Here is a 144,179-nt window from a genome sequence, read left to right on the forward strand (position 1 = left end):
CTGAAGGAGCTGCAAAGCTCCACAGCGGAGATTGGAGTATCTGTCCATAGGACCACTTTAGGAATACATATGGAAGAAGGTACTCTGGTCAGATGAGACTAAAATTTAGCTTTTTTGCCATCAAGGAAAATGCTATGTCTGGCTCAAACCCAACACCATCCCACAGTGAAGCATGGTGGTGGCAACATCATGCTGTGGGGATGTTTTTCATCGGCAGGAACTGGGAAACTGGTCAGAATTGAAGGAATGATGGATGGCGCTAAATACAGGGAAATTCTTGAGGGAAACCTGTTTCAGTCTTCCAGAGATTTGAGACTGGGACGGAGGTTCACCTTCCAGCAGGACATTGACCCTAAGCATACTGCTAAAGCAACACTTGAGTGGTTTAACGGGAAACATTTAAATGTCTTGGATTGGCCTAGTCAAAGCCCAGACCTCAATCCAATTGAGAATATGTGTTATGACTTAAAGATTGCTGTACATCAGCGGAACCCATCCAACTTGAAGGAGCTGGAGAAGTTTTGCCTTGAAGAATGGGCAGAAATCCCAGTGGCTAGATGTGCCAAACTTATAGAGACATACCCCAAGAAACCTGCAGCTGTAATTGCTGCAAAGGGTGGCTCTACAAAGTATTGACTTTGGGAGGGGGGGGGTGAATAGTTATGCACGCTCAAGTTTTCTGTTTTCTTGTCTTATTTCTTGTTTGTTTCACAATAAAAAATATGTTGCATCTTCAAAGTGGTAGGCATGTTGTGTAAATCAAATGATACAAACCCCCCAAAAATCTATTTTAATTCCAGGTTGTAAGGCAAGAAAATAGGAAAAATGCCAATGGGGTTGAATACTTTCGCAAGCCATATACAGTATATATATACAGTATATTTATATACAGTGTGTATACTGTATATATATAGAAACCAGTGGCCACTGCTAAATGTATGTAGGGGAAACACTGACCTTTCAGGCTCTGGTTTGAGATAGACAGAGCAAAAAACACCCCAACATCACCTATCCATTTAGGCCTGGTGATGTTCCTCTTGAGCATATAGAGAAGTTGAGTAATATTTTGTATTTTTAGTTAATATCCTTACTCTTAGCTAACGTAGCTAGCTACTTAGCTAGCCCGCTACATCATGGCTGTGCTAGCTAACATTAGCTAGCTAGCTAGCCCCACCTAGCATTTAATTAGCAAACTAATGTATCTAGCTAACATCCAAACAACATACTAGCTAATTGAACAAAGAGCAACATATCTGTACATTAAAATTAACATAATGTTAAAAGACAGATTCTTTGTAAATAGTGATTAGCTATGACTTACCTTGGCTACATCTTGTTTTCTCCTGATGTAGCCGCCTGCTAAACTGAAGTGGTTCCCGCCACCTGACTGATTACCTTTCACGTGTGTGATTTGTTTAGACTGGTGTAGCTAGAGTGGACATGAGAACGAGAAAGACCGGAGAGCGAGATGTTCACGTTTCTTCCAACGAGTCACATTTTACAGCAGCTAGCTATCCCAAGACAAGTTACATACCTAGCTACAATCTCCAATCCTGACTCCTAAAATGGCCGGAAATTCAAGTAAGTAAATATGTTGGGTAATTAGTCTGTCCTATTGAATAACTAAGTTAGCTAGCCACTGTAAGTTAGCAAATAACATTGGCTAATGTTAGTCACAATTAGCTTACAGCTAATATTAAGGTTAGCTGTTGTGGCTAATGTTAGCTAGCTAGCTATCTAACATAAACAACATAACTTTACAGTAGCTAGCTGAAGTCACATAACAGTAGCTTAGTTGGAGGCCATGGTTATCTAACGTTAGCTAACATTAGACTAAAGCTAAAGGGGTTCACAAAGCTAGCTATAATGTTAACATTGCTGCCTAGTCTAAGGCATATCCCTATTGACAATGACCCCATCGTAATGATTTCTCTGTGTTTAACCTACAGATAAGTGGGTGCTAATAGAGTAGCAGGAGGAGCCACCCAAATGTGATATTGTACCTTGCAAAAGAATACTCACAGAGGAGTTCCAACTGGGGGAAATAGTGTATGTTGTGTGTGAGGACGAGAGTTCCCCTGCCAAAGTGATTGAGAAAAGTGGTAGGTTTCTTTCTGTCTGTAACTTATGTGACATCAGTTCTCTCTCACATGTCTGTCTGGCTGGTTGTCCTTATATGTTTGTCTCTGATGTTTGCATGGATGTGTTAAACTGTTGTCTCTAATATTATTGCCTTGCTTAGGTAATGTTTGCCTAATTGTTGCTGTCCATCAACTCACACTTTTATAGAGCACAAAGACAAATTGATGAGGAAATTGCTCAAACTTCAAAGGAAGGACGAGGAACCCAGAAGCAAAAGACAGATGCAGACCAAGCACCCATACACTCCCCCCAGCACTTCCCAGTCTGCCAGAACCGAAACCTAATCCGGCAAAGAAGACGAGAAAGGTAGGCCCAAGAGTTATATTGTGCAGAAACTTAAACTTAATAAAAAAATCAATTTTTATTTGCCACATGCGCCGAATACAACAGGTGTAGACCTTACAGTGAAATGCTTACTAACAAACCCTTAACCAACAATGCAGTTTTAAGAAAAATAAGTGTAAAGTAAAAAATAGATACAAATTGAAATAACAAACAATTAAAGAGCAGCAGTAAAATAATATAACAGTAGCGAGGCTTTATAAAAGGGGGTACCGGTACAGAGTCAATGTGCGGGGGGCACAGGTTAGTCGAGGTAATTGAGGTAATGTGGGTAGAGTTAAAGTGACTATGCATAGATAATAAACAGAGAGTAGCAGCAAGGTAAAAGAGGGGGTGGGGTGGGGTGGGGGAACAATTCAAAGCTCGTAAGAAGCCCTTTGGACCTAGACTTGGTGCTCCGGTACCGCTTGCCGTGTGGTAGCAGAGAGAACAGTCTATGACTAGGGTGGCTGGAGTATTTGACAATTATTTGGGCCTTCCTCTGACACCGCCTGGTATAGAGGTCCTGGATGGCAGGAAGATTGGCCCCAGTGATGTACTGGGCCATACGCACTACCCTCTGTAGTGCCTTGTGGTCGGAGGCCGAGTAGTTGCCATACCAGGCAGTGATGCAACCAGTCAGGATGCTCTCGATGGTGCAGCTGTATAACTTTTTGAGGATCTGAGGACCCATGCCAAATCTTTTCAGTCTCCTGAGGGGGAATAGGCTTTGTCATGCCATCTTCACGACTGTCTTGGTGTGTTTGGACCATGATAGTTTGTTGGTGATGTGGACACCAAGGAACTTGAAGCTCTCAACCTGTTCCACTATAGCCCCGTCGACGAGAATGGGGGTGTGCTCAGTCCTCTTTTTTTCCTGCAGTCCACAATCATCTCCTTTGTCTTGATCACGTTGAGGGAGAAGTTGTTATCCTGGCACCACACAGCCAGGTCTCTGACCTCCTCCCTATAGGCTGTCTCATCGTTGTCGGTGATCAGGCCTACCACTGTTGTGTCGACGGTAAACTTAATGATGGTGTTGGAGTCATGCCTTTTCTTGCAGTCATGGGTGAACAGGGAGTACAGGAGGGGACTGAGCACGCACCATTGAGGGGCCCCCATGTTGAGGATCAGCGTGGCAGATGTGTTGTTACCTACCCTTACCACCTGGGTGCGGCCCGTCAGAAAGTCCACGATCCAGTTGCAGAGGGAGATGTTTAGTCCCTGCGTCTTTAGCTTAGTGATGAGCTTTGAGGGCACTATGGTGTTGAACGCTGAGCTGTAGTCAATGAATAGCATTCTCACGTAGGTGTTTCTCTTGTCCAGGTGGGAAAGGGCAGTGTGGAGTGCAATAGAGATTGCATCATCTGTGGATCTGTTGGGGCGGTATGGAAATTGGAGTGCGTCTACGGTTTCTGGGATAATGGTGTTGATGTGAGCCATGACTAGCCTTTCAAAGCACTTTATGGTTACAGACGTGAGTGCTACGGGTCGGTAGTCATTTAGGCAGGTTATCTTAGTGTTCTTGGGCATAGGGACTATGGTGGTCTGCTTGAAACATGTTGGTATTACAGACTCAGTCAGGGACATGTTGAAAATGTCAGTGAAGACACTTGCCAGTTTGTCAGCGCATGCTCGGAGTACGCGTCCTGGTAATCCGTCTGGCCCTGCGGCCTTGTGAATGTTGACCTACTTAAAAGTCTTATTGAGATAGAAATCATGCAATTGCTCTCTCAATTTCTAGGAGCTCCTATTTTCTCACATTAAACTTTTGACTGATTAGGTTGCTGACGGGATAAAGGATCTTCTCCTAATGGAGAAGATCACAGAAAGGGAAAATAAGGATAAGGAAGAGGAAGAAGAGGAGATTAAGGCTCTTAAAAAAGAGGTGAAGTGACAACCAGGAACATGTCTCTGCAAAGATATGTACTGCTATAGGTATGTTTGTATTGTTATTAAGGAATCACCTGAATGTCTCTCTCTTCTGTCTGTGTCTCACTCTTTTCAAATGATATAGCCTTGCTTCTAAAACTTGGAGCTGTTTCCCAGCCTCCAGCAGAGTAGGTGAACGGATGATATACGCATGTGTGGTTTCCACCATGAAGCATTGAGGAGGAGGTGTAATAATGTGGGGGTGCTTTTCTGGTGACACTGTCCGTGATTTATTTATAATTCAAGGCACACTTAACCAGCATGCTACCACAGCATTCTGCAGCGATATCCCATCCCATCTGGATTGCGCTCAGTTGGCCTATCATTTGTTTTTCAACAGGACAATGACCCAACACACCTCCAGGCTGTGTAAGGGCTATTTGACTAAGAAGGAGAGTGATGGATTGCTGCATCAGATGACCTGGCCTCTACAATCCCCTGACCTCAAACCAATTGAGATGGTTTGGGAAGAGTCGGACGGCAGAGTGAAGGAAAAGCAGCCAACAAGAGCTAAACATATGTGGGAACTCCTTCAAGACTGTTCGAAAAGCATTTCAGGTGAAGCTGGTTGAGAGAATCCCAAGAGTGTGCAAAGCTGTCATCAAGGCAAAGGGTGGCAATTTGAAGAATCTCAAATATAAAATGCATTTTAAATTTTAACACCTTTGTGGTTACTACATGATTCCATATGTGTTATTTCATAGTTTTGATGTCTTCACTATTATTCTACAATGTAAAAAATATAAGAAATAAAGAAAAACCCTTGAATGAGTAGTTGTGTTGAAACTTTTGACTGGTAGTGTATATAATTCAGTTTTTTATATTTAATACATTATGGGGTATTGTGTGTAGATTGATGAGGAAAAAAAACACATTTTAAATCAATTTTAGAATAAGGCTGTAACATAACAAAATGTGGAATATGCATTGTATATACAAAAGTATGTATACGCCCCTTCAAGTTAGTGGATTCAGCTATTTCAACCATACCCGTTGCTGAACGGCATATCAAATTGAGCACACAGCCATGCAATTGCCATAGACAAACATTGGCAGTAGAATGGCCCGTACTGAAGGACTCCATGACTTTCAATGTGGCACCGTCATAGAATGCCACCTTTCCAACAAGTCAGTTTATCAAATGTCTGCCCTCCTAGAGCTGCTCCGGTCAACTGTAAGTGCTGTTATTGTGAAGTGGGAACATTTTTTAATTTTATTTTTTAATATATAAGAATATATAAGAACAAGAATGGCTCAAGTTCACAGAGTGCTGAGGCGCGTAAAAATCGTCTGTCCTCGGTTGCAACACTCACTACCGAGTTCCAAACTGCCTCTGGAAGCAACGTCAGCACAGCAAGTGTTCGTCGGGAGCTTCATGAACTGGGTTTCCATGGCCGAGCAGCCGCACAAAAGCCTAAGATCACCATGCGCAATGCCAAGCGTCGGCTGGTGTGATGTAAAGCTAGCCGCCATTGGCCTCTGGAGCAGTGGAAAAGCGTTCTCTGGAGTGCAGTGGAAAAGCGTTCTCTGGAGTGATGAATCACACTTCACCATCTGGCAGTCCGACGGACGAATCTGGGTTTGGTGGATGCCAAGAGAACACTACCTGCCCCAATGCATAGTGCCAACTGTAACGCTGGTGGAGGAGGAATAATGGACTGGGGCTGTTTTTCATCATTCGGGCTAGGCCCCTTAGTTCCAGTGAAGGGAAATCATAACACTACAGCATATAACAACATTCTAGATTCTGTGCTTCCAACTGTTTGGCAACAGTTTGAGGATGTCCCTTTCCTGTTTCAGCATGACAAAGCCCTGTGCACAAAGTGAGGTCCATACAGAAATGGTTTGTCGAGAACAGTGTGGAAGAACTTGACTGGCCTGCAAAGAATCCTGATCTCAACCCCATCGAACACCCTTGGAATGAACTGTAACGCAGACTGCGAGCTAGGCCTAATTGCCCAACGTCAGTGGCCGACCTCACTAATGCTCTTGTGGCTGATTGGAAGCAAGTCCCCACAGCAATGTTCCAACATCTAGCGGAAAGCCTTCCCAGAAGAGTAGAGGCTGTTAAAGCAGTAAAGGGGGGACCAACAACATATTAATGCCCATGACTTTGGAATGAGATGTTCATGTAGTGTATATATCATATGGATGTTTTACTGGTGAGGTTAAACACTTCTACAATCCTTGTGTCATCTGATATTCTGTGCATCGCAACATAAGAAAAGACTTGTCACCAACCAATCACATTCAGTCAGATTTAGTCAAGACGGAGCCCTGTACAGTGTCCCGCATTTGAGTATTTTCACCTTATGTCACCCAATGTGAGAACAGTGTGGGGACATTACAAGAGGTTTCCAAAACACAAAATCTGTCCAGTTGTGCTGATAATTATATAATATTTATAGTAGGGTGCCCAAAACATTCCTCTGATGTTGCAAGAATGTTTACAGAACAGCTTTTACCTGTTCTTTAAAGGTTCCCAAAACATTTAATTATGTTATGGTAACAGTTTGGGGACATTACAAAATATTTGTATTTGTATTTATTATGGAACCCCATTAGCTGCTGCCAAGTCTTGCTCTTCATTGTAATCAGAGGGCTGATATGAATACTATGCATGCCAGTCTTTCGGCTAAGAGTTGAGGAGAGACTGACTGCATCACTTCTTCTTTTTATAAGACACATTAATGTGTTGAAAATCCCAAATTGTTTGCATAGTCAACTTACACAGAGCTCTGACACACACACTTACCCCACCAGACATGCCACCAGGGGTCTTTTCACAGTCCCCAAATCCAGAACAAATTCAAGAAAGCATACAGTATTATATAGAGCCATTTTTGCATGGAACTCCGTTCCATCTCATATTGCTCAAATGAACAGCAAACATGTTTTCAAAAAACAGATAAAGCAACACCTCACGACACAACGCCGCTCCCCTATTTGACCTAGATAGTTTGTGTGTATGTATTGATATGTAGGCTACGTGTGACCTTTAAAAAATATATATGTAGTTCTGTCCTTGAGCTGTTCTTGTCTATTAATGTTCTGTATTATGTCATGATTCATGTTTTGTGTAGACCCCAGGAAGACTAGCTGCTGCTTTTGATCCTAAGACAATATATTAAAAAGGCAGCAGCTACTCTTCCTGGGGTCCAGCAAAAATGAAGGTAGTAATATACATTATAATGCAATTTTAAACATTAAAACACATTTTACAACCGATTTCAGAATGCATTAAGTGTGTGCCCTCCGGCCACTACTCTACTACAACACACTATCCAGGTGTACGTGTGTGTATAGTGTGTATGTTTTGTGTGTTTGTACCTGTGTGTGTGACTCTTCACAATCTTTGCTGTTTCGTAAGATGTATTTTTATCTGTTTTTTCAATCTGATTTTACTGCTTGTGTGAGTTACTTGATGTGGAATAGAGTTCTATGTAGCCATGACTCTATGTAGTACTGTACTCCTCAAGTTGTCTGTTCTGGACTTGGGGACTGTGAAGAGCTCTCTGGTGGCTTGTCTTGAGGGGTATGCATGGGTGTCCGAACAGTGTGCTAGTAGTTTAAACAGACCGCTCGGTGCATTCAACATAACATTTTAGTCATTTAGCAGACGCTCTTATCCAGAGCAACTTACAGTTAGTGAGTGCATACATTATATATACATTTTTTCATACTGGCCCCCCATGGGAATCGAACCCACAACCCTGGCGTTGCAAGCACCATGCTCTACCAACTGAGCTACCTGAAGCCTCAATGTCCAGCTATACTCCTGATATCACACCTTTAATCAGTTCCCTGCTCCGAAAATCAAAGCTCTCCACTTCAGATGTCGGCAACTTGTGGAGCCACAAAGCTTTCTCCTTCTGCTCTTCCAAAACGCATGAAATCAGAACAAAACCACTCCTGGTAACTGACTGATTCTACCTTTCCAAATGCATCCTTTATCATCTTTGTGACCTAAAATGGATCTCCCCAAGTATACGTAATTATTATGTCTATACTTCTTAAAAAAACAAGTAGTGAAGAAGTCAATCTCTCCTATACTTTGAGCCATTAAAGATTGACATGCAGCTGTTCGGACACCCATATTATTAATGTTGGCTATATGTGTACATTTAAGGACCAGCTGTGCTGCCCTGTTCTGGGCCAGTTGCAATTTCCACAAGTTCCTCTTTGTGGCTCCTGACCACACGACTGGGCAGTAGTCCAGGTGCGACAAAACCAGGGCCTGTTGGACCTGCCTTGTTGATATTGTAGTTAAAATCAAATCAAAATCAAATCAAATTTGTGAAATGCTTGTGCTTCTAGCTCTGACAGTGCAGTAATATCTAACAAGTAATATCTAACAATTTAACAACATACAGTTGAAGTCGTAAGTTTACATACACTTAGGTTGGAGTCATTAAAACTCGTTTTTCAACCACTCCACAAATGTCTTGTTAACAAACTATAGTTTTGGCAAGTCGGTTAGGACATCTACTTTGTGCATGACACAAGTAATTTTTCCAAGAATTGTTTACAGACATATTATTTCACTTATAATTAACTGTATCACAATTCCAGTGGGTCAGAAGTGTACATACACTAAGTTGACTATGCCTTTAAAAAGCTTGGGAAATTCCAGAAAATGATGTCATGGCTTTATAAGCTTCTGATAGGCTAATTGAAAACATTTGAGTAAATTGGAGGTGTACCTGTTTATGTATTTCAAGGCCTACCTTCAAACTCAGTGCCTCTTTGCTTGACATCATGGGAAAATCAAAAGAAATCAGCCAAGACCTCAGAGAAAAAGTCTGGTTCATCCTTGGGAGCAATTTCCAAACGCCTGTAGGTACCACGTTCATCTGTACAAACAATAGTACGCAAGTATAAACACCATGGGACCACGCAGCCGTCACACTGCTCAGGAAGGAGACGCGTTCTGTCACCTAGAGATTAACATAATTTGGTGCGAAAGTGCAAATCAATCCCAGAACAACAGCAAAGGACCTTGTGAAGATGCTGGAGGAAACATGTACAAAGTATCTATATCCACAGTAAAACGAGTCCTATATCGACATAACCTGAAAGGCCGCTCGGCAAGGAAGAAGCCACTGCTCCAAAACCACCTTTAAAAAAGACAGATTACGGTTTGCAACTGCACATGGGGACAAAGATCATACTTTTTGGAGAAATGTCCTCTGGTCTGATGAAACAAAAATAGAATTGTTTGGCCATAATGACCATCGTTATGTTTGGAGGAAAAAGGGGGTCGCTTGCAAGCCGAAGAACACCATCCCAACCGTGAAGGACGGGGGTGGCAGCATCATGCTATGGGGGTGCTTTGCTGCAGGAGGGACTGGTGCACTTCACAAAATAGATGGCATCATGAGGAAGGAAAATGATGTGGATATATTGAAGCAACATCTCAAGACATCAGTCAGGAAGTTCAAGCTTGGTCGCAAATGGGTCTTCCAAATGGACAATGACCCCAAGCATACTCCCAAAGTTGTGGCAAAATGGCTTAAGGACAACAAATTCAAGGTAGTGGAGTGGCCATCACAAAGCCCTGACGTCAATCCTATTGAAAATGTGTTGGCAGATCTGAAAAAGCATGTGCGAGCAAGGAGGCCTATAAACCTGACTCAGTTACACCAGCTCTATGAGGAGCAATGGGCAAGAATTCACCCAACTTATTGTGGGAAGCTTGTGGAAGGCTACCCAAAACGTTTGACCCAAATTAAACATTTTACATTTTACGTCATTTAGCAGACGCTCTTATCCAGAGCGACTTACAGTTAGTGCATACATTATTATTTTTTTATTTTTCATACTGGCCCCCCGTGGGAATTGAACCCACTACCCTGGCGTTGCAAACGCCATGCTCTACCAACTGAGCTACCTCCCTGCCGGCCATTCCCTCCCCTACCCTGGACGACGCTGGGCCAATTGTGCGCCGCCCCATTGGTCTCCCGGTTGCGGCTAGCTACAGCAGAGCCTGGATTTAAACAATTTAAAGGAAATGCTACCAAATACTAATTGAGTGTATGTAAACTTCTGACCCACTGGGATTGTGATGGCAGGTAGCTTAGTAGTTAAGAGCGTTGTGCCAGTAACCGAAAGGTCACTGGTTCTAATCCCTGAGCTGACTAGGTGAAACATTTACTTAACCCTAATTGCTCCTGTAAGTCAGGGTGTCTGCTAAAATGTAAAACATTTAAATAAATCATTCTCTCTACTATTATTCTGACATTTCACATTCTTAAAATAAAATGGTGATCCTAACTGACCTAAAAAAGGGAATTTTTACTAGGATTAATAATGTAATGTTTTTGGGCTTAAAAGTGGTTTTAATGGTTTTAATGTGTTTAATATTTTTGTGGTAAAATATGCAAATTGTATTAAGGATATGAGCAGTAGTAATAATTTGTTATGGGTTAGGTTAAATCTTTTTGGTTTTTGTGATAGGAGGCAGGGTGTAGAGGGGGCCTGGCTATGAGACGAGTGGACTGCAACAAGCTGTAAGAAGGTGCGCTTCATAATCTCAAGGCTTCTCCTGACGGATGAGAGGACATAAGTACCATACTGTGTCTCACCTAACTTAACAATGTTCTTAAGACTTTCTTCCCATGGGTGAAGGTAACTGCCTAACTGAGTAGGATAATCTGAGCATTTTCTGCGCCCTGGAGACTATGTGACGGTAAAAGATTACAGAAGGAAGAGCTGGAAAGACCCTACGTGGAATGGCCCATACCAGGGGTTGTTGGCTACCTCAATGATGGTAAAAGTGGCAGAGACACTAAACTGTTATGATTTGTCCTTTCTCGAGGTTACTGCGGATGGTGTCTTAATGCATAGCAGAGATAATTTGGTCCAGAATGGTGTGAACCTCAATAAAAACCCTCTACCTGGGTGAAGAGGAGCAACAAAGGCGTTGAAGACATTCCTGTTCAGCACCACCTCTACCAGGAGACCTGAATCAGAACCAGCATCCAATCGAAGCAATCAACTGTCTTTTCTCTTATGCCTTTTCTTTCAAGAATGGGACAGGAGTCCATGTGGAGTGAGCAGGAAGAGAGATCTATTCAAATACAAAATGTCTCATAGTTTGGGTATACTGGTTAGCAAAATGGACAAAACAGAATGAAGGTAGAGGTGGGGCGGCTCAGGTGTGACATTGGAATTGGGACATTGCCATGGGCAATCCAAGATGAACTATGAAGCTATCTGAAGAACAAAATGAAAACGCCGGAAGATTAAGTGCCGGGGTCCCAGACCATTTGCATTGCCTTAACATATCTGTTTTTCCAGCAGCATACTATGATCGTTAATGTCAAAAGCCACACTAAAGTATAGCAAAACAGCTCCCAAAATATTTGTATCATCAATTTCTCTCAGCCAATCATCAGTCATTTGTGTAAGTGCGATACATGTTGAATGCCCTTCCCTATAAACATGCTGAAAGTATGTTGTTAATTTATTTACTGTAAAATAGCATTGTATCTGGTCAAACATAATTTGTCCAAAAGTTTACTAAGGGATGGTAACAGGCTGATTGGTTGGCTTTTTGAGCCAGTAAAGGGTGCTTTACTATTCTTGGGAAGCTAAATGACTTTTGCCTCCCTCCAGGACTGAGGGCAAACACTTTTTTGTAAGATTAAAGAGATGGCAAATAGGAGTGGCAATATCGTCCGCTATCATCCTTAGTAATTTTCCATCCAAGTTGTCAGAACATCATTGATAGACAACAATAATTGTTTCACCTCTTCCACACTCACTTTACAGAATTTAAATTACAACGCTTGTCTTTCATAATTTGGTCAGTTATATTTGGATGTGTAGGTTCGGCGTTTGTTGCTAGCATTTCATGCCTAAGTTTGCTAATCTTGCCAATGAAAAAAATATTAAAGTAGTTGGCAATATCAGTGGGTTTTGTGATGAATGAGCCATCTGAATCAATGAATGATTTTTGCTGAGTTTGCCTTTTTGCCCAAACTTTCATTTATGGTGCTCCAAAGCTTTTTACTATCATTCTTTATATCATTTATCATTTTTTTATACTCTTTGTTCTGTTTATTCGCATGATTTCTCAATTTACAGTAGATTTGCCAATTGGTTATGCAGCCAGACTTATTTGACATTCCTTTTGCCTCATCCCTCTCAACCATAAAATTTTTCAATTCCTCATCAATCCACAGGGATTTAACAGTTTTTACAGTAATTTTCTTAATGGGTGCATGCTTATTAGTAACTGAAGCAATTTCATAAATGTGTGAAGTGCAGCGTCACAGACACACGACAGACCAGCAAATATTCTTTACATCATCAACATAGGAATCACTACACAACCTCTTGTAGGACCTCATTCACAATATTAGGTCCAGCCTTTGGAACTTAGTTTTTCCTAGATATTGCTATCATATTGTGATCACTACATCTGATGGATTTGGATACTGCTTTAAAGCAGATTTCTGCAGCATTAGTAAAGATGTGATCAAAACATGTGGATCATTTCATTCCTGTGCTGTTTTTAAATACCCTGGTAGGTTGACTGCAGGCAATGGTTACATTTTGAAGTTTTTTTTGATGAAAGACAGTCAATATTTAGGTCACCCAGAAAATATACCTCTCTGGGATATCACATACATTATCAAGCATTTCACACATATTGTCCAGATACTGACTGTTAGCACTTGGTGGTCTATAGCAGCTTCCGACAAGAATGGGCTTTAGGTGAGGCACGTGAACCTGTAGCCATATTACTTCAACAGTATTTGACATGAGATGATCTCTAAGCTTTACTGGAATGTGGCTCTAAATATAGACCGCAACACCTCCCCCGTTGGCATTCCTGTCTTTTCTGTAGATGTTATAACCATGTATTGCTACCACTATATCATCAAAAGGTATTATCTAAGTGCGTTTCAGAGATAGTCAGCATATGAATGTCATCTGTTACTAGCAAGTTATCGATTTCATGAACCTTGTTTCTTAGGCTACATATGTTAATGTAGGCTATTTTTAGCACTTTTCTGGGATGCTTGATTGTTTTGATTGCTTAACTGAGCAGTTTATCAGAAGTAGGCATGACAGTGATATTTATGTTTGAGCTGATAGTGCAGGGTGAGCTGCACACAGCGAATTTCCTGCTAGGGCACACCACCTCAGTGCTAACAGTATAACTACGGCTCATAGACACATGATTACTGCATACAATAGCTATAGGATCAACAGAGGCATTCAGGGCTCAGAGGGACATAAATTAGGTTACTTACATTATGACTTCCAACGTTTCTAGGACAAATCACATCTGCTGCAAAACTATGACAACTCGGCGACACAATGGTAGGGATTATCTGAGCAGGGCTTGGGTCATTGATAAGTCATTGTCTCAACGCAACCTTGAAATGCGTGTACAAAGTCCAGGAGCCAAGATGATTTGGAAGGACTCCGTAACAGAGTTACAGTATTCCTTTAGCCAGGTGTGTAATGCCAGTAGCCTGCTGAATCTTTCACAGCCACGGCCCAATGATGGTACCAGGCCTGAAATAATTGGCAGCTTTTGGGATACTTTCAGATCTAGAATAAATTCTTAAAATCCATTTTCAGTTCTTTAAAATCCATATAGGTTCCCAAAACACAAAATATGTCCAGTTGTGATGACATTCATACAATGTTAGCATCACGGTACAAAAACATTTTCCTGATTTTGCAAGATCGTTCACATAAATATTTATTTGTATTCTTTAGCAGTTCCCTAAATATTATATTTAGTTTATACCTAACATTCCCTCAATGTTCTTTGAATGTTAGTACTGTGCATTGGGATAACATTCCATGAATGTTTCTTTCATGTGTTCGTGCAATCTTATTGTTGAGGAATTTTGTTCTAAAGTAAGGTCAGATGACATGGCAATTATTTGTAACCACATTACATTATATTAGACATTAATTGTGCAAACATAGCTTTACCTTATTGTGTTGATAGACATGAGTGGGGATCAAACCTGCGATCTTCGGTGTCACGCCCTGACTCAGGGGACTCGTATATGTTGAGTCAGGGTGTGTATATTCTTTGTTATATCTAGTATGTGTAGATATATGTTGGCCGGTGTGGTTCCTAATCAGAGGCAGCTGTCGCTCGTTGTCTCTTATTGGGGATCATACTTAGGCAGCCTATTGGCACTGTTTAGTTGTGGGATCTTGTTCCGGTTAAGGTTTGTTGTATGTTTAACCTTTGGACTTCACGTTTCGTTTCGTTTGTTGTTTTGTCGTGTGTTTATAAGTTAAATAAACATGTACGCATATCACGGCACTTTTAACGCCAAGGTAGTGGGTTCGATCCCCGGGACCACCCATACACAAAAATCTATGCACGCATGACTGTAAGTCGCTTTGGATAAAAGCGTCTGCTAAATGGCATATATATATATATATATATCACGCTTCGCCTTGGTCTGACCCGTCCTTCAACGAACGTGACATTCTGAGTTTTAACCCTGGAAGTAATCCACTGCATCACAGGGCTGGAGCAAACATATTGAAAACTTAACTGTATTCAAAACTTCCAGGTTGCAGACTTTGTCTTACAGAGAGGATAACTAATCTAGAAAAATATGTATCCTCTCTTACAGTTTACTCTTACCATTGTTCTTCATATACTGTTCAATTTGGATGTTTCGACTTCCCTACAAAGGTAATTTTAAAAATCATATTAACATGAAATGATTGCCTGCCAGATTGTGGTGACGTGTCAACAGATGCACATATCCACAAAGACGTATAGTTCTTAGGCTACGTGACTCAATAGATTTATCTGCGTCATCCTGGTGGCGCTTTGGCGCAGTGTGCTAAGTACAGGGCTGGGAAGTGACATGTTCAAATCTCAATCATGACCTTGGTCAAATAAAGCTATAAATATGTTGTGTCAGACCTTACTTTTTCAAAATGTTGTTAAGTTACAGCCTTATTCTAAAATGGATTAAATAGTTTTTTCCCTCATCAATCTACACACAGTTTCCCATAATTTCAAAGCAAAAACATGTTTTTAGAAATGTTTGCATATTTATTACAAATAAAAAACGGAAATATCACATTTACATAAGCATTCTGACCCTTTACTCAGTACTTTGTTGAAGCACCTTTGGCAGTGATTACAGCCTTGAGTCTTCTTGGGTATGACGCTACAAGCTTGGCACACATGTATTTGGGGAGTTTCTCCCATTCTTCTCTGCAGATGCTCTCAAGCTTTGTCAGGTTGGATGGGGAGCGTCACTGCACAGCTATTTTCAGGTCTCTCCAGAGATCTCTGGCTGGGCCACTCAAGGACATTCAGAGACTTGTCCCGAAGCCACTCGTGCGTTGTCTTGGCTGTGTGCTTAGGGTCGTTGTACTGTTGGAAGGTGAACATTCGCCACAGTCTGAGGCCATGAGCGCTCTGGAACAGGTTTTCATCAAGGATCTCTCTTTACTTCGCTCGGATCATCTTTCCCTCGATCCTGACTAGTCTCCCAGTCCCTTCCGCTGAAAAACATCTCCACAGCATGATGCTACCACCACCATGCTTAACCGTAGGGATGGTGCCAGGTTTCCTCCAGACGTTACGCTTGGCATTCAGGCCAAAGAGTTCAATCTTGGTTTCATCAGACCAGACAATTTAGTTTCTCATGGTCTGAGTCATTTAGGTGACTTTTGGCAAACTCCAAATGGGCTGTCATGTGCCTTTTACTGAGGCATGGCTTCCATCTGGCCACTCTATCATAAAGGCCAGATTGGTGCAGTGCTGCAGAGATGGTTGTCCTTCTGGAAGGTTCTCCCATCTCCATCGAGTTCTTGGTCACCTCCCTGACCAAGGCCCTTCTCCCCGAACCACCAAGCTCTAGGAAGAGTCTTGGTAGTTCCAAACTTCTTCCATTTAAGAATGATGGAGGCCACCTTCAATCCTGCAGAAATGTTCTCTTACCCTTCCCTGGATACTTGCCTCAACACAATCCTGTCTCGGAGCTCTATTGACAATTCCTTCGACCTCATGGCTTGGTTTTTGCTCTGACATGCACTGTCAACTGTGGGACCTTATATAGACAGGTGTGTGCCTTTCCAAATAATGTCCAATCAATTTAATTTACCACAGGTGGACTCCAAACAAGTTATAGAAACATGTCAAGGATGATCAATGGAAACAGGATGAACCTGAGCTCAATGTTGAGTCTCATAGCAAATGGTTTGAATACTTTTGTAAATATTTTTATTTTTTAGCAAAAATTTCTAAAAACCTGTTTTCGCTTTGTCATTATGGTGTATTGTGTGTAGATTGATGAGCAAAATAATTAATTTAATACATTTTAGAATAAGACTGTAACGTAACAAAATGTGATGAAAGTCAAGGGGTCTGAATACTTTCCGAATGCACTGTATGTTTGTAAGTAAGGTAACTTCATGAGGTTGCCTAGGCAGAGAGCTCCTGTACATTTTGTAAGAATGAATTGTTGTCATAGCTCAGGTGCATCGTTTTGATTAGATTATGCCAACTGTCTGGAGGTTGAGGATGGAGAGAAGCCTGAATACAGAGGTGTACAGAGATGACAGATGACCATGACTGTATGGAGGACTAAGTTATTTAGCTAGCTTGTAGCCTAGTGTTTGATATGCAATGCAATCTCCTGACAAGAAGGCAAACTATTCTAGCTAAGCCAGGCAAAATCGGCATTATCAGCTCATTGTTATGGATTTATACAAATGAATGTCATAGAAAAAAGCTACTTTCTGTTATTCGGCTGCATTTACAGTGGGGAGAACAAGTATTTGATGCACTGCCTATTTTGCAGGTTTTCCTACTTACAAAGCATGTATAGGTCTGTAATTTTTAACATAGGTACACTTCAACTGTGAGAGACGGAATCTAAAACAAAAATCCAGAAAATCACATTGTATGATTGTTAAATAATTAATTTGCATTATATTGCATGTCATAAGTATTTGATACATCAGAAAAGCAGAACTTAATATTTGGTACAGAAACCTTTGTTTGCAATTACAGAGATCATACGTTTGCTGTAGGTCTTGACCAGGTTTGCACACACTGCAGCAGGGATTTTGGCCCACTCCTCCATACAGACCTTCTCCAGATCCTTCAGGTTTCGGGGCTGTCGCTGGGCAATACGGACTTTCAGCTCCCTCCAAAGATTTTCTATTGGGTTCAGTTCTGGAGAATGGCTAGGCCACTCCAGGACCTTGAGATGCTTCTTACGGAGCCACTCATTAGTTGCCCTGGCTGTGTGTTTCGGGTCGTTGTCATGCTGGAAGACCCAGCCACGACCCATCTTCAATGCTCTTACTGAGGGAAGGAGGTTGTTGGCCAAGATCTCGCGATACATGGCCCCATCCATCCTCCCCTCAATACGGTGCAGTCGTCTTGCATGGAGCCCCAGACCGAGGGTGATTGACCGTCATCTTGAACTTCTTCCATTTTCTAATAATTGCGCCAACAGTTGTTGCCTTCTCACCAAGCTGCTTGCCTTATTGTCCTGTAGCCCATCCCAGCCTTGTGCAGGTCTACAATTTCATCCCTGATGTCCTTACACAGCTCTCTGGTCTTGGCTATTGTGGAGAGGTTGGAGTCTGTTTGATTGAGTGTGTGGACAGGTGTCTTTTATACTGGTAACGAGTTCAAACAGGAGCAGTTAATACAGGTAATGAGTGGAGAACAGGAGGGCTTCTTAAAGAAAAACTAACAGGTCTGTGAGAGCCGGAATTCTTACTGGTTGGTAGGTGATCAAATACTTATGTCATGCAATAAAATGCAAATGAATAACTCAAAAATCATACAATTTGATTTTCTGGATTTTTGTTTTAGATTCTGTCTCTCACAGTTGAAGTGTATCTATGATAAAAATTACAGATCTCTACATGCTTTGTAAGTAGGAAAACCTGCAAAATCGGCAGTGTATCAAATACTTGTTCTCCCCACTGTAGCTGGCTAGCTAACAAGCAAGGGATAAGAACGTTGCCAGCGAGCATGGCAACAGAACATAAAGAACGAATGACTGGGTCACATCTATAAATATCGAACTAATCTAACGAACGACTGGCAACCAAAAGATGAGAAAGTATGAATTTGCTTACAAAAAAATCAACGGAAAAAGTTATTTATTCCGGTAAATGTTTGCTTTCATATTGTTTTCTTTGGCAAATGTGATATAAGCGGGATAAATGCCTCTGTTCTGTACATTACCTTGGAAAAAATTAACTCTGCTGCGTCGTCCATTATTTCCAAGGTAATGTACAGAACGTCGGCGATTATCCCTTACATATTGTTACACTATTTATCAATATTAGCAGAACATTGCAGTAATGTTTTCAGAACCACTTCCATTATCATTCCTGCATGTTCTTAGAACTTTATTGATGCATAACATTATAACATAACATTAAATAATAACTTCTTGAGTGTGTCTTGGCAGAGCATTTTTTGGTCATAAGAACAGCAGATATGTTACAATATGTTGGGCCAACATCTCCATAAACATAGTGGAATGTTCCAAAATTGTTTTTTTCATAACCACTTCTATTGTATTCAGGCAATGTTGCAGAAGTATGTTGAGGGAACATTATTGGAACAATCATGTCATAACATCACACTAACTTTACGAGAGTATTATGGGAATGTTCTGTGCTTGTTGTTATAGTTGTCTTGGATGTAGGGTTGCAAAATTCCGGGAACTTTCAATAAATGTCCTGGTTTTCCCGAAATCCCGGTTAGAGGTATCCCGGTATAAGGAGGGAATAGACAGGAAATCCCAAATCCTCCAACCAGGATTTATTGAAAGTTCCCGGAATTTTGCAACCCTACTTGGATGACATCTCCATCAACATAAGCAGAATGTTCCAGTAATGTTTTCCCAGAACCACATAATTGCTGAAGTACTTTATTGGAACATCACTCTAACTTTATGAGAGTCTTGTGGGAATGTTTCCTGCTTAGTTGTTATAGGTTTTTTGGATGCTGTCGTCATCAACATTAGCAGAACGTCCCTGTAATGTTTTCTCATAACCAATTTCATTTAATCCAGGCATGATTGCTCATGTATGTTAAGGCAGTGGCGTGTATTCATGGATGCCAAGGGAAGCCAGGCTTCCCCAAAAAAATCACCAACAAAAAAAACATACAATTATTTTTGTTGAGTCTCTCTGTGTTTCATACATTTCCTTAAATTCGCAAGAGGCTGAATGTATCTCACAGGAGAATGCATCCGAGCGAGCGAAACAGCGCCCCTCTGTCTCTCTACGTGTAGACCATCTATCTGATTCTGTCTGGTCCAAATGAGTATGACATTGTTGGCGCCCATAGCATTGAAGGCAAGGGAAGCCAGCAAGCATCTGGTCTCCCTTGACTAAAAGATATATGTAAAAATGTGCCAATCAGCATTGAGCTAAACAGTGTGAATGGTCCTGACACATCAAAAGAAAGTGTCAAGAGAAGCCAGCTTGGATTTGGAGTCACTCCTATCAAATCCCATTGAGAGCATACAACACTGACAGAAAATCTTGAATTCTTGCATCTCGTTGTGTTGTTGTCCTCTAGCTAAAATTGGCCCCATCCTAAATTAGCCATGGATGGAGATAGGGATTTGGACTTGTGGTTATACTTAATTCTCCATGCTTGCCAATGGTTATAACGGCGATTCTGATCCAACCATTAATTCATACATTGTTGTGCCCCTGGCCTGAGACGATGGAAGTTCAATATGCAGCTAGATGTAGAAGGCTAAAGTTAACTAGCTAACCTTGCCCATGAATGGAAGTTAGGCTAGGTAGCTTAGGACAACAAAAAATAAAAGCGGGTACTGTATGACAGAGTGATAGACTGTTTCGTCCACATGAAAGAGAAGAGGATGGAATTGGCGTTTCTCTACAAGTAGGGTGAGTCAGCATGTTTTTCTACTTACATGAACGCACGCACACAGAAATCAGAACCATTGACAGCTACATCATATTTAGCTTATGTTGATTGTACTAAATTGTTTTTGGTATCTTTTAATTATTAGACTTGAAATGGTGCTGGAATAGTGGAGGCAGCTACTGTTTTATTTTTGCGCCTTACAGTAAATCTCAGTGGTTCTAAATCAATAGTTGTTTAGTGGTCCGAAAATGTCGGAAACATTAAAATCTGCCCCTGTGATTCTACCCATGCACCGCTACTGTGTTCAGGGAACGTATTTGGAACATCATGTCCTAACGTCACGCTATACCATTAGCAGAACATTCCTGTAATGTTTTCATAGAACCACTTTTATTGGTCCCACATTTTATTGTAGCAATATGTTCTAAGAATATTACTGGAACATTGTGTTATTACATTCCCTGGCAACCTAATAAGAACCTCAGGGGAATGTTCTGTGGTAGTTTTTACAGATGTTATGCACAACATTTTTGTGAATGTTAGAACATTCCAAGGTTATTTAATGTCAAACATTTTCTTAGAAAAACATTTAATCAAAAACATTATTGGAACGTTTGTGGGATGTTATCATCCTAATGTTAAATCCTAACTAGAACATAATGGGAACGTTAGCTATTGTCCTGGGAATGTTCCCGGTTTGCTATTGTGGACGCTTATAGACAGTGTCATAACACATTATAAAGCCTGTTTTAAAGCGTTACATGTTTGGTCATCATAGAAAGTGTTACCGAAAATACAAAACAGAAAACATATTACAGAGTTTATAGACAGAATAGGTAAATACGAGGAGAAGTAAGTGGAATATAGAGGAAAACAGTTAGTTGTAGTAATAGTTGTTAGACCATGCAATATTTCCCAACGTACCATCCTTTGTATGATTGCAATGCAATGCAAATATGGGTCCCGCTTTAAATTACGTTTAGCTTATAAAGGCCTCAGAAAGCCTTCATAATGCCTTCATAAGCACTACATAAATGTGTTACAAAGCATCTATAACCGTAAGTCATGCTTTATAAAGGGTTCATAAATGTGGCATAACTGTGTGACATAATAACCAATGTCAAATGTGACATAACCCACTATGTGACATAAAACACTTTATTAAGGGTGACATGTTGTGCTGAAGGATGGCATATGCTTTAAAGTGATGTCGTGTTAGTCACATTATACCTAATCTCATTCCCAGACACTTCCGCCCAAATGTGCGGAAGGATCTGGTGGACCAACGCATCAAACTGGGCCTTCATTAGTTAGAGTTAGGTTTAAAATCAAATTTGAAGAAGATACATTGTGGAAATGGGCAGGGCTTAGCCATAATTACGACTTTTTGACTGTGTTAAGTAGTGACGATGACAAATACTTTACTCAGTAAGGTTACTCCTATAAAATTCTATGGTCACTCCCACTAAGGCCAAATTTGAATGGTTAATATCCCAGGCTTATATGTGCTGTGTGTGCAATAGCCTGGGGACAATGTTACACCAAGAAACACTTACCTTGATGAAAGCCTCCAACCTAAAGAAATGTTAAGTGTCTTTCTTCTGGAACCAAGTTACATGTTCCTCAGTACACAAACATGCACACAACAGAAACGAACCATACCTCGCTGACACATTCACCCACTCCCCCGCTGAAAGATCAGCCACAAAATGTTGTCACCAATGTAACAGGTTGTAATCAAGCCCTTGTCTCCAGCATGGGAACATAAGAGGAATACCTGGTGTGGTGGTCTTAGGTTGGACTACTCCAAATCATCTTGGTTCTGACACACACACACACTCAAACACAAGCTTTGCAGGTCCATCAACCCATTTAAATACCTCTCACACCCTACAGTAACCTGTGGATCATGAGAGAACCTTCATAAATCAGCAGAACGTTAATAACCTATTTATTGACACTTCGTGTAGTGTCCTGTAATATTTAGTTTGAAGTGAGAAACCTTCGGTCATTCATAATACATCCATAGACTCTATATCGCATGACGCTGTACTTAATTTAAAGTCACACCCCTTTGGTCATTTTTAACTCATACATAAATGCCTTGTCTGACTATATAATGTATGACGCTGTACTTATTATATAGTCAGACCCCTTTGGTCATTTATAACACATACATAAAGGCTTAATGATGTAAACACAAATGTATTAACACTAACAGCTAAAACAAATAAACATTAAAGACATGTTTAAACAACATAATTCATTTTATTTGTAAAAAAAAGTCTAAAAAAGTTCAGAAATGCAATTAAATTGAACATTACAAAACAAGGCTGTGAATAGTGAAGCTTGTCCCTGAGCTGGCGGATGAATGGTTCTTGGCTCTCTGCCTGCTAGAGGTACTGCATGTTGGTTCCACCCTTAAAAGTAACAACAAAGAAAGTTAGCAGGTCTGTTAGGAAATACCTTTGTCACACCATCTGGATAAGGGTATTTCTGTATTGCGCCAGAAACTGTAAATGGGGAGATGGGAAACTCCATTCAATTAGTATTATTATATTCCTCTTTCATTTACAAATCTCATGACGTGACTATGAGAAATGACTGTATCTAGGGGGATTTGTATTTAGCTGAGCCTGCTAGCTAGCTAAATTATTTGAAATAACGATTGAGGTAGCTACAGTATGTAATCTAACTCAACACTTAACTTCTACAAACTAATTTAAATTACAATAAATAAAGGTTAACTTACTTGTTTTTCACTGTCCAGTGGCAGCACAAGTGGGGTATTTGATTTGCGAACTCATCGCATGATCAGCATCTCGTCAGCAGCACTACAAAAGTACTTCTGGGTAAAGGAATCTCTGAAATTCCCCCACGTAATAGTAGAAAAGTCTCCATTTATGATATATGACAAATAATTGTCGAAACATTAACAATTATTAATATTTGTTCATGTTTAAGTGACATGTGCATAGAATGTGGGTTTTAAAACATGTTCCAAGGTCAAATACATGCCCCCAATGCGAATCACTGTATATGTAATACAAATTAGTTTAGAGCAAGAATTATTCTAGGTGCCGCAGAAAAAGTATTGTAGGGAATACTCAGTATGGTCTGTAGAATGTGTATTGTATATGCTGTCGTTTCATGGGGCTCTGAAGTGTTGCTGGCCATTTATTACACCAATTTCATTGCCGGCCGAATCACATCACTACAAAAAAAAAACGCTAACCAAACAACAGTGCATGGCATGCTCACAGAATTAAAGGGCCACTACACTAAAAAATCTAAGTTTCTTAGATTTTTCCCATACCTCAAAAGTTATCCCCTGATGTTATTTAAGCATTGTTGTAAACACAGAAATTCCCAATTTTGTTGTTTTTCTATTAAAAAAGTGTGAAAAAATAGGGTAAAGTAGAAAAAATTTGTGGAAATCCAAAAAACAAAACCAAGACAATGGAATTTGGGAAAAGTAGGCATAAAATAAAAACTGATTTTAAAAGGCCATAACAACTTTTTTTGCTGTGCTTGACTGCACTTTAGAGTGTGTGTCATCCTGCAGCACAGCATTTTGGGGGAAGTTGAGGTCAGGTCCAATACTGACTATGCACCCAAGAGGTTGGGCCATTCTATAAATGTTTTAGTGAAATATAATATAATATATACCATTTGGCAGACACTTTTATCCAATGCGACTTACAGTCATGAGTGAATACATTTTTACTTATGGGTGGTCCAGGGAATCGAACCCAATATCCTGGTGCTGCAATGCTCTACCAAGATGCATGACAGGGTTATAAATGCTTTGTGATGCCTCAATTTAATATCATTTATAAGGCATTTATGAAGCAGTGCTTATGCCACCTTTTATAAAGCACAGGTTTATGTCATATTTGACATAGTGGGTTATGTCACATTTTACATTGGTGGTTATGTCACACAGTTGTGCCACATGTATGAACCCTTTATTAAGCATGACATACGGTTATAGATGCTTTGTAACACATTTATGTAGTGCTTATGAAGGCATTATGACGGCTTTATGAGGCCTTTATAAGCTGAACGTCATTTAAAGCAGGACCCATATTTGCATTGCATGTGTCTATCAGTCATACAAGGGAGGGTACGATGGGAAATATTGCATGGTCTAACAACTATTACTACAACTACCTGTTTTCCTCTATATTCCACTTACTTCTCCTCGTATTTACCTCTTCTGTCTATAAACTCTGTAATATTTTTTCTGTTTTGTATTTTCGGTAACACTTTCTATGATGACCAAACGTGTAACGCTTTAAAACACGTCATATAAAGCGGGATCCAAATGTTTCATAAAAGAGTTCTTTATTTCTAATAAACATGTATACATTTTGAACAAAATTGATTGTGTGATGAGCCATGTTTAATAATACAAACTGCTGTACAGAGCTCAGGCGGGGCTGCTAGGTCAGTAACTACATAAAAGATGCGGAGGTGCCTAAGTTATTGTTTTAGCCATGTAACAAACTATAAATACATCTGCGTTAACATCAACAACAATAAAATGGAACAATACAAAGGGGACACAAAATGTAACATCACAAAACTTGTACAACTCTGAAAAGTATACTTTTTTTTAGACACAAAGGACACATACATTGTATGTGTTTAAAAAAAATGTGTAAAGACATTAAAAAAACGAACTACGTCATTCACAGATTCAGCAGTCTGTTTAAATACCTCATTTCAACAAAGGGAATTTACATTTCTTAAAGTACAAAGTGCAAATACTATGGTTTCCATTGCCGATTGGTGAGGGCAGAAGCTCCAAAAGGGGAGGGGAAATCTCGGTTGTCGGCTTAGCCTTGCTTCTTTGAGGGATTCTGAGAAGATGAAGAACCAAGCACTATAGCAAATTATATCTGTGATACATATCTCACACATCTTTCTCCAAAGTTATTATATCCTGCTTTTCAAAGGCAATGTTAGCACTGCTAGGATCTTATAGAAAAGAGAACATACTGCACTGTAACAGAAAACTGTAATTTATTGTATGTTACGGTAAAATTCACAAGAACCCCAAACCGGAGGCTCAAATGCTAAAATATAAATAATTTATTTGGGCATCATACTGCCCAAAAAGTGCAAGGTGCAGAAAAGTGCATAAATAAAAGGTGAAAAATGACAAACATTTAATGTGAATGTTTTATTTTGTAAGTTTTTTTTTTACCTAAACACTTGTAACAGACTATTTGATATTAAGGACCTTAAAAGAGAGCAGACGGCCTCCCATTATTTCACTGCTTGGATGTCAACTCTGTCACTTCGATATTTGCTGACCTTATCAGTGCAGCATAAAACACTCACACAAGTAATTACCAGGGTTTACTTACCAGTTTACTGGAGGATGTACCTTCACCTGGTTTGGTCCCTGGAGAAAAACAGTGACATAATCTAATCAGCCTTACATGACGAGAGAAGTGTAAAACTTTACCAGCAGTTTTCATTTATAAAAGCACTTCATAGTAATTTCCGATGAATCTTTTAGCAGCTTATTACAACCTTAGTATTCGTGAGGTCTACCATTCCCAATTGCGTCAGGCAGTATTCCTGGTTGGGAATTCTCTGGGAATGAGAATTGGGAATCTCACCTTCTTCCTTGGTGACTCCCAGGCATCCCATCAGCTCCTGCAGGGACAGAGCCTTGTCGTTGCTGATGTCACAGTACTCCACAAACTTCTTCACGCACTTCTTGGGCTTGGACTTCTTGCGCAGGAAACGTTTAAAAGGCTTGATCTCCTTCTTGCCGATGTCGCCACTGGAGTTTTTATCTAGCTGACTGAAGTACCAGTGGACCACTCTTTCCTCTAGTGTGTGGCTTGGGTCTGGCTCCAACATCCTGTGGATCCACGATTGTTTGATTAATCAATCAATCAGGGAATTAATCCGTTAATGGCCCACTCTGTGATATTTACATCAATTTGTGATCATTTAAATTCATCATATTGTATGATATTAAAGAATATCACTCAGCTTTAAAGTGGCTTGGCTGCAATGTTGTTTATTTTTCTAATTAAGGAGTGGGCTTTTAACAAACCATTTAAATCAATAAAAAATCAATGAATAAATCAATCAGTGACATTCTAACCTGCCGGCAGACGCTGGATCTGTGACAGCATGAACCATGTCTGTTGACAGCGCGTCGAGAACACTCGTCAGAAATTCTGTTTTCTTTGCCCCGGGACACCCTGAAAAGGAAAACAAAGGTAGCTGAATAAGTGCATATTCACCTATTATGTGTTTGATTTGTAAAAGAACTTCAACATCGGCGAGTAATGAGACAGAACAATGACTTTCCATTCAATGTCATGCCAGCAATTTTTCAAAGTTGGTGGCCGCCATAAAACCCCAATAAACCTCTGGGAAGGGAAGTAAAATAACAGAGACTGTAGTTTGAACATGAGTAGCACATAAATATGGCAGAGGGGAAAATAAAACCCAACGAGACTCTGTCACACAGAAGAAGATAACTGCCAATCATCCTGGAGGCTCCCAGAGCAAACCTTTCACAGTTTTCACAGCTGTGGGCTACAGACCAGGGGCCCCGGCCCGTGGCCCCCGCGTGACTAACCAACGCCTGGTGCCCTTTCACAGGCAAACTGTAGATATTATTGATTATGATCATCTTAATATTCCCATCCTTTTGGTCTCTATCTACAACATTACCTGATATTATAATCAATATGTGTGTGATGGTCTGAGGATTTATATTTGAACTTGTAAAAAATGAATCAGTTGAGAAATGTACATAGCCGGTATGTGCCGTATATGTGTCACTGGGTAAATTGGAGTCTCGTCTGCCATTGAAACGAGTTAAACAATTCCATCCAATAGACACCTCCACCTAGCCTTAGCCATTCATCACATGCAGAACAGTATGGAAAAAACCTCTCCAATATGTACATACATGAGGAGGCAACTGAAGCAAATTACCCTAATGATAGTAAATGTGTGTTAGGCCATAATGTTTTAAGAATAAGGTGCCAAGGTTGTTCTGGAAGAGCTGAAGGCCCGAGAGATTCCTGGACTCTTCCTCCAGGAGTTTTTGGTTTTCTCACAGTCACCCCCTCCATCCCCCATTCCCCCACCCCAACGCGCCGCCTGTGGGAGGAGAAGGAGAAGATTATCCAGGGTTTCTTCTCTTCTTATGACCCAGGCCTACACAGGAGATAATAGCATGCTTGGCCCTTCTCTAACAGGTGGCGACCAGCGCAGGGGTAAACACCCAGCCTCATCTCCTCCTTTCCCAGGTAAAGAGAGAAAAGCAAAGGTGTATGAGCAGCGTAATCGAGGATTGACGAGAGAGAAAAGCAAAGGTTTATCAGCAGCTGAACCGAGGGTTGACGACTCGACTGACTCTCACATGTCTTAACTGTTAGACAGGCCTGGCTGTTTCTGCTCTGAAACTTGCATTTAAATTTGAGTAGGCCCTCAATGGCCCAGACCCAATAAAATATCTAGACTCTCAGGACACCTCTTCCCAATAGCTACAGTGCCTTCAGAAAGTATTTACACCCCTTCACTTTTTTCACATTTTGTTGTGCTACAGCCTGAATTTGCCAATTTCTTTTGCAGTATTACTGTAGTGCCTTGTTGCAAACAGGATGCATATTTTTGAATATGTTATTCTGTACAGGCTTCCTTCTTTTCACTCTGTCAATTAGGTTAGTATTGTGGAGTAACTACAATGTTGTTGATCCAGCCCCAGTTTTCTCCTATCACAGCCATTAAACTCTGAAACTGTTTTAAAGTCACCATTGGCCTCATGGTGAAATCGTTGAGCGGTTTCCTTCCTCTCCGGCAACTGAGTTAGGAAGGACGCCTGTATCTTTGTAGTGACTGGGTGTATTGATACACCATCCAAAGTGTAATTAATAACTTCACCATGGCACGAATAGGTGCCATTCTTTGCGAGGCATTGGAAAACCTCCCTGATCTTTGTGGTTGAATCTGTGTTTCAAATTCACTGCTTGGCTGAGGGACCTTACAGATAATTGTATGTGTGGGGTACAGAGATGAGGTAGTCATTCAAAAATTGTTAAACACTATTATTGCACACAGAGTGAGTCCATGCAACTTATTATGTGACTTGTTAAGCAAATTTGTACTCCTGAAATTATTTAGGCTTGCCATAACAAAGGGGTTGAATACTTATTGACTCAAGACATTTCAGCTTTTCATATTGTATTAATTTGTAAAAATTTCAAAAAACATATTTCCACTTTGACACTGTGTGGAGACCAGTGACAAAACAATCTCTATTTAATCCATTTTAAATTCAGGCTGTAACACAACAAAATGTGGAAACTTTCTGAAGGCACTGTACGTAAACTATGTGGTATGTAAAGTAACAGATTTTGCAGAGGATCTAGCTCTAGTGGTCACACACTTAGTAAACACCTCCTATCAACTGGGGTCTGTACCTACAGTGTGGAAGACCGCGAACATCTTCCCTGTTCCTAGGATCCCCTTTCCTGCAGAGAAAAGTGATTGGAGACCAATTTCTCTGAGATCCTGTCTGGGCAAAGTCCAGGAAAGGCTCATTGTCAAGAAGCTCATGTCAGTTGCTTTTGAGGAATGCAAAAACCAGTATGCATACTTTCCTAAACACAGCACCACAAATGCGGTGGTCAGAGCATCTGGCTTACAGAGCCAGACTCAAAGCAAACCACAATGGTCCGGGTCCTGCTTGCAGACATGTCAAAGGCTTACCACAGAGAAGGGGAGACAGTACTGACAGATACCTCCGCAACCAGAACCAACAGTCCAGTATTAACGCAAGGACAAATAGGATGAAAAATGCTACCGAAATGTGACTTTTTAAACGAATTTCTTGTAAGCTAGGATCTTTTTTCTTTAATGTAGTATCTTGTGTTTTTAAAGTATTGTCTAAATGTAACTGTGCATTCTGCATAATTCAGTCTTGTCAACTGCGAGCATGAATGAAATAAATCAAATCACATTAGCAGAACGTTATAAGGTTGCTGCTATGGAGAAGAGGCGTCCTGGGGGGCAGGATGGGGTGGTTCGGTTTTGTCGTGCATCCTCAGCCTAAAATATCTTACCCACCTGTTAATGGCATAGCTGGTGCCTGGTGGCCTTATTGTGCATATTTAGTCTAGATACTCACACAATTGCACCTTCACAAGAAAAAGGGCGAAACAATGTTGTTGTTTTTCAAACTAGTGACTTGGGATTTTGTGGGATAGTTGGAGTTGTTCGTTGGTTTGTGTATATTGAATTTCTGTAATCCTCCAGGAATTCAAATGTCCCTCCAGTTCATACAAATGTTAAGCCTTCAGGTAAAGATCCAGATCCAGCGAGACACTACCAATTGGCAGTAGACGGTGTGTGTGGGTGTGGTCAACTCTTGTCTAGTCGTCCATTTAGCTAAGGGGCAGGACGCAAATGTTCTTGCCATCATTCAAATGAAATTGAGTCTGGACGTTTTCCGTTCAGGCCCAGACCGAAGCAGTAAATGGTTAATGATTATAATTACGTAATGCCTGACTGACAGATATGGTGCAAAATAAAATTGGGCGAAGTTACACACAGTTGTCCTGCGCAGAACACGAAGACATCTTTGTTTGTTGAAGACCTGCTGGGTTGTCCCTGCTACTATTCATTATGTTTTGATAAACTGTATATCATTTGCTTGTGCGAGCATGCACTGAAGTGAGTGTGTGTGTGTGTTTGTGTGTTTATATGTGTGTGAATGTGCCTGCTTGCGTACATCCATATGTGTGTGTGTGTATACGGGCCTGTGTGACGTGTGTGTGTGAGCCAGTGTTAATTCCAACAAGAATTAGACGTTTATCCACGTTTCTCCTAACGCCAAATTTAGAAGGTCAAGTTTTAAGGTTTTGGATAGGGTTCAAACAAAAATAAAAAATGAGTGTCCACCACTGGGATCAAACACGCAACCTTCTGATCCAGAGTCATGGGATTACGCAACCTTCGAACCATCGAAACACGCAACCTTCTGATCCAGAGTCATGGGATTATACCCATCCACCAGCCCTGTCCACAACGCCCTAGTAAAACCCAAGCCTACTTGATGATAATAGGGCTCACTGTTGCCCCTAGTGGCCGGTTTCAAAGGAATTTCCCTGCGTCCTCAGGGCATGGATACACGTCCAATTTTGAAGTCACTCTTGAGCGATCTGCCTGGTTAATTCATAAACCCACATGGGGCAAAGCCTTGTCAGTACTCAGTGCAGCAGCTCCCAGGATCAGCCCCCATGGCATTCCTCTGTCCCTCACACTGGCCAAACACCCCCATCCCCTCACACCTTTCAGCGCATGTTGCCCCCTTCTTCCTTCTCGCCCCATAAACCTTTCAACACCAGTGCTTCAAGTGCAAATATGCTGCTGTGATGTGAAGGCAACATTTATAATTATCCTTCCCAGTTTTATACACTAACCGAGTTTACGGCCACTGAAGCAATAGCTCATAAAAAAAAAAAAAAACTAGATGCAGCTTTTTCTTGACTCTCTGTCCCGACACAATTTATAACGAGAGACGGGAGTTATATAGGACAGGGTGCCATGATAGATGTTGTATGCATGTTTGTGAGAGTGTGAGAGTGTGACTGCACTCTCACACTCTGAGTCTTTACGAACAAGCCTCGCTAAGCAGTACTCTACTACTGTGTGTTTCTGATGAATCTAATGTTCTGCGGTTGAGGTCTCTCTCATGGGATGGTTGTAGTTGTTCCCCATCCCATTTCCACCTCCTCAACCACAGATAACTTGGTTAACAACACATCTCTTCATTAGTTTCTCTCCAGCTTGTAATAAGCAATATTTCACAAATGCTCAACAGGCTCTAGCAGGGCCACAAAATGGAGCATTTTAACCAGATCAGTTATTGAGAACACATTAACAACCTGACCAAGAGGGTGTAATTATATAGTACATAAATTATAGAAAGAGTATGGCAATAGCAAAAACCGTAGGCTACATCAATAGCAGATAGTGTTTTCAGTGTGTGATGATAATAAGCCTGCACCTGTCCTCTGTCATGCCTCATAAGAAATGTGACCCAACGCCTCGATTTGGTCTTATGTAGCAAAATTTGAAATCGTGTTTTTTTTACATTGGATAAAAGTAGAGACTCTTGTATATAATTGTATATCATACACTGCAGTTGAGGAACAATGGGAAAGTAATTATTCTTTGAAAGTTGATAAACTTGTAACCCCACTTTTGAGAAAATGGCCCTTGAATGTTTTGGTACCGTGGGCTGCTCCACCCTGGACCTGTTCTGTTATTGTTCTGTTCAGTAAACTCCACCTGCAAACACAGCTCTGGCCGGGTACAGTGTTACATAAACAGCAGTGGACCGGTCTGGAAACAGTGGAAGCTCTGTTCATGGCTCCTGCATGGCCTGGATTATTAACATGTTGACCTGTATTTGTTGGCGTTCATTATTACGGGTTCAGCAGCGAAGCTGGGATATGAGTGTAGCTAATCTGTATGGTTCAGTTTGGTTCAGTATGGCTCAATTCGCTCTTGGACAGGAAAAATCATTAATGCAAGCTCATTTGCTTATTGTGGCCATATTGTTTTAACAAGAGTCTTGAAGATGTGCATCCCTAGATGTTATTTACCAAATTTGGTGCCGATCGGTCTAGTGGTTCTGGAGAAGAAGTCATTTTAAAACAGTTAACATCATACAAACCTTTCCAAACTATGCATATTGCATGATCTGTTTGTGAGTTGTGATATTGGACAAGTGTGGTAAGGAGTGCAGAAGTAGCTCCTCCTAGGGCAATGTGTCCAATTTGTCCCGATGGTGGCACAGTGGGCCCATAGCTTGAACCTGGCATTGCTGCTTGCAGCTATATTTAGGGGTTCAAGCAGCAAAGCTGGTGAAACCATATTTTATTTGTTGGCGTTCATTATTATTATTAAGGGTTCAAGCAGCGAAGCTGGTGGAACCCTATTCTATTTGTTGCCGTTCATTAGTGGTTCAGCAGCTAAGCTGATGAAACCCTATTGTATTTGTTGGCATTCATTATTATTATTATTATTATTATTATTATTATTATTATTATTATTATTATTATTATTATTATTATTATTATTATTATTATTATTATTATAATGGGTTCAGCAGCAAAGCTGGTGAAACCCTATTGTTCTTCTTCTGGTTCATTAGGGGTTCAAGCAGTGAAGCTGGTGAAACCCTATTGTATTTGTTCCAGTTCATTATTGTTATTATTATTATGTGCCTTTTTCTGCCGTTTTGGTGAAAAATGTCAAATTCCCAAGAGATGAAAAGGCTCAGGAATGTGCAATTTAGTAAAATGGTAAAGGCCCAAGGGCACACTCTCTCATGCAATACCATGCCAATTGGCCATATGGTGGCACTAAAACAAGCGATTGAAAATGCAAACTTTGAAAGGTCAGCCCCTGCACCCTGTGTGACCATGAAATGTAGTCCATACGTCCCACTCCTCACACGGAAAACAAATTTGCCTCAAAATCCATCAAGTCTGCCATGATGGATTTTCCGCCATTTTGAATTTTGTGAAAAACACTTAAAATGCTACTCCTCTGGCACCGAATGACCAATCATTGCAAAACTTGATATATGGCATCTATGGACCAAGGTCTGTACACACACTATAATCCAGGATAGTACGTCAAAAAACATGGTTGCAACTTACCAATAAACACTCAAGTGGGAGTGGTCTGTCACAAACGCATATATATCAGTCACGGAGATTTGCATTGTAACGAAACTTGGTACACATGTTCCAAACAATGTGAGGACTCAACATATGCAAGCATATTCATATCGACCTCATGGTGGCACTATAACGGGCACATGTTTATAGCTCTTGATCTGTTTGACTCAGAGTGATGAAATTTGGCACACATGCTTAAGGATATGAGTCTAGCTAACCTGTAAAATATGGTTGAGTTTGGCCACATTGTGACGCTGTTGGACAGGAAAAAACATTCATGCAAGCTCATTGTCTCATAGCAGACATATTGTTTCAGCTAGAGTTTTGGAAAATAGTGCATTTGAAGATGTGCATTCGAACAATAGATGCTAAATGATATACCAAATTTGGTTCCGATCAGAAGACGTTTAAAGTAGTCATTAAAAGTATCCCAAAATACAGATGTAGGCACATAGACACACACAGTCACACAGAAACACATACACACACACACACACATTGGAATTGCATTGAAAATAGGGCAGGGCTTATTCATTAAATCAACAAGTGTTATAAAGATTTGCTGTGTTATATTTATGTAGATTGCAAGATGGAAAAGGTATTAGATATACAGGGTCATCTGAATGCAAGACAGAGGGGTGAATGTAGGGAGGTTTAAAATGCTCAGTTGTTGATCCTTGGGTTTAGATTTAGTGGATTATTTTATAATCGTCAAAATATGGCAATATGCCTGTACATTAACTAATAACCTACATTCAATTGCTGGTTGTGTATTAATTGTGTTAACTTGTCCTGATTGGATATTTCTGTTACAGAGTGACAGAAACGGATGCAGTTAAACTGAGTTATACAGGGTCATTAACACGAGGCAGCTGGTTTCTAAAGCACAAAAGAGAGAAAGTATGTTATTGGATCCAAGGGAATTATTTGAGCCACTTGTGCATGTTATGATGCTTAAAATATTGCAATCATGTTTGGCATTTGTCTATATCCACTCAAATGTACTTGTGCATTGTTATCACATTTATAAAAAGTTCAATCTATTTATATTTGTAAATGTCTGTTATAGATCATTTAGTGAACATCTTCAACGGCCACATTCAACGGCCACATTCAAAAATGTCACTTTTAAAAGTAAATTGCCGAGTGAAAGTTTATCAGACAACCGAAAATCTGACATTTGCCTGGTCGTCCATGAGCAAAGTGGGTATCAAGGTAAGCATGTGAACATTTTTATTGACCGAGTCATTGGTGCTTCCTGCTTTAGTTTTAGCTTCTAAGCAGGAATCAGGAGGATAGAATTATGGTCAGATTTGCCAAACGGAGGGCGAGGGAGAGTCTCTGTGTGTGGTGTAAAGGTGGTCTAGAGTTTTTTTTCCTCTGGTTGCACATTTAACATGCTAGTAGAAATGAGGTCAAACGGATTTAAGTTTCCCTGCATTAAAGTCCCCGGCCACTAGGATCGCCTCCTCCGGATGAGCGTTTTCCTGTTTGATTATGGTCGTATACAGTTCATTGAGTGTGGTCTTAGTGCCAGCATCGGTTTGTGGTGGTAAATAGACAGCTACGAAGAATATAGATGAAAACTCTCTTATTTTGTTGCATTACAACCTGTAATTTAAATTGATTTTTATTTGGATTTCATGTAATGGACATACACAAAATAGTCAAAATTGGTGAAGTGAAATGAAAAAAATAACTTGTTTAAAATTAAAAAAATACGGAAAACTGGTGCGTGCATATGTATTCACCCCCTTTGCTATGAAGCACCTAAACAAGATCTGTTGCAACCAGTTACATTCAGAAGTCACATAATTAGTTATATGAAGTCCACATGTGTGCAATCTAAGTGTCACATGATCTCAGTATATATACACCTGTTCTGAAAGGCCCCAGATTCTGCAACACCACTAAGCAAGGGGCACCACCATGCAAGTGGTACCATGAAGACCAAGGAGCTCTCCAAACAGGTCAGGGACAAAGTTGTGGAGAAGTACAGATCAGGGTTGGTTTATAAAAAAATATCAGAAACTTTGAACATCCCACGGAGCACCATTAAATCCATTATAAAAAAATGGATAGAATATGGCACCACAACAAACCTGCCAAGAGAGGGCCGCCCACCAAAGCCCACGGACCAGGCAAGGAGGGCATTAATCAGAGAGACAACAAAGAGACCAAAGATAACCTAGAAGGAGCTGCAAAGCTCCACAGCGGAGATTGGAGTATCTGTCCATAGGACCACTTTAAGCCGTACACTCCACAGAGCTGGGCTTTATGGAAGAGTGGCCAGAAGAAAGCCATTGCTTAAAGAAAAAAAGAGGCAAACACATTTGTGTTCACCAAAAGGCATGTGGGAGACTCCCCAAATATATGGAAGAAGGTACTCTGGTCAGATGAGACTAAAATTGATATTTTTTGGCCATCAAGGAAAACGCTATGTCTGGCGCAAACCCAACACCTCTCATCACCCCGAGAACACCATGTTTTTCATCGGCAGGGACTGGGAAACTAGTCAGAATTGAAGGATGGCGCTAAATACAGGGAAATTCTTCCAGAGATTTGAGACTGGGACAGAGGTTCACCTTCCAGCAGGACAATGACCCAAAGCAACACTCGAGTGGTTTAAGGGGAAACATTTAAATGTCTTGGAATGGCCTAGTCAAAGGCCAGACCTCAATCCAATTGAGAATCTGTGGTATGACTTAAAGATTGCTGTTCACCAGCGGAACCCATCCAACTTGAAGGAGCTGGAACAGTTTTGCCTTGAAGAATGGGCAAAAATCCCAGTGGCTAGATGTGCCAAGCTTATAGAGACATACCCCAAGAGACTTGCAGCTGTAATTGCTGCAAAAGGTGGCTCTACAAAGTATTGACTTTGGGGGTGGGTGAATAGTTATGCACGCTCAAGTTTTCTATTTTTTAAATCTTATTTCTTGTTTGTTTCACAAGAAAAAATATTTTGCATCTTCAAAGTGGTAGGCATGTTGTGTAAATGAAATGATACAAACCCCCAAAAAATCCATTTTAATTCCAGGTTGTAAGGCAACAAAATAGGAAAAATGCCAAGGGGGGTGAATACTTTCGCAAGCCACTGTAGACCTCCACCCCTTGTCTTACCAGAGGCTGCTGTTCTATCCTGCTGATACAGTGTATAACCCGCCAGTTGTATGTTATTAATGTCTTCTTTCAGCCACAACTCGGTGAAACATAAGTTATTACAGTTTTTAATGTCCCGTTGGTAGGATATACGTGCTTGTAGTTCTTCCACTTTCTTATCAAGCGATTGTAAGTTGGCCAATAGTATCGATGGCAAAGGCACTCGTCGCAGGCTCCTTACCAGGTACCCCGATCTCCTTCCGCGATATCTCCTTTTCTTTCTACTGCGAATGACGGGTATGAGGGCCCTGTCGGGTGTTTGAAGCAAATCCCTCGTCCGACTCATTAAAAATATTTTTTTTGTCCAGTTCAAGGTGAGTAATCGCTGTTCTGATGTCCAGAAGTTATTTTCGGTCATAAGAGACGGTAGCAGCAACATTATGTACAAAATAAGTTACGAACAATGCGAAAAAACACACAAAATAGCACGGTTGGTTAAGAGTCCATAAAACGGCAGCCATCCCCTCCGGCGCCATAAAAAGCCTTCATAAATGTGTCACAAATCATCTATAACTGTATGTCATGCTCTATAAAGGGTTCATAAATTTGGCATGACGGTATGACATAACCACCAATGTCAAATGTGACATAACCCACTATGTCAAATATGACATAAAACCTGTGCTTTATAAAGGGTGGCTTAAGCACCACTTAATTATGAAAGTCCAGAGAGGATATACATTACATATAGAGAAGTATGTGGACACCCATTCAAATGAGTGGATTCCACTATTTCAGCCACACCCGGTGTTGAAAGATTGAGCACACCGCCATGCAATCTCCATAGACAAATATTGGCAGTAGAATGGCCTTACTGAAGAGCTCAGTGACTTTCAACGTGGCACCGTCATAGGATACAACCTTTCCAACAAGTCAAATTTCTGCCCTGCTATAGCTGCCCCGGTCAACTGTAAGTACTGTTATTGTGAAGTGGAAATGGCTCAGTGGAAACGGCTCAGTCGTGAAGTGGTAAGCCACACAAGCTCACAAAACGGACCGCCAAGTGCAGAAAAACGTAGCGCGTAAAAATGGTCTGTCCTCGGTTGCAACACTCACTACGAGTTCCAAACTGCCTCTGGAAGCAACGTCAGGAGCTTCATGAAATGGGTTTCCATGGCTGAGCAGCCACACACAAGTCTAAGATCACCATGTGCAATGCCACGTGTTGGCTGGAGTGGTGTAAAGCTCGCCGCCATTGGACTGGAGCAGTGGAAACGCGTTCTCTGGAGTGCTGAATCACGCTTCACCACCTGGACGAATCTGGGTTTGGCGGATGCCAGGATAATGCTACCTGCCCCAATGCATAGTGCCAATTGTAAAGTTTTGTGGAGGAGGAATAATGGTCTGGGGCAGTTTTTCATGGTTCGGGCTAGGACCCTTAGTTCCAGTGAAGGGAAATCTTAACGCTACAGCATACAATGACGTTCTAGACGATTCTGTGCTTCCAAATTTCTGGCAACAGTTTGGGGAAGGCCCTTTCCTGTTTCAGCATGACAATGCCCCCATGCACAAAGCAAGGTCCATACAGAAATGGGTTGTCAAGATCAGTGTGGAAGAACTTGACTGGCCTGCACAGAGCCCTGACCTCAACCCCATTGAACACCTTTTGGATGAATTGGAACGCCGACTGCAAGCCAGGCGTAATAGCTCAACATCAGTGCCCGACCTCACTAATGCTGTTGTAGCTGAATGGAAGCAAGTTCCCGAAGCAATGTTAATAATATAATAATAATATGCCATTTAGAAGACGCTTTTATCCAAAGCGACTTACAGTCATGTGTGCATACATTTTTACGTATGGGTGGTCCCGGGGATCGAACCCACTACCCTGGCGTTGCAAGCGCCATGCTCTACCAATTGAGCTACAGAGGACCAACATCTAGTGGTGGAAAGCCTTCCTAGAAGAATAGAGGCTGTTATAGCAGCAAAGGGGGGACCAACTCCAACTTCATATTAATTTCCTTGATTTGAATGAGATGTTCGATGAACGGGTGTCCACATACATTTGGTCATGTAGTGTACCAATAAAACAATTATTCCATTGTTATGTCGAGATCACAACTTATTTATTTCATGATCACGTCATGACAAAAGTTATTTTGTCGAGATCACAAGATGATTTTCTCATGATCACGACATAATAAAAGTTGATTTGTCGAGATCACAAGATAAACTCTATGAATAGTAGCGGACCAATTGATGATAGACTGACAGTATGGCTGAGGCGGCAGAGCCCACAGTAGATCAGTGCATGCAGTACCAAGAGTGTGCAAAGCTATCACCAAGGCAAAGGGTGGCTATTTGAAGAATCTCAAATATAAAATATCTTTTGATTTGTTTAACACTTTTTTGGTTACTACATTATTCCATATGTGTTATTTCATAGCTATGATGTCTTCACTATTATTCTACAATGTAGAAAATAGTAAAAAATTAAGAAAAACCTTTGAATGAGTAGGTGTGTCCAAACTTTTGACTGGTAGTGTATGTCTTCCACGTTTGTGACATATGATGTGAAATCTGACACCACTTGAAGCTGGGATGTCCCTCCTACCATTTCATTCGCTCTTCCAACTCTCCATCAACTCCTGGCTGAACAGCTACTGACAATGCATATGCCTGGAATCCTTACATCGTAGTGCAGCAGGAGAGAGTGGTTTCGTCACTCTAGCACATTCAGAGATCGATTTATAGCCAACTTTATCAAAGTAATCTAAAATAATTCATAGATTTTAAACGGACAATATGTGTGACTCGATTCAGGAAACTGGGCATATGTTGCACGTCGCTGCTTCACAGGAGAGGCATTTGAACGTAAAACATTTTTTGAATATGTGAACTTTCATGTGCCTTAATAACAATCTTGTATGCCATCTGTAAATACTAATCAAATTGTTAAATTACGAGCCTAGTTGGTTTAGTCACGGAAAAAGACAGGAACCTTCCCACTGGCCATGATTGGCTGAGATAATGGGTGGGCTGGACATGCTGAGAGATGAGTTCGGATTGGTCTGCCATGTAGCACACTTCTGTCTATAACATGAGCTGTTCAGTATGTTTAGGTAATCGTTTCTAATGTGGCATTTTTGAAAGGTATCACGAAGAACTGCAAAAGTGTCGCTAATGCTCTCCACTTTTAGGAGGTCAGAGTTTTGAAATGAGTGGAATTCCTGGTGGAAGCAGAGTATGATCGTTAAGGAGACGGAGAAAAGTCTGGCGTTTGATTGTAAATATGCGGAGTTGAAAAGAGAACACACAAAGGCTGTTGTATAAAACACCTGTCTCCGGATTACATCTTCAAACTAAGGGCAACCATGGCATCCGTGACAGAGAGGGAGAAGCGTTCATCCATGTATACGGGTATTGTGTGTAGGCCAGTGACAAAAAAAATCTCAATTTAAATTGTTTTAAATTCAGGCTGTAACACAACAAAATGTGGAAAAAGTCAAGTGGTGTGAATACTTTCTGAAGGCACTGTATATATAAAACAAAGGTCAATCACGTTTTTGACTGCACTGGGCCTTTAAAACGGCAACATTTTCTTCTAATGAAGTGGCGTCAGAGAAGATGGCTGCCGTTTTACAGCCCTCTAACCAATTGTACTATTATGTGTGTTTTTTCGCGTTATTTGTAATTTATTCTGTACATAATGTTTCTGCCATTGTTTGTTATGACCAAAAAGAGCTTCTGGATATCAGGACAGTGATTACTCTCCTCGTATTGGACAAAGATTTTTTCTTCAACGAGTCAGACACAAAGGATATCCTAGAGACACTCGACAAGGCCCAAATCCCTGTCATTCGCATGAGAAAGAGACAGAGATATCGTGGATGTAGGTCGGGGTGCCTTGTAAGGATCCGACGGCGAGCGAGTAAACTGCCTCTTCCATCAATCCTATTAGCCAATGTTCAATCATTTGAAAACAAATTGGACGACCTACGATTAAGGCTATCCTACCAACGGGACATTAAAAACTGTAATATCTTACAATATGTTTCACCAAGTTGTGGCTGAACGACGACATGGATAACATGTGACGGGATATACACTACATCGGCAGGATAGAACGGCTGATTCCGGTAAGACAAGGGGTGGCTGTCTGTGTATATTTGTAAACAACATCTGGTGCATAAAATCTAATACTAAGGAAGTCTCGAGGTTTTGCTCGCCTGAGGTAGAGTATCTCATGATAAGCTGTAGACCACACTATTTACAAAGAGACTTTTCATCTATATTTTTCGTAGCTGTCTATCTACCACCACAAACTGATGTTGGCATTAAGATTGCACTCATTGAGCTGTATAAGGCCATGAGTAAACAGGAAAACGCTCATCCAGAGGCATCGCTCCTAGTGGCCGGGGACTTTAATGCAGGGAAACTTAAATCCGTTCTACCTAATTTCTACCAGCATGTTAAATGTGCAACCAGAGGAAAAAAAACTCTAGACCACCTTTACTCCACACACAGAGACGCATACAAAGCTCTCCCTCGCCCTCCATTTTGCAAATCTGACCATAACTCTATCCTCCTGATTCCTGCTTATAAGCAAAAATTAAAGCAGGAAGCACCAGTGACTCGGTTAATAAAAAAGTGGTCAGACGACGCAGATGCTAAGCTATAGGACTGTTTTGCTAGCACAAACTGGAATATGTTCCGCGATTCTTCAGATAGCATTGAGGAGTACACCACATCAGTCACTGGCTTCATCAATAAGTGCATTGATGACGTCGTCCCCCCGTGACCGTACGTACATACCCCAACCAGAAGCCATGGATTACAGGCTACCCGGACTATTTGCACTGCCCCCCACCCCCACCCCCACCCCCACCCCATCCCCCTCTTTTAAGGTGCTGTTACTCTGTTTATTATTTATGCATAGGCACTTTAACTCTACCCACATGTACATATTACCTCAATTACCTCGACTAGCCGGTGCCCCCGCACATTGACTCTGCACCGGTACCCCCCTGTATAAAGCCTCCCTACTGTTATTTTATTTTACTGCTGCTCTTTAGTTATTTGCTTTAATTTTTTTACTTAACACTTTTTCTATTTGCATTGTTGGTTAAGGGCTTGTAAGTAAGCATTTCACTGTAATGTCTACACCTGTTGTATTCGGTGCATGTGGCAACTAAAATTTAATTTAATTTGATTATGACAAAATGTGTAGAATTAAAATATTTTGCCGTGAGGTGGGGGGCCCCCCAACCAAATCCCGCTTAGGGCCCCCAAGATGCTAGAGCCGGCCCTGACTCCAAACAAAAGACAATGAAAAAATTGACTAAACTCGTAAATGATGGTTATGAAATAAACCAAAACTTGTTTCTCACAAGTGTAGCAGGTTGTGAACTCTGTAAACAACGTTTCCACTCAAAGAATGAGAACGGTAAATGACTGTAGACTAATTATTACATGCGTTAATTAATGTAACTAAATGACGGGGATTAACGGTACGTTTACTAGACCTACTGGTGACACATGTAATGGGGAACTTAGAAGAATAAACAATCAAAGGGCAAACAATTCACACAATGAAACAATGAATGCGCAAGAATTGGTGGGAGACAGCAGAGCGCATTCTGGACAGATGAGTGTATACATTCTGGAGAGAGACGCGCCATATGTTAGCTACACACCCCTCCCATTCTTCTTGTCTCAACATTTTAAATTATACTCAAGACACATTATCTTCACAAATATCACCCTATTGCCACGCGCACTGCCCAAATTGCAGATTGCTTGCTTCCCAAATAAGCATAGCCCAATCCACAGCTATTTTTTTAAAGAAGCTAATGATTCTCCATGGCTAAGTCATGCTCTCTGGTGAAGTATTTTGAATAATTGTATTTAGACTGGAGTAATTATACAACTTTGGCAAAACATCAATTTACTTTAGGGCAAGCCAGCATCCGAACAGTGCACTGTGCACCCGCCAACTTTCCTTTCCAATTCACAAGTGGCTGAAACCAGAGATCTGTATATAATGCCGAGATCCTCATATCTCTGCCCTAACAATGGGAGTCGTTGTCCCAAAGGCGGGAAGGCAGGCGACAAGCTTAGGGCTGCATATTAAGCCCATAGAAAAGCATTAAGCTTTTTCTGGACAGATTCTGGCGTGTCTGAGCCCTCTCAAAGCAGAAAGCATCCGATCGAGCGAAACAGGGGCCCTCTGTCTTTATGTAGCCCATGTATCTGATGCTGTATGGTGTTGAGAATATTAGATTTATTATTTTTTTATGTGTTTCTGTGTGCTGCCTGGAGTGTGAATAAGAATGAAAGCTGTTTTCTAGACAGACGTCTTTTAACACAGTTGTGAAAGCAGTGTCAATCGGCTTTCCTAAAAGCGCCTTATTAAACCAGATCAGCAGATTATGCCATTTTTCCTGCTTCATTGTTTACCTAAAGCTGCCCAACACTAAACACACTACTGACCAAGCTCCCTCTGTCTGAATCTTACACACTATTAAAATGGCTGTCATTCCATTAGGGGCTGGGTTTACAGATTTACATTTACATTTTAGTCATTTAGCAGACGCTCTTATCCAGAGCGACTTACAGTTAGTGAGTGCATACATTTTCATACTGGCCCCCCGTGGGAAACGAACCCACAACCCTGGCGTTGCAAGCGCCATGCTCTACCAACTGAGCTACAGGTGAATTAAAGAGATAGTTCACCCAAATTCAAAACATTTCATATTTTTTTCCTTACACTGTAAGCAGTCTTTAGACAAGAAGAGACAGCAATCCATGATTTGGTTTTGTTTACCTGGATGCTCTCATCAAATGCTAACATTGGTTTTTGGACTAAAATGCTGAAGGTGACGGAAGCTATAGGTGACAAAACCAAAGAATGGATTGCTGTCTCTCCTTGTCCAAAGACTACTTACAGAGTAAGGTAACCAATATGTAATTTTTGTAATTTCCTGTCGAGTATCAACAATATTTTCCTGTAGCTAACTCATCTTACTTTTGGTAACAATTGTGACCGACCGCCTTGATTTGGTCTTATGTAGCAAAATTTGAAATTGTGTTTTTTACATTGGATAAAAGCAGAGACACAGAGCTACAAAATGGTATATCATACTCTGCATTTGAGGAAGAATCGGAAAGTAATTCTGCTTTAAAAGTTGATCAAATGTATGCACTCACTAACTGTAAGTCGCTCTGGATGAGAGCGTCTGCAAAATTAATAAAATGTAAATGTAAAACAAACTTGTAACCTCACTATTGAGAAAATGGCCTTTAAATGTTTTGATACCTACTGGAGAGCTTTTCTTTGTCTACACCCATTCAGCATCATTCACACCCTCTTAAGCTTAGCCCCACCCATCTCTTTAAGGGTTGATCCGAGCGTTCTGTCCTAACAACAACAGTCAAGCACCCAAGCTAACTTGCTAACGTTGGCTAGCTTGCTAGATACTTCTAGACACAAATGAGAGAACAGCTCACTGACCATTGTACACGCCCTAGCAGAGCTGGTTAGGCTGTTCTTATGTTATCCAGAGCGTTGGTGACCACAACTGTGCTGCTGGCAACAATTTATGCTTTTTGCCAACGTTTACTGACACTGGCCATATTCAACGGGTGTTGAGCATTCGTAAATGCGTCAGTTATTCTGCGCTCTAGCACACTCAGACGAGAATGCTCTGAAATCGGAGTAGATAGCCAGAGCAAATTTACCAGCTACGTCTATCAACAGTTGTCGCTGTGATATTCTATTGAAATGGTTACTTGCATAGTGGAGTCTTTTGTTAAGACATGTAGCTAGCTAGCTAGGTAAACAATTAACCATAATCCCAACTCATGACGTTACTACCCTGCATGAATCTGCAGGTAGCTAACCAACCAGGTTCAATGTTAGTTAGCTAACATTAGGCTATAACTAGCAAAGCAAATGGCTCTGAGATACGAATAATAAGATCATAGACGTAATGTTAGGTAGCGAGCCAGCCAGCTAACGTTAGCTAGCTTGCTAACAGTACACTTTAACTCGAAATGATACGACTTTCTGTCAAAATTAGAAACGTGTAATATCTGAAAATGTAGCTATCTAGACTATCTTACCCGTATACATCATGGATGGATGCTTCTCCCTGTCACGGATGCCATGGTTACCCGTTAGTTTGAAGATGTAATCCGGATACATGTGTTTTCTCCATCTCCTTAGTTATCATACTCTAATTCCACTGATTTCAAAACTCTGTCCTCCAGAAAGTGGAGAGCAACACTTGTGCAGTTCTACTACGTGATAAAAAAATTTCAAAGCCCGGATTACCTACACGTATTGACCAGCTCAAATAGACAGAAGCGTGCTATATGGCAGACCAATCCGAACTCATCTCTCGGCATGTCCAGCACACTCATTATCTCAGCCAATCATGGCTAGCGGGAAGGTTGCTGTCTTTTTCTGTGGCTAAACCAACTAGGCTCGTAATTTAACAATTGTATTCGTATTTACAGATGGCATACAAGTCTGTTATTAAGGCACACATGTTCCAGAAGGCATTTCTGCCAAAAAACGCATTCTGTACAAAAAAAAAAAAAAAAAAAAGGAGACGCAACCAAAGCCTAAAAACCAACCCTCTTGGGATTTCCCCTGCTCACACCTATCTATCCCTGTTGTCCATCCATCTTCCACTAACTGTCCATGTTATCCCCCATCCTTCCTGTCCTTCATTATCTTTCCCTCTCTCACACATGCAGTTTCTCTTCCATCCTCAACTGGCGATCCCTGTCACCGGCCTATTTCACATCTCTCCCTTCACGTCAGTCCCTGATTACATACCTCACTAATCAGCATCTGTCTCCTCACTCTATCACACACACAAACACACACACACACAATGTGAGGGGTTGTGGGAAACATCAAGCCAGCCTGCGTCAAGCATTTCCTGGATAAACACTAATGATGTCAACAAAGACACACACAGGCACTGTGTTTTTGCCCCTTGTGTTGGGATCAGCAGATAGGATATACTGCTGTGAAACAAACATGGTCTCATTAGAATATGTCAAAATAGTTATATTTAACCATTACGTAGTAATATGTCACCTAAACTGACATATTACTTATATTACTTACTTATATGTTACTTATAGTAACCAGGTTTCCATCCAACCATTTCATGCGGATGAATTACCTAATGCAAAAATCAGCAATTTTGTTGGTAACATTTCCCCAATGTCGACAAAACAAAATACTCTAGAGAAGGTGGGATAATTAATTTGTTGGTGAAATAGATAATGATAATCGATGTTGAAACGCATCATGTCGAAGTAAACTTGGAGTCACGCGATGATATATTACATTCTACCACAACCACGATGTGGAAAAGCATGCAGAGTTTAAAGGCAGATGAAATAAGTTATGATGAACTACATAACCACCATAAGTTATGAACTTATGAAATAAGTTAAGTGCACGGTGATAGGCTTCATGCAAAATTCCATCGGTAGAGTTAAATGCGATGGAAACATATTGAACTTCAGTTTTTTTTATCCGTTACACAGAAACTTTAAGCGCGAAAGTGCTTTCATGTGCATTACGTCATCACGCAAAGCTTTTTTTATCAGAAAGTCAGTTTGATGGAAACATACTTCTGGTGGGAAAATGCACATTTAATTTATTGTGGATTTGAGAATATTTGCATGAAAATCTGTCACCAATTGTATGGAAACCTAGCTAGTGATCCACTTTAAACCTAATAGTGACATATTACATACATTTAACTTAGAATGACATATTATTTAAAGTGCCTTGCAAACGCATTCAGACCTCTTGGATTTCTTCACATTTTATTGTGTTACAAAGTGTGATTCAAATGGTTTAATTGCCATTTTTTGTCAACAATCTACACAAAATACTCTAAGGTCAAAGTGGATAAATAAAAATGTATGACTAAAATATAGTTGTTGCATAAGTATTCAGCCCCTTTGGGCGGCAGGTAGCTTAGTGGTTAAGAGCGTTTTGCCAGTAACCGAAAGGTCGCTGGTTCTAATCCCCGAGCCGACTAGATGAAAAATCTGTCGATGTGCCCTTGAGCAAGGCACTTAACCCTAATTGCTCCTGTAAGTCGCTCTGGATAAGAACGTCTGCTAAATGACCAATTATTATTTATTTGTTTAGGTAAGCCTAAATTAGTTCCGGAATAAAATGTGGCTTAACAAATCACATAATAAGTTACATGGACTCACTCTGTTTGAAATAATAGGGGTTGACATTATTTTTGAATGACTAACCCTTCCTCTGTCCCCCATAGATAGAACATCTGTAAGGTCCCTCAGTCAACTATTGAATTTCAAGCACAGATTCAACTACAAAGACCAGGGAGCTTTTGAAAAGCCTCATAAAGAAGGGCAGTGATTGGTAAATCGGTAACAATAACAAAACAGACATTGAATATCTCTTTAAGCATGGTCAAGTTAATCATTTTGCTGTGGATTATATATTAAACAACCCAGACACATCAAAGATATAGTCGTCCTTCTGAACTAAGCTGCAGGACAGGAATGAAACTGCTCAGGGATGTTACCATGAGGCAATTGGTGATTTTAAAACATTCAATGACTGTGATGGGAGAAAACTGAGGATGGATCAACAACATTGTAGTTACTCCACAATAATGACCTAAATGACAGAGTGAAAAGAAGAATACAAATATACAGAATAAAAATATTCCAAAACATGCATCTTGTATGCAACAAGGTACTAAAGTAAAAAAACACAGCAAAGGAATACACTTTTTGGCCTAAATGCAAAGCCTTATGTTTGGGGCAAATCCAACACAACACATCACTGAGTAACTGCCTCCTCATTTTCAAGCATTGTGGTGCCTGCATCATGGAATGGGTATGCTTGTTATCGGCAAATACTGGGGAGTTTTTCAAGATAAAAATAAACGGGCTGGAGCTAAGTACAGGCAAAATCCTAGAGAAAAACCTGCTTCAGTCTGCTTTACACTAGAGAATGGGAGAGGAATTCACCTTCAGCTGGCAATAAACTACAACACAAGGCCAAATCTACACTGGAGTTGCTTACCGAGAAGACAGTGAATGTTCCTGAGTGGCCAAGTTACAGTTTTAACTTAAATCTGCTTGAAAATCTATGGCAAGATTTGAAAATTGCTGTCTATCCATGATCCCCAACATCTTGACAGAGCTTGAAGAATTTTGAAAATAATAACGGGAAATATTACACAATCCAGGTGTGCAAAGCTCTTAAAGACACCCAGAAAGACTGACAGCTGTCATCAATGCCAAAGCTGTTTCTAACATGTATTGACTCAGGGAGCTGAATACTTATGCAACGACTATATTTTAGTCATTTAATTTCTATGAATCTTCTTCAACTTTCACAGAGTATTTTGTGTAGATTGTTGACAAAAATCAATTTTGATCTTACTTTGTAACACAATCAAATGTGAAGAAATCAAAGGGGTTTGAATACTTTTGCAAGGCACTGTATATGTCACTATATAGTGATATATTCGTTATATGTCACATAGCATAGTTAGGGTCAGAGACAAGTTTAATGGTTAGGATTAAGATTCCACAATGTGTTCTAGATAGGAAAGAGGAAAGAGACCATGTAGACTTCATCCATCCAGACCCACCTTGAAGATGTCTGCTTCTGTAATGGTCCTTCGGTTTGGTGGGATGGGCTCGGGCGTTGCCATCACACTTTGGTTGCTCATATCTGTGATACACAATGTAAAGAACTATTAATGTTGTTCAGTTCACTCATGGATAAATGAACAATGTTATAATTCATCCCCCATCTCCCCATGCAATCAAATGTCAGCAGTTTAAAGTCCCACTTAATCTAGAAATATTACTGTGGCTAAATACTTTCTCCGCAACTTGGAGAGAGGGTGAGAAGCTGCTCCCAAAACAGAAAGGGATAGTATGTGTGTGAGAGAGAGAGAGAGAGAGAGAGAGAGAGAGAGAGAGAGAGAGAGAGAGTGAAAGAGGAACAGTGAGAGTGAGATGGGAGAAAAAGAGTGAAAGAGAAAGGAAATTTTGTGTGAGAGAGAGAGAGAAAAACAGGGAAGCAGAGAGCGTGGGACACAGGGACGTCTTTCATGGCCTCCCTTGGAAAACGCGAGAGAGCGGAGCCCCGATTGCCACTGCTGTGCCATGCGTCCTGGCCAAGAACAGACTAATGCGCTGTCTGGCGCCCTGCCTGGGGCCTTGTTAATCCGATACCCAGCTCTGCATCGTTCCCCCCGCTCATTAAAACTGTACCCGCACGCATGCCCCCTCTTTGCCAGCCTCGCCAACCCCTGACCCCCACACTCAGCCCCGTCAACCCCTCAATCACACACACAGCAGTGCCCATGATGGACCGCTTAGCTACTGGTGACTGGCACTCAGTTTAATGTGTGATTGGACTCTATAGGAAATGTGGATGTAAGGGCATTCTGTATGTACCTGCATGTGCGTTGGTATGTACTTGCATCTGTACACTTGGAAGCTTCAGGACGTACACTATACAAAGCAGGACACAAAGCAGGGTACCCAATAAGACGATATACCGTTAGCCTACTGTAATACAGGTTGAAAACTTCCAGCTCCAGCCCCCTGTCAGGTGTATTGTAGCTGTACTGTCAAGGTGGGCAGTGCCAGTGTGGGCAGTGCCAGTCTCTCACCTGGTGGAGGTGCCAGGGATGGGCCGCCCTGTGTCCACCAGCACGCACCAGCAGTACCCAGTGGACGGGTGACACTGGACAGGCTTGTAGAGGCCCCCTTGGGCACAGTCGGGCACGAACACCGCCTCGTTCTTGTGCTGCCGCGCTTCCTCCTGGGCCGACTGCTGCTCCTGGTCACATGACGAGGCTGAGGGATCAGGGGTAAGGGGAGGAGCAGAGAGAACAGATCACCACATCTCAAGTCAGCGCAGTGAAGATGGTTCACCTTGGTAAACACACACCCACACACAGTATATCTGGGGAAAATTCATTTAAACACACCATTGTTATAAAACAAACGCATGGTTTCTTTTCTCTTGACATTGCTCCCATCCCTATCCATATTCTGTGACTAACTGCAGCGTCAGACCCCAGACCCCACAGAAGATGAACCAGAAGGTAGCAGAAGTAAAACAAACGTGTGCTGACAGACATGGTCACCCTGTTCCTAGCTCCTTGCCAACTTTGCAGTATTTTGTTTTGTATTGTTGTTATTTCTTACATTATTACCTACAGACGGAAATAACTTTTGGATATTAGATCAACGGTCGCTCACCAGCATTTCAACCAGAAATTTGACTTTCCTGAATTGAATCCTTTATTCGTACCCCCCGAGGCATTTCCCCTCATCCCAGGGGCTGCTCCAAGATGCCGCCGACAGAGAAGAGGAATATGGAGTGGGCTTTTAGTCTGACTCAGGAGGCGGTTATACCATCCACCGCTTCCGAGTATATTACTCGCTAATGTTCAGTCCCTAGACAATAAAATAGACGAGCTCAGGGCGAGGATCTCATTCCAGAGAGACATCAGGGACTGTAACATACTCTGTTTCACGGAATCATAGCTCTCAACGGATATACTATCCCAGTCCATACAGCCAGCAGGGTTCTCCGTACATCAAGCGGACAGGAAGAAAGAACTCTCCAGAAAGAAGAAAGGCAGAGGTGTATTTCATGATTAACTACTCATGGTGTGATTGTGGTAACGTACAGGAACTCAAGTCCTTTTGTTCTCTCGATTTGGAAAACCTCACAATCGAATCCCTAGAGAATTATTTTTGGTAATCGTCACGGCCGTGTATATACCCCCTCAAGCCGACACCGCGACGGCTCTCAAGGAACTACATTTACATTTTACATTTTAGTCATTTAGCAGACGCTCTTATCCAGAGCGACTTACAGGAGCAATTAGGGTTAAGTGCCTTGCTCAAGGGCACATTAACGTCATTTAGCAGACGCTCTTAGCCAGAGCGACTCACAAATTGGTGCGTTCACCCTATAGCCAGTGGGATAACCACTTTACAATTTGGGGGGTTAGAAGGAATACTTTATCCTATCCCAGGTATTCCTTAAAGAGGTGGGGTTTCAAATGTCTCCGGAAGGTGGTGAGTGACTCCGCTGTCCTGGCGTCGTGAGGGAGCTTGTTCCACCATTGGGGTGCCAGAGCAGCGAACAGTTTTGACTGGGCTGAGCGGGAGCTATGCTTCCGCAGAGGAAGGGAGCCAGCAGGCCAGAGGTGGATGAACGCAATGCCCTCGTTTGGGTGTAGGGACTGATCAGAGCCTGAAGGTACAGAGGTGCCGTTCCCCTCACTGCTCCATAGGCAAGCACCATGGTCTTGTAGCGGATGCGAGCTTCAACTGGAAGCCAGTGGAGTGTGCGGAGGAGGGTGACGTGAGAGAACTTGGGAAGGTTGAACACCAGACGGGCTGCGGCATTCTGGATGAGTTGTAGGGGTTTAATGGCACAGGCAGGGAGGCCAGCCAACAGCGAGTTGCAGTAGTCCAGACGGGAGATGACAAGTGCCTGGACCAGGACCTGCGCCGCTTCCTGTGTAAGGCAGGGTCGCACTCTCCGAATGTTGTAGAGCATGAACCTGCAGGAGCGGGTCACCGCCTTGATGTTGGCGGAGAACGACAGGGTGTTGTCCAGGGTCACGCCTAGGCTCTTCGCACTCTGGGAGGAGGACACAGCGGAGTTGTCAACCGTGATGGCGAGATCATGGAACGGGCAGTCCTTCCCCGGGAGGAAGAGCAGCTCCGTCTTGCCAGGGTTCAGCTTGAGGTGGTGATCCGTCATCCATACTGATATGTCTGCCAGACATGCAGAGATGCGATTCGCCACCTGGTTATCAGAAGGGGGAAAGGAGAAGATTAGTTGTGTATCGTCAGCGTAGCAATGATAGGAAAGGCCATGTGAGGATATGACAGAGCCAAGTGACTTGGTGTATAGGGAGAAAAGGAGAGGGCCTAGAACCGAGCCCTGGGGGACACCAGTGGTGAGAGCACGTGGTGCGGAGACAGCTTCCCGCCACGCCACTTGGTAGGAGCGACCGGTCAGGTAGGACGCAATCCAGGAGTGAGCCGCGCCGGAGATGCCCAGCTCGGAGAGGGTGGAGAGGAGGATCTGATGGTTCACAGTATCAAAGGCAGCAGACAGGTCTAGAAGGACAAGAGCAGAGGAGAGAGAGTTAGCTTTAGCAGTGCGGAGAGTCTCCGTGACACAGAGAAGAGCAGTCTCAGTTGAATGACCAGTCCTGAAACCTGATTGGTTTGGATCAAGAAGGTCATTCTGAGAGAGATAGCAAGAGAGTTGGCTAAAGACGGCACGCTCAATAGTTTTGGAAAGAAAAGAAAGAAGGGATACTGGTCTGTAGTTGTTGACATCAGTGGGGTCGAGTGTTGGTTTTTTGAGAAGGGGAGCAACTCTCGCTCTCTTGAAGACGGAAGGGACATGGCCAGCGGTCAAGGATGAGTTGATCAGCGAGGTGAGGTAGGGGAGAAGGTCACCGGAGATGGTCTGGAGAAGGGAGGAGGGGATGGGGTCAAGCGGGCAGGTTGTTGGGCGGCCTGCAGTCACAAGTCGCAGGATTTTATCTGGAGAGAGAGGGAGAAAGAAGTCAAAGCATAGGGTAGGGCAGTGTGAGCAGGACCAGCAGTGTCATTAGACTTAACAAACGAGGATCGGATGTCGTCAACCTTCTTTTCAAAGTGGTTGACGAAGTCATCCACAGAGAGAGAGGAGGGGGGAGGATTCAGGAGGGAGGAAAATGTGGCAAAGAGCTTCCTAGGGTTAGAGGCAGATGCTTGGAATTTAGAGTGGTAGAAGGTGGCCTTAGCAGCAGAAACAGATGAAGAAAATGTAGAGAGGAGGGAGGAAAAGATGCCAGGTCGGCAGGGAGTTTAGTTTTCTTCCATTTCCGCTCCGCTGCCCGGAGCTCTGTTCTGTGAGCTCGCAATGAGTCATCAAGCCACGGAGCTGGAGGGGGAGGACCGAGCCGGCCGGGAGGATAGGGGACACAGAGAGTCAAAGGATGCAGAAAGGGAGGAGAGGAGGGTTGAGGAGGCAGAATCAGGAGATTGGAGGGAGAAGGATTGAGCAGAGGGAAGAGATGATCGGATGGAAGAGGAGAGAGTAGTGGGAGAGAGAGAGCGAAGGTTGCGGCGGCGCATTACCATCTGTGTAGGGGCAGAGTGAGTAGTGTGGGAGGAGAGTGAGAGAGAAAAGGAAACAAAGTAGTGGTCGGAGACATGGAGGGGAGTTGCAGTGAGATTAGTAGAGGAGCAGCATCTAGTGAAGATGAGGTCAAGCGTATTGCCTGCCTTGTGAGTAGGGGGGGACGGTGAGAGGGTGAGGTCAAAAGAGGAGAGAAGTGGAAAGAAGGAGGCAGAGAGAAATGAGTCAAATGTGGACATAGGGAGGTTGAAATCCCCCCAAAACTGTGAGGGGTGAGCCATCCTCAGGGAAGGAACTTATCAAGGCGTCAAGCTCATTGATGAACTCTCCAAGGGAACCTGGAGGGCGATAGATGACAAGGATATTAAGCTTAAATGGGCTAGTGACTGTGACAGCATGGAATTCAAATGAGGAGATAGACAGATGGGTTAGGGGAAAAATTGAGAATGTCCACTTGGGAGAGATGAGGATTCCTGTACCACCACCCCCTCTGACCAGATGCTCGGGGTATGCGAGAACACATGGTCAGACGAGGAGAGAGCAGTAGGAGTAGCAGTGTTTTCAGTGGTGATCCATGTTTCCGTCAGCGCCAGGAAGTCGAGGGACAGGAGGTTGGCATAGGCTGGGATGAAGTCAGCTTTGTTGGCAGCAGAACGGCAGTTCCAGAGGCTGCCTGCGACCTGAACTCCACGTGGGTGGTGCGTGCAGGGACCACCAGGTTAGAGAGGCAGCAGCCACGCGGTGTGGTGCGTTTGTGTAGCCTGTGCAGAGAGGAGAGAACAGGGATAGGCAGAGGCATAGTTGACAGGCTGTAGCAAATGGCTACAAAAATGCAGAGGAGATCGGAATGAAATGGGCTAAGCATCTGGGAGCGGAGAGAGCAGGGCCTCCCTCACCAAAAACTTCTACCTCAGAAACTAAAATTGTTTCACTGAACCACCCGAACAAAAACTCTCCCAACTTCCGCCTTTAGAAATCAGAATTGTTGTGAACCACAGCGGTTCAATGTTTAAAGGAATAGACTCAACCCACTTTATTCAGCTAGCCAACTATGACACCATAGCCAACTAGCAAGCTAGCATCCAATAACAATAACACACCGTTTAGCACCAACACTTGGTCACAACAAACCACCAATAATGTGATAACACACTAAACAGATCATTCGTGTCTGTGTCAAGTTCCTTTCATGACGCAGCAATGATTAGACGTTGGCTAGCTAGGACAAGTATATTGTAGTTAGCTACTACAGTACAGCTAGCTGGTCGTGTTGGGGAGCTAGCAATGGCCACTGTGTTGACTTTGTTTGAAGAACGGCTAGCTAGCTAGCTGCTACAGCCGGCACGGCCGAGGACACTGCCAAGACACAGTAACTACCCACAACAACCCACGAAGCCTAGCTATGACGCCGTAGCTAACTTGCAAGCTAGCATCCATTAACACACAATTTAGCATCAATACTTGGTTACAACAAACTGCCAAGAGTGTGTTAGCACACTAAACAGATAATTCAAGTCCGTGTCTAGTTCCTTTCATAACGCATAACGCAGCAAAAAATTAAACGTTGGCTAGGACTACATTAACATTGGAAACACCTCTCCAGCGTTGCTAATCGTTACCAGTAGCTACCCGCTAGCTAGCTAACCTCGTGCTTCGATACTAACCTACAATTACCTACGGAAACCTACAATAACAACAATACTAACCTATAATAAATACAATACCTAACTACAGCTAACTACCTACCTACAATCTAATACATGGTTAAGCTTTACTCAACACCATATGAGAAGCTTACCTCCTGCTTACCTCCAGCTAGAGAAAAACACGACCTCTCCCGACACCTTATTGTAGCTGGGGACTTTAATAAAGCAAGTCTGAGGAACAACTACCGAAGTTTTATCAACACATTGCCTGTGCTACTCGCTCAATAAATATTATTGACCATTGCTACTCCCTCTTCTGGGACGGCTACAAGGCCCTCCCCTGCCCTCCGTTCCGCAAATCAGATCACACCTCCATTTTACTCCTCCTTTTTCTATAGGCAGAAACTTAAACAGGAAGTACCCGTGGTAACGTTGGTCTGACCAATCGGAATCTATGCTTCAAGATTGTTTTGATCGCGCGGATTGGGATTTGTTCCGGGCTGCCTCTGAGAATAACATTGACGTATACACTGACTCGGTGGCTGAGATCATCAGGAAGTGCATAGAGGATGTTGTTTCCACTGTTACGATAAGAACTTACCCAAACAAAAAGCGTGTTAACCCTCGCAAGGCTGCAGACCCAGATGGCATCCTTAGCCGCGTCCTCAGACCTGCTGGCTGGAATGTTTACGGACAAATTCAATCTCTCCCTATCCTAGTCTGTTGTCCCCACCTGCTTCAAGATGTCCACCATTCTTTTAGGGAAGGGCATTTTACCTTTTTTGACTGTTTGAGTACTCACATTATTTTTTATTCGAGCACTCAAGTACTCAAATACATTTTTAGAAGACTGAGAAGAAATGTGCATATGTATCTATATGCAAACAGTGAGCAACAATGCCTAATTTATCATAACCATTACAGACAACAAATCCTAATTTGTAAATTGCCCCATATATATATATTGTCAATAAAAAAAACAAGTGCCATTTAATATGTGTTTATTGAAACTATAATATCAACTGTTTAAGATTGTGGAACACAATCTTCAAAAAGGTAAAAACCTCAGCAGTGTGGCGCTTGCCTGTAGAAGCCTATGGCTGTGCAATGGCATAGCCTTGTTTTGTTAATTTTGCAGACAAGATGCTCTTATTTCCCGAGCCCTTATCACAGTCAAGACACCTATTTTATAAGTAAAAAACATTATGTAATATAACAGAATACAATAGAACAAAATAGTGCGAAGTGATTCACGTCTCGCTTCTGGAACAGTTCTTCTTAGAGTGATGATTTGAAACGGGGCTCAATTTGGCAAGTTGAAAGACCAATTTTTCAGGGTTACAAACCATAATCAAACAAAAGTCTTCTTTTCGATATACAGATGTTTGATAGAGTTTATTATGCCTGTTCCTTGGAATATTCTAAATGGATTAAACATTCTACATTGAACACTGCATGGGGATGAATTATGGCCAGGACATCTGTTTCGTGAGTAGGCCTAGACTTAATGATTCTGATGAAAATACGCTCTTTGTCTTTATCAAACTAATGTTTTTGCATATGTTCAGTGTGGAACCGGTCTATGTTTAGGAGGGTAATAGCTTAGGCTAACCAATTCTAAATGCCACTAGCAGATCGTATGGTTGTCACTAACATTAGTTACCACAACCACAAAGTTATAAACCCTCTACAGTGAGGGAAAAAAGTATTTGATCCCCTGCTGATTTTGTAAGTTTGCCCACTGACAAAGACATGATCAGTCTATAATTTTAATGGTAGGTTTATTTGAACAGTGACAGACAGAATAGCAACAAAAAAATCCAGAAAAAAAACGCATGTCAAAAATGTTATACATTGATTTGCATTTTAATGAGGGAAATAAGTATTTGACCCCTCTGCAAAACATGACTTAGTATTTGGTGGCAAAACCATTGTTGGCAATCACAGAGGTCAGACGTTTCTTGTAGTTGGCCACCAGGTTTGCACATATCTCAGGAGGGATTATGTTCCACTCCTCTTTGCAGATCTTCTCCAAGTCATTAAGGTTTCGAGGCTGACGTTTGGCAACTCAAACCTTCAGCTCCCTCCACATATTTTCTATGGGATTAAGGTCTGGAGACTAGCTGGGCCACTCCAGGACTTTAATGTGCCTCTTCTTGAGCCACTCCTTTGTTGCCTTGGCCATGTGTTTTGGGTCATTGTCATGCTGGAATACCCATCCACAATGCCCTGGCTGAGGGAAGGAGGTTCTCACCCAAGATTTGATGGTACATGGCCCTGTCCATCGTCCCTTTGATGCAGTGAAGTTGTCCTGTCCCCTTAGCAGAAAAACACCTCCAAAGCATAATGTTTCCACCTCCATGTTTGACGGTGGGGATGGTGTTCTTGGGGTCATAGGAAGCATTCCTCCTCCTCCAAACACGGCGAGTTGAGTTGATGCCAAAGAGCTTGATTTTGGTCTCATCTGACCACAACAGTTTCACCCAGTTCTCCTCTGAATCATTCAGATGTTCATTGGCAAACTTCAGATGGCCCTGTATATGTGCTTTCTTGAGCAGGGGGACCTTGCGGGCGCTGCAGGATTTCAGTCCTTCACGGCGTAGTGTGTTACCAATTGTTTTCTTGGTGACTATGGTCCCAGCTACCTTGAGATCATTGACAAGATCCTCCCGTGTAGTTCTAGGCTGATGCCTCACCGTTCTCATGATCATTGCAACTCCATGAGGTGAGATCTTGCATGGAGCCCCAGGCCGAGGGAGATTGACAGTTCTTTTGTGTTTCTTCCATTTGCGAATAATCACACCAACTGTTGTCACCTTCTCACCAAGCTGCTTGGCGATGGTCTTGCAGCCCATTCCAGCCTTGTGTAGGTCTACAATCTTGTCCCTGACATCCTTGGAGAGCTCTTTGGTCTTGGCCATGGTGGAGGGTTTGGAATCTGATTGATTGATTGCTTCTGTGGACAGGTGTCTTTTATACAGGTAACAAACTGAGATTAGGAGCACTCCCTTTAAGAGTGTGCTCCTAATCTCAGCTCGTTACCTGTATAAAAGACACCTGGGGGTCAAATACTTATTTCCCTCATTAAAATGCAAATCAATTTATAACATTTTTGACATGTGTTTTTCTGTATTTTTTTGTTGTTATTCTGTCTCTCACTGTTCAAATAAACCTACCATTGAAATTATAGACTGATCATTTCTTTGTCAGTGGGCAAACATACAAAATCAGAAGGGGATCAAATACTTTTTTCCCTCACTGTACATGTTCGCTTCTTAAAATCAGATTTTAAACCTAACCCTAACCTTAACCAAACTGTTGGTTAAAAAAAGCATTTTCAGGCATTTTTACGATATAGTCAATTTTGTGGCTGTGGCTGTGGTAACTAGTGACAACCGCAAAGTACCCTAAATGGAAAATGGAAAATATTCAAAATCTACAGCTCATTGTTGGAACACAGATATCCCTACTTCAGTCAACAAGTCTATTTAGAAATTGTGCTAAAACTGTCGTAATTTGGCAAGGAATGTAGCTTGTGTATCCCATCAGTTAGATCCAGTTGAAGTCGGAAGTTTAGATACACTTAGGTTGGAGTCATTAAAACTTGTTTTTCAACCACTCCACTAATTTCTTGTTAACAAACAATAGTTTTGGCAAGTCGGTTAGGACATCTACTTTGTGCATGACACAAGTAATTTTTCCAACAATTGTTTACAGACAGATTATTTCACTTATGATTCACTGTATCACAATTCCAGTGGGTCAGAAGTTTACATACACTAAGTTGATTGTGCCTTTTCACAGCTTGGAAAATTCCAGAAAATGATGTCATGGCTTTAGAAGCTTCTGGTAGGCTAATTGACATCATTTGAGTCAACTGAAGGTGTACCTGTGGATGTATTTCAAGGCCTACCTTCAAACTCAGTGCCTCTTTGCTTGACATCATGGGAAAATCAAAAGAAATCAGCCAAGACCTCAGAAAAATTTTTGTAGACCTCCACAAGTCTGGTTCATCCTTGGGAGCAATTTCTAAACGCCTGAATGTACCACGTTCATCTGTACAAATAGTACGCAAGTATAAACACCATGGGACCACGCAGCCATCATACCGCTCAGGAAGGAGACGCATTCCGTCTCCTAGAGATGAATGTGCTTTGGTGCGAAAAGTGCAAATCAATTCCAGAACAACAGCAAAGGACCTTGTGAAGATAATGGAGGAAACGGGTACAAAAGTTTCTATATCCACAGTAAAACGAGTCCTATATCGACATAACCTGAAAGGCCGCTCAGCAAGGAAGAAGCCACTGCTCCAAAACCGCCATAAAAAAGCCAGACTACGGTTTGCAACTGCACATGGGGACAAAGATCGTACTTTCTGGAGAAATGTCCTCTGGTCTGATGAAACATAAATAGAACTGTTTGGCCATAATGACCATCGTTATGTTTGGAAGAAAAAGGGGGTGGCTTGCAAGCTGAAGAACCCCATCCCAACCGTGAAGCACGGGGGTGGCAGTATCATGCTGAGGGGGTGCTTTGCTGCAGGAGGGACTGGTGCACTTCACAAAATAGATGGCATCATGAGGAAGGAAAATTATGTGGATATATTGAAGCAACATCTTAAGACATCAGTCAGGAAGTTAAAGCTTGGTTGCAAATGGCTCTTCCAAATGGACAATGACACTAAGCATACTTCCAAAGTTGTGGCAAAATGGCTTAAGGACAACAAAGTAAAGTTATTGGAGTAATCATCACAAAGCCCTGACCTCAATCCTATAGAAAATGTGTGGGCAGAACTGAAAAAGCGTGTGCGAGCAAGGAGGCCTACAAACCTGATTCCGTTACACCAGCTCTGTCAGGAGGAATGGGCCAAAATTTACCCAACTTATTGTGGGAAGCTTGTGGAAGGCTACCCGAAACGTTTGACCCAAATTAAACAATTTAAAGACAATGCTACCAAATACTAATTGAGTGTATGTAAACTTCTGAAATCACTCTCTACTATTATTCTGACAATTCACATTCTTAAAATAAAGTGGTGATCCTAACTGACCTAAGACAGGGAATTTTTACTAGGATTAAATGTCAGGAATTGTGAAAAACTGAGTTTAAATGTATTTGGCTAAGGTGTATGTAAACTTCCGACTTCAACTGTACGTTTTTATATTCATTTATTTCTGTAGGCGCAAACAGCACGAGTGTGTAGAGGGAGCAGTCGAAACGCAATTGAGTGAGGAGTGAGACACGGAGGGGAAAGGGAATTTAGTGAGCAGAACTGTGTGATGCTTGGCTTCGTTTATTTTTTGTTGTGTCCCTGAAATGCACATGCACAAATGGAACACTATTGTCAAAGCAAATGAATGTTGTTTTCAAGACAAAATTTAGACCAAATAGTTATACAGTATTAGAAAAAAATATATCTCTGGTGTGATGTCACGAGAGGCTGTGTCCTGGAGGGACGTTACATCCCCCTGAGGTGGCTGCAAACCCAGACAGCTATGGCTCCATCTGCTGGTATGGTCGGGAACTCCACCCCTCTATGGCCAATCTTCCCACGCAGCTGAAACAAATGAGGAGCTGATGAGCTGAAGGTTTGGGAAGGGAAGAGACACAGTCTCCAACCTGGGCTCTCTGGAGGACAAGAGTGCTGCACGTCCACTTCCATGAGGAATATAAGGATTTGGAGATACTTACCTTTGGGAAATACTCACCTTTGGATATATGCACCTGTGGAAATACGTGAGAGACATTTGGAAGGACTTTTTGCTGGGTTGGCCACTAGCTGCAACGTGGACTACAGTAAGGCTGGGGAAAAGTTATCTGAGCGAGTGAGAATTATGATTTTGGATGTGGAAGAGACATCCCTGAACTGTTAACCCTTAAAGAGCCACAAGAGAACAGAATGTTGTTATATTTTCGTTAATTTCCCAAGACCTATAATAAAATCCTTGTTTTGTTTGAACCTTGTCTCCTTGCACTACTTGAGCAATCCCGCTGAAAGCTGTGTAGCCTCTCGTGACGTCACACTGGTTAAAGATCGAGTTTTGAGGTCAGTTCGAGTACTCGAGTACTTGATTACTCAGTCCCATCCCTACATTGTTCCTGTACCCAAGAAAGCGAAGATAACTAAACTAAATGACTAATCGCCCAGTAGCACTCACTTCTGTCATCATGAAGTGCTTTGAGAGGCTAGTTAAGGATAATGATCATATCACCTTGTCAGAGACGGGCGTAGGTGTGGTGTGGTGTGGAATCAAATGCAGGATGCAGATGCAAGTCCAAAATACTTTAATAAAGTCCACAGAATGAACGGCTACAAACAGAGCCGGAGGCACAAGGAAAATAACGCACTCAGCGTAAAAATACAACAAACGCACAACAGTGCGGACTCTCTATAAAAATAGAGCACAAACTGACTGGCAACACCTGCTGACATGGAACAACTACACACAACCACACGACAGAAACAACGAGAACTTAAAGGACACATAATCAAGACAAAATGAGAAACAGGTGTACCAAAACAGACCAAACCAAACGAATACAGAAACAACGAACGGTGGCAGCTAGTACTCCGGGGACGACGACCGCCGAAGCCTGCCCGAACAAGGAGAAGGAGCAGCCTCGGCAGAAACCGTGACAGTACCCCCCCCCTTGACGCGCGGCTCCAGCCGTGCGCCGACCCCGGCCTCGGGGACGACCAGGAGGACGCGGAGCAGGGCGCGTGGGATGATCACGATGGAACTCAGTCAGAAGAGACAGGTCTAAGATATCTCTCCTCGGCACCCAGCACCGCTCCTCCGGACCGTACCCCTCCCACTCCACGAGATATTGGAGACCCCCCATCCGGCGTCTCGAATCCAGGATGGACCGAACTGTGTACGCCGGAGCCCCTCGATGTCCAGCGGGGCGGAGGAGTCTCTGCTATCTCACAGTCCTGGAGTGGACCAGCTACCACCGGCCTGAGGAGAGACACATGGAACGAGGGGTTAAAATTCTTATAATCAATAGGAAGTTGTAATCTGTAACACACCTCGTTCAACCTCCTCAGGACTTTAAAAGGCCCCACAAACCGCCGACCCAGCTTCCGGCAGGGCAGGCGGAGGGGCAGGTTTCTGGTCGAGAGCCAGACTCGATCTCCCGGTGCGTACACCGGTCCCTCACTGCGGTGGAGATCGGCGCTCGCCTTGTGTCGACGGATGGCCCGCTGCAGATGTACGTGAGCAGCGTTCCATGTCTCCTCCGAGCGCCGCACCCACCCATCCACCGCAGGAGCCTCGATCTGGCTCTGATGCCAAGGTGCCAGAGCCGGCTGGTACCCTAGTACACATTGGAAAGGAGTGAGTCTGGTGGAGGAGTGGCGAAGGGAGTTCTGGGCCATCTCGGCCCAGGGAACATACCTCGCCCACTCCTCCGGCCGGCCCTGGCAATACGACCTCAGAAACCTACCCACATCCTGGTTTACCCGTTCAACCTGCCCATTGCTCTCCGGGTGGTAGCCCGAGGTAAGGCTCACCGAGACCCCCAAGCGCTCCATGAACGCTCTCCAGACTCGAGAGGTAAACTGGGGGCCTCGATCAGACACTATATCCTCGGGTACCCCGTAATGCCGGAAGACGTGAGTGAATAGGGCCTCAGTGGTCTGTAGGGCAGTGGGGAGACCCGGCATGGGAAGGAGACGACAGGCCTTCGAGAACCGATCCACAACGACCAGGATGGTGGTATTTCCCTGGGAGGGGGGAAGGTCAGTAACGAAATCCACCGAGAGGTGAGACCAGGGTCGTTGTGGAACGGGCAGGGGTTGTAGCTTACCCCGGGGCAGGTGTCTGGGTGCCTTACACTGGGCACACACCGAGCAGGAGGAAACATAAACCCTCACATCCCTGGCTAACGTTGGCCACCAGTACTTAGTGCTAAGGCAGTGCACCGTCCGGCCAATCCCTGGATGTCCAGAGGAGGGTGACGTGTGAGCCCAATATGTAAGTCAATCCCGAACCTCGAGCGGAACGTACGTCCGACCCACAGGACACTGTGGAGGGCTAGGATCGGTACGCAACGCCCGCTCGATTTCGTAATCGACCTCCCACACCACCGGTGCCACCAGGCAAGACGGCGGGAGTATGGGCGTGGGCTCAACGGACCTCTCCTCCGTGTCATACCGCCGGGACAGGGCATCTCCCTTACCGTTCTGGGACCCAGGGATGTACGTGATCTTAAAAACGAACCGGGCCAGAAACATGTTCCACCTAGCCTGGCGAGGGTTCAGTCTCCTAGCTGCCCGGATGTACTCCAGGTTTCGGTGGTCAGTCAAAATGAGGAAAGGGTGTTGAGCCCCCTCAAGCCAATGCCTCCACACCTTTAGGGCCTGGACCACGGCTAGCAGCTCCCTGTCCCCCACGTCATAATTTCGCTCCGCCGGACTGAGCTTTTTAGAGTAAAAGGCACAGGGGCGGAGTTTCAGGGGCGTGCCAGACCGTTGCGAGAGCACGGCCCCTATACCGGCTTCAGACGCGTCTACCTCGACCTGGAATGGTAGCGCGGGATCCGGATGCGCCAGCACCGGCGCCGAGGTAAACAGGTCCTTCAGTCTCCCAAAAGCCCTATCAGCCTCAGCAGACCACTGCAGGCGCACCAGACCTCCCTTTAGAAGAGACGTTATGGGAGCTGCCACCTGTCCAAAACCCCGGATAAACCTCCTGTAGTAATTCGCAAAGCCCAAGAACCGCTGCACCTCTTTAACAGTGGTTGGAGTTTGCCAATTACGCACGGCCGACACACGGTCAACCTCCATCTTTACCCCTGACGCAGACAACTGATAACCCAAAAAGGAGACAGACTCCTGGAAAAACAGACATTTCTCTGCCTTGACATATAGGTCATGCTCCAACAATCTCCTCAACACTCGGCGCACCAGGGCTACATGCTCGGCTCGGGTAGAAGAATACACCAGAATGTCGTCAATGTACACGACCACTCCTTGCCCCTGCATATCCCGGAAGATCTCATCTACGAAGGATTGGAAGACTGAAGGAGCATTCATTAACCCGTATGGCATGACGAGATACTCGTAATGACCCGAGGTGGTACTAAATGCTGTCTTCCATTCGTCTCCCCTCCCTAATACGCACCAAGTTGTATGCGCTCCTGAGGTCCAATTTTGTAAAGAACCGCGCCCCATGTAAAGACTCCGTCATAGTCGCAATCAGAGGGAGTGGATAACTGTATTTCACAGTAATCTGATTGAGACTGCGGTAATCAATACACGGGCGCAAACCTCCATCCTTTTTCTTCACAAAAAAGAAACTCGAGGACGCAGGGGAAGTGGAGGGCCGTATGTATCCCTGTCTCAGAGACTCGGCTATGTAAGTCTCCATAGCTCTCTTCTCCTCTTGAGACAAAGGACACACATGGCTCCGCGGAAGCGCAGCTCCTACCTGGAGGTCTATCGCACAATCCCCCTGTCTATGTGGTGGCAACTGCGTCGCCCTCGCCTTACTAAACACAAGTGCTAAATCCTCATACTCGGGGGGAATGTGCAATGCGGGCACTTGGTTTGGACTCTCCACCGAGGTCGCCACTACGGAAACGCCCAGACATCGCCCTACACACTGGGCAGACCACTCCTTAAGAGCCCTCTGTTTCCACGAAATAGAGGGATTATGGGTAATCAACCAGGGAAGCCCCAGCACCACCGGATACGCAGGAGAGTCAATAAGATATAGCTGTATAGTCTCCTCATGACCCTCCTGCGTCCCCATCCTAAGTGGAGCTGTGACCTCCCTAATCAACCCCGATCCCAACGGACGGCTATCTAGAGCATGTACAGGGAAAGGATTGTTGACAGGAAGGAGGGGAATCCCTAACTCTGCACAAAATCTCCGATCTATAAAATTCCCAGCTGCGCCTGAATCTACTAGCGCCTTATGCTGGGAACGAGGTGCAACCTGTGGGAAGCAAACAGGTATGGTTAGGTGCACAACAGAGAGCTCTGGGTAAGTGGGGTGCCTACTCACCTGGAAGGACTCCCCAGTACGTGGCCTGCCGTCTCGTCCCCTAGGAGACCCCCCCCCAGCACCTGGCCGCAGTGTGTCCTCCACGGCCACAGTTGGTACAGGGGTTGGTTCCCCTGGGGCTCCTTTTCCTCTCCTCTCTAGCGCCAGCACCCCCGAGCTCCATAGGACTAGGCTTGGAGGTGCTGAGGGCCCGCTCATTCCACCCTGCGTCTGCCGCTAGAGTCCGGAACTCCAGTGCGAACTCCTGGTCGCTCCTCTTCCCCTGTCGGAGGTAGAATAGACGTTCTCCCGCCGCCTTCCCCTCAGGTGGATGGTCGAATACAGCCCTGAAGCGACGGGAGAACTCCGCATAGGTGATCGTCGCGGGGTCTATTCTCCTCCATTTGGCGTTGGCCCACTCCAACGCCTTGCCGGTGAGACAGGAGATGAGGGCGGAAACGCTCTCGTGTCCCGAGGGCACCGGGTGTACGGTGGCGAGGTAGAGTTCAACTTGTAGGAGGAAACCTTGACACCCGGCAGCTGTACCATCATACGCCCTCGGGAGCGAGAGCCGAATCCCACTGGGTTCCGGAGCGTGGACAAAGGGACTGACCGGTGCTGGTGGTAATGTGGGAGGAGGCGTGGGTGCCCAACTGGTCTCCAGGCGATGCAGGGTATTCATAACTCCCTGCAGAGCGTTGGTGATTTGAGCTATCCTGTCATCCTGTCCGCGGACGCGCTCCTCCCATGACTCGGTCGCTGCTGCTGCTCCTGCTGATTCCATGAGTGGTGTGTAGTTCTGTCAGAGACGGGCGTAGGTGTGGTGTGGAATCAAATGCAGGATGCAGATGCAAGTCCAAAATACTTTAATAAAGTCCACAGAATGAACGGCTACAAACAGAGCCGGAGGCACAAGGAAAATAACGCACTCAGCGTAAAAATACAACAAACGCACAACAGTGCGGACTCTCTATAAAAATAGAGCACAAACTGACTGGCAACACCTGCTGACATGGAACAACTACACACAACCACACGACAGAAACAACGAGAACTTAAAGGACACATAATCAAGACAAAATGAGAAACAGGTGTACCAAAACAGACCAAACCAAACGAACACAGAAACAACGAACGGTGGCAGCTAGTACTCCGGGGACGACGACCGCCGAAGCCTGCCCGAACAAGGAGAAGGAGCAGCCTCGGCAGAAACCGTGACACACCTCCACCTTACCCGACAACCTAGACCCACTACAATTTGCAAACCGCACCAAGAATGCTGTTCATCGACTACAGCTCAGCCTTCAACACCATAGTGACCTCCAAGCTCATCACTAAGCTTGGGGTCCTGGGTCTGAACCACGTCTTGTGCAACTGGGTCCTGGACTTCCAGACTCTGACATTGATCGTTCTAATATTTTTGGGATTTACGTGTATTGTTAGGTATTACTGCACTGTTGGCGTTAGGAACATAAGCATTTTGCTACACCTGCAAAATATGTGTATGCGACCAATACAATTTTATTTTATTTTGATTTAAAAAAGAGGAGAGGAGAAGACACAATGGAGGAGCAGGAGGAGTGTTCGGAGACAGTGTGTGCAGACTGCTTTATCAGCCCCCCACTGCACTGTTTACTGGCATTAAGGGGCTAATGACTGAACAGAGGTCCCTGTGCTCAAGTTAAGTAAATATTTACACACACACACGCACACACACACACACATAGAGACTTTTTCCCTGTATCTAAAGCAACAAGCATTTATATCTGCATATTTTTTCCTTAAACATTCCCAAACACAGTTCAATGCTCTCCCATGCATTAACTGATCCGTAGAGTCAGGGACTTACTTTGGCTCCACCGAAGAAATATATCTATCCAAGAGTCCCACCAGGATTCAATCAGATCACTCCCTGTAGCCGACTTTTCCTTATGCCACACAGCTCTCCAGCAGAGCTTTAAAGCATTAAACTTCTATGCCAACACATTTTTTTAAAGAGCTCCAATGGGCCATTGGGGGCTTTCATCACTTCTTTCTTTCTTTCCTCTACTTCTTCTTTGTGGCTTCCCTCTGGGCTCAGAAGCAACAGTAGGATAATGCATATCCCCTTTGTCTTTGTTTGTTTTCATTTTACAAGAGCTTTAGCCCCACAAAGACCCCAAATACCTCATTGGCTCTCTTAACTCTCTCTTCCTCTGCCTCTCTTTACTTTTTTTTCTCTCTCTGTGTCTCTCTTTTGATTATTTATTTTTATTTTTCAAGAAGCCTTTTTAATAGATAGAAATCCAATACCCTACAAAGAGCACATGGGAGTACATGGGTAATCAAAACCATCAACACTGCGTTTGCAACGTTTTCATTGGTCGAAAAATCAAGACTGAGCGATTCACACGCATGCATGTACATGCACACGCACACACACACACGTATTACGACATAGACACCAAAAATAGCATTGTTTCATACAGCAAACAGTAATTTTCACCAAATGAGTAGATGGGAGTAAATAACAACGCCATTGATCCATGCAATGAGATCAATCTGTGCGTTAGAGGATAGACTGAGCCAGGGGAATGGAGAGGGTACTGCAATGTGCTGACAATTACAGGCACATGGCATAAGAAAAAAGAGAGAGACAGAGCTCGAAACCATCATCAATTGAGAATACAGGATACTCATCCCATATACTAATATCATATAGATCAGTGTATCCCATTCAATACTCTCATTCAATACTTAATCATACTAGTCTTTCTTCTACTAAGAGTTTCTCACAACACTCTCTTGCTATTTTTAAAAGAAACTAAAGGCTGCAAGAGCTGCATCAATTCAGTTCACAATGCAATCCAAAAAACAATCATTTAATAGGTAGAAATGCCTCTTGAACTCACATTGTGTTCTGGTCCTGTTGTTCTGCCGGCTGCGGACCTGCTCTGTCCAGAGGGTGGGGTACTGAGAAATTATGTCTGAAAGAGGATTGCAGAATTGATTAAAGAATGTTCAATCAAACGCACATTGACACATCATCCATCACAGAAGTTTACTGGTGAGGCAGAAATGATCCTGACCCTTTTTCGAATACTGAAACATGTCCTTTCTTGTGTTGTTGAGGTGAAAACAAGGTAACTCATGTATTACTTTCACCAGCCCTACCAATTCCGATTTGTGATTACTTGAAGGAATGAAGGAAGGAAGGAAGGATGAATTTCTGAACTATTCAAACAGGGCCCAGAAAGGAAGAAGAAGAGCTCACCTTCCTCATCTGTCGGGGAATTCGGCTCCACAACTAGGACGGTTGACTCATCTGCGTTTAGAATGGAAAAGATTTGCAAGGAAACTACAATTGAGAGTGTATGCTAGATTTTTACAACACTAAATCAACCCATTACAGATTTGCACATTGCCCGGCCAAGAGTGGTAGACTGGGGGATGAGAGAGAGAGAGTCGAGAGTTGTAAGAGGAGAGGAGGGACACACAAGGTGTCAGTGGTTGTACAGTACATATAGTGGTCATAGTTGGACATGAAGAGTGGAGAGCTTTCATAATATTCATCATCATCATCATCATCATTAAAATGTGTTAGTGGCTATTCAACGACACATAATACCAATACCTATCTTCAGACACCAACACCATCCCCTTTTGTCAATGGAAAATGTATGGGAAAGTATAAGTAACATATGTATACAGTACATCTCAAGCTAGGGTGCAGCACAAAGTTAACGAGAAGGGATGTGAAAGTTGCTAAAGGCTGACACTACTTTGTGTTATACACTTCTCCATCCCTCTGTGGATCTGCATGTGAGGAATGCATGAGTTTGTGGGCGTACATGCGTGTGTGTACCGCTAGCTGAAGAACAGGAGAAAGGAGAGGAGAAGGCGTGCAAGGCCCAACCAGAGGAATATGCAACATCCAGGCGCACACATGTTCCAGATGAATCAATTAACAAGAGGGTTGGGGTTGGGCTTGGTGTTTGTTTAGGCTCTGTTTGTTTGTATGATTTTAAGGGGGGAGTGGGGGGAGGGAGGATTGGGAAATGGGGGCTAGTTGGGCTCTGGCTCGTTAGTGTAAAGCCCAGAGCCACAGGTGTGGGTAACCTCACAGCAGGTCACAGAGGAGGGCTCAACCACTGCAATGACTGACTGGGGACACAGGCTACATCCCCAATGATACCCTGTCCCCTATATAGTGCAATATTTTGGGCCAGGGCCCATGGGGCTCTGGTCAAAAGTAGTGCTCCATGTAGGGAATAGGATGCCATTTGGGACACACAGTGTGGATCACACTAGTCCTACATCTGCCCTTACGGGAACTATAGAGATTGAAGAATGTCCCATTTTACGTTAATTCAATGGACAATAAAGCTTTTGGGATTGATTTAATTTGAACCCTGTCAGTCTTCAGTTACAAATTAATTCAGAAATGCACAGGAAGTCATAGCACTATACAGGAAATGAGATTCCAAAAAGGAAGTCATATTTATGACTTGGATATAACATAAACCTTTAATAAAGATTATTCTTTAGCGTTTTAATGGCTGTAATTCCTTTTTTCGTGTGCATTAGGAAGACTGCATGCCATTTCTTGTTACACAGCATTAGTTACTGTCAGTCTTCAATGACCAATTATTTCAGAATGTGTATGAAAGGCCCAATGCAGTCCAAAAATTGATTTTCCTGTGTTTTATACTGAACAAAAATATAAACGTAACACGTAAAGTGTTGGATCCATGTTTCATGAGCTGAAATAAAAGATCCCAGTTATTTTCCTTATGCACAAAAAGCTTATTTACATCCCTGTTAGTGAGCATTTCTCATTTGCCAAGATAATCCATCCACCTGACAGGGTTGGAATATCAAGAAGCTGATTAAACAATATGATCATTACATAGGTGCACGTCGTGCTGGGGACAATTAAAGGCCACTCTAAAAAATGTTTTTCACACAACACAATGCCATGGATGTCTCAAGTTTTGAGGGAGAGTGCAACTGGCATACTGACTGCAGGAATGTCCACCAGAGCTGTTGCCAGATAATTTTATGTTACTTTTTCTACCAATTTCTCTACGTCGTTTTAGAGAATTTTGCAGTACGTCCAACCGGCCTCACAACCGCAGACCATGTGTGTGGTGTTGTGTGGGTGAGCGGTTTGCTGATGTCAACGTTGTGAACAGAGTGCCCCATGGTGGTGGTGGGTTTATGGTATGAGCAGGCATAAGCTACGGACAACGAACACAATTACATTTTATCAATGGCAATTTGAATGCACAGAGATCCTGAGGGCCATTGTCATGCCATTCATCTGCCGCCATCACCACATGTTTCAGCATGATAATGCATGGCCCCATGTCGCAAGGATCTGTACACAATTCCTGGAAACTGAAAATGTCCTAGTTCTTCCATGGCATGCATACTCACCAGACATGTCAGCCATTGAGCATGTTTGGGATGCTCTGGATTGACATGTACGACAGCGTGTTCCAGTTCCCGCCAATATCCAGCAACATCGCACAGCCATTGAAGAGGAGTGGGCCAACATTCCACAGGCCACAATCAACAGCCTGATCAACTCTATGCGAAGGAGATGTGTCGTGCTGCATGAGACAAAGGGTGGTCACACCAGATACTGACTGGTTTTCTGATCCACGCTGTGACCAACAAACGCATATCTGTTTTCTCAGTCATGTGAAATCCATAGATTAGGGCTTAATGAATTTATTTCAATTGACTGATTTCCTTATATGAACTGTAACTTTGAAAAATCTTTGAAATTGTTGCATGTTGCATTTATATTTTTGTTCAGTGTAGTTGAATGGCGCCGGAGGGGATGGCTGCCGTTTTATGGGCTCTTAACCAACCGTGCTATTTTGTTAGTTTTAGTTGGCAAATCTGACCATAATTATATCCTCCGGATTCCTGCTTACAAGCAAAAACTAAAGCAGGAAGCACCAGTGACTCGGTCAATAAAAAAAGTGGACAGATAAAGCAGATGCTAAGCTACAGGACTGTTTTGCTAGCACAGACTGGAATATGTTCTGGGATTCTTTCGATGGCATTGAGGAGTACACCAAATCAGTCATTGGCTTCATCAATAAGTGCATCAATGATGTCGTCCCCACAGTGACTGTAAGTATATACCCCAACCAGAAGCCATGGATTACAGGCAACATCCGCACAGAGCTAAATGGTGGAGCTGCCACTTTCAAGGAGCGGGACTCTAACCCGGACGCTTACAAGAAATCCCACTATGCCTTCCGACGACCAATCAAACAGGCAAAGTGTCAATACAGGACTAAGATCGAATCGTACTACACCAGCTCCAACACTCGTCAGATGTAGAAGGGTTTGCAATCTATTACAGACTACAAAGGGAAGCACAGCCGCGAGTTGCCCAGTGACACGAGCCTACCAGATGAGCTAAATTACTTCTATGCTCTCTTCGAGGCAAGTAACACTAAAACATGCATGAGAGCATCAGCTGTTCCGGACTACTGTGTGATCACGCTCTCCGTAACCGATGTGAGTAAGAGCTTTAAACAGGTCAACATTCACAAGGCCGCAAGGCCAGACGGATTACCAAGATGCGTTGACCAACTGGCAAGTGTCTTCACTGACATTTTCAACCTTTCCCTGTCTGAGTCTGTAATACTAACATATTTCAAGCAGACCACCATAGTCCCTGTGCCCAAGGACACTAAGGTAACCTGCCTAAATGACTACCGAGCTATATCACTCACATCTGTAGCCATGAAGTGCTTTGAAAGGCTGATCATGGCTCACATCAACACCATTATCCCAGAAACCCTAGACCCACTCCAATTTGCATACCTCCCCAACAGATCCACAGATGATGCAATTTCTATTGCACTCCACACTGCCCTTTCACACCTGGACAAAAGGAACACCTGTGTGAGAATGCTATTAATTGACTACAGCTCAGCGTTCAACACCATAGTGCCCTCAAAGCTCATCACTAAGCTAAGGACCCTGGGACTAAACACCTCCCTCTGCAACTGGATCCTGGACTTCCTGACGGGCGCCCCCAGGAGGTAAGGGTAGGTAACAACACATCCGCTACGCTGATCCTCAAGATGGGGGCCCCTCAGTCCTGTACTCCCTGTTCACTCATGACTGCATGGTCAGTCACGACTCCAACACCATCATTAAGTTTGCCGACGACACAACAGTGGTAGGACTGATCACCGACAACGATGAGACAGCCTATAGGGAGGAGGTCAGAGACCTGGCATTGTGGTGCCAGGACAACAACCGCTCCCTCAACGTGATCAAGACAAAGGAGACGATTGTGGACAACAGGAAAAGGAGGACTGAGCATGCCCCCATTCTCATCGACGGGGCTGTAGTGGAGCAGGTTGAGAGCTTGAAGTTCCTTGGTGTCCACATCACCAACAAACTAACATGGTCCAAGCACACCAAGACAGTTGTGAAGAGGGCACAACAAAACCTATTCCCCCTCAGGAGACTGAAAAGATTTGGCATGTGTCCTCAGATCCTCAAAAGGTTATACAGCTGCACCATCGAGAGCATCCTGACTGGTTGCGTCACTGCCTGGTATGGCAACTGCTCGGTATGAGGGTAGTGCGTATGGCCCAGTACATCACTGGGGCCAAGTTTCCTGCATTCCAGGACCTCTATACCAGGCGGTGTCAGAGGTAGGCCCTAGAAATTGTCAAAAACTCCAGCCACCCTAGTCATAGAGTGTTCTCTCTGCTACCGCATGGCAAGCGGTACCGGAGCGCCAAATCTAGGTCCAAGAGGCTTCTAAACAGCTTCTACCCCCAAGCCATAAGACTCCTGAACATCTAATCAAATGGCTACCCAGACTCGGCGCAGGTGACAAATACAATTTGATTTGATTAATAGACCGATAAGAAAGAGTTCCAAACCTCTCTGCCAATTTATAGTTTTAGGTTTTCCCCTCCCAGCTGTCAGACAGTCCTAGCTAAGTTCTTGCTTGAGAAATCGCTCTTTGTTAATAAGCTTTTTTGGTTAATTTGTTGACTATTTTAATTTCAAACAATCACAGTAAGGTACTTAATTGTTACCCAAAAATTATTTGAGATTAAAACAGCTGCATTGGACCTTTAAGTTAAGTCTTCAAGTCCCATCATAAATGTGGGTGGACAGTGTTAATTATGGAAGATATCTGGTTCCCACTTTGATGTTTGTTTCTAATAACAGACAGTTGATGAGGCCGTCTAAGGAGGCGTAGATATTGATCGGCCTCTGGCCGAATCAAAATATTTATGCAATCAAAGCTATTTTCAGTGTCGGGATACCACAAATCTATGGTTTATTCTGGTTTTAACCATCCTGTTTATCCAACCAATTCAAGCTGAACTACACTCTCTGGTTGTGGCCAAAATGGCACCCTATTCCTTATGTAGTGCATTACTTTTGGTCAAAAGTAGTGCACTACATAGGGAAAGGGGTGCCATTTAGGATGCACTCTCTCTCTCTGGCCTCTGCATTTTCTCTGACTCTAATAACAGTTGACCTATGGGTAATGACTTGGCTGGGCTCAGACAACCTCCATGCTCTGGGTTTAAGCTGTTTACTGAAAAGAGGCGCAGACATAAACGTCACACAGTGAAGAATATCACGACCCGGGCTCTGGAATCAATCGGAAACTTCCCCCCAATTAACGTCATCCTTCACAGGATTCACAGGATTTCAAATCATCATGCCCTTAAAATGAAACTCAGAAACGTGTGTGGTTCAGTTGTGAGGTAGAGAGAGAGAATCAGAGGATAAAGGAGGTAAAATGTTAGGGAGGACTGAGAAGAGCATTGTATCTGATGTTTCTGAGGACACCGCTGCTGAAAGGAAAGAAAATTATTTGTGTTGGTGAGTTAAGTTGGTGAGTTCTGCCACTCTCAGGGCCCTTCACCATCTCTGTCTGGCTTCTGGTAAAGACAAGCAGAAATGGACAATGGGGTCTTATGCCCTTTCACAATATTGTGCCGACCCTGAATCAAACTTTACTGGCTTGATCTTTTTTCCCACATTGTCTTTTTCATTATGGTTCCAGCAACTATGGTGGATGTGTAACCAGGCCAGCTCAGTACAGTTTGGTTTGGCCTGGTTTGGCTCAGTAGTGTGAAAAGCCCTTTAGTCTAGCTGCTGGTAGTAAACTTTATACAAGCCAACCACAGCCTCTCTTCTCTCTGGCCTAGTTACTGTGTAACAAGCTGCCTTTTATTCCAGCCCTGAGGCTGCTCTCTTGCACTCTTTCAATTGACAAAATAATGGAAAGGCAAGCTATAACAGGTGACCATCCTGTATGATGTACATATATTACAGATTCAAACACACACAGGTGCATACACACAAGCACACACATGCACTCACTCACACACTCCCTTAGGCACGGATGAATGCACACCCACTATAGACACATAAAATATACCCAAAACAACAGTTTGATCATGTTATTGCCAAGGTACTAATGTACTATGTACTTACCTGATTTTCCGGGTTCTCTTGTGCTAGCTCTCTCGTGTTTTGACCCTGAAAATGGATAGCAGTTAGTGTTTCTTATTGGACAAGTCCAGGTAGTCCCTCTCTGTTTCAGTCACGACCAAAGAGTCCTAGTACATCAACCAGTGACTTCTATATCCGCCATGCTTTCAATCATTGGCGTCGTACTGTGACACCAACACGGACTGCAAACCCAAACCCACACCCTGAGTTCTCTGTAGTTGCCTCACAACTCAAATCACACTGACTTTCCAATTGAGCCACAAAGAGGGAAAATATAGGGACATGTGGCATTGGTTATTTGATTGTTTGGCAGACTCTGTTATCCAGGAACGCTCACATTCCGTACAGTTTAACTTTGTTGCTCAACTCCACTGCAGGATTTTCTGCTGGGCCTATTTACACCATGTAGTCCCTGAATTGAGCAACATCCTCGGACTCCTAGGCTGCATCCTAAATGGCACACTATTCCCTTTATAGTAAATAGCCCTTATGGGCCCTAGTCAAAAGAACTGTGCTCCATAGCGAAAAGAGTGACATTTGGGATGCACACCTAACCCTCAGAGCCCAAGGTCTGCTGGGTTCTGACTTTCCCATAGGGAAGTGGATTACATGGTGGTCCACACAAATATGTCTCATAATCGAAAGAATGTCAAGTTGGTTCACTGTGTAAGTGGATTGAGCAAGCATTGTCATTGTTACTCAGCTACATGGTGCTAAAGCTAAATTACAATAAACATAATTACTGTAATATTTGGATACGGTTCTCCACTGTCAGCAACTGATCAATCAACAACAACATTGCGACCACATTGTAACCAAAAAGTGGCAGAAAATAAATAAGCAAACACATTAACACATACACAATTATGCAAGTCCAGACGCACACACACATGCACGCACAGAGTATCCAGCTACAATAACAACTACATGGTCTCCAACACAAATAAATTATTAAAAGGAGCCAGGTTGGGAGGATTGTACCTACCTTGGCATCGGGGCTTCTTATTAGCCACGGCTGAGCCACTGATAGGACGGCCATTGGGCGTGACACACCAACAGTAGCCTGTGTAACTATGACACTGCACCTGTAATCAACACAGCATGGCATTAGAGCTCAGCACAGGATAACATGTCACATAGACAAAATAACACTGAAGGAAAAGCTCCTTCACTAGAGACATTGGAGTCTTTCAAAGTATGCAAGTTATTTAAAGGGATACTTCGGGATTTTGGCAATGAGGCCCTTTATCTACTTCCCCAGTCAGTTGAACTCGTGGATAACATTTTAATGTCTCTGCGTGCAGTTTGAAGGAAGTTGCTAACTAGTGCTAGCGCAAATGCTAACTAACGTTAGCGCAATGACTGGAAGTCTATGGGTATCTGATTGCGCTAACGCTAGTTAGCATTGGCTTGCGAAACTACCTCTAACTTCCTTTATACTGGACACAGAGACCTCATTGCCAAAATCCTGAAGTATCCCTTTAAGAGCAGGGCTGGTTTCTCAAAGGCATCTTAAGGCTAAGTTCATTGTTAGAACCTTCGTAGGAGCATCGTTAAATCTCCAAGCTGTTTCCCAAGACAATTATTATTAACGTTGCACTTGAAAATGCTCGGAATCTAACGCCTGCTTCAGACCGCTCGTAGAACAGCTAAGTGCATCGTTAGATTCTTTTTTGCCTTGTAGCATACATTTGTACAAAGAAGATCTCAGCTAAACATAGAATCACATGGTTTATCCATCTCTCTGTGACCGCCAATAATTTCAGAGGGGTATCCTACGAAGCAAGCTAGATCTACTTAGGGATTTCTAAAGCTAATCAGCTTCAGTTAGCTTCACATTCCAGCTCAGGCTTCATCCATACTACGACGGTGGATATTACTCGTCCGCCTGCTGCTAACTCTAGCAGGCTTGTAACTATGCGTGCATGTCGTGCATGGCTTGTTGAATGCCGACTCTTCATTGAGACAATGCTGAAACATCAATCCATGGGCGAGTCAGTGCCACATTTTAATTTGTGTCAAAATCAAAATGAAAGAAAAGGTCTTGCAAATTATTTGGTATTTGGTGTGCTTTGGTCTGCTTATCAGTGCACAACCACAAGCATCTTTTTTCCCACTCCTATCAATAAAATAATTGTATTAAGTCATTCAAAATTGTTACTATGTGTGAAGTTAAATGCATTCTGTCATTACTAAACGTGTAATGTAATATATTTTAACGACTCTTTTTTATTTTATTTTATTAAATATTAAAATCTGTCATCTTCCTCAAATGAAGGGGATGATGATGTAATGATGACACAATCTGATTTCATTGGTCCTCAACTCGTGGCTCAGTCATTTCATTCAGGGTAAGTGGAGTTAGCTGTGAGTTAGCCTGCCCCGCAGCAGGTTAGTTCTGAAGGATTCATTGCCATAGAAATGTACCTGGCTGAAAGGTGAGCCGCTTTCATATGACCGTTTATTGATACAAACAAGCGACGTATAAAAAGATGATTCAAATGAAAACTGAGATGACTGCGTTACAATATAAACAGTAGGAAATAGACCTATTTTTATCATATTGAAATACATTTCATGTTCAATCAATTGAGTTCCAATTTGCTACTTGTAGACTATTGTCTGTAATTTGTCTCAATATATTTCATGATGTGTAGCCTAACATGCGCAATGATGTGCCAAATCGGTGATTTAGTGTATTTCTATTGGGTAAGCATTAGAATAAGTCGCCTCAATATTTGCAGCCGTAGGTGGTAATATCTCTCTAGGAGCCTGTCCGTCGTCAGTATTGTGAAATAATTATAATGTTAAGGTAAGATTTCTATGGAGAAAGCTGATCCCAGAGCAGCACTCCTTTTCTTTTGATCCTATCAATATCGACACACATTCCACTTAACAACCGCTCTCTCTGCATTGAGTTTTGGGAAACGCATGTAACATTTTCGGTCGTTGTAGGAAAGATGCATCGTTAAAAACACTCGTAAACCTAAGTTCCATCGCTATCGGGAATCTGGGCCCAGGTCTGTTTGTATGTTTTGTATTGATTCATTCATTCATCATTCAAATCCTTCCATAAGCACTTTCTATCAGTATCAATGCATGCAGTTAATTGTTTGGTTAATTGTTTCAATTGTGTGTTAATTGAGCAGATTGGCTAGTTTTGCATGGCAGGTCACATTCCAGGTGTACCTAATTAGTTAATTCCTCAAACCAGAGTATAATACAGGTATATTCAGTATATTCTGAAAGGTGAGGTTCTTTTAAGAACAGCCAATCCGTTTTGTTTTAACATGCTCAAAAACTATTTTTAGAAAGTTTTATTCTCCGTGTATTTTCAGGGGACGCCCAGCCTTGTCACATATGGTGGCAGTGGTTGGATAGTTACCCCTAGCGGTTATGGGGGCCCACATTTTCTGTAGAAGGCTTTACACTGAGACATTTTTGCAAGAGCAAGCAATGTCGAGGCCATCATCTACCAGCACCAAGCCATGGTTCAACAGGATGTGGGCAGGTGGCAACTGGTGTGTATCCTCTGGAGGACCAGCATGGAAGACCACTGAGAAGGGGAAGCGGTTCTGCTCCCGCTGAGGAGTACAGCAGTTCCATTTAACATTTTAGTCATTTAGCAGACTCTCTTATCCAGAGCGACTTACAAGCGCAATTGGGTTAAGTGTCTTGCTCAAGGGCATATCGACAGATGTTTCACGTAGTCGGCTCGGGGATTCGAACCAGCGACCTTTCGATTACTGGCCCACCACTCTTAAGTGCTACCTGCTGCCCTCAGTGCCCAGGCTGCAGTGTCCTGGGAGTGCGGTGGAGGCAGCTCGTGGCTCGAAGTGTCTCCGCCCGCAGTGGCCGTTATACCAAAAGGGGGAACTACAGGAGGACCTAGATAAAGTCAGGGGACTGTCCTCTTGAGGCTGTATGGGGAACTGCAAGGATATATGTGTTTATTGACAGTGTGCTGGATGAGTTCAAGGCCTTCAAAACTGAACTGTATTGGCAGAAGACTCCCTGGCTGCATTTACACAGGCAGCCCAATTCTGATCTTTTGCCGAATTATCTGATCTGATTGGTCAAAAGACCAATTAGTGGCAAAGGTTCAGAATTGGCTGCCTGTGTAAAGATTCAATTTGTATCACACTTTTCATTACAGCAATAATCTCTAAGATGCTCTTAAAACAACAAAACATTTCAGAAGTGAAGGAAAGGCTCCTGGTACTCTTAAAGTATGCAAGTTATTTAAGAGCAAGTGTGTTTATGTTTTGTATTGATTCTTTCATCATTCAAATCCTTCCATATTTAAGAGAGTGGCTGAACCAAAAAAACGACTTCTCTAGATAAATGGACTGTGGCATCGGTAGTAGTCATAAATATCAATTCTAGTCCAAAAATGGTTAAAAAGTGTAAGTAGTGGGATAAATTTGGTCATAAAGTCAGTTTTTTCCAAAACAAAGATTTGTGACGTTGCTGATTTCCTGGGATATTTGAGGGTTGGATTTGGATTTCAATCATGCCCACTAACTCGGGACAGCTGTCTTGCAGCACCAAATGATCGGAGCATGCTGCACAGCTGCAGACTACCAATCGTAGCAGCAGAATCAACCTACAGCACGTCCATTTCTTTACAGACAGCAGAACTACCCAATTGAGTAGTTAGCACACAGAGCCTGGGGACTTGTTTGATTGACAATTCCTCCATGCAGATCTCCTCTAGAGCAGTGATGTTTTGGGCCTGTCGCTGGGCAACACAGACTTTCAACTCCCTCCAAAGATTTTCTATGGGGTTGAGATCTGGAGACTGGCTAGGCCACTCCAGGACCTTGAAATGCTTCTTACGAAGCCACTCCTTCGTTGCCCGGGCGGTGTGTTTGGGATCATTGTCATGCTGAAAGACCCAGCCACGTTTCATCTTCAATGCCCTTGCTGATGGAAGGATCGTTTTCACTCAAAATCTCACGATACATGGCCCCATTCATTCTTTCCTTTACACGGATCAGTCGTCCTGGTCCCTTTGCAGAAAAACAGCCCCAAAGCATGATGTTTCCAACCCCATGCTTCACAGTAGGTATGGTGTTCTTTGGATGCAACTCAGCATTCTTTGTCCTCCAAACACAACGAGTTGAGTTTTTACCAAAAAGTTCTATTTTGGTTTCATCTGACCATATGACATTTTCCCAATCCTCTTCTGGATCATCCAAATGCACTCTAGCAAACTTCAGACGGGCCTGGACATGTACTGGCTTAAGCAGGGGGACACGTCTGGCACTGCAGGATTTTAGTCCCTGGCGGCGTAGTGTGTTACTGATGGTAGGCTTTGTTACTTTGGTCCCAGCTCTCTGCAGGTCATTCACTAGGTCCCCCCGTGTGGTTCTGGGATTTTTGCTCACCGTTCTTGTGATCATTTTGACCCCACTGGGTGAGATCTTGCGTGGAGCCCCAGATCGAGGGAGATTATCAGTGGTCTTGTATGTCTTCCATTTCCTAATAATTGCTCCCACAGTTGATTTCTTCAAACCAAGCTGCTTACCTATTGCATATTCAGTCTTCCCAGCCTGGTGCAGGTCTACAATTTTGTTTCTGGTGTCCTTTGACAGCTCTTTGGTCTTGGCCATAGTGGAGTTTGGAGTGTGACTGTTTGAGGTTGTGGGCAGGTGTCTTTTATACTGATAACAAGTTCAAACAGGTGCCATTAATACAGGTAACGAGTGGAGGACAGAGGAGCCTCTTAAAGAAGAAGTTACAGGTCTGTGAGAGCCAGAAATCTTGCTTGTTTGTAGGTGACCAAATACTTATTTTCCACCATAATTTGCAAATAAATTCATTAAAAATCCTTCAATGTGATTTTCTGGATTTTTTTCCCTCATTTTGTCTGTCATGGTTGACGTGTACCTATGATGAAAATTACAGGCCTCTCTCATCTTTTTAAGTGGGAGAACTTGCACAATTGGTGGCTGACTAAATACTTTTTTCCCCACTGTACAACTGTCATTCCTTTAGACAAAGTCAATAGTATGGTGGCTCAGGTTGTTGAGGCGATGCAACAACCAATGGGCTAATCCTGCCAGTTCACGCTGGGTTTAGATGAAAAAAGTGTCCCAACTACAGCGCTGCGAATTGCACACCACTGTAGTTACTCTCCACCGCTCACACAGCAACACTGCTCAATGAACAAATGAATGTTTGGTGGGAAAGACGGGCCAAGAACCGAGAGTTATGCTAATTATCGCCATCTACTTGGGAGGTGTGAATTGCAGGCTGTAACCACATGTCATGTGTTCAGGTAGAAGCCATTAGCCTAGCCATTAGCCCAAACAAAGAAAACAATGTTTCAAAGTTGATACATGTGCATCAGGTATATTTATGTGGGTGAGTCAACATATTTGAATGTGATTGAATACGTTATTAACAAAGTGTGCTCCATTTGAGGTAGAAATAAACAAATGGCAGCTTTGGTTGTTTACAGCCTTGTGGCTATTGTAGTCTTGACTGTAGAAAAACAGGAATCTCTGAAGTTGTCCCAGGTGAGGCAGGCATGCGAGGGAGGGGAAACTGCGAAATCACAATGAACCATCTTAGCAAAGGAACACGGCCAATAACTCCAAGGGAGTTATAGCGAACATAACACACCCACATCAAACCACACCCCCAAGACGCAAATCACCTTTTTCTTAATGAGAAGGAGGAAAACTGAGGCGAAATCAGTGAGTTCAGCCCCCCTGTAGCCCTTTCCACTCACAGCCCCTGTCATCCTGTATACGGGTTGAAAATGGCAGATTGTCATTGATAAGCGCCTAAATTGGAACGCAGTGGCTGTACAGTAACATGCTATACTTGACGTCAGAGATCAGGTTCTCCGCTTCACAGCACTGTATGGGTTTTCAATGACAGCCTTTATAAACTTGAGCACTGTGCTTGACAAGAAGATGCCCCCATTCCTCCTGCTAATTGGGCTATTTTTGCACATTTGTTGTTGTCTGAGTGAGGGAAATGCTGTAAATCGAGAGGAGTCGATGTGTTTTGAAAGATGAGGCTTTGTAGAGATTTTTTTTCTATTGATAATGTAAAATTAACAGCCAAACAGAAAGACTCATGTGAAGGTGAAATTACAGAGGAGGAACTTCTGGATGCAATTAAGGACTTTAAGTCTGGGAAAACTCCAGGGTTGGATGGCATACCAGTCGAAGTATACCAAACATTTTTTGATATACTAAGAGGACCGTTATTAGCATGTTTTAACCACTCCTATGTAAATGGTATATTATCTGACACTCAAGAAGAAGGTCTGATCTCATTATTACTGAAACAGGATACAAGTGGAAAATATAAAGATCCAGTCCATTTAAAAAATTGGAGGCCCCTTACACTTCAGTGTTGTGATGCTAGAAAAATCTAGCAAAATGTATAGCGCATAGAATTAAAAAGGTATTGTCGGATATTATTCATTCTAATCAGACAGGTTTTTTATATGGAAGATACATTGGAGATAATATAAGGCAAGTATTGGAAACAATAGAACATTATGGAAAATTGGAGAAACCAGGCCTGCTATTCATAGCAGACTTTGAAAAGGCATTTGATAAAGTACGACTGGGGTTTATATATAAATGCCTGGAGCATTTCAATTTTGGTGAATCTCTTATAAAATGGGTCAAAATCATGTATAGTAACCCTAGGTGTAAAATAGTAAATAATGGCTATTTCTCAGAAAGTTTTAAACTGTCAAGAGGAGTGAAACAAGGTTGTCCACTATCGGCATATCTATTTATTGTGGCCATCGAAATGTTAGCTATTAAAATCAGATCCAACAATAATATCAGGGGATTAGAAATCCAGAGCTTAAAAACAAAGCTGTCATTGTACACTGATGATTCATTTTTTCTTTTAGATCCACAACAAGAATCACTCCACAGCCTCATAGAGGATCTAGATACATATTCTAACCTCTCTGGATTACAACCAAATTATGACAAATGTACTATATTACGTATTGGATCAATAAAAAATAAAAAATTTACATTGCCATGTAGTTTACCAATAAAATGGTCTGATGGTGATGTGGATATACTCGGAATACATATCCCAAAGGAAATAAATGATCTCACTTCAATAAATTATAATAGAAAGTTAGCAAAAATAGATAAGATCTTGCTACCATGGAAAGGTGGGTGCCTGTCAATTTGTGGAAAAATCACAGTGATTAACTCTTTAGTATTATCCCAGTTTACCTATTTGCTTATGGTCTTGCCTACGCCTAGCAAACAGTTTTTTAAATTATATGAGAAAAAATATTCCATTTTATTTGGAACGACAAGCCAGACAAAATTAAACGGGCCTATTTATATAATGAATATGAATTCGGAGGACAGAAATTATTAAATATTAAAGCATTAGACCTATCATTAAAAGCTTCAGTCATACAAAAGTTATACTTAAATCCGAACTGGTTCTCTAGCAACTTAGTAAGATTGTCTCACCCAATGTTCAAGAATGGCCTTTTTCCCTTTATTCAGATTACAACCTCTCACTTTCAGTTATTTGAAAAGGAAATAATCTCCCAGATTTCACTATTTCTTAAACAAGCCATAGAAAGTTGGTTGCAATTTCAATTGAATGCTCCAGAAACGACAGAACAAATAATGCAACAAATATTGTGGTTAAACTCAAATATACTAATTGACAAAAAAACTCTTAAAAAAAAAAAAGAAAGAAAAAAAAGGTATAATCTTTGTAAATGATATCATCCGTAGGACTGGTGGAGTTATGCCGCACAATCAGCTAACAAAAACATATGGAAATGTCTGCTCTACCCAAAATTACAACCAAATAATTGCAGCCTTACCGCAAAAATGGAAGAGGAAAGTGGAAAGAGGAGAAAGTAAGGAACTTATCTGTCGGCCTTGCATTAAAGAACATAATGGGTTAAGGAAAACTGTGATAAATAAACAAGTATATCAGTTTTATTTAAGGACCAAAGGATTGCCAGCCGTCCCATATAGATTGCAAAATAGTTGGGAAGAGATTTTTGACGTACCGATCCCATGGCATAGTGTTTATGAACTGATACGCAAAACGACACCGGATTCAAAACTTAGAATCTTTCAATTTAAATTATTATATACAATTCTTGCTACCAATAGAATGTTATTTATATGGGGGATACAATCTTCCCAGCTCTGCAGATTTTGCGGCGAAGAGACAGAATCATTAGATCATTTGTTTTGGTACTGTCCATTTGTAGCTTGTTTTTGGACACAGGTCCAGGAATGGCTAAAGGATTGCAATATTTACCTGGAGCTAACCCTGCAGTTAGCACTACTGGGTGATCTGAAAAGTCATAGTCAATCGATCAATATCATAATAATACTGTTAGCAAAAAATGTTTATTTTCAATTCACAATCTGTAGAAACAATGAGAATAGAAAAGTTCAGAACTTTTGTAAGACATCACAGTACAGTTGAAATATATATGGCATATAGAAATCCTATATGGATGGTGTTAAAAGATAGATGGGAGGTGTTGAATGGAATTGAAGGATGGGACTCACAACAACTAACAACAAACAATAACAAGATAACTAATAATGTAGGCACGCTGTGTCCATAATAAGTGTATGGGTTGTAGGTTGGGAGCTTTTGTGAAGGAGCACAGTTAGAAAGAGATGGCATATAGAAGCAAACCGGATGGACATCATGAAAATGATCGGAAAGGTTGAGAGTAGAAGAAGTTCAGGAGAAAGAACAAACAAAATGTAATTACTGTAAAATTGACTGTGTCCATAAAATGTAGATAGTGGGTATGGGCTGGAAGTAGAGGCCTAGGCATTGTTGTTCACTAGTTTACTCCAAGTGGGGAAAGGGTGGCGGGGTTGGAAAGTAATGAAGGGGAATATATATATTTTTTTAAAGGATATGTATGTATGTATGTATGTATGTATGTATGTATGTATGTATGTATGTATGTATGTATGTATGTGTGTGTGTATGTGTATGTGTATATATATATAAACATGGGGGATTGGAAGTGATGCAGACAATTACATTGATGGAAGTTACAATACAGTGAGGGAAAAAAGTATTTGATCCCCTGCTGATTTTGTACGTTTGCCCACTGACAAAGAAATGATCCGTCTATAATTTTAATGGTAGGTTTATTTGAACAGTGAGAGACAGAATAACAACAAAAAAATCCAGAAAAACGCATGTCAAAAATGTTATAAATTGATTTGCATTTTAAATGAGGGAAATATGTATTTGACCCCCTCTCAATCAGAAAGATTTCTGGCTCCCAGGTGTCTTTTATACAGGTAACGAGTTGAGATTAGGAGCACACCCGTAAAGGGAGTGCTCCTAATCTCAGCTTGTTACCTGTATAAAAGACACCTGTCCACAGAAGCAATCAATCAATCAGATTCCAAACTCTCCACCATGGCCAAGACCAAAGAGCTCTCCAAGGATGTCAGGGACAATATTGTAGACCTACACAAGGCTGGAATGGGCTACAAGACCATCGACAAGCAGCTTGGTGAGAATGTGACAACAGTTGGTGCGATTATTCGCAAATGGAAGAAACACAAAAGGTATGTCAATCTCCCTCGGCCTGGGGCTCCATGCAAGATCTCACCTCGTGGAGTTGCAATGATCATGAGAATGGTGAGGAATCAGCCCAGAACTACACGGGAGGATCTTGTCAATGATCTCAAGGCAGCTGGGACCATAGTCACCAAGAAAACAATTGGTAACACACTACGCCTTGAAGGACTGAAATCCTGCAGCGCCGCAAGGTCCCCCTGCTCAAGAAAGCACATATACAGGGCTGTCTGAAGTTTGCCAATGAACATTTGAATGATTCAGAGGAGAACTGGGTGAAAGTGTTGTGGTCAGATGAGACGAAAATTGAGCTCTTTGGCATCAACTCAACTCGCTGTGGTTGAAGGAGAAGCATTGCTGCCTATGACCCCAAGAACACCATCCCCACCGTCAAACATGGAGGTGGAAACATTATGCTTTGGCTGTGTTTTTCTGCTAAGGGAACAGGACAACTTCACTGCATCAAAGGGACGATGGACGGGGCCATGTACCGTCAAATCTTGGGTGAGAACCTCCTTCCCTCAGCCAAGGCATTGAAAATGGGTCATGGATGGGTATTCCAGCATGACAATGACCCAAAACACATGGCCAAGGCACCAAAGGAGTGGCTCAAGAAGTAGCACATTAAGGTCCTGGAGTGGCCTAGCCAGTCTCCAGACCTTAATCCCATAGTAAATCTGTGGAGGGAGCTGAAGGTTCGAGTTGCCAAACGTCAGGCTCGAAACCTTAATGACTTGGAGAAGATCTGCAAAGAGAAGTTGGACAAAATCCCTCCTGAGATGTGTGCAAACCTGGTGGCCATCTACAAGAAACGTCTGACCTCTGTGATTGCCAACAAGGGTTTTTCCACCAAGTACTAAGTCATGTTTTGCAGAGGGGGTCAAATACTTATTTCCCTCATTAAAATGCAAATCAATTTATAACATTTTTGACATGTGTTTTTCTGGATTTTTTTGTTGTTATTCTGTCTCTCACTGTTCAAATAAACCTACCATTAAAATTATAGACTGACCATTTCTTTGTCAGTGGGCAAACGTACAAAATCAGCAGGGGATCAAATACTTTTTTCCCTCACTGTATATCTGCAATATTAAGCTGATCTACCACCCAAAAAAAAATGAAAAAGAAAAGATGAGGCTTTGAGGATTATAATAAATACCACTTTGATGTCATACAAGCAAACCACTCACCCTTGAATCCAGATGTGCACTTCACATTAAACATATTTGAAAACTCATGTAATTTACAGTATCAATGTTTATGATCGCTATTTTTGATCCACAGTTATAAGGATGACAAGCGTTATACCCTGGCTTGTCCTGAACAGAATTAGCCGATGTTTGTCATATTGTGAAGAAAATGTGCCATGGAACACACACTTGAATGCACTCATGACTCCATTCTATGCGCACCAAAATAATTACAATCTGTTTGTCTGAAGTGCCTTTTGAAAGCCTAACACTGTAAGATCGTATTTTATAACTTAGCGAGCCATGTTGGCAACAGAATAAGCGTTCAAATAATGCACTTTAAAATGTAACGTTTTTGGATTGCGTAAACAACAACAGTAATTGTGTGATGGTGGGGATGCAGGGCTGTGTTCCAAACAATAAACCTCAATGGCAAAGCTAGGAGAGCTAAAAGAAAAGCACCTTATAGCTCTTTCCTTGAGTCATAAAAGTGCATTGAAATTACTTAGGAACTGTGCACAGTTTGGAGAGGTGTGGCCACTTTGCACCTACTCCGAAATGTCAGTTAATGTTCTTATTATGATGTTACTGAATTTATCCAGAATATTTGTATATTTTGTTATTGAGAAATGCTGTGAAAAGTACAGTAAATGTCAAATGCACATAAAATCAACAGTGTAATGTTTCGATTCAGTCTTGTCAGGTGAACTGTTGTCTCACCTTTGGTCTGATAATTTCCCCATAATCTCCAGTGTTCTCTTTCCATTGTTACTATGGTCATACATATGCTTTTTATAGTTCTTCTGTTGGAAACATTTCAATTTGGCCCTATCCATATAGGCCAGGGCTCTCCAACCCTGTTCCTGGAGAGCTACCGTCCTGTAGGTTTTCACTCCAACCCTAATCTAGTGCACTTGAAAAGCTGAATCAGGAGAGTTACAACTGTGGTTGGAACGAAAACCTACAGGAGAGTAGCTCTTCAGGAACATGGTTGGAAAGCCCTGATATAGGCCAATTTCCACGAGTGTAAGGAGTGCTTTCTATCAGAATCAACTCATGCAGTTAATTGTTTGGTTAATTGTTTAAATTGTGTGTTAATTGAGATTGGTTAAGATTTGCATGGCAGGTCACACTCCAAGTGTACCTAAATAGTTAATTGCTCAACCCAGAGTGTAAAACAGGTGTGTTCAGTTTGTTCTAGAACCATGTGAGGTTGTTTTTAGAACCTTTGAACTGCCAATCTGTTTTGTTTTATATTGCTACTTTTTCACAATAACTCAAGTTTTATTCTCATTGTATTTCTAAAGCCTTTAAGTGCACAAGGCGACTGACAGCCTTGTCACAAACACCAAATAACTACAGTATCATCATATGTACAGTAAAGGCATAATCTATATCAGTGTTTCCCAAACCTGTCCTCGAATACCCCCAGTGATTCCGCATATTTGATATATAGAACTAACACACCTGATTAAGTTCTGGAATATATAGCCTAGCAGTTAAGAGCATTGGACCAGTAACCGAAAGGTCGCTGGTTCGAATCCCCGAGCCGACTAGGTGAACAATCTGTTGATGTGCAATGGAGCAATGCACTTAACCCTAATTGCTCATGTAAGTCGCTCTGGATAAGAGTGTCTGCTAAATGACTAAAATGTAAAAAAATATATACAATATTTGAAACGGCTGGGGGTACTCGAGGAGAGGATTGAGAAATGCTGATCTAGCTCCTATAATTGCACTCTCTCTTACCTCACTGTATGTTCCGTCTGGGTTGCAGACAGGTACAAACACCTGAGGGAAGACCTTCTTGGCCTGCTGCTCCGTGTACCTCTTCTCTGCCACACATCTGGATGTATCTGGAGCACAGACATCATAATCATCACACGTCCAATAATCCAACCAACCATATACTAAACTATAATCCAACCAATCATATAATAAACGAAACAATAATCCAACCAATCAAATAATAATCTAACCAATCATATAATAAATTATATAATATTTCAACCAAAAACAACTAGGCTGGGATTCAATCCAATCCACGCTTGACATTTTAAGGTAATTTCCGATTGAGCCCACATGCGCAGCGTTTACCGTGAATGCGATCTATGTGAACTTCGGGGAAAATGCCTTTAAAAGCATCATTGTCGGCTGTTCAGTGCAGTGCCCTACTGTCTGGGCAACAGAAATCATAACAATCATTGCATGAGTGGACAGCCTCGAACACAACAAGAATCCAACTAGTCATTTCTTCATGAGGGTTTCAAATACTTGAATAGTTGAAATATTCATGCATTTTATGACATTCACTAAAAAGCCAAGACAAAAAATATGGTTAAAAGACAGAGGGAGACGTTGAATCACATATTCATATTATGAAGAGAGGAAAGAGAAAGAAAGACTGAGACAGAGGGGAAATAATTCAAGCTGTTTCGGAAGTGGCAGATGCTCGTGTGGCTGGGAATCGAACCAACATCGCCATCTTATTAGGAGCAGACAGGCCTCTGCACCAGCCAGTCCAATGGCCAAGTGGTAAAGCCATTACGGGGCTGGACAGATCACTCTCCCTCTCTCTCCTGGAGTACATTCCAGTCTCGGCCTAGCTCAGAAAAGGGCTGATGCACGGGAAAAATTGTCTGGATGGTCGGAACGTTGGGATGTCCATCTCTTCACTCTCTCTAAACCCCACTGCTCTCTCGCTCTCTCTCTCTCTCTCTCTCTCTCTCTCTCTCTCTCTCTCTCTCTCTCTCTCTCTCTCTCTCTCTCTCTCTCTCTCTCTCTCTCTCTCTCTCTCTCTCTCTCTCTCTCTCTCTCTCTCTCTACCCCATTCTCTAGACTCACTCCATCTCTCTTCTTCTCTGTCTCTCTTTAAACCCCACTCCAAAACAGTTTAGGCTCTGGTCACTTCTTTTTTCTCTCCTGGCCTTTAAGGGTTCCTGGACGTAAAAACGGGTCATATTTTTCTTCTCATACGGTAATGGCCTCAGATCAGATTGCCCTGTCAGGAGCTATAGTGGATGGTGTGTTGATGCCACAGCGACTATTACTATGTGTGACACATTACCCATAATGCAAACCTGGCTGGCTGGTTCAAATCAAGTGAAAACAATGACGCATGCTAAAACGTTTAAAAGTTGTCTCCAGTCTGGTGAGGAGGCTCTTTGTCGCTGGTCCATTAGAGGGAGAAGGAGAGAAAGTGTGCTGGTTTATTTCAGTGTGTGTGTGTGTGTGTGTGCACACCACTGTCACTGGCGTGGAAGAGGGGGCAAGGCAAGACAATGTTCCAGAGGGAGGGAAACAGGGACTCAAGGAGAAGCTTGTCTAAAGTTAGCTTCAGTGGAAAAACCCCAAACCTCTCGTACTTCACTAGTGGGCTCCGACCAAATACCCGACGACTGGAAAAAATGACAGGACAGTTGAATCATCTGAGCTCTGCTCTGTGATAGAAAACAAATGTGATGCCAGTCTCGCCATTCCCGCCATCCCGAACGCACAAACCCAACTCTGTGCTTCCAGTGCCGCCTAGTCGCTGCTGACCTCTGGGTTATGTCTGGTCCCGACTGGCCTGGGCTTCAGTCTGGAAAAGTCACTTTGTGTGTCTTGCCACAAGGAATGGATGGGGTTTTAGACTCCCCAGCCTCTATGTTATTTATGCATACAATAGGACTTTCATGGACCCTCGTCCCTTTCAGCCCTCCTAGCTGGAATCCTCCATTCTCTCTCCTCCCTCTCTTTGTTGGCCACATCCAGATGTCCCGCTCAAAGCAGTTGCCGTGGCAACCCAGCACAAGCATAAAATCGGAAAAAGAGGTTTTTGTCATATGAAGTTTTTTTATTTTTTTGCAGCAAGGGACAGATTGGCCATCTGGCAATTCTGACAAATGCCGGATGGGCTGGATAATTTTTTTGTTGGGTGGGCTGGTCGAAATTGACACCCCAAAAATATATTTTAAATATAAAATAAAAACATGTAAAAGGTGACATGGCCGGCAGCAAATATGTTACAAATCCAATTTGCACAATATGTTACAAATTTGTTGTGCTTAAGATCCCAGAGTGCATATTTTAATGTATTTTGAGTTTCCACTTCCTCAGGTGTTGAACCCCAAATTAATTATCCTATGATATTAGTTAGTGTACGTAAATATGTAATTCATCTCTATTGAACAAAAAATAAATCTGGAAATTCTGGAGTCCTATTTTGACAGTAAAATATAGCAACTATAGTCTAATTGTCATCCCAAAATTCATGACAATAACTGTATTAGGTTGCACATCAAAATATATTGAATCATGCATTCCTGCTTGGACGTATTAGATTAAACAATTGATGTCTATTTATTGCACTTCCTAATAAAGCACTATGAATTACTTTATAAGATGATTACTCATGATTTGGGTCCGACCAAATCATGGGCTGGTGTCACAAACTGTAGAAGTTAGTGGCACCAGTGACACCAGGGGAAAATGTTAGTCTGGAGCCCTGTATTAGTAATTAACACTTAATGTAGGTGTTGATTCAGGGGAACAGATATCCAGGCACACATTTGCAATATAGCCCAAGTTGTTTGCTTGGCATTTATAACGTATAAGGCTTAAGCAGAGTGACAGTGTGACACAGTGTGACAGGATAGAAGATGCTGAGATAGATAGAGAGCACAACAGGGAGGCAAACAAAGGTCAGTTGGCGGCCCGCGCATTGATGTGTGCAGGTGTGGATAATATGCCAGGGCCGAATTCTTGTCCAAGTCCGCCCCTTCTCATAATCCTCCCGTTACTTTCGAGTGAGTGCAGCAGAGGAGGAGGAGGTGCGGAATAGGGGGTGCTGGGATTGTATGGGGTCTTCCTGCCACCACTTGCACAATGTGTGGGTCTGTGAGCCGCCTGACCTTGTTGGGTTCCGATTGCATTACGCTTTTCATCCCAAATCCGCCATCGGTCCCATATGTCTGTGCTAGCATGCATATATAATCTATATAATGAAAACGACCCCATTAACTCCTGTCAAGGCATTTCATTCATATACCTCTCACATAATTTATTCTGTTCCATCAGACGGAGGATAAAACATCTGTTTCTAATCAATGAGGATGCTTGACATTGTGATTGGATAGAAAGCAAAGGAAATCATGCTAAAAGAAACATAAAGCAAAGGTGAAACAATGTTGCAGGATACACATCCTGCAACACATATACACATCTAATACAAATCATTCAAGAATTTCATTAACGCAATAAACTAGAATAGTGTTCATTCTTCTACACTTCGACTGTCTACACTTTTACCTACCAATTATCCTTTCATCATCTCTCAAGTTAGACTTATTATACCACAAAGATAACTACTTTAATTATTTTTATTAATTATTAACTACTAAATAACACTTTTAAAACATTGATGGGGAGTTGGGAACTTGCCCTGTATAATACATGACTAGTAGCTACAGCACGAACCTATAAGACCAAACCAGTGGATTTCACTTTCCATTCTACTCTCTATAGGCCTGTGTCAACTCCAGTTGTCATCCCAGTACTCAAAGAATCAATTATGCTGAAATGAAGTTTCTGCTGTGACCCGGGGCGCATTTGCGAGGCTCCGCGGGGCTGAAGCGTGACTCGTGACCTGACCTTTGCATGGCCCTCGGATGACCTCCAGCTGGGGGTCTCGGCACTTGGCACGGAGGAACTCGCAGCGCGATGAGAAGGTCCTGCCGTCCGACGCGCACAGGGGCTTCCTGGGACCACCAGTACACTCCATGTTACACTCCTTATCCTGCTCCACCCGCAGAAACTGAGAGAGAAGGGAAGGAGAGGGAGGGAGGGAGAGGCAAGAAGGAGAGATGTAGAGAAAGGGAGATAAAGACATTGAGAAAGATAGAGAGGAGAAAGGGACAGAATTAAGAGAGAAGTGTTAAACATGTCAAGAAAGCATTACATTGAATCATTTCATTGACCTCTCTGCCAAAACAGTTTAATCTTCTCAAGCAGCAGGTGTGATTTCAAAGGGATTTACAGTAGGCAGCCTAAATACAGGGTGTGATTGGGGCCCGTGTAGGGGCATATGCCTTGCAGAACCATATTGAGAGACTCTTATGCCAGCAAGGTAAAGCTGTCCATTCATTGCCTAAACCAAATATAGCAATTGAAAGTTCCTTTTTAGCAGTCTTTTATAGCCGTTATTGGTGGTAAAAAAACAAAACAAGCGTAACATCCTCTCGTTGATATACAACCACACAGACACCCTGATGAAACAGGTCCCCTGTAGCTCAGTTGATAGAGCATGGCGCTTGCAACGCCAGGGTTGTGGGTTTGTTTCCAATGGGGGGCCAGTATGAAAATGTATGCACTCACTAACTGTAAGTCGCTCTGGATAAGAGCGTCTGCTAAATGACTAAAATGTAAAAATGTAATGAAACTGTCTCTATCACAGGACCGAGGAGAAGCTGTCAGTCACAGGGAGTAGCCATGCCGTGTCTTGTCCCGGGGGTGAGGGGGTGGAGGGGAGCTGGATCAGACTTGAGTGACGCTTCCTCCTTGCCTTTTTTTCGTGCCAACACCTGCGCAGGAATTCACCTGAAATCCCTCCTGAGTCCCGATGGATGTTTGACTGAGGCATGAAAAGAGAACAACGAGGATGCAGCCTCCTGGCTGAACGCGTCGGATCACCTGTGTCAATGCCACCATTGTGTCTGCCCACCGCAAACTGAAACCCCCTCGCTGGTCCACACAAAGGAGCGGGCAACAGGCTGTGACTGCTACAATGAATGGAAAGACACTGAATGAGCGAGTGGCTAAATAATCTAGAAGTCTTTATGTTTTTGTGTGACTTACTGTATGAGTGTATGGGTTTTCATAGTGTTGGCTTGAATCTTGCATGTTCTATAAGATATTCAGGTGGATTGAATGGTGAAAACAAACTGTTTTATGCCCTCTCCTGTCTCCAGAGCACACGCAGGTGCTGTTTTCATTTAAATCCAATAGTAAATGCCTGTCCTCTCCTGACGCTTGAAATCTTTTGCATCTCAAGTCATGTAAATATTGGACCACTCAAAATAAACACTAACAGTTTTTTGTTTGAGTTGTCATTGTAGGTACGCACACATGCACATACAGTATGCACACTCCTGAACAGCCATCCCCTCCAACACCCACACACACCTACATCTACAAGTTACCTACAAAATATAAATCCATTGTTAGCGATCAAGTGACAGGGTAGCGGGCCTAGAGAGATGAAAAAGGACACGTCATCCATATAGGTGGACGGAATGATCACTAATAAAAAAATTAGCTGTGTCTGACATGTAACAAATGAAGAGAGATTTGACGTGCCGAGGGTTTAGGGTTGTTAGCAGATGGGCCTATAACTGTGCTCAGACGAGGAGAGCTGGAGGGGCTGCACTGCACCTGGAAGAGCGCTAGCCTGGATCACGGCATCGCCCATGGCCGGGGGAGACAACCCCCTCTGTCATCTCTGATCATAAATCTCCCAGGGAGGAATCAGAAGAGAGAGGCCAGTTGGAACACATTGAGAAAGAGAGAGGAGCCATGAGGGAAGACTTGGATTAAATGAAAAAATATATTTATTTATTTTTACAAGCCCCCGTCTTTCGGTCTGTCTTGCTTTCTTCCCCGGCTGCCTTTAAACTGCTGTGTTGTCATTCTTAAAAGAAAACATTGATCTGGAAAGCTAAAGGGAGTAGAGGAGATGAGACGGTGGAATAAAATGTCTGCACGTGCTGCAGGGGCCCCAACGTCTGTTTTCACAAACACACCCTGTGTCTGAGTCACGACTACACAGTCTCTGCAGCCTTCCTTTCTCCCCCCCTCCTCCTCCTCCTCCTCCCCCTCTCACCCACTTGGAATACTATCTTCTGGATTGGGAGATAAAAGATTGTCAGTGAATCTTTTAAGCCCACTTCCTCTGTCTTGATTCTTCTTTTACTGATCTATGCAAAACATCCATCTGAATGTTCATCAAATTTATGAATATCATCTCGAGAAGAAAAGAGGAGAGTTTGTTGCCCATTTCTGAGTGTGTTGGGGGTCTATCCCTGACCCCCCTTCTCCTCCTCCATGTCTCTCATCTCTCAGTTTCTTGGATCGTCTGCACCACTGCTTCTGACTGACAGTCTCCCACAGTCTTGGGTCAGAGAACTCTCTCACCCCCTCCCTCCTTCCTTCCCCCCTCCTCCCTCGCTGTCTTCCCTTCCCATCGTACAGCAACAACATCTCCCATTAGGGCTTTCCCTTGCAGCTGTGACCTCCGTGCACCCGGCCGCTCTCTTTCACAGCTCCCCGTCACATAAAGGGCAGGAGGCAAGAAAGACTGGGCAGAAAATGGCTTTCTCCAAGACCACAGCTCTGACAATGATCAGTCTGTGTGTCCTCCAGACTTTAACCTAAACCCAGCCCACCATGGCAGGCTAGCAGCCCCAGAGCCCCACCACAGCCCAGAGTGCTACTTCTGCTGCCCACCTAGAGAACCAGACCAGACCACCATTATCATTATCACCCACAGCCAGTGGGCCTGACACTCCCCTGACATCTCACTCCAACCTCATGGCGACCATCACACACCGTAACAGGGCCTGGGCCACAGTGTGATGGCTTGTCCACTGCCTCCCCACTGGGCACAGACGTCAACTCAACGTCTATTCCACGTTGGCATAAAGTAATTTCATTGAAATGACGTGGAAACAATGTTGATTCAACCAGTGTGTGCCCAGTGGGTCTGCTACAGCTAAGTGCATGTCTCTGCCCTCCACTCTGCTGTGACTTACGACTTCTTCATAGAAGGAGAAGAAGAGAATTCATGCAAGACAGACAGACCACTTGTTGTGGCTTGAGTCCTTTTCATGTACCCTTTTGATGTGCCCAGTTCTCTCCGTCTTTCTAGTCTGTGTGTCATTTTTATTCTCTTTTCTTAATCGCTGTTGGAAGAGGCTTTTTGCATCTGCTAAAATAATGCAATAAGAGGTTTGAAGAAAAAAGAAGGGGGGATTGAGAAAGGGCGCGGGTGTGAGAGAGGGGATTTTTTTTTTTCTAAGACCAACCAGCATACAAATCAAATCCTATTACCTCCCCTGGCTCTACGGCATTGTGGGATTGAATGGAGTGGTCTGGAGGCGAAGCTCCAGCAGAGAGCACATTGTAGCCCAATGAGGGCCTTCTGGGCTGAGGTGCCCCCTCTTCCACTGCCCCGAGAGGCCCCTCACACCACGGCCCCGAACAGTCAATGGGGGCCCCAGCTGAGAGCCGTTGCAAACGTGTTAAATCGCCTTGGCGGGAGTTTCCTGCACCACCGCTTGGATGCAAAGGAGATCATTAGTTTCCAGAATGGTGGAAAGGGAAGAAAGTGACAGCTTTTTAACCAGGCTATTAACTCAATCAAAGGCAAAGGCGTTTAATTGCTGTGAAAGATGTTAAAAATACAAAAAAGAAAGGGAAAGAAAAGAGAAAGCTGCGAAAGGCCGCTGGTAGTCATGTGAGAATTAAAAGAAAAGTAAAGAAATGTGGGCAGGTGCTACGTTTCGTGAATGAGAAGGGGCAATAGAGGCCATGTGTTATGTTAAAGCATGATTTTTTTTTTACAGGTTTATGCCAGAGGCAGGCATTGTTCTACATGTTCTTATCCAATTTAAACACAATTCCAGACAGGTCTAACAGCTTTCACAGTACAATGACAAAAACATAACCTACCCAGGAACAACATAAGTGGCACATTGTTCAGCTGCCTATTAACATTAAGAGGGCATTGACAAATGTTTTAGGCAGAGAACGTAACGTTATGACTATAACTAGTGTTCCCTGAAGGAGGGAAACGAGGTACAATATACTATGGGGAGCCGCACTCTCGCGATTTTGATTGAAGGATCTACAATCACGCCTGACAAGGCCAATGATATCCCCGCCTTGCTGGAAGCCCTGCCTTCCACAGGTGATAAGCGTGAGGCTTGGATTCATTCTTTAAATCTAATACCGCTCTTCACCGAGCCCAGTAACGGGCGGCATGGGGACAAACAGGCGTTGTACCTCGTTTCCCTCCTTCAAGTAACAGTAGTTATAGTCATAACATTACGTTCCCTTTCAGTCAGTCAACTTCGGTACAACATACTATGGGGAAATATAATCATGCCCCAAGCCGACCCCAATGGATACTAAATTAAACAGCCATGGCAGACCATCAAGACCTGACCCAGCCAGATGCGGCAGTCTGGGTATTGCGCACAAGGCGCACTGCTTAGTGGCTTTCCCCTGTCAAAGCCGTAAGCACACTGTGGGCTACACTGGGAGCAGTGACATCCAAACAATAAAACCTCACAAAAGTGTGTGGTGATGCCTAAATTCGGCGCAGCACAAATATCTCCTACAGTCCACCCTTTAAACAACGTCCAAGACGCTGCCAGACCCCTGGTGGAGTGGGTGCGTACACCGCTAGGTAACCCTTACCCCTTGCTGCTATATGCCAGGGAGATAGCCTCCGCAATCCAGTGGGAGAGACGCTGCTCATAGAGCGCCCTGCCGCGAGCTGGATTAGCAAAACAGACAAAAAGCTGGTCACATAACCGGCTATCCCGGGTCCATTCAATGTATGTGAGTAAAGTTCGCACCCGACACAGGGCATGTAACCTCTGTTGCTCTTCAGAAGCAAAAGGAGGCAGGGAAAAGGGAAATAGCCCAAAGCTAAGGACCTGGGCCCGGTTGCATGAAATATCTTAAGTGTTTCTCTTAAGGGTTTACCTTAAGGAATAATTTTCCCTTACCTAAGGGAATTGTTTAAGGGTGTTGCATAGAGCCCCTCAAACATTTTCCTTAGGTAAGTGCATACTTAAGTGGTTTTACAGTAGTTTGAAGGCATGCACGGCAGAAAGAGTGTCTGGTTAAAATGGAGATGGCCTGATTCACTGACTAAACATCTCCTCAAAGAAATCACATTTATTTTGGGAGATTCAGAAGATAATAAAACACGTCTCTTTTAGTTACTTTTTTCTCAACTATTACTTTCTAATGTTAGCCTACCTCAACACAACTTGGATTTGGCTTGGAAACATGGTAACATTTAAAAAGAAGGCAAATAATTAATAGGAAAACTTTTTGTCATGATTGTGATGTCGCCATATTAACTTTAGATGCAGTATAACTTTAGCCAGCTAACTAAGATTGAGGGGACCATTGTATTTTAGCTAGCTAACATTAGCATTGCTAGCTATTTTTGACGAACTTTGCTCGTAACAGAAATGGCAAAGTTGTTTCCTACTAATTATTTGCCTACTTTAACAATGTCATCGTAAGTTAGTGTAATTCAGACAAAATAGTCACATTAGCCTCCGAGGTGCAACCCATGTCTCTAGGGCACAAATACATATTGGATGCAGCTATGGTGGTACTAGCTAACTCATGTCTGACTACAACAGTGTACTAACTAGCAGCAACAAACTCAAACCAACCCAGGGCCATAGCAAAACATGTCACAGTTGGTTGCATAATGTAACGGCGTCACCGATCTGAATCTAATACAATCTGGAGCCAGTCAGTCTACATCTGTAATGGGTGGTCCTCTGTATCTCAATTGGTAGAGCATGGCGCTTGTAACGCCAGGGTAGTGGGTTCGATCCCCGGGACCACCCATATGTAAAAATGTATGCACACATGACTGTAAGTCGCTTTGGATAAAAGCGACTGCTAAATGGCATATTATTATTAAAGCATAGAAATAGCTTCCAAATGAGATTACATTATTTCTCAAGCTATGTTTATAATTGAGGGATGATGACAATCGTTGACCCTGTTTTCCTGTTAGACAAAGTGCACAGTTGGGTGTCAGACGGATCCCCTGGTCAAGAATAGATGCCGGGACCTACCAGAAGGAGCAAAGGTGGGTATCAAAACATATCCAGCAATGTGATTGCAATGGTTTAGAGACCTCCGAAAAGCATTCCATTCACTGTTTACTTGCGATTTTCACAGCTTGTCAGGCAAGACCTCAGAATAAAAGTGTGTAATGCGGCACAAGTACCCTTGTGACACCTCCTCCATTGTTGCCAGAGTCTCCCTCGACTCTTATGAAAACGACAAGCCATCATGAGGCCTCTGACAGTGAGCCGAGTTGCTGCCCTGATGACACAGACGGCTTCATCAACAACGGCAGGTAATGTGTGTTATGTGAAAAGTTGTATTAAAAAATACCCGGCTTGATAAAATAATAGTCTAATTTCCCAGCCAAGCAGATACAACTAGTACAGTAATTTTCGTTCTGAAATGCATTAGCAAAAAGCTTTCTCCTTTCTTTAGAACAAAATGCAATTTACTACTTGGCTGTCTAATATATCACCCTGTCACAGGCCCTCTCAGTCAACACCACCTCATATCATTGCCTGCTGCAGTTGATCAAGAGATGTCCAGTTTGCAACCGAACATGCAGCATAGAGAAGACCAGCAAGGGGGCCCTCATCAGCATCATGCAAACATGCCCTTGCTGTGAGCGTTCTTATAAATTGAACAGTCAGCCACATGTTGGCAAGTATCCGGCCAACATGTACAAATACAGAAGATAACCCACTTCATTACTTTGATACATTTGATAACCCAATTGTGAAACATAATTCATGTAAACTGACATTTGTTTCTTATGTTCTACTTCTTTGATGCATATAATGTCCAGGGCATAATTTAGCCTGGTGGAACCTGCCTGATCGCTGAGTTCACCAGTCTATTTCACTTCACATTTTATGATATCTGAAGTGAAATAGAAAGGTGAACGTAGTGATCAGGTTGGTTTCACCAGGCTAATCGGAACCACCATTGATAATGTAATCAATGCTTTGTGTGTTTTGAAAAATAAAAATTAAATGCATTATGAAATAACGTAACAATGATTTTAGAGCTTTTTAATGGAAATTCCAAAGCCAAAAATAGTGAACATTGAATTGCCAAAACAATGAAAATATTCCATTGCCTCTGATCAGGTCCACATTGGGTAGACATCAGTAGAAAAATAGGAAATTATTTCAGTTGTGTATATTACTTAGTTTTAATTTGATGACTTTATATTTTTCATTCCTTAAAGTAATAATCTCATCTCTGCTCAGGAGCTAGCAGTCAGCCAGCCAGGCCATCTAACATTATGTCCTCCCCAAACTGTACTGTCTTTAGTCATCTTATTTAGCTAGCCTGCAGAGCTCTGATGAAATAATTTTACTAGTTCTTCAAAGTAGATAAGGCATACTTTTACGAACTGTCTCTGTCCCTCTCCTGTTGTGTTGTGTACATTCCTCTCTCATGTGGTTTATGTGTATCTAACCTAACGTAGCAGCCGTAAAAGTGTATCCGTCCAGACATCTGTATACTGTACATGAGAAGACTCTTATTGTCCCTAAGGCGGGAAGGCAGGATACAAGCTTAGGTCCAAAATAAGCCCATAGAAATGCATTGGGCTTATTTTGACAGATTCACTTCGTCTGTTCCTCTCTGATCTATCTAAACCGGAAAAAACAGGCGCAATGGATTATGGTCATTGTAGTTAATTACTATTTTTCTGCGCTGAACTAGGTTGAATATTTGTGCTATAAAAACTACAACTCCCTTCAGCCCAGCATCCCACATAGTTCTAGACTTGATTTATTTTGTGAATGATTTGATTTCCTCTCTAGAGTAACGGTGCATTGGGCTCACAAAAGAAAAAAACGTGATGGAATTCATGCAATTGAACCGACGATGGTCAATTAGTTGTTTAATAGCCCCCAAAAATTATATGTTGGTTAATCGCTCAGAACTACCGACCAGTATCTTTGATGAGGGGCCAGGAGCTGATCTACGCTGCTATGCCCGTCAATGGTGCTCTGGCAAAGACCTCACCTCTTGCCTGCTCACAATGGCCGTCGATGGGGAGAACAGAATTAGGTAGGTTTAGTCTGACTTGTTCAAACTTCAACATAGTATATGTTTGTGTCAGATATCACCTATACCTAACTGCCATTGGTAATAGAACAGTGACTGTATGTACAATACCAGTTAAAAGTTTGGACACACCTACTAATTCAAGGGTTTTTTTTTATATTTACTATTTTCTACATTGTAGAATAATAGTGAAGACATCAAAACTATGAAATAACACATATGGAATCATGTACTAACCAAAAAAGTGTTAAACAAATACAAATATATTAGAGATTTGAAATTATTCAAATAGCCACCCTTTGCCTTGATGACAGCTTTGCACACTCTTGGCATTCTCTCAACCAGCTTCACCTGGAATGCTTTTCCAACAGTCTTGAAGGAGTTCCCAACATATGCTTAGCACTTGTTCGCTGCTTTTCCATCACTCTGCCGTCTGACTCATCCCAAACCATCTCAATTGGGTTGAGGTCGGGGGATTGTGGAGGCCAGGTCATCTGATGCAGCACTCCCTCACTCTCCTTCTTGGTAAAATAGCCCTTAAACAGCCTGGAGGTCGGTTGGGTCATTGTCCTGTTGAAAAACTAATTATAGTCCCACTAAGACCAAACTAGATCGGATGGCGTATCACTGCAGAATGCTGTGGTAGCCATGCTGGTTAAGTGTGCCTTGAATTCTAAATCAATCACAGACATGGTCACCAGCAAGGCACCCCCACACCATAACACCTCCTCCTCCATGCTTTACGGTGGGAACTACACATGCAGAGATCATCCGTTCACCCACACTGCGTCTCACAAAGACACGGCGGTTGGAGCCAAAAATCTCCAATTTGGACTCCAGACCAAAGGACAAATTTCCACCGGTCTAATGTCCACTGCTCATGTTTTTTGGCCCAAGCAGGTCTCTTCTTATTATTGGTGTCCTTTAGTAGTGATTTCTTTGCAGCCAAACTTTTGACTGGTAGTGTGTGTTCACAGATGCATGAGATGCAGAGAGACCTGGCACTCATCAACTCAACACATCCACAATGAGATGATTACTAATAATACAGTACAGCACAAATGTCCAGTAATAGTAACACTCTTTTCATTCCATGTGTCACTGATGAAATCTGCCTCAACTCTTCCTATTTCTGCAGATGGACTGGAGATGCTTTTGCCAGACGGCAGCCTCAGTCGTTTGATTGGGACAATAGTTGGGTAGGTTTTATTTGACCTGTTCAATCTTCAACATAGTACTTGTTTGTGTGTCAGATACTCTATTACCTATCCTAACTGCCATTGGTAATATAACACATACACTATGTGTGTGTGTTCACAGAAACATGTATGGAGCCAGCACATGGAGACTTGCAAGATGATGTGATGAAGTCCAGACTGACAGACGGGCTTGATACTGATGTCTCTGAATGGCGAGAGACCTGGCACTCGGCATAACATTTTTACTAGACACCTTTTACTTGTATTGTCTTTTTTATTATTGAACTGAATGGTATCAGTCAATATGGGGAGGGAGAAACTCTGTGTATTCTGCACCAGGATCAGATAACTCCTGTTGTATATGGGACACCACACAGGAAGGTATGACCACTCTGTTTGCCAAGGTAGCCCCATTACCACCAGACAAAAAACTGTGAATGGCAATGAAAGATGAAAGGTGTTGTTATATTAGCAGAACACTTACTCTATGGTATTATGTAAAGGTTTGTTTATTAGACATGGACCTGTTTCTACATTTGAAAGTTATCAAAACACTTTGTTTAGAATGTCTACATAAATTCAGCAATTCCATTCTTCTCATATTACTCTGTAGGCTACTGACCTATTCAAATCTTCCTCCAGCATCTCACCATGCATCTCCTTGTAGTTATTGAACTCAAACTGAAGGAGGTTGGTTTGTTGTTATTAAGTGGGGGGAAACAGCTGCGGGCAAGGTTCTGACAGATGGGTGTGTCTTGGTGGTGGCAAGGACACACCCAAGAAGCACCCACATCAAACCACATCCCCAAGCCATCTCACGTTTGGCTTGTCATGGCCACAAGCATTTCTTGATGAGCAAGCCAAAAAATGAGGCCAAATCAGCGGGTGCAGTTCCACTTTAAATTTAAGGAAACTTTAAGGGAAAAGATAAAGGGAAAATTAACTTAAGATGTTTTATGCAACCGGGCCTATAGGTTATAGCCATGACTTTCGGGTCGAAGGTCGCATTTAGACAACGTCACCTTAGAGTTGCCGGGATGAACAGAGTACAAGAAGTGTGTATGGATAACGTGTGGAGGTCCCCAACACGTTTAGCCGAGGACAAAGCCATGAGCAGGAAGGTTTTTTAGACGAGGGTCTTCAGATCCACCGACTCCAGAGGCTCAAAGGGGGACACAGTGCCTCCAAAACCAGCGCCAAGTCCCATGTGTGCGAAATAGGTTTAAAGACTGGTCTGATACAACGTACACCGTTCAGGAACCTCACAACCAGGAGGTGGGCCCCCGGTGTGGCTCCGTCAATTCCCACATGACACTCTGAGATTTGTATTTGTATTTTTTATGGATCCCCATTAGCTGCCGCCAAGGCAGCAGCTACTCTTCCTGGGGTCCAGCAAAATTAAGGCAGTTCATACAATTTTCAAAACATTACAATACATTCACAGATTTCACAACACACTGTGTGCTCTCAGGCAGCTACTCCACCACTAGCACATATTTACAGTACAAAATCCATGTGTACGTGTGTGTATAGTGCATATGTTATCGTGTGTGTGCATGTGTCTGCGCCTATGTTTGTGTTGCTTCACAGTCCCCTCTGTTCCATAAGTTTTTTTTATCTGTTTTTTAAATCTAATTTTACTACTTTCATCAGTTACTTGATGTGGAATAGAGTTCCATGTAGTCATGGCTCTATGTAGTGCTGTGCGCCTCCCATAGTCTGTTCTGGACTTGGGGACTGTGAAGAGACCTCTGGTGGCATGTCTTGTGGGGTATGCATGGGTGACCGAGCTGTGCACCAGTAGTTCAAACAGACAGCTCAGTGCATTCAACATGTCAATACCTCTCGTAAATAGTAGTGATGAAGTCAATCTCTCCTCCACTTTGAGCCAGGAGAGATTGACATGCATATTACTAATATTAGCTCTCTGTGTACATCCAAGGGCCAGCTGTGCTGCTCTGTTCTGAGCCAATTGCAATTTTACTAAGTCCTTTTTTATGGCACCTGACCACACTACTGAACAGTAGTCCAGGTGTGACAAAACTAGGGCCTGTAGGACCTGCCTTGTTGATAGTGTTGTTAAAAAGGTATTATGGACATACTTCTCCCCATCTCAGCTACTGTTGTATCAATGTTTTGACCATGACAGTTTACAATCCAGGGTTACTCCAAGCAGTTTAGTCACCTCAACTTGCTCAATTTTCACATGTATTACAATATTTAGTTGAGGTTTAGGGTTTAGTGAATGATTTGTCCCAAATACAATGCTTTTAGTTTTAGAAATATTTAGGACTAACTTATTCCTTGCCACCCACTCTGAAACTAACTGCAACTCTTTGTTAAGTGTTGCAGTCATTTCAGTCGCTGTAGTAGCTGAGATGTATAGTGTTAAGTAATCCGCATACATAGACACTCTGGCTTTACTCAAAGCCAGTGGCATGTCATTAGTAAAGATTGAAAAAAGTAATGGGCCTAGACAGCTGCCCTGGGGAATTCCTGATTCTACCTGGATTGTGTTGGAGAAGCTTCCATTAAAGAACACCCTCTGTGTTCTGTTAGGCAGGTAACTCTGTATCCACAAAATAGCAGGTGGAGTAAAGCCATAACACATACATTTTAGCAGCAGACTATGATCGATAATGTCAAAAGCCGCACTGAAGACTAACAAAACAGACCCCACAGTCTTTTTATCATCAATTTCTCTCAGCCAATCATCAGTCATTTGTGTAAGTGCTGTGCTTGTTGAATGTCCTTCCCTATAAGCGTGCTGAAAGTTTGTTGTCAATTTGTTTACTTTAACATAGCATTGTATCTGGTCAAACACAATTTTTTCCAATAGTTTACTAAGGGTTGGTAACAGGCTAGTTGGTCGGCTATTTGAGCTAGTAAAGGGGGCTTTACTATTCTTAGGTAGCGGAATGACTTGTGCTTCCCTCCAAGCCTGGGGGCACGCACATTCTAGTAGGCTTAAATTGAAAATATGGCAAATAGGTTTGGCAATACCATTATTATCCTCAGTAATTTTCCATCCAAGTTGTCAGACCCCAGTGGCTTGTCATTGTTGATAGACAACAATACTTTTTTCATCTCTTCCACATTCACTTTACGGAATTCAAAATTACAATGCTTGTCTTTCATAATTTGGTCAGATATACTTGGATGTGTAGTGTCAGCAATTGTTGCTGGCATGTCATGCCTAAGTTTGCTAATCTTGCCAATGAAAAAATCATTAAAGTAGTTGGCAATATCAGTTGGTTTTGTGATGGATGAGCCATCTGATTCAATGAATGATGGAGCTGAGTTTGCCCTTTTTCCCAAAATTTCATTTAAGGTGCTCCAAACTTTTTACTATCATTCTTTATGTCATTTATCTTTGTTTCATAGTGTAGTTTCTTCTTCTTTTTATTCAGTTTAGTCACATGATTTCTCAAATTGCAATATGTTTGCCAATCGGTTGTGCAGCCAGACTTATTTGCCATTCCTTTTGCCTCATCCCTCTCAACCATACAATTTCTAAATTCCTCATCAATCCACGGGGATTTAACCATTCTTACAGTCATTTTCTTAATAGGTGCATGCTTATTAGTAACTGGAATAAGCAATTTCATAAATGTGTCAAGTGCAGTGTCTGTTTGCTCCTCATTACACACCACGGACCAACATATATTCTTTACATCAACAACATAGGAATCACTACAAAACTTCTTGTATGACCTCTTATACACAATATTAGGCCCAGCCTTTGGAACTTTCCTAAATATGACTACTATATTGTGATCACTACATCCAATGGATTTGGATACTGCTTTCAAACAAATCTCTGCAGCATTAGTAAAGATATGATCAATACATGTTGATGACTTAATTCCTGTACTTTTTGTAACTACCCTTGTAGGTTGACTGATAACCTGAACCAGGTTGCAGGCACTTGTTACAGTTTGAAGCTTTCTCTTGAGTGGGCAGCCTGATGAAAGCCAGTCTATATTTAAATCACCCAGAAAGTATACCTCTCTATTGATATCACATACATTTACAAGCATTTCACACGTTATCCAGATACTGACTGTTAGCACTTGGTGGTCTATAGCAGCTTCCCACCAGAATGGGCTTTAGGTGAGGCAGATGAACCTGAGATAGCGGCCATGTACACTTTTAAGGTGGAGAATGCCCGCCCCTGCTCAAAAAGCTCCTGTAGGAACATAAGGATGTCCCTCATAGAGCACTGAAAAGTAACCAGCCCTTTACCATGGTACCAGAGCTCAAATGTTTTCCAGTTATACGCATACAACCCTCTCGCCTTTGGGGACTGGACGGTAGCAATAACATTCAGAGGTAAACCTCTAGCCATCAGATAGGCCCTCTTAAGGGCCAGGCACATAGGAACCTAATCTCCAGCCTTGCATTCCAAACCTGCCCATGCGCCTGGGACAACAGATCCCTGCGCAACGGGAGTTGCCACGGGTCCCCACCTAAAAGGCTAATGATCTATGCGAACCAAGGCTGCCTGGGCCAACGGGGAGCCACAAGAATCAATGATAAGCCCTTCCGGCGCACCCTCTCCAACGTGGGCTGAATCAGAACCACTGGCAGAAACGCGTAAAGGAGGATCCGTTCCCAATCGGGCACTCGGGTCCCTCATCGAGAAAAATAGACAACACTGCACGTTTTTCTCGTGATGCGTGAAGATCTTTGTCGGCCCTGCCGAACCTCTCCCATATCTGGGCAACCTCCCAGGGGTGTAGTCTCCACTCCTTGCGCAACAACACCTGGCCCCTCAAAACGGGCACGGAGGCCTCGGGAACAGTGGACGTGATGACGCCATAGAAAATTGTAGCCTGTACCCGACGTCCCTGTTCGCATGATCCATAGCAACGTTGCACATGGATGCTATTGATTGGAGGAGACAGTGAGCCTCCCGTCAAGTGCCATCTGAAGGCGCGGGACGCCACCTTGTGGACTGGGAGAGATTGGTTATTTTTCCCCTTCCACCACTCTCGACCACATGTGGAGAAGGGACACTTTTCATTAAACCCACATGTGAGAGACGCAACACTTTTGACACCTGTGAACACTGTGGAACTTTGGGTTGACAACTGTGTTATGCACTAAGGTTTGCCTGAAGCCCAGTCCACTATGGGTTCTGGGGCACCAGCAATCAGTGACGTACCCTGATTGGCAGTGCCCCTTGGGGGTACATCCACATAACAAATAGACGGAAAACCGCTATCATGAAGGTTTTCATACCCACCGGTCATAGGTACCGGTGTCACAGCACCTTGTAACCCAGCTGGAAAAAGGACAGACAGCTCTGAAAAAGCTGTCTGTCCTCTTTCTTATTCCCAGGAATGAAACCAATCGCCTATAAAACCCATTACCTGTATCACAAAACACCTTATAGGGACTAGTGAGCTACAGGCAGGAATCAGCATTTTTATCCCAGTAATGAGCCACCTATGGGGGAGGAGTGCCCCCTTGTGGACAGAGAGGGAATCGGCCAATTTATTACTCTCGCCCTGGGAGATTGATATACCCCTTGAACCCAATGAACACCATGGAACGCGGGGTAACAGAGGGGGCTTTAAACAAGGACAAGCTTCCAAACTAAGTTGTGTTTCCATGAGACTGTATAGCCTGGATGAAGCCCGGCCCCTTATGGACACAGGGGCTACGGCAATGACTGACGTAGCACCCCGTTTGGCAGTAACCAAACGTGGGGGCACTGATGTCACAGAAATGTTTTTGTGGAGGGGCTCACCAGTCGCTCAGACCCGTGCTAAGGCCCCTCGCTCCGGGGGTTACACGAGCCAAGTGCTCGGAGGCTGCCTTCTCATCGGAGGTGCCCGCAAGCCCCACTTCCTCCACTCCCTCCAACTCCAGGAATTGGAAATAGGAATGTGATTGCCTTAATGCCTAGATAAAGCTAGTAAGCTTAATTTGCCAGAAGTTATGCATGCTAACCGACTTTAGCCATGATGAGGCTTCTAGTCTAGCTAGCCTCTTTGACCGGAGCAAAATCTGTTTAGAATAACCAAGCGACTTAACGCTAGCTACGTATACTAAATAAGAAAGCTACCCAAACAATTCCACCGCTAGGAAGCCGGAATTGCTAACAGTAGCTAGCTCACTTCGGCAAGTTAGCTAACCTTGCTAGCATGTTATGCAGCACTTGTTAGCTAGCCTGTTCTAGGATCCGTAGGACCAGATCACCGAGGTGGGACCTTGACCCTTCTAGAAAGAGAGGCAAGCGGTGCTTAACCAAGGCAGACACAGGCGGCGGAGGGATACCCACAGAACCTGGTTGCCCTCTCTCTTCGAGTAGCCTCCCATAACCTGCGACAGCGCGCACAGGAGCCGGGAGACATTCGACCCGACCAACAACCCAATCCATCTCTGCGTTCCGCAACTCAGACTCAGCCGAGGTAATGGCACCCGGTAGGGGAAGTCACTATCGGAAACACCAAGCCCCCTAAAGAATGCCACACAATTGTCAAGAGAACCTGTGGCGCGGACTAGTAGGGGAACAGTGCCAGCCGTCCCCTAGTCTCATACACAAACTGATTAGAGCGAGGGCAGTCTGAGCATGCACCGAGGCAAGAAATACAAGACAACAAACGTGACTATCTTTTAATTAATTGGCGCATGGTTGCGAACCCGAACCGGCTTGTTAGCCTTCGTTGAACCATACAAATTTCAGCACACACTTCAGGCTAATCAATTTCTCCTGAGGCAAAACATTAAAGCAACTCTGTCTCACCAGACCACAGATTGACACACCACAATATTCCATGGTATATCTATTGTCTCACAAAGTTCCTTACATTTATTAACCATGTGAAGCATCTATGTAGGCCTTATAAAGGGTTTATGAAGGCTTAATTTAAGGAATGAGTTATTGTTCATGTGACCAAATATAGCCTAAATCCAATATCAGTTATGTTTTCTAAGGGGCCTAATAAAGTGTAATTCTGAGACTCAGCCACCAACTTGAGTCCAGTAGATTATATGCATACCAGGGAATGTTTTGTGTTGAAATAGTTGTCTACATGGTAGAAGTTGTTATATTGTATATTGTTATAGCCATATCCTGAGCATGCCCCTGCACTGTGCCCACAGCAAATTTGAGATCAGAATTTTCACACCCACAGTGTTAAATGTAACACTTTCTTAGTGTGTATATGTGACCCACAGAAAGGGCGTTAAACTAACACTTTTCAAAGTGTTGAAAACGAACACCCCAAGAGTGTTGGGTCCCTAACACTATGGGGTGTTGCAAATTGTGACTTAAATTAACACACTGTAATTAAATAAAAAAATTCAGAGGCTTAGTAATTATTACCCCCAAAAATCTATGATTCTCACATAAAAATGCAGGTTTCTGGTTTTACTTCAATATTTCAATACCTTTCTTAATTTTTGTGTTAAAAAAGCATGACAATTTAATACACTTCCAAATCTGAATCTGAGGGACATTTTCATAATATTTTCTATCAACTTAAGAAGTAAATTGTGGCTCTGTTTTTTTAGGATTGTGGGTAATTCAACATTTTTAGACTTTATGATACTGTTACACAATGTTGTATGCATGTTTGAAGAAAGAAAATTATATTTCTAGATTAGTATTGTTGTGCTATGAGGTGTAATGGATCATGATGAACGAACATCAAAACTGTTGTGCAAATTGACATTCAAAGGTGAGACGACTCATTCCCACCATCGCCAAGGTCATGCACACAACCCTTAATGACAAAGGCAAATGCAGCATCCTACAATGCTTGCAGCTCTACCTCCATTTAGGCTACTGCTAGTGGATTGAGCACTGTGCTCAACAATGGCTGCGAAAGTGGGTTAAAATGCCTAATATTCAAAAACGTAAAACTATGTTAAACAATAAGACATGATCTCTGAAAGTGATTAAATCAAAACTCAGTAGATCTACCAAACAATAACAGTTTTGGAATTGAAAAGATTAAGTTGAAACTAAGCCAATTTTTAGATGCTGGACTTAATATATTAGTGTTTGCGAAACACCAAACGTTAAGTATATTATACATAAGAATACCTAATTTTGGAAATACTTAAAAAGCTGATGCAAATAGTTACCTAATTTTACAGTGCACTTTATTAGAGCTGATGCTGTTACACTTTCTCAGTGTTAAGGAATGAACACCTGTGGTGTTGCAGTAACTCATTTTGGGGTGTTGTTTTAACACTGTAGGGTGTAAAGGCTTATTTGCATGTTTATTTCCCAGGGCGCCTTTCAAGTGAATTTTAGAGGTACCTGTACCGCTCATGACTGTGTTTGCTAGTGACAGAGACATTATTGTTGCATTCCATATCTTTCAGTCCTAAGTGAATATTTGATCATAAACATTTAATTATTTATGACAATATATTACTTTTTTTGACAATATCATACTTCGACAGCCTAGTTTTACCCAACACAGTGGTCTGAAACTCTTGGTTTCCAGGCCACATTGGCAAGTCATATTATGCTGGCTTGCAAAGTGTTATATAATTCCTGTTATAAACTAGGTGGTTCGAGCCCTGAATGTTGATTGGCTGACAACCGTGGTATACCACGGGTATGACAAAACATTTATTTTTACTGCTCTAATTACGTTGGTAACCAGTTTGTAATAGCAATAAGGCACTTCGGGGGTTTGTGGTATATTGTCAATATACAACGGCTAAGGGCTGTATCCAGGCACTCCGCGTTGCATCGTGCGTAAGAACAGCCCTTAGCCATGCTATATTGGACATAAAGCACACCCCCTCCGGCCTTATTGCTTAATTAGAATCCAGCCAGTTAGGATATCCAACAATATGAACTTTTAATCACCCGCAATCTGCAGTTAGAATGACTGCCAAGGTAGGGAAGATTGATAAATGAGACTACCTAAACCATCTAAACTTGAACAACCATCTCAATAACGGATGCAATAAATCCAAGCATTTACAGATCGGATTAGTTTAGAAAAATGTGTTATTTATCTTTGTGTAGTATAAGATCAATTAGTCAATCAATATGCATGCAGAAACAGATATTAAAACAAACTATTATAAAAAGAAACCTGCAACAAAGGATGCTGGGAAATATTTTCATGAGGCCCCTTCCATGTCTTTTTCACCCTGAGAGAGTTCCCGGAAATCACCTCAACACAGTCGAGTAACAAAAACCCCACCTGGTTAACACTTCATTTATTCAGCACAGGTGGCGTCAATTTCAATCCCTCTTAACCCCATTAGAATCAACAGTCAGATATAACACTCTTTTTACCTCAACACTGAGATGTTAAAACACACACACACACCAAACACTGCTCCTTCCCTCTGCCTCCACATCGACTGAGTGCACACATATATCAGTGTGTGTATGTGTTTGTGCGCGGCTGGTCTATGCGTATATCAGAGTGTGTGTGAGAATGCAGAGTGAGAGGTGCATCTGCACAATGCAATGCTTCCTCCCACATTCCACAATGCCATGTGCAGGCAGAGGAGAGAGCTTCTCTGACCCCTCACCTCCAGGTTAACAACTCATGGCCATTTGTTTCCCATTGGATATTAAGGCATCCTCGCACAGCCCATAAATAGTGGCGCTAAGGGCGGCGGCTGCCACATCAACCTCTAAATCACGGAGGCAAGGCTCTGACACTGCGCATTCCTCGGCAGGCGCTTCGGCCTCCACTCTCTACAACTTTCTATTATTCCTACCTGAGCAGAAGTGAGCACCGTGCGCACACTTGATTACGGTCGTAAAAAAAAACGAATCCACCCAAAAATGTGCTCTTACCTCTCTTTTCCTTATAAGCATGCAAGGGCTGATGGGTATTAAGGAATGGGCGCAGTAGTGTTGGTGGGTTATCCCCTGCTGGGTTATGATGCAGTGAACATGTCGACATTACACTCGAAGGGGGGACAGCAAGTAGGTCGTTTTTTTGAGTTCAACAGAAGCCTTGTGTGCATGGTGCTTCAGACCATTACTCAGATCTAGAGGGGGATGAAATGACACTGGCCTGTGCTTCACCCCTGGTAACAATGACAAGTGCTTTGTGAATGTAAATGCGCTGATAAGGCAGTCAAAGCAGAGAGGCATAGACCCCATCCCCAAAGAGTGCAATGTCATCAGTGCTGTTGGATGTTGGATGCAGTCATGGTTGCATATTTGGCTTCAAGCTTGCTGGCTGGGTGACTGGCACAACAAGAGTGGACAGGATCACTGGGCAGGCCAGGCACTGGAGCAATGAGCAGGCTGCTAACAGGCCCATCAGCATCACAGAGACAAGCCAGAGAACATCACTCCACTCCTGCCACCTGGAGCTGTCAGCCTAGGCTACTACACATAGCTAAAGCTATACAGAGAGACCCTACATACCCAGGGAGATGGCACCTAGAGATTCTATCAGGTCAGACAGAGTACATGCGCCCAGATGCCACTGCTAGGCCAGACAGAATGCACCCAGAGATTCTGTCAAGTCACTAAGCCAAACAGAATACATGCACACATAAATTCTGCTTATGTGTCTTTTTGTAGACTAAAACTTTCGGTGGAAGGTGCGTACAGACCCCCAGGCACTCGTCGAGATACATCGCGTTTCCTTGTAGGCCTATGTGGCGGGGAAACTGTGCAGCGAACTGTAGTCTATTCCCTTTTTCTGTTTATGTGTCTTTTATTAAAGAATGTGAAACAATGTTGTGTCTGTTTGCTGCTTTTCATTCAATCATGTAGCTGTTCTTTAGGCTATGGCCTAAAATACATTTGTTCATATGAGCAGAATATTATATTTTGTAGCATAGGCTACCAAATCTATGAAAATAAACAGTTAATGCGAAAATATTTGGAACAGGTAAAAGGCCGACATTTGGTAGTTTCAATTTTAAAAAGACTCAAACAATAGAAATAGAAACATTGTGATTTTAGAGACACAAAGTAACAATAGCCTCTATGATGAAAGGGATCGCAGTCCATCCTGCACAATTGGGCGCAGTAGCCTAGACTCGGTGTCCAATCCGACTCACAGAAACATTAACTCATTACCTTGCTTTCTCTGTTAAATCTTCTAGACCATGCTGTAAATCAAGCTGACAATAGCAGATAATCAACATAAATGTAGGGGTATTGGATTGGATCCAACGTTGATCGCAACAGTCTTCATTGGCGGCGCAAACTAGACACCTAAATATTCTGAACACAGTTTTGCCGCACTTTGGCTGTTTTTGCATTCCATGCTATATCACAACAGCTGTTTGTCACTTGACTGTCATTCAGAAAAATGTTTTCTGGATCAGCTGATGATGGTCGACAATATCACTAGGCCTAACTAAACAGCTGGATACCAAATGCGCATTCAACAAGTAGGCCTATTGGCCTATGCATATTGAAGAACCACGCAAGTTGGTGACTCTTTCGGTTAGAAGCATTCGATTTTGCAATCGCATACATCATTTTGGATTTGTATGCCCATGAAACTGTAAAATATCAATATGAACATTTGATAAATTGGTGCTGCCATTAATAGCGAACCATCTCATAGACTGGGCAATACTTTTGTCCTGCTGATGGCCCATAAGGGGTCGATGGGTTTCTTATTGTATTCATGATTGATTATAATTAAGCTTTCAGAACATTCACACCTAGCCTACTGGTCAATCAGCTCACAGTTGTCTGGGCACTTTCCTACCCGTACAGCGCAGGTCAGTCACATTTCTGTCTCCTTTTCATATCTAAAAAATGAAAACGGTAGCCTATTGATACAGACTTTACATAGGCTATTGGTGACAATCACTGTAACCTAATATTCCTCCAATCGATGGAATGATGTAGTGTGCTGCTGACAAACAGCAGTACAGAATCTCTAATAATTAGCCTATCCTAAAAAACTCATCATAATGTGCTGAAAATGAATGAATCTGCACAGTACCTTGCTAAATATAGCCAATTATGATGTTTGAGTAGGCTATAGGCCTACTTTTCAAGGAAATATCATAGGCCTTATTTTATTATATTGATAATTAGGTTATATAGAGCAAATTGAAAGAAAATGAATTATTACAAGGTTAAAATAACCTTTCTTTCAGTTTCTCTGTTTCTTATGTTGAATATGTGCATGTTTTTTAATTTATTAATTCATGTATTAGTAGGCTTATGGATGAAATGTTTCTAGTTATCTGCCCAACCCTGTTTTATTTATTCTATCTAAAAGGCAGCATATGTGAAATATCACTATAATAAGGCTACAAGACTATAGAGCTGTTTTTAGCCTACAGCTTTTATATCATCCTTCAAACAGGTTTAAACGAGTTTCCCCGCCAAGCAACCAGCCAGCTATTCCCTAGCCAATGTGTTTACACTCGCAATGGTGAGAGCGCATAGGCGCGCGAGGACTAAAGACTTCGCTGACTGGGAGTTCCACGAAGGAGCAGCGTTTGCACTCAAATATAACGCGTTGCGGCACTGCTTCGAAATATTCCATTGTTCCAGACAAAATGCACCCAAAGATTCCGTAAGGCTAAACTGAATTCCTCTCTACATTTTTTCAGACCAGTGAAAGGTATAACATTAAATTAGATATAGCGGTTAGCAGTGCATCCAGCTTTCACAATGGACTCTCTCCCAGATATCTTTCACTAAAACGGATTTTAGAATGATGGACAAGTCCATATTTGGTGTATCTCATCACATTCAAAAAGCTTGAGAAGACTGCTCTGGTAAAAAATAAAATAATAATCCAAACCACCACCACACTATGTTTTAATGTATATACAATATGCACATTTCAGGTATTTAGTATGATCAGATACACAGCTAATCTTCTTTGGTATCAACAATAACTATTTTTACAATGTAGTTTGTTCCTCACTTGCTCAACTAAAAATGTTATCTGTCTCATCTACATTTTTTAACTCACTGTAACGAAACGATTCGGAGGTAAGTTGATAGTACCTAAATTAACATTTTCCTAATCATGTCCAAGTCATCTACAAGTAACTTCATTGAGTTAAACAGTCCTTTTTTTCATACTATAGGATGATTTGGACATGATTTGGCACGGGAATGAAAAGAGGGACCTTACATCAAAGAGGGACTTACATGAATGATCCTATCATTTAAGTCTTAAGTAAAAAATTAAATTTAAAAAACGTGAAAGGAGGAAAGAAATATAAATATTAAAAGAGATAAATAGATAAACAGACCTAAATAAAGAAATACAAAAATGAAAACAGAGAGAAAATATGTTTTCCCAGATAAAACAACACTAAAATCAATAGGCTATATTCATGGTTTCAAAAAAATTCAAGTGGAGAATCCGAACCATATGCCATCCTTCGCGGCTCGTAAACTGGTGAAATAACTTTATTTTCTTAAATGGCATCATGTAAAGCCATTGATGCAAGTGTGCATTCCGCGCGTAAGAAGGCTATACCCAAAATATACCAATACAAAAGTATAACAAATGCTCGACTGGCAATGCGTAAACTATAGTATCCTACCGTGAGAGCGGAGAACTTCTGAGCGTGCCCGGCGCAAAGGAGGCAGAGAAGGACCAAGAGCAGGCAGACGCGCATCCTGATGGTGGCTCTCAATGAAAATTACGCACGATCCAAAGTGCAGCCTACAGCCTACTGTCTGGGCTTCAGCGAAACCAACTGTGTCCTAAGCATCCAAATAAATTTCTTGAGAAAATGCGGCCAATTCAATTCCCAAAGTACTCCTTTCAATTGACTTGGTGAAGAAGTTGTGGGGCAGACGTTTATTTTATCACACTAGCCTCTGCCAATTCCGTTACTTCTGCAACCTTCTGATACTATCCTTATTTCTCGCAGTGCAAAATACCCTGTGTCCTGACCTTTTTCCCCTCCCTCAGTGCTCTCTCTCGCTCTCTCGCGACTTTTCTCCACACCCCCTCCCTCTCCTCGTATGTAGACTAGATCCCTTATCGGATGCAGGCAGTTCCTTGACGGTAGGTAGGTAGTCTATACGTTTTGAAGTTATCTTTCTGCTGCTGGTAGCTAAGGCAAACACAACGGGTATTCTTTTCTTTCTTTCTTTCTCCCTCTTTTTCTTTTTTTCCTAAACCACAACAGGGAATCCTTTTCTGTTTTGTGCTCTGCTGTGTTTTTAGCCTCGCTCGGTAAAGAGAGGACCTGACTGCGTAAAGGCGTAGGGAGTAGCGAATGAGTATGAAAGGTAATGAAAGAGGACAGAACAGATAGTGAGCCGCGCGTACAGTCTCGAACTCCCTCTCGAAAATCCCACCACTCTCTCTCTCTCTCTCAAACACGCACAAGATAGGGATTTGGGTAGGTCTACATGTCGAAAGGAAAACCCCTTTGGCACCCCGCATCATGAGCGCTCTGACAACACAAATGAAAGATGGTCAGGCTGCCCAACCTGATCTCAGAGCATTTCGTATTATTTTATATGTAAATCCGAGACACTCCTTTAGTATGATATGTTACGAATTACAATTTGTATTATATGTTACGAATTTGCAAGACATACAATATGTTACACATTTTCAAAATGTACAATATGTTACGAATTCACAAAACGGATGATATGTTACGAATACTAGCTAGGCTAAGGGTTAGGGTGTGAAGGTTAGGGTTAAGTTTAGGATTTAGGTTAAAGGGTTAAGGTTAGGGTTAGGGGAAGGGTTAGCTAAAAGCTTAATGTTAGGGTTAGGGGAAGGATTAGTTAACATGCTAAGTTGTTGCAAAGTAGCTAAAACGTAGTAAGTAGTTGAAAAGTTGCTACTTAGCTAAAATACTAAAGTTGTCGATGATGAGATTCAAACTACAAACCTTTGGATTGCTAGACATTTGCGTTATACGCCCACCCATCCACCCTGACCAACCATCCTACTTTTGTTTTTGCCTTAAGTAACCATCTGTCTTATGTAACCATACCAAACATAACATATCATACTTTTTTGAGTGTCTCGGATGTACATTTACTATGTTATGTCTAGTCTATGAGACCAGGCTGGGCTGCAGTGTCTGAGGAATATTGAAGTATCATGCCAGATTCCATGGATGGCAGCAACAAACTCACTGACAGTTTACTCAAACCGCAAACGGTCCAGTGGGCTGCGAAATTGGGTGTGGAATCTCACCAGCTGGGCTTAGAAGGCCAGTGTCCGAGGACGTGCAAAAAATGTCATATGGTGGTCAAAGAATGTACTGTCGATGATCTAGTAGGCCCATACCTATAGTGTCGGCATTCGGCACATGACACATTTGCGAAGTTTTAACACTCAGTGCACAGTGCGCACCGATCATGTCGAAAGGAAGATTATGGCCAATAGGCTAGGCCTAACAGACCAACATGACATTTGAGGCAAACTTTTTAAAATTATGCTAAACAAATTAATTTAATAGCCTAATAAAAAAAACATACAAGATTGTCCATAAAATCTTCAACTGTGTGTTTGTTTTTATTTAAGGCCATTGATGAGACTGAGGCTCAGGAGCGCTCCAGAAATAGGCCTACACCTAAATTGTGTGGACAGCAGTGGAGGCTGGTGGGAGGAGCATTAGGAGGACGGACCCATTGTAATGGCTGGAATGGAATACATGGAATGGTATCAAACACATCAAACATATGGAAACCACATTCCACTCTGTTCCTATTATTCCATTCCAGCCATTACAATGAGCCCGTCCTCCTATTGCTCCTTGCACCAGCCTCCACTGGTGGACAGGTCTGTCATAGAGTAGAGGAAAGAGTCATGCAAATAAAAATTCCATCTGAAACATCTACACCACTCACAATAAAATTAAAATAAAGAGGGTATGGCCAAAGGGGTAAATGTGTCTGCATAGACATAGGGCTACTAGTCACCATGCAACAATGTCAGAATGTTAACCTGTCAAAGCACATTAAAAGCAATAATGCCACCTGGTGGCACGTTAAGTAATTACATCTACGGTACAACCTGCTTTTTAAGACGCCTTCCTGACCATTGCAACATGAGTTCAACTGTACATAAATATTTTAAAACTAATATCTAATATTACACATGTATATTATCAATTCCTATACAAATGTAGTGCACTTGAACCAGTATCTGGGCAGAGAAGAGATTATGAATTTTGTCCTTGTTTTTATTATTTGTGACAGTGTACCAAACTGGGCGATACTCGGTTTGGTCGACCAGTATTACAGCGCAGAGGGTTTGTCTTAGTTGTCTGTGTGACTTGTCTGTCCACCGGAACCCTCCCGGTTTTAGCCTTCAGGTTTGGGGACCGCGCCTATTCCGCAAGATCGGGAGACTGTATGTTTCGCTCCAGCAGACTTGCAGTTCTCCCTTGATAGTAAGCTAGGTGTCGCTAGGCGCACCACATTTTCATCTCTCACTCAGAGGGCACAGCCATCTTGCCTAGACTCTTGTGTGTTCCATGGTGAACAAGCTATGCAAAATAGCTATCTTATCGAGAGGTGACCATTGCAAGTCTAAGCACAGTTATAAACACACTTTCCCTTAAGTACTGCCAACCCGTGGTGTGAGTTACAGCCGACCCACACGTATAAAACAAGAAAGAACCTATAAACGTGTGAGGTAGAATGCCATGCCCCTTCACGGTCAGGCAGTTCACACTCCATGTCTCCTCCTTCAGATTGTCTTATACACTAAGGCTGATACTTTAGGTCCATAGTAAACTTTACTATTGTACAGTATTGCAGAGTGTTTACTTTAAACATAGTATATTACACGGTTGGCTTAATTATTTTTCCACAAGGAAAAGCTACTGCCATTCATGTCTCCTCTCCTTCAGATAGTGTATGAGACTAAGGCTGATACTATAAGACCCATTCTATACTATAATACAGTATTGCACAGTGTATACTATAGACACAGTAACACACTGAGTCTACCAAACATGAGGAACACCTTCCTAATATTGAGTTGCACCCCCCCCCCATTCCCCTCAGAACAACCTCAATTCGTTGGAGCATGGACTCTACAAAGTGTGGAAAGCATTCCAAAGGGATGCTGGCCCATGTTGACTCCAATGCTTCCCACAGTTGTGTCAAGTTGGCTGGATGTCCTTTGGGTGGTGGACCATTCTTGATACACACGGGAAACTGTTGAGAGTGAAAAACCCAGCAGCGTTTCAGTTCTTGACACAAACCGGTGCACCTGGCGCCTGCTACCATACACCGTTCAAAGGCATTTAAATATTTTGTCTTGCCCATTCACCATCTGAATGGCACACATACACAATCCATGTCTCAATTGTCTCAAGGCTTAAAAATCCTTCTTTAACCTGTGTCCTCCGCTTCATCTACACTGATTGAAGTGGATTTAACAAGTGACATCAATAAGGGATCATAGCTTTCACCTAGATTCACCTGGTCAGTCTATGTCATGGAAAGAGCAGGTGTTCTTAATGTTTTGTATACTCAGCATGTTATACGTGGTCCTCTGTAGCTCAGCTGGTAGAGCACGGCGCTTGTAACGCCAAGGTAGTGGGTTCGATCCCCGGGACCACCCATACAAAAAAAAAAAAAAAAAAAAAAAATGTATGCACGCATGACTGTAAGTCGCTTTGGATAAAAGCGTCTGCTAAATGGCATATTATTATTATTATTATTTACACTGTTGGCTTAATTGGGCTGAGTTTATGCTCACCATAGTGAGATTACACTGTTGTTTTTTCTGTTAAACTATTTTACAGTACAGACAGTAACTATCATAGTTTCCCATGGAAACTCACATCTCAGCTCTATTACACTGAGGGTTTCAGTGTGTAGTTGTGTTTACTATAGTTCTGTTGCACTACTTTACAGTACAGACATGAACTATCCCTTAATTGGAAACTGACAGCTCTATTACACTACCCTTTTTTTTACACAGTGTGTAGCTGGGTTTACTATAGTTTTTCTGTTGCACTACTTACAGTAGGCTACATACAGTAACTGTCAGTAGCTGAGTGTAGATGCGGTGTGGAAATCAAGCGCAGGAAACACGGGCGTTCGTGAACATACTTTAGTCAACGAAAGCAGCACCAAACAGGCGAACAGCCAACCCAACCGGGAGGCAAAATACAAATTACGCACAATAAACACAGTGCGTAAAACAACGATAGCGCACACAGTGCGGACTTTTGAAACACAACAAAACACGAGAGTAAATCCAGAGAGCAACAGCTTGACAAAAAACAATCACACATAACACCTGACCCAACACACGATAACTAAATAGGAAACAAAATCAAACACTAACAAGGGACAGGTGTACAAACAGACAAAACCAAACAAACATGAAACATCGAACGGTGGCAGCTAGTACTCCGGGGACGACGACCGCCGAAGCCTGCCCGAACAAGGAGGAGGAGCAGCCTCGGCCAAAACCGTGACAGTACCCCCCCCTTGACGCGCGGCTCCAGCCGTGCGCCGATCCCGGCCTCGGGGACGACCAGGACGACGCGGAGCAGGGCGCGTAGGATGACCCCGATGGAACTCGGTCAGCAGGGACAGGTCTAATATGTCCCTCCTCGGCACTTAGCACCGCTCCTCCGGGCCGTACCCCTCCCACTCCACGAGATATTGGAGACCCCCCATCCGGCGTCTCGAATCAAGGATGGACCTCACAGTGTACGCCGGAGCCCCCTCGATGTCCAACGGGGGCGGAGGAATCTCCTCTATCTCATAGTCCTGGAGTGGACCAGCTACCACCGGCCTGAGGAGAGACACATGGAACGAGGGGTTAATATTCCTGTAATCAATAGGCAGTTCTAACCTGTAACACACCTTGTTCAACCTCCTCAGGACTTGAATGGCCCCACAAACCGCCGACCCAGCTTCCGGCAGGGCAGGCGGAGGGGCAGGTTTCTGGTCGAGAGCCAGACTCGATCTCCAGGTGCGTATACAGGCCCCTCACTGCGGTGGAGATCGGCGCTCGTCTTATGCCGACGGATGGCCCGCTGCAGATGGACGTGGGCAGCGTTCCATGTCTCCTCCGAGCGCCGCACCCACTCATCCACCGCAGGGGCCTCGATCTGGCTCTCGTGCCAAGGTGCCAGAACCGGCTGGTACCCTAACACACACTGGAAAGGGGTTAGTTGGGTGGAGGAGTGGCGGAGAGAGTTCTGCGCCATCTCGGCCCACGGAACGTATCTCGCCCACTCCTCCGGCCGGCCCTGGCAATAAGACCTCAGAAACCTACCCACAACCTGGTTGACACGTTCAACCTGCCCATTACTCTCCGGGTGGTAACCCGAGGTAAGGCTCACCGAAACCCCCAACCGTTCCATAAAGGCTCTCCACACTCTGGAGGTGAGCTGGGGGCCTCGATCAGACACTATATCCTCGGGTACCCCGTAATGCCGGAAGACATGGGTAAACAGAGCCTCAGCGGTCTGTAGGGCAGTAGGGAGACCCGGCATGGGAAGGAGACGACAGGCCTTCGAGAACCGATCCACAACGACCAGGATGGTAGTATTCCCCTGTGAGGGGGGAAGGTCTGTAACAAAGTCCACCGAGAGGTGGGACCAGGTCGTTATGGAACGGGCAGGGGTTGTAGCTTACCCCTGGGCAAATGTCTGGGCGCCTTACACTGTGCACACACCGAACAGGAGGAGACATAAACCCTCACATCCCTGGCTAACGTTGGCCACCAGTATTTAGTGCTAAGGCAGTGAACTGTCCGGCCGATACCTGGATGTCCAGAGGAGGGGGACGTATGAGCCCAATAAATGAGGCGATCGCGTACCTCGAGCGGAACGTACGTCCGACCCACTGGACACTGTGGAGGACTTGGGTCGGTGCGTAACGCCCGCTCGATCTCTGCATCGACCTCCCATACCACCGGTGCCACCAAACAAGACTTTGGTAGTATGGGAGTGGGCTCAACGGACCTCTCCTCCGTGTCATACCGCCGAGACAGGGCATCTGCCTTCCCGTTCTGGGACCCAGGGATGTAAGTGATTTTAAACACAAACCGGGCTAGAAACATAGTCCAGCGGGCCTGGCGAGGATTCAGTCTCCTAGCTGCCCGGATGTACTCCAGGTTACGGTGGTCCGTCAAAATGAGGAAAGGGTGTTGAGCCCCCTCAAGCCAATGCCTCCACACCTTTAGGGCCTGTACCACGGCTAACAGCTCCCTGTCCCCTACGTCATAATTCCGCTCCGCCGGACTGAGCTTCTTAGAATAAAAAGCACAGGGGCGGAGCTTAGGTGGTGTGCCAGACCGTTGTGAGAGGACGGCCCCAATACCGGCCTCGGACGCGTCTACCTCTACCTGGAATGGTAACGCGGGATCCGGATGCGCCAACACCGGCGCCGAGGTAAACAGGTCCTTCAGTCTCCCACAAGCCCTGTCCGCCTCAGCTGACCACCGCAAGCGCACCGGACCCCCCTTCAACAGAGACGTTATGGGAGCTGCCACCTGTCCAAAACCCCGGATAAACCTCCGGTAATAATTCGCAAAACCCAAGAACTGTTGCACCTCTTTCACAGTGGTTGGGGTTTGCCAATTACGCACAGCTGACACCCGGTCAACCTCCATCTTCACCCCTGACGCAGACAACTGATAACCCAAAAAGGAGACCGACTTCTGAAAGAACAGACATTTCTCTGCCTTGACATATAGGTCATGCTCCAACAGTCTCCTCAACACTCGGCGCACCAGGGCTACATGCTCAGCTCGGGTAGAACTGTACACCAGAATATTGTCTATGTACACGACTACTCCCTGCCCCTGCATGTCCCGGAAAATCTCATCTACAAAGGATTGGAAGACTGAGGGAGCATTCATTAACCCATATGGCATGACGAGATACTCGTAATGACCGGAGGTCGTGCTAAATGCTGTCTTCCATTCATCGCCCTCTCTAATGCGCACCAAGTTATATGCGCTCCTGAGATCCAATTTTGTGAAGAACTGAGCACCGTGTAATGACTCCGTCATAGTCGCAATCAGAGGAAGTGGATAACTGTACTTCACCGTAATCTGATTGAGACCGTGGTAATCAATACACGGGCGCAAACCTCCATCTTTTTTCTTCACAAAAAAGAAGCTTGAGGAAGCGGGTGAAGTGGAGGCCCGTATGTATCCCTGTCTCAGAGACTCGGCGATGTAAGTTTCCATCGCCTTCCTCTCCTCTTGAGACAAGGGATACACATGGCTCCGCGGGAGTGCTGCTCCTAACTGGAGATCTATCGCACAATCCCCCTGTCTATGAGGCGGCAGCTGCGCCGCCCTTGTCTTACTAAACACCAGTGTCAAATCCTCATACTCGGGGGGAATATGCAGTGCGTTTATTTGATTTGGACTCTCCACCGAGGTCGCCCCTATGGAAACACCCAGACATAGCCCCTCACACTGAACAGACCACCCTTTAAGAGCTTTCTCTCGCCACGAAATAGTAGGATCATGGGTAATCAACCAGGGAAGTCCCAGCACCACCGGATACGCAGGAGAGTCAATCAGATAGAGCTGAATCGTCTCCTCATGACCCCCCTGCGTCTTCATCCTAAGGGGCGCTGTGACCTCCTAATTAACCCAGATCCTAACGGACGACTATCTAGGGCATATACAGGGAAAGGCTTATCAACGGGAAGGAGAGGAATCCCTAACTCTACACAGAACTGGCGATCTACAAAATTCCCAGCTGCGCCTGAATCTACTAGCGCCTTATGCTGGGAACGAGGTGCAACCTGTGGGAAACAAACAGGCAAGGTTATGTGAACGACAGAAAGCTCTGGGTAAGTAGGACGCCTACTCACCTGGGAGGACTCCCCAATGCGTGGCCTGCCTTCACCTCCACCGGGGGACCTTCCCCAACACCTAGCCGCGGTGTGCCCTCCATAGCCACAGTTGGTGCAGGGAACGGCCCCCCTCGGGTTCCTACTCCTCCGTTCTCTAGCGCCAGCACCTCCGAGCTCCATAGGGCTCGGCTCGGAGGTGCCGGAAGGTGGAATGGGTAACCCCCACCCGGGACGTCCACGGGTGGCGAGCAGGGTGTCCAGCCGAATGGCCATGTCGACCAGTTGGTCAAACGACAACGTGGTATCCCTGCACGCCAACTCTCTCTGGACGTCCTCCCGGAGGCTGCAGCGGAAGTGGTCTATGAGGGCCCGCTCATTCCACCCTGCATCTGCCGCTAGAGTCCGGAACTCCAAAGCAAAATCCTGTGCGCTCCTCTATCCCCTGTCAGTGGTAGAACAGACGCTCCCCGTCGCCTTCCCCTTCTGGTGGATGGTCAAACACGGCACGGAAGCGGGCGGGAGAACTCCGCATAGGTAATAGTAGCGGCGTCTATTCTCCTCCATTCGGCGTTGGCCCACTCCAACGCCTTGCCGGTGAGACAGGAGATGAGGGCGGAGACGCTCTCGTGTCCCGAGGGCGCCGGGTGTACGGTGGCGAGGTAGAGCTCCACTTGCAGCAGGAACCCTTGACACCCGGCAGCGGAGCCGTCGTACGCCCTCGGGAGCGAGAGCCGAATCCCGCTGGGTTCCGGAAGGGGGACAGGAGGACTGACCGATGGGGATGGTCCGGTAGGTGGGGGCGTGGGTACCCCGCTGCTTTCCCATCGGTGGAGAGTGTTCATCACCCGATCCAGGGCGTGACCGATCTGGTTGATCCTGTCCTCCTGCCCACGAAGACGGTCCTCCATGATGTCCGTTGGCGCGGTTGCTCCTGCTGATTCCATGGGTTGATGTGTGATCCTGTCAGTGGCTGAGTGTAGATGCGGTGTGGAAATCAAGCGCAGGAAACACGGGCGTTCGTGAACAGACTTTAGTCAACGAAAGCAGCACCAAACAGGCGAACAGCCAACCCAACCGGGAGGCAAAATACAAATTACGCACAATAAACACAGTGCGTAAAACAACGATAGCGCACACAGTGCGGACTCTCGAAACACAACAAAACACGAGAGTAAATCCAGAGAGCAACAGCTTGACAAAAAACAATCACACATAACACCTGACCCAACACACGATAACTAAATAGGAAACAAAATCAAACACTAACAAGGGACAGGTGTACAAACAGACAAAACCAAACAAACATGAAACATCGAACGGTGGCAGCTAGTACTCCGGGGACGACGACCGCCGAAGCCTGCCCGAACAAGGAGGAGGAGCAGCCTCGGCCAAAACCGTGACAGTAACCATGCTAGTTTTCAGTGACTATCCTAGTTTTCCCTTGGAAACTCACTTTTCAGCTATTACACTGCGTTCTTGCACAGTGTGTAGCTGGGGTTACTAGTTTTCTGTTGTACTTACAGTTAAGACAGTAACTATCCTAGTTTTTCCCCTGGAAACTCACATTACAGCTCTATTGTACTGAGGGTTTCAGTGTGTATCTGTGTTTACTATAGTTCTGTTGCACTACTTTACAGTACAGACAGTAACTATACTAGTTTCCATTGGAAACTCACATTACAGCTCTATTGCACTGCTGTTTTTCACACAGTGTGTAGCTGGGTTGGTGCTCAATTGTTTTTCTGTTACACGCCTTTACAGTACATACAGTAACCATCCTAGCTAGTTCCCCTTGAAAACTCACATAACAACTAGATTACACTGCTGGTCTTACGCAGTGTGTAGCTGGGGTTGCCATATTTTTTTCTGTTACACTTCTCTTCTTCCCACAAAGAGAAACTACCATTTCCAGTATGGCGTTTCGCCTTGAGAAATGCAAGGTGTCCCTGCCCACAGGCAGCGGACTTAGTCTATGAAGGGTGGCACTCGGCAGTCATCCTGAAGTGCTTGCTGCCGGCATTGGCAGCTTCTCACAGGCCAAAGGCCAAACTGAAAGAGGCAAGTGGAGTCCCCATGGGTACTGAATACAGTGATGGAAGGCTACGAACTCCAATTCTGAAGCCAGCCACCGCTATAGTTCTGGCACCTCTTATGTCTCAGGGTCTTCTAGTGTTGACACCTTGGTTGACTGAATGTTTCCGAATTAGTTCAGATGAAAGGAGTGTCAACCAACATCCTAATCCCTCATTCTGGCCAAGGGTTCTGTCTGACAGACATGTTAACCAGCCATTACAGTTGTCCACATATGCCCCTCGCGCTGTTGCGGGTGAACTAGGGGCTTCCCCCAGTGTGTTTTGCCCGGCTAGGGCAATGGACACTTACTTTTCACAGACACAGGCAATACGAAAGTTTTTGTTTAATATGGTGAGAGAGATCTGGACCAGGACCTATCCGACTGGACTCTCACATTGCATGGTGAACACTCACTGCAGCATTTCGGCTGGCCCGCCGGCCTTTGCCTTTTGCTCTGGTGGCACATTCTACTGGAGGAGTAACTGCCTTACCTGGACGATTGGATAGTCTGCCCCATCCAGGGAACAGGCCTCAACAGACATGAGGACCCTCTTGAACCACATTCGAGTATGGGCCTCACCCTAAACTAGGAGAAGAGTCACCTGACCTCCTCACAGCAGGTGATCTACCTCGGGATGTCCATAGACCCGACTCTCATGAGGGCACGTCTCCCTGAGATGAGAGTAACAAAATCCTATCCTACCTCAACCTTTTCTGGCTCGGACGAGCCATGTCAGTGTTAGAGTGCCAACAGTTATTCAGCCTACTGATGGTGGATTCACTGTTGGTTCCGCTGGGCATTCTCCATCAGGCCACTCCAGCGATGGTTCAACTCCCACGGCCGGCACCCAAACCAACACAGACACCGTCAACTGTTCGTGATGAGTGCATGTTTGGAGACCCTATCAAAGTGGCTATCCCGCTCTTTCCTGTTAAAGGGAGTGAGCCTGATCAGAGTCCACCATAGAGAGCTTGTGTGCGCTGACGCCTCTGATGGGTTGGGGTGCCGTGTTCAGAGGCAGGCGGCCAGCGTCCGCTGGAGGTCCCCATGGAGTGGTCAGCACATCAATGTGCAGGAGCTCGGGGGTTTGCCTAGCTCTCCAACAGTTCCAGTCCTACCTGGTAGGACAGCATTTCCTGGTCCATGGCTCTGGAGCTCTTGCCGTGGGCCTAGACCCACTTGGCATGCGAGCAGCACATATCCCCGAGGTCCTGAACAATGCAGTGGACATGCTTTTGAGAGATGGTCTGCCGGAGGGGGACTAGAGGCTACACCCAGGTGGTGTTACAGCTTTGGGACCGGTTCGGAAGAGCACAGGTGGACCTGTTTGCATCTCAGGAGAACACTCATTGCCCCAGCTTGTTCTCGATGTTGGACCCTACAGGCCCTCTGGGTCTGGACACCCTCGCTCACGATTGGCCGGCAACAACGCTTTACGCGTTCCCACCATTTCCCCTGATCACAGCTACTCTAGACAGGGAAATCTTGATGGGCCACCAGCTGCTCTTGATAGCTACATGCTGGCCGAGCCACCATAGTTCAGCGTCCTGTTATCCCTCCTCTCGGGGACCCCATGGCAGCTGCCCCTGAGGCCTGACCTGCTCTTTCAGGCTTGGGGTACACTGTGGCATCCGGACCCACACCGCCTCCAGCTTCAGGCTTGGCCTCTAGTCGACCAGTCTAGACCTTCAGGACAATGTGGTGAACACGTTGTGGAGCACCATGGCTTCTTCCACCAATGCATCATATCAAATGTGATGGGGCATATTCTGTACCTGGTGTGAGAGTCAAACACAGGAGGTTGGTGGCATCTTAATTGGGGAGAACGGGCTCATGGTAGACTGGAACGGAATCAGTGGAATGGTATCAAATACATCAAACACATGGTTTCTAGGTGTTTGATGCCATTCCATTTGCTTCGTTCCGGCCATTATGGTGACCCTGTCAATGAGGTCGGGACGGCTGTGCTGGGTGTTGCCTCCGCCTCCCTGAGTGGGAGTTCTACGGGACTTTGCCCTCTGTCTGGCCCTTACCTACCTCACCGATTAATCTGGTATTGTGATACCATATTGGAGTGATCCAATATAGTGCTACATAATGAAGGTAACGTATGTAACCACGGTTATGTGAGCAATTGGATCACTCCAATCCTCTTTGTCTGTGATCTACGGCATGTCGAAAAAGGACACGAGGTGGAAGTAGTGCGGCGGCAGCTATTTAAGGGGGGCAGCCACAGCCTCAGCACTACCCGGTACACGGGACTAACCTGAAATCCTTACTGTACGTGTACATTAGTACATGTTAAATTGCCGCGTGCCACTCCGGCCACCCAGAGCGGCTTGCTTGTATGAAGGTCTGGTTATTAAATGGGTAAATAGTTTATCCATTCTCCTTTTCATGAATTTATTCACAGGTAAATAGTAATACGCTCTAAACCGCTCTGGTGACAAACAAACATTGCTGCCCTGTTTCTAATCTTTCACATGGCTGGGAGAAACTTTCAAGTAAGATAATACATTTCACAAAAATGTACAAAAAACAATGTATTATTAGCAAACTAGCTATAGTGCAGGCTAACTAAAATGAGCTGCTAACGTAGCTAGCTAGCTAGTGAGGGAAAAAAGTATTTGATCCCCTGCAGATTTTGTTCGTTTGCCCACTGACAAAGACATGATCAGTCTATAATTTTAATGGTAGGTTTATTTGAACAGTGAGAGACAGAATAACAACACAAAAATCCAATGAGGGAAATAAGTATTTGACCCCTCTGCAATACATGACTTAGTACTTGGTAGCAAAACTTTTGTTGGCAATCACAGAGGGCAGATGTTTCTTGTAGTTGGCCACCAGGTTTGCACACATCTCAGGAGGGATTTTGTCCCACTCCTCTTTGCAGATCTTCTCCAAGTCTCTAAGGTTTCGAGCCTGATGTTTGGCAACTCAAACCTTCAGCTCCCTCCACAGATTTTTTTTATGGGAATAAGGTCTGGAGACTGGCTAGGCCACTCCAGGACCTCAATGTGCTTCTTCTTGAGCCACTACTTTGTTGCCTTGGACGTGTGTTTTGGGTCACTGTCATGCTGGAATACCCATCCACGACCCATTTTCAATGCCCTGGCTGAGGGAAGGAGGTTCTCACCCAAGATTTGACGGTGCATGGCCCCGTCCATCGTCCCTTTTGATGCGGTGAAGTTGTCCTGTTCCCTTAGCAGAAAAACACCCCAAAGCATAATGTTTCCACCTCCATGTTTGACGGTGGGGATGGTGTTCTTGGGGTCATTGGCAGCATTCCTCCTCCTCCAAACACGGCGAGTTGAGTTGATGCCAAAGAGCTCGATTTTGGTCTCATCTGACCACAAGACTTTCACCCAGTTCTCCTCTGAATCATTCAGATGTTCTTTGGCGAACTTCAGACAGGCCTGTATATGTGCTTTCTTGAGCAGGGGGCCTTGCGGGCGCTGCAGGATTTCAGTCCTTCACAGCGTAGTGTGTTACCAAATGTTTTCTTGGTGACTATGGTCCCAGCTGCCTTGAGATCATTGACAAGATCCTCCCGTGTAGTTCTGGGCTGATTCCTCACCGTTCTCATGATCATTGCAACTCCACGAGGTGAGATCTTGCATGGAGCCCCAGGCCGAGGGAGATTGACAGGTCTTTTGTGTTTCTTCCATTTGCGAATAATCGCACCAACTGTTATCACCTTCTCACCAAGCTGCTTGGCGATGGTCTTGTAGCCCATTCCAGCCTTGTGTAGGTCTACAATCTTGTCCCTGACATCGTTGGAGAGGTCTTTGGTCTTGGCCATGGTAGAGAGTTTGGAATCTGATTGATTTATTTCTTCTGTGGACAGGTGTCTTTTGTACAGGTAACAAGCTGAGATTAGGAGCACTTCTTTTAAGAGTGTGCTCCTAATCTCAGCTCGTTACCTGTATAAAAGACACCTGGGAGCCAGAAATATTTATAAATTTTTGACATGCGTTTTTCTGGATTTAGTTGTTGTTATTCTGTCTCTCACTGTTCAAATAAACCTACCATTAAAATTATAGACTGATCATTTCTTTGTCAGTGGGCAAACATCCAAAATCAGCAGAGGATCAAATACCTTTTTCCCTCACTGTATCTCGCCAACTTTACATACTGTATAGCTATCTAGCTAAGTGAATTAAATATCACCAGCTACCTAACTTCATATTAGCTAGCTATCTTGATGTATTTATCACTGTAAAAAAAACAGCTACAAATGCATTTGTAGGTAGCTAGCGAACAGCCTTGGAGGAGGGTGAAAGGATAGCAGCCCCAACTGTCAAAGTGAGAGAGTAGGCTATTCTGGATAGGGCAGGTACTTTTGTGTAGTTCCAGTCCCTAGAAGTGAGGACAGAGATAATAGTAACATAATATTCAGTGCTGTCTAATTTGAGGATAAGGAAGTCTGTTTGTTGTGATGTTTTGTGAACTTCATTAACAACTATGCAGAGGATAACGCAATAGTATTACCAGGACGCCACCCAGGGCACAAACACTTTGGTGGAAAACTGCTGCCATCTCAAGTGACAAAAGCAGCGGTGTGGCGTCTCTACAAGGAATTGATGACAACACTTTGTATGTAAAGCATAAACAACACGTTTTGAATATTTATTTTATAGCCAACATGATTTTATTGATCTCACATTATTTCTGTATTTTCCAGATGCACGTGTTGTCGGGCTGTCTTCCTTCAGGAATCTGTGGAGAAAACTGCTGCCCCACATCTCAAGCACTAAGCCCAGAACAGACCTGTGCTGGCAGTGCCAGAGGAACAACTATCAGGTCTTCAGATCTGCCAATCTCCCAGAAGCTGTTAAGTCAGCCAAGCTGAAGAAGAAAGAGCAGCATCTCCAGCTTGTTCAGGGTGAGCAGTCTGTTTACCCAAAGATGGTTGCTGACTGCAAGACCACCTGTCAAGACCTGCAGTTATTTCTGGGGGGCCCTACTGAACCAGCAAGCAAAGACATCAGGATGCATTACAGCTTTGATTTTGCTCAACAAGTAAGCAACACTTCCTCCTTTATACTGATTAAGGACATACAGTACCTGTCAAAAGTTTGGACACACCCACTCATTCAAGGTTTTTTCTTTATTTTTACTACTTTTTACACTGTAGAATAATAGTTAAGACAACAAAACTATGAAATAACACATGGAATCATGTAGCAACCAAAAAAGTGTTAAACAAATCAAATATTATTTTATATTTGAGATTCTTCAAAGTAGCCACCCTTTGACCTGATGGCAGCTTTGCAATCTCTCAACCAGCTTCATGAGGTACTCACATGGAATGCATTTCAATTAACAGGTGTGCCTTGTTAGAAGATCATTTATGGAATTTCTTTACTTCTTAATGCGTTTCAGCAAATCAGTTGTGTTGTGACAAGGTAGGGGTGGTATACAGAAGATAGTCCTATTTGGTAAAAGATCAAGTCCATATTATAGCAAGAACAGCTCAAATAAGCAAAGACAAACGACAGTCCATCATTACTTGAAGACATGAAGGTCAGTCAATCTAGAAAATGTCAAGAACTTTGAACGTTTTTTCAAGTGCAGTCGCAAAAACCATCAAGCGCTATGATGAAACTCGGTCTCATGAGGACCGCCACAGGAAAGGAAGACCCAGAGTTACCTCTACTGCAGAGGATAAATTCAGAAATTGCAGCCCAAATAAATGCTTCACAGAGCTAAAGTAACAGACACATCTCAACATCAACTGTTCAGAGGAGACTGAGTGAATCAGGCATTCATGGTCGAATTGCTGCAAAGAAACCACTACTAAAAAGGACACCAATAAGAACAAAATACTTGCTTGGGCCAAGAAACACGAGCAATGGACATTAGACCGGTGGAAATGTGTTGTTTGCTGTGATTAGCCCAAATTTCAGATTTTTGGTTCAAACCGCCGTGTCTTTGTGAGACGCAGAGTAGGTGAACTGATGATCCCTGCATGTGTGATTCCCACCGTGAAGCATGGAGGAGGAGGTGTGATGGTGCTTTGCTGGTGACAATGTCTGTGATTTATTTAGAATTCAAAGCACACTTAACCAGCATGGCTACCACAGCATTCTGCAGCAATACGCCATCCAATCTGGTTTGCGCTTAGTGGGACAATCGTTTGTTTTTCAACAGGACAATGACCCAACACACCTCCAGGCTGTGTAAGGGCTATTTCACCATGAAGGAGAGTGATAGAGTGCTGCATCAGATGACCTGGCCTCCACAATAAACCGACCTCAACCCAACTGAGATGGTTTGGGATGAGTTGGACCGCAGAGTGAAGGAAAAGCAGCCAACAAGTGCTCAGCATATGTGCGAACTCCTTCAAGACTGTTGGAAAATAATTCCAGGTGAAGCTGGTTGAGAGAATGCAAAGAGTGTGCAAAGCTGTCATCAAGGCAAAGGGTGGCTACTTTGAAGAATCTAAAATCTTAAATATATTTGGATTTGTTTAACACTTTTTTGGTTACTATGTGATTCCATATGTGTTATTTCATAGTGTTGATATCTTCACTATTATTCTACAATGTAGAAAATAGTAAAAAATAAACAAAAACCCTTGAATGAGTAGGTGTGTCCAAACTTTTGACTGGTACTGTATGTATCTATGTATGTATGTGTATATATATATATATATATATATATATATATACACATACAGTGGGGGGAAAAATATTTAGTCAGCCACCAATTGTGCAAGTTCTCCCACTTAAAAAGATGAGAGAGGCCTGTAATTTTCATCATAGGTACACGTCAACTATGACAGACAAAATGAGAAAGAAAAATCCAGAAAATCACATTGTAGGATTTTTAATGAATTTATTTGCAAATTATGGTGGAAAATAAGTATTTGGTCAACAACAAAAATGTCTCAATAGTTTGTTATATACCCTTGTTTGCAATGACACAGGTCAAACGTTTTCTGTAAGTCTTCACAAGGTTTTCACACACTGTTGCTGGTATTTTGGCCCATTCCTCCATGCAGATCTCCTCTAGAGCAGTGATGTTTTGGGGCTGTCGCTGGGCAACACAGACTTTCAACTCCCTCCAAAGATTTTCTATGGGGTTGAGATCTGGAGACTGGCTAGGCCACTCCAGGACCTTGAAATGCTTCTTACGAAGCCAATCCTTCATTGCCCGGGCGGTGTGTTTGGGATCATTGTCATGCTGAAAGACCCAGCCACGTTTCATCTTCAATGCCCTTGCTGATGGAAGGAGGTTTTCACTCAAAATCTCACGATACATGGCCCCATTCATTCTTTCCTTTACACGGATCAGTCGTCCTGGTCCCTTTGAAGAAAAACAGCCCCAAAGCATGATGTTTCCACCCCCATGCTTCACAGTAGGTATGGTGTTCTTTGGATGAAACTCAGCATTCTTTGTCCTCCAAACACGACGAGTTGAGTTTTTACCAAAAAGTTCTATTTTGGTTTCATCTGACCATATGACAGTCTCCCAATCCTCTTCTGGATCATCCAAATGCACTCTAGCAAACTTCAGACGGGCCTGGACATGTACTGGCTTAAGCAGGGGGACACGTCTGGCACTGCAGGTTTGAGTCCCTGGCGGCGTGGTGTGTTACTGATGGTAGGCTTTGTTACTTTGGTCCCAGCTCTCACCAGGTTATTCACTAGGTCCCCCCGTGTGGTTCTGGGATTTCTGCTCACCGTTCTTGTGATCATTTTGACCCCACGGGTGAGATCTTGCGTGGAGCCCCAGATCGAGGGAGATTATCAGTGGTCTTGTATGTCTTCCATTTCCTAATAATTGCTCCCACAGTTGATTTCTTCAAACCAAGCTGCTTACCTATTGCAGATTCAGTATTCCCAGCCTGGTGCAGGTCTACAATTTTGTTTCTGGTGTCCTTTGACAGCTCTTTGGTCTTGGCCATAGTGGAGTTTGGAGTGTGACTGTTTGAGGTTGTGGACAGGTGTCTTTTATACTGATAACAAGTTCAAACAGGTGCCATTAATACAGGTAACGGGTGGAGGACAGAGGAGCCTCTTAAAGAAGAAGTTACAGGTCTGTGAGAGCCAGAAATCTTGCTTGTTTGTAGGTGACCAAATACTTATTTTCCACCATAATCTGCAAATAAATTCATTAAAAATCCTACAATGTGATTTTCTGGATTTTTTTTCTCTCAATTTGTCTGTCATAGTTGACGTGTACCTATGATGAAAATTACAGGCCTCTCTCATCTTTTTAAGTGGGAGAACTTGCACAATTGGTGGCTGACTAAAAACGTTTTTTCCCCACTGTATGTAAACTTCTGACCCACTGGGAATGTGATGAAAGAAATAAAAGCTGAAATAAATAATTCTCTCTACTATTATTCGGACATTTCAAATTCTTAAAATAAAGTCGTGATCCTAACTGACCTAAGACAGGGCATTTTGACTAGGATTAAATGTTAGGAATGGTGAAAAACTGAGTTTAAATGTATTTGGCTAAGGTGCATGTAAACTTCCGACTTCAACTGTATATTTGTGAGAGAAAAAAACATATTAGGGATTGGAAGTGATGCAGACAATTACATTGATGGAAGTTATCTATCTGCAAGATTAAAGCTGATCTTCCCCCTTAAAAAATAATTATATATATATATATATAAAGTAAATAAATAAAAGAGTGGTTACTTTGAAGAATCTCAAATATAAAATATATTTTGATTTGTTTAACACTTTTTTGCTAACTACATGATTCCATATGTGTTATTTCATAGTTTTGATGTCTTCACTATTATTCTACAATGTAGAACATAGTAAAATAAAGAAATACACTGGAATGAGTCGGTGTGTCCTAACCTTTGATTGGTACTGTATATGGATTCCAAATCAGCCTTTAACTACTTAAATCATGTTTCTAGTCTATTGCATAGGTATCTTACCAAGATGGCGTAGCAGTGCGGTCGTGTTTTTTTCTGTGTCCTTGTGTTAATAGCCAGTTTTTTTTGTTGTCTATTTTGTATATATTTCACAATTTTACTTTTCATTCTTTAACTAAATATACTTTCCTGCAACCTGCCTCACCCAACGTGGAAAGGATTCTATTATTTCTTTATAACTTTTATCAAGAACCTTAAGCTGAAACAAGTCTAGCTGCAACCGAATGGCTACTTGTTATTAGCCACCGTTAGCGTCTTCACCATTGTCCGTGGCCTGCACTACCCACCAGCCAGCTTATGCTCTAGCCTGGACAATTTGTCGGCCAGTCTGCACAGCGTGCTATCGACCAAGAGCATATCGGATTTTCTGCCGGAATCACTGGACCCTAGCACCTGATCATCGCAAGCAGCTAGCTGCAACCAAATGGCTGTTGTCGTTGGCTAATTACCATTGCCCCTTAGCAAGCACCAGTTAGCCTTGAGCTAGCCTCGAGCAAGGCCCATCCCCGGCTATGTACCTCTCTGTCAACCGGACGGGACCTCCTAGTGTTGACACGGAGCCCCGCCGATCCAACACGACTGGTTTGCCGACGAAATCGTCTGATGTGGTTTCAACAGGCTTCCCGTTACGACGTCGACCACGAAGATCCATCTGCTAGCCCCGGCCCGCTAGCACATGCAAGCCTGGCCTCTTGCTCACTGGGGCAAAGCTTCCTGCCATCCAGGACCTCTATACCAGGCGGTGTCAGAGGAAGGCCCTCAAAATTGTCAAAGACTCCAGCCACCCTAGTCATAGACTGTTCTCTCTGCTACCGCACGGCAAGCGGTACCGGAGTGCCAAGTCTAGGTCCAAAAGACTTCTCAACAGCTTCTACCCCCAAGCCATAAGACTCCTGAACAGCTAATCATGGCTACCCGGACTATTTGCACTGCCCCCCACCCCATCCTTTTACGCTGCTGCTACTCTGTTAAGTATTTATGCATAGTCACTTTAACTCTACCCACATGTACATATTACCTCAACTACCTCAACTAGCCGGTGCCCCCACACATTGACTCTGCAACGGTACCCCCCTGTATATATAGCCTCCCTACTGTCACTTTATTTTACTTCTGCTCTTTTTTTTCTCAACACTTTTTTTGTTGTTGTTTTATTTTTACTTTTTTTGTTTAAAATAAATGCACTGTTGGTTAAGGGCTGTAAGTAAGCATTTCACTGTAATGTCTGCACCTGTTGTATTCGGCGCATGTGACCAATACAATTTGATTTGATTTGATTTGATTTGATTTGCTCGCCAGTGTTGTAGCAGCCCCTGACCTACCTCCGAACTCTCTTATTGCTGTTCACCGGACCTTATGATAACTTATCTATACAGCTGATGCCTGCTGGACTGTTCCTTTATACGGTACTGCATCCTGTTTACAGTGAGGGAAAAAAGTATTTGACCCCCTGCTGATTTTGTACGTTTGCCCACTGACAAATAAATGATCAGTCTATAATTTTAATGGTAGGTTTATTTGAACAGTGAGAGACAGAATAACAACAAAAAAATCCAGAAAAACGCATGTAAAAAATGTTAACAATTAATTTGCATTTTAATGAGGGAAATAAGTATTTGACCCCTCTGCAAAACATGACTTAGCACTTGGTGGCAAAACCCTTGTTGGCAATCACAGAGATCAGACGTTTCTTGTAGTTGGCTACCAGGTTTGTACACATCTCAGGAGGGATTTTGTTCCACTGGTCTTTGCAGATCATCTCCAAGTCATTAAGGTTTCGAGGCTGACGTTTGGCAACTCGAACCTTCAGCTCCCTCCACAGATTTTCTATGGGATTAAGGTCTGGAGACTGGCTAGGCCACTCCAGGACCTTATTGTGCTTCTTCTTGAGCCACTCCTCTGTTGCCTTGGCCGTGTGTTTTGGGTCATTGTCATGCTGGAATACCCATCCACGACCCATTTTCAATGCCCTGGCTGAGGGAATGAGGTTCTCACCCAAGATTTGACGGTACATGGCCCCGTTCATCGTCCCTTTGATGCGGTGAAGTTGTCCTGTCCCCTTAGCAGAAAAACACCACCAAAGCATAATGTTTCCACCTCCATGTTTGACGGTGGGGATGGTGTTCTTGGGGTCATAGGCAGCATTCCTCCTCCTCCAAACACGGCGAGTTGAGTTGATGCCAAAGAGCTCCATTTTGATCTCATCTGACCACAACACTTTCACCCAGTTCTACTCTGAATAATTCAGATGTTCATTGGCAAATTTCAGACGGGCATGTATATGTGCCTTCTTGAGCAGGGGGACCTTGCGGGCGCTGCAGGATTTCAGTCCTTCACGGCGTAGTGTGTTACCAATAGTTTTCTTGGTGACAATGGTCCCAGCTGCCTTGAGATCATTGACAAGATCCTCCCGTGTAGTTCTGGGCTGATTCCTCACCGTTCTCATGATCATTGCAACTCCACGAGGTGAGATCTTGCATGGAGCCCCAGGCAGAGGGAGATTGACAGGTCTTTTGTGTTTCTTCCATTTGCAAATAATCGCACCAGCTGTTGTCACCTTCTCACCAAGCTGCTTGGCAATGGTCTTGTAGCCCATTCCAGCCTTGTGTAGGTCTACAATCTTGTCTCTGACATCCTTGGAGAGCTCTTTGGTCTTGGCCATGGTGGAGAGTTTGGAATCTGATTGATTGTTTCTGTGGACAGGTGTCTTTTATACAGGTAACAAACTGAGATCTCCTCTCAATCTTTCTGATTGAGAGGGGGTCAAATACTTATTTCCCTCATTAAAATGCAAATCAATTCATAACATTTTTGACATGCGTTTTTCTGAATTTCTTTGTTGTAATTCTGTCTCTCACTGTTCAAATAAACCTACCATTAAAATTATAGACTGATCATGACTTTGTCAGTGGGCAAACGTACAAAATCAGCAGGGGATCAAATACTTTTTTCCCTCACTGTATGTCTATAGGCAGCAGCCTCTAATGTGCTAGTGATGACTGTTTAACAGTCTGATGGCCTTGAGATAGAAGCTGTTTTTCAGTCTCTCGGTCCCAGCTTCGATGCACCTGTACTGACCTCGCCTTCTGGATGATAGCGGGGTGAACAGGCAGTGGTTGATGTCCTTGATGATCATTTTGGCCTTCCTTTGACATCGGGTGCTGTAGGTGTCCTTGAGGGTGGGTAGTTTGCCCCCAGTAATGCGTTGTGCAGACCGCACCACCCTCTGGAGAACCTTGCTGTTGCGGGCGGTGCAGTTGCCTTACCAAGCGGTGATACAGCCCGACAGGATGCTCTCAATTGTTTATCTGTAAAAGTTTGTGAGGGTTTTAGGTGCCAAGACACATTTCTTAAGCTTCCTGAGGTTGAAGAGGCTCTGTTGTGCCTTCTTCACCACACGGTCTGTGTGGGTGGTCCATTTCAGTTTGTTAGTGATGTGTACGCCAAGGAACTTGAAGCTTTCCACCTTCTCCACTGCGGTCCCGTCGATGTGGATAGGGGGGTGCTGGATAGGGGGGTGCACCCTCTGCTGTTATCTGAAGTCCACGATCATCTCCTTTGTTTTGTTGATGTTGCGTGAGAGGTTATTTTACTGGCACCACACTTCCAGATTCCTCACCTCCTCCCTGTAGGCTGTCTCGTCATTGTTGGTAATCAAGCCTACTACTATTGTGTCATCTGCAAACTTGCAGTTTGACATAGCAGTTGACATAGCTAAGTAAATGGAAGAATAATCTTAATTGCAATGTGGATGGCTCTTAAAAGAGCCTTTGGTTGTGCATAATGTAGTCTATGGTGTTGCCAGGGAACAGCTCCCTCTTTGAAGAAGTAGGAGTTGAAGATCTCTCGCACACAGATTGCCTCCCGTGCAGCGTTGTTGGCCCCCATCCTTGAAAAATCCTGCAGAGCAGCAAACCTCTCCTCTGGCACACGGCCGCGAGCTGCAGATCCCCTCCTGGTCCTCGTGTCCATCCTGATGAAGTTATGCAGGACACAGGTAGCCTTCACATGCCTGAATTCCTCCAGGAGGCAGTCCCAGGTGGCCCTGGTCACCCAACCTTGCAGTAACGGTAGGCAATCGTTTTGAAGGAATCTCCATTTGCAAGGTATCTGTAGGAATATGGAAGATAATGCCATTATTAGACTTTTACATCACCAGGTCATTGTGGATTACTGAAGTATAATACAGTGGGGAAAAAAAGTATTTAGTCAGCCACCAATTGTGCAAGTTCTCCCACTTAAAAAGATGAGAGAGGCCTGTACTTTTCATCATAGGTACACGTCAACTATGACAGACAAAATGAGAAAAGAAATTCCAGAAAATCACATTGTAGGATTTTTTATGAATTTATTTGCAAATTATGGTGGAAAATAAGTATTTGGTCAATAACAAAAGTTTCTCAATACTTTGTTATATACCCTTTGTTGGCAATGACACAGGTCAAACGTTTTCTGTAAGTCTTCACAAGGTTTTCACACACTGTTGCTGGTATTTTGGCCCATTCCTCCATGCAGATCTCCTCTAGAGCAGTGATGTTTTGGGGGCTGTCGCTGGGCAACACGGATTTTCAACTCCCTCCAAAGATTTTCTATGGGGGTTGAGATCTGGAGACTGGCTAGGCCACTCCAGGACCTTGAAATGCTTCTTACGAAGCCACTCCTTCGTTGCCCGGGCGGTGTGTTTGGGATCATTGTCATGCTGAAAGACCCAGCCACGTTTCATCTTCAATGCCCTTGCTGATGGAAGGAGGTTTTCACTCAAAATCTCACGATACATGGCCCCATTCATTCTTTCCTTTACACGGATCAGTCGTCCTGGTCCCTTTGCAGAAAAACAGCCCCAAAGCATGATGTTTCCACACCCATGCTTCACAGTAGGTATGGTGTTCTTTGGATGCAACTCAGCATTCTTTGTACTCCAAACACGGCGAGTTGAGTTTTTACCAAAAGTTCTATTTTGGTTTCATCTGACCATATGACATTCTCCCAATCCTCTTCTGGATCATCCAAATGCACTCTAGCAAACTTCAGACGGGCCTGGACATGTACTGGCTTAAGCAGGGGGACACAGCAGGATTTGAGTCCCTGGGCGCGTAGTGTGTTACTGATGGTAGGCTTTGTTACTTTGGTCCCAGCTCTCTGCAGGTCATTCACTAGGTCCCCCGTGTGGTTCTGGGATTTTTGCTCACCGTTCTTGTGATCATTTTGACCCCACGGGGTGAGATCTTGCGTGGAGCCCCAGATCGAGGGAGATTATCAGTGGTGTTGTATGTCTTCCATTTCCTAATAATTGCTCCCACAGTTGATTTCTTCAAACCAAGCTGCTTACCTATTGCAGATTCAGTCTTCCCAGCCTGGTGCAGGTCTACAATTTTGTTTCTGGTGCCCTTTGACAGCTCTTTGGTCTTGGCCATAGTGGAGTTTGGAGTGTGACTGTTTGAGGTTGTGGACAGGTGTATTTTATACTGATAACAAGTTCAAACAGGTGCCATTAATACAGGTAACGAGGGGAGGACAGAGGAGCCTCTTAAAGAAGAAGTTACAGGTCTGTGAGAGCCAGAAATCTTGCTTGTTTGTAGGTGACCAAATACTTATTTTCCACCATAATTTGCAAATAAATTCATTAAAAATCCTACAATGTGATTTTCTGGATTTTTTTTTCTCAATTTGTCTGTCATAGTTGACGTGTACCTATGATGAAAATTACAGGCATCTCTCATCTTTTTAAGTGGGAGAACTTGCACAATTGGTGGCTGACTAAATACTTTTTTTCCCCACTGTATATCTTATAACAAATCATGATAACATTGGATAGATAGATGCATGTGCACACACGTGCATGTGTAGCATGTGACAACAGCAGAATCATATCAAGGATAGCATCACAAATGAATACATAAATACCACTTGAAGGTTGGTGATGAGTTGACCATTTGAATCAGCTGTGTAGTGCTAAGGCAAAAACAAAAATGTGCACCCCTTTAAGTCCCCAGGACCAGGACTGAGTACCACTGCTCTTCATTGGGAACTCTTCATCTGCAGACAGACTTTCACTGGTCTCTGTATCTGAGGACAGAAAACATCACAACAAACATACCTCATTATATTGAAATTAGACAGCACTGAATAGTATGTTACTATAAGGGACTGGAACTACACAAAGGTACCCACCCTATCCAGAATAGCCTACTCTCTCACTTTGACAGTTGGGGCTGCTATCCTTTCACCCTCCTCCATGGCTGTTAGCTAGCTACCTACAAATGCATTTGGAGTTAGTTTTTTACAGTGATAAATACATCAAGATAGCTAGCTAATATGGGGTTATCCGATCCTCGTTTGTTAAGTCAAATGACACTGCTGGTTATGCTCACACTGCCCTACCCTATGCTTTGACTTCTTTCTCCCCTCTCTCTCCAGATAAAATCTTGCGACTTGTGACGGCCGGCCGCCCAACAACCTGTCCGCTTGACCCTATCCCCTCCTCTGTTCTCCAGACCATCTCCGGTGACCTTCTCCCTTACCTCACCTCGCTGATCAACTCATCCTTGACTGCTGGCTATGTCCCTTCCGTCTTCAAGAGAGCGAGAGTTGCACCCCTTCTCAAAAAACCGACACTCGATCCCTCTGATGTCAACAACTACAGACCAGTATCCCTTCTTTCTTTTCTCTCCAAAACTCTTGAGTGTGCCGTCTTTAGCCAACTCTCTTGCTATCTCTCTCAGAATGACCTTCTTAATCCAAACCAGTCAGGTTTCAAGACTGGTCACGGAGGCTCTCCGCACTGCTAAAGCTAACTCTCTCTCCTCTGCTCTTGTCCTTCTAGACCTGTCTGCTGCCTTTGATACTGTGAACCATCAGATCCTCCTCTCCACCCTCTCCGAGCTGGGCATCTCCGGCGCGGCTCACTCTTCGATTGTGTCCTACCTGACCGGTCGCTCCTACCAAGTGGCGTGGCGAGAATCTGTCTTCACACCACGTGCTCTCACCACTGGTGTCCCCCAGGGCTCAGTTCTAGGCCCTCTCCTATTCTCGCTATACACCAAGTCACTTGGCTCTGTCATATCCTCACATGGCCTCTCCTATCATTGCTACGCAGACGACACACAACTAATCTTCTCCTTTCCCCCTTCTGATAACCAGGTGGCGAATCGCATCTCTGCATGTCTGGCAGACATATCAGTGTGGATGACGGATCACCACCTCAAGCTGAACCTCGGCAAGACGGAGCTGCTCTTCCTCCCGGGGAAGGACTGCCCGTTCAATGATATCACCATCACGGTTGACAACTCCGTTGTGTCCTCCTCCCAGAGTGCGAAGAGCCTTGGCGTGACCCTGGACAACACCCTGTCGTTCTCTGCTAACATCAAGGCGGTGACCCAATCCTGTAGGTTCATGCTCTACAACATTCGGAGAGTACGACCCTGCCTTACACAGGAAGCGGCACAGGTCCTAATCCAGGCACTTGTCATCTCCCGCCTGGATTACTGCAACTCGCTGTTGGCTGGGCTCCCTGCCTGTGCCATTAAACCCCTACAACTCATCCAGAATGCCGCAGCCCGTCTGGTGTTCAACCTTCCCAAGTTCTCTCACGTCACCCCGCTCCTCCACACACTCCACTGGCTTCCAGTTGAAGCTCGCATCTGCTACAAGACCATGGTGCTTGCCTACGGAGCTGTGAGGGGAACGGCACCTCCGTACCTTCAGGCTCTGATCAGTCCCTACACCCAAACGAGGGCATTGCGTTCATCCACCTCTGGCCTGCTGGCCCCCTACCTCTGCGGAAGCACAGTTCCCGCTCAGCCCAGTCAAAACTGTTCGCTGCTCTGGCACCCCAATGGTGGAACAAGCTCCCTCACGACGCCAGGACAGCGGAGTCACTCACCACCTTCTGGAGACATTTGAAACCCCACCTCTTTAAGGAATACCTGGGATAGGATAAAGTAAACCTTCTACCCCCCCCACCAAAAAAAACATTGTAAAGTGGTTATCCCACTGGCTATTAGGTGAATGCACCAATTTGTAAGTCGCTCTGGATAAGAATGTCTGCTAAATGACGTAAATGTAAATGTAAATGTTAGATAGCTGGTGATATTTAATTCACTTAGTTAGCTAGCTATACAGTATGTGAAGCTGGCTAGATAGCTAGCTAGCTACGTTAGCAGCTCATTTGAGTTAGCCTGCACTGCAGCTAGTTAGCTAATAATACAGTTTTTAAAACATTTTCGAAATGTATTAACTTACTTGAATAGGTGCTCCCAGCCATGTGGCTCAGTTGGTAGAGCATGGCGCTTGCAACGCCAGGGTTGTGGGTTCATTTCCCACGGGGGGCCAGTATGAAAATGTATGCACTCACTAACTGTAAGTCACTCTGGATAAGAGCGTCTGCTAAATGACTAAAATGCAAATGTGGACGATTGGAAACAGGGCAGCAAAGTTTGTTTGTCACCAGAGCGATTTAGAGCGTATTATTATTTACCTGTGAATAAATTCATGAAATGGAGAATGGGATTAAACTATTTACCCATTTAATAACCAGACCTTCATACAAACTTGCTATGCTGAATTCTTAACGCACAATCAAACATGCTGCTATATGCTGCCAGCACACACACAAGCGAGCCACTCTGGGAAGCCGGAGCTGCACGAGGCAATTTACCGAGTACTAATGTACACGTACTCGGAATGTATTCCGCCGCGCGGAAGGATACCATATTGGAGTAATCCAATAGCGCACATAAACGTGGTTACATACTAATTTTTGTTCGTTACTATGGGGGGTGATAAGTGCCAGAATGAAGCCTAGGCAACCATACCACCATGTGGCTGTCGCCTACCATTGATTGTCTGACTGACATGACATGATACCAACGCCTTACTAACGCCTGCGTGTTAATAACCATTGAACGTGTAACTAACATGTCGTCATAACACCTTACTAACCTCTGCGTGATTCCTGCGTGTTAATGAAAGTCATAAGGTGCATAGTTTATATTTATATTAATTACATCTCAACCATAAATGTTAGAAATGTACCGTTTTTCCTGTGCTAGCCAACATTCCGATGAAGCCACCTTGAGCTATAGCGTTGTCAGAACGGCGACAGTGAAATGCGGTAGGCGAAGTCACACGCAGGACACAGAGCTACTGGAAACCGTACTTTAATGAAAGTCGCCAGTGAAAATAAACAGTCTCCAAAAAACGGAGAAAAACTAACAACCTGCACACTGCCGATGACACAAACAATAACACACAACACACAACAGAGGGTTAAATAGGGAATACAATACAACATAATGGGGAACAGGTGTACACAATCAGACACAACAAGTCAAACACCGAAACATAGATCGGTGGCAGCTAGTACTCCGGGGACGACGAACACCGAAGCCTGCCCGAGCAGGGAGGAGGGGCAGCCTTGGCTGAATCCGTGACAGTACCCCCCCCCCTTGATGCGCGGGCAGGCTTCGGGGACGGCCAGGAGGACGCGGAGCAGGGCGAGTCGGATGACTCCGGTGGAAGTCCCTCAACAAGAAGGGATCTAGAATGTCCCTCCTGGGGACCCAGCACCGTTCCTCCGGACCGTACCCCTCCCACTCCACAAGATACTGCAGGCCCCCCGTCCGACGCCTCTAATCCAAGATGGACCGGACTGAGTACGCCGGAGCCCCCTCGATGTCCAGCGGGGGCGGAGGAGCCTCTCGTACCTCATTCTCCTGGAGTGGACCAGCCACCACCGGCCTGAGGAGAGACACATGGAACGAGGGGTTAATGCGATAATACCTGGGCAGTTGTAACCTATAACATACCTCGTTCAATCTCCTCAGGACTTTAAAGGGCCCCACAAACCGCCGACCCAGCTTCTGGCAGGGCAGGCGAAGGGGCAGGTTTCGGGTCGAGAGCCAGACCCGGTCTCCTGGTGCATACACCGGAGCCTCACTGCGGTGGCGATCGGCGCTCGCCTTTTGCCGCCTGATGGCACGCTGCAAATGGACGTGCGCAGCATTCCAAGTTTCCTCCGAGCGCCAAAACCACTCCTCCACCGCAGGGGCCTCGATCTGGCTCTGATGCCAAGGTGCCAGAACCGGCTGGTAACCTAACAAACACTGGAAAGGTGTCAGGTTAGTAGACGAATGACAGAGGGAGTTTTGGGCTATCTCTGCCCAGGGAATATATCCCGACCACTCCCCCTGCCGGTCCTGGCAATATGACCTCAGAAACCTACCCACATCCTGGTTAACTCTCTCCACCTGCCCATTACTTTCGGGGTGAAAACCTGAGGTAAGGCTAATCGAGACCCCCAGACGTTCCATAAATGCCCTCCAGACCCTAGAGGTGAACTGGGGACCCCGATCAGACACTATATCCTCAGGCACCCCATAGTGCCGGAAGACGTGTGTAAACAGGGTCTCAGCAGTTTGTAGGGCAGTAGGGAGACCTGGCAGGGGAATGAGACGGCAGGCTTTAGAAAACCGATCCACAACGACCAATATCGTAGTGTTCCCCTGAGAGAGGGGAAGGTCCGTAACAAAATCCACCGATAGGTGAGACCACTGCCGGGTAGGGGTTGTAACGGGTAGGGGTTGTAACTTCCCCATGGGCAGGTGTCTAGGCGCCTTACACTGGGCGCACACCAAGCAGGAGGAAACATAAACCCTCACGTCCTTGGCTAAGGTTGGCCAACAGTATTTCTCACTAAGGCAGTGCACTGTCCGACCAATACCCGGATGACCAGAGGAGGGTGACGTGTGAGCCCAGTATATCAACCGGTCGCGAACCTCGAGCGGCACGTACCTCCGACCCTCTGGACACTGTGGAGGAGTAGGGTCGGAACGTAACGCCCGCTCGATTTCCGCATCCACCTCCCACACCACCGGTGCCACTAAACAAGACTACGGGAGTATGGGAGTGGGCTCAATGGACCTCTCCTCTGTGTCATATAGTCGGGACAGGTCGTCTGCCTTAGCGTTCTGGGACCCTGGTATATATGTGAGCTTAAATACAAAGCGGGAAAGGAACATTGATCACCTTGCCTGGCGAGGATTCAACCTCCTCGCTGCCCGGATGTACTCCAGGTTACGATGGTCAGTCAGAATGAGAAAAGGGTGTTTAGCCCCCTCAAGCCAATGTCTCCACACCTTCAGGGCTTG

The 144,179-nt window shown here is 43.6% G+C and overlaps 1 protein-coding gene across 4 annotated transcripts; it reads right to left on the bottom strand.

The window, feature by feature from the left end:
- Positions 1 to 24,611: 24,611 nt before the first annotated feature.
- smoc2 (SPARC related modular calcium binding 2) lies at positions 24,612 to 114,604 on the bottom strand. 4 transcript variants are annotated; one of them, XM_041866142.2, is made up of 14 exons: positions 113,827 to 114,604; positions 90,869 to 91,031; positions 86,987 to 87,093; positions 74,443 to 74,542; positions 73,440 to 73,484; positions 67,207 to 67,290; positions 66,845 to 66,919; positions 48,825 to 49,011; positions 48,607 to 48,663; positions 47,790 to 47,872; positions 26,412 to 26,511; positions 25,915 to 26,162; positions 25,657 to 25,694; positions 24,612 to 25,146 (listed from the first exon to the last, which is right to left on the bottom strand). In XM_041866142.2, exons 1-14 carry the CDS (start codon positions 113,899 to 113,901, stop codon positions 25,123 to 25,125), a joined length of 1,386 nt encoding a protein of 461 aa, XP_041722076.1. In that variant the 5' UTR covers positions 113,902 to 114,604; the 3' UTR covers positions 24,612 to 25,122. The 4 variants fall into 4 exon arrangements, with proteins under 4 accessions (XP_041722076.1, XP_041722077.1, XP_041722079.1 ...); XM_041866143.2 differs by having other exon boundaries at positions 67,207 to 67,257; positions 113,827 to 114,603; XM_041866145.2 differs by lacking the exon at positions 48,607 to 48,663 and having other exon boundaries at positions 67,207 to 67,257.
- Between the last annotated feature and the right edge of the window lie 29,575 nt (positions 114,605 to 144,179).

Source organism: Coregonus clupeaformis, chromosome 37 (genome assembly GCF_020615455.1).
Source record: "Coregonus clupeaformis isolate EN_2021a chromosome 37, ASM2061545v1, whole genome shotgun sequence".
NCBI classification, from domain to species: domain Eukaryota; kingdom Metazoa; phylum Chordata; class Actinopteri; order Salmoniformes; family Salmonidae; genus Coregonus; species Coregonus clupeaformis.

Excerpts from the sequence above, each read along its gene's own strand:
- smoc2 (XM_041866142.2), bottom strand. The coding sequence starts at position 113,901 with ATGCGCGTCTGCCTGCTCTTGGTCCTTCTCTGCCTCCTTTGCGCCGGG. Across the intron at positions 66,920-67,206 it reads TTCCCCGACAGATGAGGAAG|ACATAATTTCTCAGTACCCC; the intron begins GTGAGCTCTTCT and ends ATCCTCTTTCAG. Across the intron at positions 26,163-26,411 it reads GATCCAGCGTCTGCCGGCAG|GATGTTGGAGCCAGACCCAA; the intron begins GTTAGAATGTCA and ends GTGGATCCACAG.